Source organism: Talpa occidentalis, unplaced genomic scaffold (genome assembly GCF_014898055.3).
Source record: "Talpa occidentalis isolate TD23 unplaced genomic scaffold, MPIMG_talOcc4v2.1, whole genome shotgun sequence".
Classification (NCBI taxonomy): Eukaryota; Metazoa; Chordata; class Mammalia; order Eulipotyphla; family Talpidae; genus Talpa; species Talpa occidentalis.
The window spans coordinates 138906306-139048243 of NW_026555331.1; the positions used below are offsets into that span (position 1 = coordinate 138906306).

General features: G+C 42.0%; 1 protein-coding gene across 13 annotated transcripts; it reads right to left on the reverse strand.

Annotated features, from left to right (window-relative positions):
- Nucleotides 1-11324: 11324 nt before the first annotated feature.
- On the reverse strand, nt 11325-110281 carry UBE2H (ubiquitin conjugating enzyme E2 H). Of its 13 annotated transcripts, none has more exons than XM_054692665.1 (9): nt 110213-110281; nt 54066-54142; nt 52997-53071; nt 37458-37497; nt 35516-35568; nt 25283-25418; nt 25078-25148; nt 19697-19825; nt 11325-15593 (listed from the first exon to the last, which is right to left on the reverse strand). In XM_054692665.1, the coding sequence occupies exons 4-9, from the start codon at nt 37490-37492 to the stop codon at nt 15469-15471; spliced, it is 549 nt and encodes a 182-aa protein (XP_054548640.1). In that variant the 5' UTR covers nt 37493-37497; nt 52997-53071; nt 54066-54142; nt 110213-110281; the 3' UTR covers nt 11325-15468. The 13 variants fall into 13 exon arrangements, with proteins under 13 accessions (XP_054548640.1, XP_054548634.1, XP_054548639.1 ...); XM_054692659.1 differs by lacking the exon at nt 110213-110281 and adding an exon at nt 109838-109985; XM_054692664.1 differs by lacking the exon at nt 110213-110281 and adding an exon at nt 68080-68149.
- Between the last annotated feature and the right edge of the window lie 31657 nt (nt 110282-141938).

Genomic DNA, 141938 nt, shown 5'->3' on the forward strand with positions numbered 1-141938 from the left:
TGGGGCCTCCCCTGGTGGCGCAGCAGTTGAGCGCTGGGTTGCGAAGCTGCCCGCGGCCTCTGCGGCGCCGGTTCAATCCCCGGCTGCTCCCCGGCCACCGGAGGAGGGTCCCACATGGCGCGCAGACCTCTCCTGCCGCCCGCTGCTCCCCTCAGCAGTGTACTTCGGTCCTTCTGCCTGCTCTGCTCCCCGCTCTGGCTCTGGTGAATTCTCTCACCCTCCCGCGCTTCTGACTGTGCCCAGTGCATGTATAAATAAATAAATAAATAAATAAATCTTAAAAAAAAAAAAATCTCTGGGGTGGTTTTGGGTTGGGACTTGCCCCAGAGTGGTGCTTGTAGCCCCTGGTTTGCGCTCCCTGCTAAGTCCTCTGGCTGCGCGGAGGAGAGGGAGGCTCCGGGGACCCACTTCCAAAGCCGTCCTCTCCCGCCAGGCACAGCCTTCCCTCCCCTGCGAGACCCTGGGGGCGGGGGACAGGGACGGGGACCCGCGACCTGGGCCTGTCTGGTTGCGAATGGGGCTGCTTTGTTGCTTCCTCCCTGCTGGTTTGGGAACAGGATGGTCATGTCAGGGGTTTTGTGTTTGGCTTTTACTCTGTCCTGCGCGTTGCTGCGGGGCCCCCTGCGCACCCGTTCCGAGAATGGGCTCTCCCTGCTTGCTCTTGGCTGCTCTTCCTTTCTTCAGGTCTGCACGGCGCCCTCTGTCCCCTTTGGAACCTCACTGTCATTTCAATGGGTATTGCCAGGGGTGAGCGTCACCGTGGCCGGGTGGTCATCCCCAGCAGGAGGCATCATCTTCTTTCAAAGGCTTTGGCTTAAACTTAAGCTTTCAGCGGCCTTCTGGGAGTCTGGCTCCTGCGGCTTCCATAGCCTCGGGCGGCAGCAGCGTTTGGTGTCCTCTCCCTCCTAGGGGAGCCCGGCGTTAGCCAGCGTTCTCGACTGCACACCACAGAGAGCCGTAGAACATGGCTTCGGCAAAAGAGGGGCTTGTGTCCTCCTCACCTGGAGGAAACATCCGGGGAGATCCTCAGACAGGCCCTCCCAGCCTTGCCACCTCCTCACCTCCTGCCGCCTTAACCCGCCCTGGCAGGAGGGGTCTTCTCTCAAGTGGCACCAGCAGAAGTGCCGACCATGTGCTCCTCTGTGAACTCTGTGAGGCCCTGATTGGGGGGTTGAAAAGGCCACTGCTGGGGGCCTCCCTGGAGGCACAAGGGGTTAAGACGCAACCTATGAAGCTATCTGCAGCCTCTGCAGCACAAGTTCGATCCCTGGCCAGGGAGCTACCCACATGGCGCAGCAGACCTCTCCTGTCTCGCCCGCTGCTCCCTCAGCAGTGTATTTCAGTCAGTCTGCCTGTTCTGTTTCCTGCTCTGTCTCTGGTGAATCCTCTCACCCCCCAAAACACACCTCTGGCCTGTACCCCAGCTCCTGTATGCATAAATAAATCTTTAAAAAAAAAAGGCCACTGTTGGAGGAGAAAGAGGGAATTGGTTCCCCCAAAACCACGTGGACAAGAGGGTGTGAGAGGGGTTGTTCCCCCAAGTTCCATAGTGGAACTGATACCAGAAGGACTGGACGCAGGGCAGGCAGGTCACAGGTGCCCACTGAGGGGCAGTGGCCCCGCCGGGTGCAGAGTAAATCCTCAGCCCGCTCCAGGCCAGGGCACTAGGGCATTAGCTGTTGTTGCTGTTGCTCTGACTTCATTATTAGCAGGGAAAGTTCCCGGCTGGCTGTTTTATCCTGAAGAATGAATTCCTGTGGCAGGGCCAGGACAGGGAGCGCTGGTCTCCTGGGCCCCTTGAGCAAGGCAGCTGCGGCAGCCTCAGTAAAGCCTCCTCTGGTCTGCGGGGCCCTCTCTGCTCACCAGACCCGTCCCACCTCTGTCCCCCACCAGCCTCTCACACCGGGGCCTTACCCCGCAGAACAACTGGCACAACTGGCCGCCTGTGTCAGCTCCTGCTCAGGGATGGGGACGGCGTGTGGACATCTCCGTGGATTGGCTGCTCGGATACACTGGACCAGGGCCCGGGTCTCTTGTTCCTCCAGTTGTCCTCTCCCCCAACCCCATCCTCCCGGCCTGTGCCGGGCACACAGCAGGATCCGTGAGTCCAGGCCATGGAGGTGTCTAGCTGGCGGCCTAGAGGCAGGACGTCAGCTGGGGGGATGGGCGGGCCATCTCTGCCCATTAGGAACATAGAGCAGCAGCTTTTCACTGTGGCAGAGATTGCTCTGTGTCCCCTATTCCTTAGTAATAGAACTCCAGTGTTGAGAACCCCAGTTTTTAAAATTGAATCTCAGTATTTTTACTTCCTAGCAGAATCTAAAGAAACTGATGATGCACAGTGTATAACCTGCTCAGTAGTAGAAAGAACGGTGTGATGACCTTCTCTGGGCGCACCACTCAGCTCCAGCTATTGGCTTTTTTCCCGCTTCCTTTAAAAAAATTTAACAAATAAAACAAAATACCCTTCACCCCTACCCCGGGCACCCCCCCACCCTCTGCCTGCAGTAGCCTCCTCACCTTGGCTCGAGCACCTAGTTTGCTTTGCCCATTCTACTGGCTTAGCGTCCACAGGCCGCACATGCAGGTGAAATTATCCAGTATTTGTCTTTATCTTTCTAATTTCACCTCATATAATCCTTACGTGTGTGGTTTTTTTTTTTAAGATTTTTGTTTATTCTAATTCAACTCATCAATCAATTCAGTAAAGTGGCAGGATACAAAATCAACACGCAAAAGTCAGTAGCCTTCCTATACACAAACAATAAATCTGAAGAAGAAGAAATCAAAAAAAACACCCCTTTTATTATTGAAACAAAAAAAATCAAATATTTGGGAATAAATCTAACAAAAGAGGTAAAGGACCTATACAAAGAAAACTATAAAACACTGTTAAAAGAAATAGAAGAAGACACAAAGAAATGGAAAGACATCCCCTGCTCATGGATTGGAAGAATAAACATTATTAAAATGGCCATCCTACCAAAAGCAATATACAGATTCAATGCTATTCCAATCAAAATCTCAATGGCATTCTTCAAAGAAATAGAACAATTATTGATGAAATTCATATGGAATCACCAAAAACCCCGAATAGCCAAAGCTCTACTGAAAAAAAAAGAAGGAAATGGAGGCATCACACTCCCAGACTTCAAACTATACTACAAAGCCATAATCATCAAAACTGCATGGTATTGGAACAAGAACAGACATACAGACCAATGGAATCGAATAGAAAATCCAGAAATAAACCCACAGATTTATGGTCAACTAATCTTTGACAAAGGAGCAAAGACTATGCATTGGAGCAAAGAAAGTTTGTTCAATAAATGGTGCTGGGAAAACTGGGTCGCTACATGCAAAAGAATGAAGCTAGACCACTACCTCACACCATACACAAAAATCAACTCAAAATGGATTAAAGAACTAGACATAAGACCTGAAACCATAAAATACATAGAAGGAAATATAGGCGAAACACTACGTGATTTGCACATCAAAGACATCTTTACAGACACATCACCCAAAGCAGTGATAGTGAAGAGAAAGATAAACAGCTGGGACTACATCAAATTAAAGAGCTTCTGCACAGCAAAAGAGACAATAACAAAAACAAAGAGAAACCCCACCAACTGGGAGAACATTTTTGCACCCAACACTAATGATAAAGGACTGATCACAAAAATCTGCAAAGAGCTGATGAGGCTCAGCAACAACAAAGAAAATAATCCAGTCAAAAAATGGGCAGAAGAGCTAAAAAGAAACTTCTCTGAAGAGGAAATGCAAATGGCCAACAGACATATGAAAAAATGTTCAACATCACTTGTAATCAGGGAAATGCAAATCAAAACTACCATGAGATACCATCTCACACCAGTGAGAATGGCACATATTAAAAAAACTAGCAACAACAAATGTTGGCGAGGATGTGGAGAAAAAGGAAGTCTTGTGCACTGTTGGTGGGAGTGCAAACTGGTCCAACCACTATGGAGAGCTGTGTGGAGATTTCTGGACCTACTAAACATAGAGCTTCCATATGATCCAGCAATTCCACTCCTAGGTATTTACCCAAAGGACACAGAAACATCAATTCCAAAGAGCACCTGCACTCCTATGTTTATAGCAGCACTGTTTACAATAGCTAAGCTTTGGAAACAACCCAAATGCCCAAAAATAGATGACTGGATCAAGAAGATGTGGTACATATATACCATGGAATATTACTCAGCATTCAAAAAAGATAAACACATGCAATTTGCAGCAACATGGATGGCACTGGAAGGGATCATGCTCAGCGAAATAAGCCAAAAAGAAAAAGAAAAATACCGGATGGTCTCACTCATAGCAGGAATCTAGAAAACTTAAATAAGGGACCAGGAAAATGAATAACTATAAGAAAGTGAAAATCAAAATCAACAAAAAACTATGAACCAGAGACACTTTTTGGGGGGTGGGGGGCGGAAGGGGAAGGATTGGGGTCAGAATGGGGCGTTTGCAATTGTATGGGGGAATATAAAAATAAAATTTAATATTTAAAAAAAAAAAAAAAAAAGATTTTTGTTTATTTATTTACACAAGAACTGGGGTACAGACCAGATGCACAGGAGGGTGAGAGAATTCACCAGAGCCAGAGCGGGGAACAGAACAGTCAGACTAACCAAGTACACTGCTGAGGGGAGCAGCAGGTGCGGCAGGAGAGGTCTGCGTGCCATGTGGGACCCTCGCCAGCGGCCAGGATCCAACTGGCACTGCAGAGGCTGCGGGCAGCTTCACAGCGTGGTGCTCAACCACCTGCGCCACCAGGGGAGGCCCATGTGTGTTTTCTGTTTTGTTGCAAATGGCAAAATTTCCTGTCTCCTTATTGCTGAGAATTCTGTTGTCTGTACAGACCACATCGTCTCCATCCACCCATCTGTGGGCGCGCGGGGCGTTTCCATGTCTGCTATTGTAAGTGATGGTGCGCAAGGTGGTGCCCTTAGCGCTTCACAGTGGGTTGATATTCTCTGCATAGATCCCTACCACCTTCTGATGCCTTGTACTTTATACTCCCGCCAACAACACAAGGGTTCCACTTTGTTCCCATTCTTGTTCATATGATGTAAGCCATTCTCACAGGCAGGCAATACCTCATTGCGCTTTTTTTTTTTTTTTTGTGGGACCCTTGCTGGTGGCCGGGGATCGAACTGGTGCTGCAGAGGCTGCGGGCAGCCTCGCAACCCAGCGCTCAACCGCTGTGCCACCAGGGAAGGCCCTCATTGCGCTTTTTGATTTGCATTTCCCTAATACACGATGGTTTTTCCCTCTTATGTCTGTTGGACATCTCCGTATGCTTTTTGGAAAAACGTATCTAGATCTTCCGCTTATTTTTTAATTGGGTTGTTAGGGTTTTTTGTTGTTAATTTGCATGAGTTCTTTATATGCCTTGCATTTTCAAAAAAAAATTTCATTTATTTTTGCGTGGAAGAACTGGTGTGTGGGCCAGAGGCGCCAGGGGTGGGTGTGAGAGACAGAGTGGGGAACAGAACAGGCAGGTTGACTGAAATACACTGCTGAGGGGAGCAGCGGCGAGTCAGGAGAGGTCTGCTGCGCCATATGTGGGTGGTCAGCACCCTGACTGGGGATCAAACTCAGGCCGTAGGGAGGCCCTACCTTGCATATTAGCTCCTTCTTAGATGTGTGATGTGCAAATATCTTCTCCCATTTAGTGGGCTCTTTTTAACTGCTGATACTGTCTTTTGCTGTGCAAAAGCTTTTTAATATGATGTAATCCCAATTGGTTTTGTTTTTATTTCCCTTGCTGATGGGATCGTTAAAGACATCTCTATCGCTAATGCCATAGAATGTATCACCTGAGCTTTCTCCTACATATTTTATGCTTTCAGGTCTTACATCCAAGTCTGTGATCTATATGGCACTTGCTTTGTGTGTGGAGCTGGAGAGTGATCCCGTTTCATTCTCACGCATCACCGTCAGATTTCCCGAACCAGTGGGAGAGATTTTCCTTTCTCTGTTGTAAGGTTGTAGCTCCTGTGCCATATACTAAGAATTGATCCAGGTGTGGATTTGCTTCTGAGCTCTCAGATCTGTTATTTCTAGTCTTTATTATCGAATCATTAGGATGAGGTTCAGCTGTAATAAAAACAAAAGTCTTTGAAACAATGGCTTAAACATGATAGAAATGATTTTTTCTCTCACACGTAAGTCTAGAGAGAAAGCAGTCCAGGTCTAAATACAGTGATTTCATAAAGAGTGTTAGATCTCTAAGGCCAAAGAGTATCATCAAGAGACAGAGCGTATTCGGCATCCACAGCTGTGCAGCCGACGACTCCTGAAAGTTAGCTGTTCGGAACAAGGGATGACCACGACTGGCGGGCTGAGGCGGCAGGACCCCTGGAAACGGAGTCCAGAGAGTTCTGAAGGCCCAAACCCACCTGTTTCAGTTTCTGGGGGGCGGGAATCGGAGACTTCTGAGGCTTGGGCTGCACTCTGGTGGGGGCCCTGGGTGAGGACCTCATGTCCCAGCCATGTGGGTCTTTCCAGAGCAGCTCAGGAAAATAAGCAAGAGGACACTGGAGGTGGGCGCTGCATCTTCCACGCGATCTCAGATGTGACCCCCCAGGCCTCCATCACGCTTCCCCTTTCTCCCGGCCTTCCGCCCCTGCTGCTGTGGTCCTCCTTGCCCAGCCTCCTTGCCCAGCCCTCTTGCTTTGGGGAACACTTGGGGTCCCAACCCGCATCTCCGTCTCTTTCCTGGTATCTGCGCTTTGTGCCACTGATGCCCGCTGGCCACAAGCCAGCATCCAGCCTCCTTCCCCCCAAGACCTTCGGAACCCCGAGGCCCGGCCCCCACCGCCCTGCAGGCCCCTGACCCTTCCCCTTGGGGTTCCCTGCCCCTTCTTTCTTTACGGGGGGCCTTCCCGCCGCCAGGAGGCCCTCTCCCGGGGGTCTGTGGCGCTTCCTTGGGCTTCAGGCCTCCCTGCCCAGGTGGGCTGGGGAGGAGGAGGCGGGAGAGCCTTGGGGCCGCAGGAGCTCAACGCCGGGGCTTCCTCCCAGTGCGGTCAGGTTGAAGAGGCCACATCCCTGCTCTCTGGATCCGCACCCCAGGGCCAGGGGGCCTGGCTCCTGCTTGAGCTTGGCGGCCTTTGGCACACGATGCAGAGGACGGTTTGCTTCGATTCTCGCAGGCCGACGAGGCCACCTGCTGCCCGGCCCTGCTCTGGCCCGGCTGCTCCTCAAGCTGGGTCTCCAGGGCCCCTCAGCGCCTCTCACTCCCCAAGCGTGGTCTTCCCGGCGCTTTCAGGCCCCCCACTTGACCTTCCAACACCCCCCGCCTGCTTAAGCAGCCACATCTGGCCCACGTCCAGGTCGGGGCAGGTGAGGAAAGGCCCCGGCAGACCCCGGGTGAGGCAGCTTCCTGGGCGTGTGTTGTTCTCAGCTACTTCCTTTCTGGGGACCCCTTAGTTCTGTCTCAGGTTCCGGCGCCCGAGGGGACAGGAGCTGCACGGTCTGTCCGTGAAATCCGGGGCTGACGTGTGAGGCTCGAGCGCCCCCAGGTGTCCGAGGCCGGGATGGGCCGGGATGGCCGCCCCCTCGGGAGCCTCTGGCCAGAGCACCCGGGGCAGGTGCTGGTGCCCTGGGGCGCCGCGGGCCTGCGGGCTCCTGTCCTGGACGTCACGCTCTCAAGGCGCGGGGCGGCCACAGCCCCCGGGCCCCCCCACACACCTCAGCGGCCCCACGGCCCCAGCTGCGGGCGGGCGCGGCGGGGCAGACCCCGTGTGCTGGGCATTCAAACCCGCTCTGAACTTGCGGGGCGCTGGACCCCGAACATTCCCCGTACACAGTGAGGTGCTGCGTTCTGCTCTGCTCCAGATCCCTAGGAAAAGCCGCTCTTGGGATTTATTTGCTTCTCTTAAAAAATACTTGTTCTACCCGGAGGCTGCCAGGCGGCTCAGTGGACGCAAGCCCCAGGGGGCCGCTCAGCGCTTCCAGGGTGGTGACAGGCGGCCACTTCTTCACTCTGGTTTTAGTGACAAACAGTGCGTGCTTTTCATTTTGAGGATTCCGTGTCACTTTGCACGTTGAGAAGGTTGCATCTGAATTGTGATGCGTTGTGTGAAATACACCCTGGACACGAGGGTACTAAAGCAAGGGCACAGCATGCCATTCATTTAAAAGAATTTGTGCTGAAGCTCATCCCTTTTTTTTTTGAAATAGTAACTACACTGGAGTAATTTGTATATATTGAGTTAGAGAAAACATTAATTTTTTAAAAAAGATTTTATTTTTGCACAGAACTGGGGTGTAGGCCAGAAGTACGGGGGTGTGTGTGAGAAGATTCACCAGAGACAGAGTGGGGAGCAGAACAGGTGGGATGGACTGAAATACACTGCTGAGGGGAGCAGCAGGCGAGACAGGAGAGGTCTGCTGTGCCACGTGGGTAGCTCCCTGTCCAGGGATCGCCTTCGCCATGGGCCATCTTGGTGGTAGAGCTGAACCTTAACCCCTAGGCCACAGGGAGGCCCTAAATAAAACATTAATTTCACCAGTATTTTTTCCAGGTGGCTATAAAAAAGGTCTGAATGACTTCAGAGGGCATTCTTTGTGTTTCTGCTCTAGGGGGTGGGTTGAGCTAAATCTGAGTTTTAATGTGTGCACTGCTGTCCACAGAACCGGGCATATGTGTGGGGATGGTCTTGGTGGCCGAGATGAGTGTTCTTCCCAAGCTGCATGCCCAGCTCCCACACTAGCCTGTGAGCCTCTTCCTGCCCTCGGACCCTTTCCTGATCCTACCAGGTGCCTCCTGTTGACCTGCAGGTGACGCTGACCACCCAGCGGTCACACGTTAGACACCAAGACCCGGCTCTAGCATTTGCTGCCACTGGCTGTGTGCCTCTCTTGCTTCCCAGTTGATGTGAAACGGGGTTGAGTCCTGCTCTGCTTCCCAAGGGGCTCCCAAGGCCAGAGTAAGGCTCACAAGGGGAAGCCCTTTCAGCCACTGCTGGGGGTTCTCTGGAGGGGGACATCATGGAAGGCATCACCTTTCTGGAATGCCAGTGTGCTCCCTGTGCTGAAGTCTTTTGATACGTGTGAAAGGCCACCTTTTTTTTTGTGGGACCCTCGCCGGCGGCTGGAGAACGAACCGGCGCTGAAGAGGCTACAGGCAGCCTCGCAGCCCAGCGCTCAACCGCTGCGCCACCAGGGGAGGCCCAAAAGGCCACCTTTTAAAAGCTTTTACATGCATGTCAGTGGCCTGCAGCAAGCAGCTGATTCAGTTCATAGACCTGAAGAAAACAGGAGTGAGGCCCAAGTTTCTCAAAGGGAGTGTGCGCGCTTGGTCGGCTGGCTCAGGCAGCAGAGCCACAGGAAGCAAGCTGAGAGGGACCTGAAGGGCAGACCCCACCAGCCGCTAGCACCCCTGTTAACCTCAGCGATAGGACAGCCAGAAAGTGCAAGTATTTCCTTAGGGAGCCCAAGTCCCTGCCACCCCCACCAGCTAAGGAGTCAAGTTTGAGCCTTAAGGATCTGGAACGCAGAAGCACCCAGCCTTTTCTCAAAAAAGTTCATTATAGCCGTACACACACACTCACACACACTCACACACACTCCCCACCCAGGAAAGAACACGCAGGAACGAAATGCTCCTGTGGTTTTTTAACTTTGAAATGAAATCCCTAGTCAGGGTAGCACCTGGTTCTAGAAGTTCTGGGTCACAGACCCTGCACTGTGAGGCATTAGAGAGCAGGATTGGCCTAAGGTGGGCTCTCCTGGGCTCATCTGGGATCAGAGGCCCTGAGAAGCCTGTGGGCTCTGGACAAAGGAGGCTTCTCTGTCAAGTGGCTCCAGGGCAAGGATTGTGGAGGCTACTGGTAACTTTTGCCCCTGTTCCAGTTGGGGAGCAGCACACGTCATGCCCAGCATCCCAGAAACTAGTTCCCTAGGGGAGAGCACAGCTTTCCAAAAAAGTAAGGGCTGAAAGTAAAGTTCTGGGGCTCTGACCACATAACTTTCTTTTTCAGGACAACACAGCCCAGAAAATCTGGATCTTCCTACCCAGGAAAGGGGCCAGGCCTCAGGCAGGCAGTGGAGAGTCACCAATGATTCTGGAAGGAACTGAACTGAAGCCGAGAGGTAAGAGTGATCTGGTTGTGATTACTGGCGGGTGTGGGCCCAAGTCCCCTGAAGGCGCTGAGACCTTCATGGGGCAGTTTTCACAGCAGCTGCCTTGTGTGAGATCTCAGAACCACTGTTCATATAACCCATAGATCTTTCTCCTTTCAAAAGCTGGAAAATGGGTGCTCTGAATTCCCAAAACTCTTTGGGTCCAAAAATTCTCTCATCTTGAAACCTGTTTCCCAAGTTGCCAGAGTCTCTCCGGGATGCTGGGGCCTGGGCTACGGGGCTGGAGAGCCTGGGTGGAACTGCGAGCCGTGAAGTGTCAGAGCCAGAACCTGTTAGGTGGGGGGCCGCCTTTTACACAAGAATTCAGGCCTGCGAGCTGGAGGCCCCACAGCTAGGCAGTGGGAGAGAGGAGAGCTCAGTGCCGGACGCAGCCCTTTGGCCCACGGCACACCCCTGACTGAGGACGACCGTAAGGAGCTGGGTGACCGTCTGCCTCGAGCAGGAGGGCTCACTTGCCACAGGGCAACACTGCTCCGGGGAGCACCGACCCTCCTCCCCCCTGGCAGCCACAGAGCTGGGCTGCCTGAAGCGTCTATACAGATGCAGTGAGGGGGAAATGAATACACACCAAAAAAAAATTAAGAAAAAGATCCCTCTGTCTTAAGGCCCTTCTATCAATGGATCAAGCCCAGCAGCTTCTCCGATGGACTGAACGGGCGGCTTCGCCACCTGGCGGCCATCGAGGGCATGCGCTTCAGGGCTAATCCGTTCTCAGCCTGCAGACACCCACCCCTCTCTCTGGCTCATCCTCCCCGCTAAGGTAGGCATTTGGCACAGGGGACACCTATTTGGGTAGATGGGCCCTGGCAGGAGGCTTCCCCGTCTGTAAACGCCAGGCCAAGAGGGTATCCTTTGGCATTGACAGGTCCAGGCAGATCTCCAGGGGAGAAGGTGATGGTTTCTCGAGGTGCTCTGGTACAAAGCTGGGCCAGCAGTCACCGGACACTGCAGGGGTGGGGGCAGCGCTCCACAGGTGAGGCCTCTTAGTTACTTCTGCCAACTGATGATGCTCTCGTGACAAATGACTCCAGTCTCTGCCTTCTGAAAGCTTCGATGTCAAAGGGGGAAAAAAGGCGCCTGTTGCTCTGCAGTCAGGTGAACAGGGAGGCTATTTCTGAAAATGGGCTGAGGAATCACGGGAGCTGTTATCTTATTGATCAAGGTCCAGCCACTTGCCAAGGTATATACACATTTTATTTAAAAAAGTTTACAGTTTTCATTATACACAACTATTAAGAGGTTATAGTCAGAAGAGGCATTTGTCCTGTTGACAGAAGTGCCCACTAGATCATCACAATGCAAGGAAGGAGGTGGGAGGGAGAGAGGGCAAGGAAAAAAATAAGCGATAAAAAGCTTAGATTTCAATTAAGGGCTGGTAAGTCCCTTTTATCTCTTCAAGTATCACACAATATGTACCAAATACAATCAGTAAATAATGGCCATTTCTTCCCAAGCCCACAGCCAGGACAGCTATTTGCTGAATTCAAAGTCCTGGCGCTTCCTCAGGTGAGTGGAGAACCAGCTCGCCTGGGGACTGTTAACCGCCCTTCCCCAGGGGCCGCCACTCCCTCCAATCCCTAATGGAATTGCCAAGATGTCCAGTGGCCAGAAAAATGTGAACATGGATTCAGAAGTCCAAAGAAATTCGTTCGTTGCGCCCAATCAGAAATGATTTGATTTCAGTCAACAAGGCTGTGAACCCGGTTAGGAAGTTAGTGAAAACTCTCGCTACCTTTTGTTAACGGCGTTCACGTATTCTAATTGAGCCCCTGAAACACTGAGGGCCATATGCCACTTAAAATCAAATACTAGTTCCCAGAAACGTGGCATTTAGAAACTTCACCACAGAGTCTAGCAGAGCATCTACCGTTCATGATTCTCAGCCGTCCCAACAGGAGGCCAGTAAAAAGCGAGCGTCTGGCTGAGGCCAACTAGGGCTTCAGGAAACCTTCGGAGGGGAAAAAAATTCCTTCGAGGGGAGACACTCCTCAGGAGCTTAGATCAGCCAGTTGGCAATTTAGAACAGCTTTTGAAATGGAAGAAAACGTTAGGTATTGGAGAGAGATATGGCAACTTCTGTTCATTTATCTCACTAGTATAAAATGCTGGTTGAAACTGCACAGTAACCTCAAGGAGGGTGATGAGACTGAAGACAAAAGAGCAGAAATGCCAGCATCTAGGTTGGCTACCACGGAAGGCGGCCCACAAGGCCCCAGAGCTTGGGCTGCAGTGTTGAGGGCTCTTGCTTGTTGGTTTTGAGCTCAGGCTTTTGAATGGGGGCAAAGAATAATGGCTTGCACTGGTCAATCACAAGGGAGGATTTCAAAAACCAGGGGTACGATGAAAGGGAGCCGCTAGGAGCAGCTCTGACCTACCACTACCTTGACAAACAAAAATGTTCAGCCTTGCTGGGAGGCTCTGGATGTTCTGGACAACTTGGAAAAGCTTTTGGTGGTGTAACACCCCCTTGCTTCAGACTTACTCTACTGTCAGTGGGGTCCAGAGCCCTCAGATTCACAGCCAGACCTTGTTCCAGGGTTTCCTCTGTATCTACTGGTACGGTCTACCTCACCCAGGTACAAGGAAGGAAACAAAGTTAGTTTTGGAAAAAAGGGGATTCTGTTCAACTTACCAAAAGTCCATGTCCCAGTGGAGAGAAAAAGCTCCACTCGGAGCCAAAAAAGCAGCCTGGGGCCAAGGTTAGTGCTCAGAAAGGATACAGTCGCAGAGAGGGTGCCTGGGGATTTGGGGAGCAACTCCAGGAGCTTCCAGTGCTCACTGAGAAGCCTAATGAACCCTCATCACCACAGACTTGGATGGTTACATATGCGCATGCACACTGCAGCCACACTCAGACCTGCCTCGTCATCCCTGCAACCTCCCCGCACAAATCTTCATTTGGGGATTCTGCACCACCGAAGAGTTCTAGCGCTGCAGCCCACTTGACCCGAGGCAAGCATATGTCTTTGCGTTAGAGAAACGTGGATTGAGTAGGGGAGCAGAGCTGCGGCGCTGCTCACAGACCTTCCCTAAACTTGGTTCTACTTTTTGGGACAAGATTAAAAGCCATTATTATCTGGACATTATTTTTTTTTTTTAAAAGGTAATTAGAACACTATTGTTTATACAATATTGAAAAAATACAATTTTTTATTGTTGAACTCAAATCACCACCCAGCACTTTAAGCCTACCCTAAATCGCACCTACAGTAACGGTTATAGCACAAGCAAACTGCTAGTTCAGCAGGTAAGCAAGTTAGACAGTGCCAGCAGAGACCCGCCCTCCCCCAAAGCGACGAGAAGACAACGTGCTAGAGAAGAGTTACAGTACACCAGTACATGTTAAAGAGTTAATACTACCCTTCCGACAAGCCACAAATGCTAGATAGATAACTCGGTACGGTTAACTAACCACAGCCCTACATAACTGCACTTTTAAGTTTTTTTTTTAAAAAGAAAACCTTTTGCTTCATGCCCGTAATTAACATAAAATAAGTAAATTCTTTGTCTTTTAATTTAGGAAAATAATCATGCTAAAAGCAAGTTGTACTTTATATAGATTTTCAAAGAAAATATTGATTGTGCTTTTTGAATAAAAAAAAAAGATAGGGTACCTTCCAACCTCATTGACTCAAATCTCGTGGAATCTAGCACTTCTAAACTAAAATCACGTCAGAAAGAAAAACTAACTATCCCAGTGGGACATTCAAAAATTGTCTTAGGCGGTTTTAGGATTGGCTAATTCTGCTATGGTCCTACTGGGTGCTGCCAAAAAAAAAAAAAAAAAAAAAAAACCAAAAAAACAAAACAAAACTCCAAACCCAAAATACAGACTCGCTGTCTTAAGTTCTCCAGATTCAGCAGGCAACACTCAGATTTGAAAGAAACTCTGCCAGCCACCTGGACATATGGTTAGCAGGCATTTTAAATGGTCTGATTTCCTCACCATATACAGGAGAGAAAACGTTCTTCCTTCAAAACCTGTTCTGCTACTTCTTATTTTTGAACCCTTTTCTTCTAATTCTAAACCTGCATCTAATTCAGTCACACTCCGAAAAAAACCTGCATCTATTTTTCCCATGTTAGAGTCACTTTGGGTACCAGAACCTTTATTTATTCCAATTATTACTCATTTTCAATTTAGAGTGTGTGTTGGGTCTAAAATACTCATTTCCCACTCCCACAAGCAGATGATGACCAGGCGGCTGCCAAGAGCAGCAGCAGAAGGGGAAACAAAACCAAACATGAATGCGAGTCCCCAGGAGCCACAGCCACAGACGGGTCTTCCTCCAGAGTCTGCCGCCCCGCCGAGCGGCTGTCGTGGGAGGCGGCCATCTCTCGGTAGGTGAAGACTAAAACTGCAACCTGTCTAAGCACAAATCACACACACGCCAAAAAAGTCAAAACCCTAAAACCAAAAAACTCACCACCTCTCAAATGTAAAGCGCTCAGTCCGGGGGAGCGGTCTCAAAGCGGCCCACGCAGGACGAGGACGTGGCTCTGCACGCGCTGGAGGAGAGGAGACGGCTTCCCGGTCTTTCTCCTGTCCTCTCAAAAAAGGTCTGATTTACAAACTCTACCCCAAGAAAAAGAATCAGGTTCAGAAAACACTCCAAAAGGTTCTCCAAAGCAAAAACACTTGTGGCTGCAGGGCCCGGTAGCAAGAAGGGCAAGAATCTACATATAAAAATGTACTTAAAATCTGAGTCAAAAAAATTGTTGTATGTTCAATACTCTAATTAGCTCCCTGTTTGATACTGTTACTCCACAGAAACGGGGCCACCTAGGGTTCACAGGAAGGAGCAGCTCTGATTCTTACGGGCTGGCTCTACATGCTCCACAGCAGGTCTTTTCCTCCCATTTTGAAAAAGCACTATTCTATCTTCACATCCAAGAGCTGGTTGGTTTGGTTTGTTTCTTTGGAACCATCAATAAACGAAGCAACTTTTTCCTGTTATTTTTACTCACATCTATCTATCAGAGCGGCTCTTTCTTTGACAGTTCAGTAGCACACAGGCTGACTTGGCCAAATGGACTTATGAATGCATGCATTCGGACCGCATATTGCTACCAAAATGGAATGTGGGAATATGCTATGCACCTCAGGTTGAGAAATGACCAAGAAATCAAGATCTAAAGGGTGATATATAATATATATATATCAATGCTATTATTCATAAAAACCTTGTTTAGTAATAAAAAAAATTGCTTTGTTTAAATATGAATATTATAGTCTGCTTCTCATGGTTAGGAAATAATAGTCTTTCTGAAAAGCAGGTGCTTTTTCTACTACAACTCCATATCCTGGGCCTCATCTTCCGAAAAGTCAGACATTGAACTCTCCGACGAGCTGTCACCGGTGCCCTCTTCCTGTTCCTTCAGTGCCTCTTCCGTTGCATATTTCTGGATGTACTCTGCACAGGGAGTGGGGACAAAGAAGACAAGGACAGTGAACAGGCAGGTATGTGTTACAAACCCCAAAGTTGACCGAGTCTCAGGGAGGTGGGGCTTACATGGTGGTGGTGGGGGGGACAAAGATGACAGTTGTTATAGTCACTGAAGCTAAAGGCGAAAACCCCACAGGGAGACATCTTGGGAGTTGTGTTTCTTACCAAGGGGCGCATATATAAAGTCAAAGAAAAACATTTGACCTGCAGGGGAACAAAGACACTGCCCACACCTACAGGCACACCAGCCACTTAGGACCCGGGCACAGGGGAGACAGCAGAGGTGTAGGAGGATGCCTGGGGTTCAGTGGCCACCAATTCTCCAGTCAGGGTGCCCTTGGCGCTTTCCTTGTTGGCTTACCCATACAGCTTCACTGCTGCAAACTTGATGAATCAGGGAAATGTGACCCCCACACTTTATTTTTAATAAAACTATTTGCCTCCCAGCTAAACACAACTAGTTATAATTCTATAGTAATGTATAAGGAAATGCCATCTTTTTTTATAGATTTGACGTTATATAATTATAGTCGGTCCGAATCTATTATTTTAGGAATAGATTTTAAACAGATCCTGCCTGTCGGGTTTTTTATGCAACTGGTAAAAACAATCTCAATCTGGGTAGGATGAGCTGCTCTCTTGAGACACAGCTAGCCTGAGTGATTAACCATGTGTCATCTGCCTGAAGACCGACGCTGTAACATGGCCTATGCTGAAATGGCTGGCTGAAAAAAAATTTTAAGAACTGAACTTGTTCCTAACAAGTAAATGCATACTGTTTTCAAGTAAACAGCCTATATGCAATATAGAGAGACAAGACCACCTTATTCAGCAGGCAAACAGGAAAAAAAGGTGTCCTTATGCTTTATTTCCCCCCGTGGAGGTGCAGGCACCAGCTGCATAGGAAGGTAAGGTAAATGGCTGAGTGGGCCTGCCAACCTGCATAGCTGAGCACAGAGGCCTAGATAAGAATGTGATTTTAAAAAATATTTTTAGGGGGCTGTTAAAAAAAAAAAACAACTTATGTGACATAGACCATATGAGGCTAAATCTGGCCCTTTACAAAAGTTTGCAGACTTCTTAGAGAGCCCAACAAGTACATTATTCATAATACAAAATTTATTCGCTAAAAGCTTATGCCAAGATAATGGATCAAAAAACCTCTGCTAGGCAGGAACTTAAGTTTTAGAGTAAGAGAAATATTTATTAAAGCCTTAGAAATTTTATTTTATTCTGATGGCTTGGCTACTTCCTCTGTAGAAAGAAGCTGCTGTACTTTGTTCTTTGACACTGTAATTTGATACTATCTGCCTTTAGTATATTCAGGGACACAAATACATATTAAGTGCTTACTAGGACAAGGCTTTTCAGGAGATAGGAAATGAATAGCAAGATCACTTCTGAGAGGAGAAACAGACGAAGGCATTAGCTACCTAAGGACCCTCAGAGGGAGGGACTCTGGCTTCACAGCCCAGATGACCGTCACTTGTGCACTGACCCTTGAAGGGGTGCAGTCAGCTGCACGGCAGTGGGAAAAGCAGAAGCACTGGGGAGAAGGGGCTGGGATATGGAAACACATAAGAGAGAACTGCACTTGCTTTAAAAAGATCTTAAGTAAGGTTAAGTATACATACAGGTTTTGCTGCAGACAGATGGTGGGTTCATGGTTAAGTTACCGCTTTTTCTGTGGGGTTGAAACATTCCATCACTTAACTAAGGAAGAACTACATTGTGACATACTGAGGCACTGGAGGAGCAACGTGACACACAGTAACAGCCCCAAACAGCAGGCTTAGATGCCACGCACTGAAGGTTTCTGAGCAGGAAAAGAAAGAAATCTTTCCACAGCTCCAATGGTGTCCAGTCTTGCAGGCTGGTATTTACAAGACAAAACAGCATTGACTAAATATGGCGCTACCTCACGTGCATGGTGAGAAAGGGTACACATACCAGATTGAGGCCAGGCATGGAAGTGTCCAGCGGCAGCTCAGGAGAGAGTCAGGCCTGGGCACACATATTTGGAAGTCATCTACTAGAGCGGGTTATCTATTGCTGAGGGGTGACTAAGCCCCTAGGCCAAGGAGTCAGTATGTGGGAGGGGGCGTCCTAAGGACCAAATCTTCAGAGAATGACCATGTTTAGGAAATGGAATAAGAAGAGTTTCCAGAAAGCTAAGGGTTTTAAAGCAGCAAAGCTGCGAGAGGCCAGGAAAATGGGTCCTGAGAAAGGCCCAGAAGATTAGAGAGCGATGAGGTCACAGACTGAGTAGAGGAGGGGAGACAAGACAGACCTCAGGAATCTGAGATTTTGATTCCTTAAAGACGTCCTTGGGAGCAGAAAGGGCTTCTGAAATGGGGTTATCGGTGGCCTGGGGGTAAAAGAACTGGGAGTGGGGGAAGACAGTGCTAGGAGGAAGGGTGAATGAGAACAAGATCGCAGGCTGGTGGGGGAGTGGACCTGAGAAATGAGACAGGACCGCTCATTTCTACTAGGCGGGGACAACGAGGGCCCGAGCCTTTCTAAACATAAAGCTACAGCAGGAAGCTGAGGTGAGCTCAGGTCCCACAGGCAGGATTCTCTCAGATTACTGAGGAAGGCGAAATGATAGCCAGCATTAATATTTCAGAAAGCCAGAACTTCCTAAGCTAGAGCTGACTCTTCAAAGGTAAAAATGTAGGTTGGTTCCTTGTGTGACAGCACGTATGTCCTGCAACGGGGCTGGTGCTAAAGTGCTGCAGGACAAGGAGCATAAGGACTAGAGGAACACATTCTGCACTCAGGTACCCACAGGTCACAGGCACTTTTAAGTGATTCCTGCGTCAAAATTTTAATAGTCTCATAAAAGACTTAGCTGGTTGAAACTGATGGCTTTTTCCTTGAAATACATGTTCACTTAGCTATGAGGATATTCAGCTACATAAATTAGATAATTTGCAAAGCACTTGAGGCCTAAGTAAATTAATTAGGGAAGATTTATTTCTGCTCTATTTCAACAAAGTACCAAATAGTAACCTTATCGAGACCAGAAGACAGAGGAAAACCATTTTTTAAAACAAATAGCCCCAAATGCTCTTGTTTGTCTCATACCTACACAGTTAAGGGGAAGACCTATATATTTAAGCTCTCACAAATTGTTTCTGCCACCATTTCTCGCAAATGCTTCAGCAAAGGCACACGTCATGCTAGGAACTGGGTAGAGACCAAGGGCTGCCATTTGTTAAGAATAGCAGGCCTTTTGCACGAACTTTGAACTTCTTTCCTTTTTGGTGGAACTCTGTTTCTCATGGGAGTAAAAGGAAAACACGATGAATACCATCAGTGGTGTGGGCCTTAGATGCTCCACCACTATGTTACCATTTTAACAAAATTCATGTCCCATTAGCACATGCACTTTTAAGGATGGGAGAAGAGGATTCTAAATTCAGAAGGCTGAGCAAACAAGTACTACTGCCACTAGCATATGTCCACTGTCAAAGTTTTAATAGAAAAATCCCACTGTGCTAGGGCACTGGGATCAGGTATCTACCACAGAAAAGAAATGTGGCTAGATGTAAATTTCCCAAAGTAAAAGCAAATCAGTATGGGAAACAAGAAAGACGTAGGTAAAATGATATAATAATGATGAATTCAGCAATTATTTCCCAATGCCCAAAGTTAATTGCTTTCCTAGAAGGACAGGATGATACAGTCTAAACAAATATGAGATCATGACTTCCAATTAATACTGACTTTCAAGTCTAATTTTCCAATTTAACAAGACAAAAGGAAGCAATGAAAGCTAAGTTCTTCTGGAGAGGTATCCACAGGGATTTCTGGCAGGTAACATCTGTCACTACCCAAACAACTAAGTCCCACCTTCTCATCTTTCCTTGAGCTCTTTCTCCCTCCTTCCCCGCTCCCCTTCCAAAGGTAGCTATGACCTGTGGAACAAGTGGCCGGTGAGCTCTGCTCCAGCACAAGTCCCTCTTTTCAGGCCTGAGAAAAATTATTAGTAACTAAGGAGGGCTCTCACTGACCAAAGCCTAACAGATTTCAGTTCCATCGCCAGGTTAAACTCCCTGTCTTCTTACCTTTAATTTTCTGCTTGTATTCTTCTGGCCGGTGGAGGTACATGGCTGCAGCGTCACCATTGAGAGGATCTATGGGATTAGGATAGGCCAACAACTGGGGCAGGAAGGACTCAAATATATTGGTAAGATCTGAAAAAACAAACAGAAATACATCATAAACAGAAAAAACAAGTTCACCTAAATTTCACATGAATTCAATCATCAAAACTCCTTACCGTGCTAAATATTTAGCCACATGCATATTTTTTTGTGAAAGTGTGCTCCATTACATGTGACTTACAGTACATATTCCTTTCAACACAATTTTTAAAAATACAATTATGCTTCAATTGTATTGAAGAACCACGTAAAGATATACCTGATATTCATTTTGAAAGGTAATTGTACCAATTCTAATTCATTCCATTTTCTAAACTGAGAATTTGGAATGACTACATGGTTTATTAAAATCTGTGTCCCAACACCCTACAGCACTCTGCATGTCCACAAAATGAGCAGTTGATTTCTCAACTTAGTCATTTTTTTTTTTAAATAAATAGTTTTTTTCTTTTATTTATTATTTTTTTTTTAAATAGAGGCATGTTTTATTTATTTATTTATTTGTTTGTTTGTTTTGTTTATACATGCACTGGGTACAGTGAGAAGCGCAGGAGGGTGAGAGAATTCACCAGAGCCAGAGCAGGGAGCAGAGCAGGCAGAAGGACCGAAGTACACTGCTGAGGGGAGCAGCGGGCGGCAGGAGAGGTCTGCGCGCCATGTGGGACCCTCCTCTGGTGGCCAGGGAGCAGCCGGGGATCGAACCGGCGCCGCAGAGGCCGCGGGCAGCTTCGCAACCCAGCGCTCAACCGCTGCGCCACCGGGGAGGCCCTCAACTTAGTCATTTTCTTAAGTTTGAAAACCCTACTCTGAAAAGTACAAGTCCCAGATCTTAAAAGAACTAAACAATTTTACAGACCCTGACATTTAATTCGCCTAACTCCTAATAGAAGTAAATAAAACCATTTTTTCAATTATTCTGATAGTAAGGGCAGGAACCTATATGGATAACTTAAAATTTGAAAGGGAAGTCACCAATTTACTACATTCATTGATCATCATTTTAATAGATATTTATTAATACCCTTCTTGCCACATTCAGCTCAAGGTGCTGACACACAGTACAAAACCACCACCACCCTGTGGTCCTGGTGTTTGACAAAGGCAGCAGCCCTGAACGCCCAGGTGTAAAATAAACCACGTGTCCCCGCAGCCTCAGAGCTGCTGTCCTGCCCCTTCTGTCTGGTCGTCCAGTCAGCAGACACTGGGCTTTGGCGCCTTAGCACTTCCATATCTCTGCCCCACCACAGTCATGCTATCATGTTTCTGGAGGGAGTGCTACCTAAAAACTGTTTCATTTACCCTGCTTTTAATGGAATTTGTTTTAGAGTGAACAATCTTATGTAGTATTATAAATGCTTTGTAAAGTCAATCACTTTAGGTTAGTGGTTCTCAATCACAGGTGATTTTGCTTCCCAGGGGAGAGCTGGCAGTATCTGGAGAAATATCTGGTTGTCACAGCTGGGTAGCAAAGGGGTCAGGCCGCACATCGAGCCCTAGGGAAGAGGGGCCAGGGATGCTGCCTCCTACGATGTACAGGAAAACCCTTCACAACAAGTAATTGCCTGGTCCAGAATGTCTACAATTCTGAGGTTGAGAAACCTGGTTTAGAGAGAAGGGCCAGGGTAGATACAGCCATGTGCTGCTTAATGACGGGTTTGAGTGCTGCAAAATGCAGCATCAGGCAGTTTTGTCCTCACATGAACCTATGCTGTATAGCCTACGACACACCTTGGCTAGAGATAGGGACCACATCAGATATGTGGTCTTTCACTGGCCCAAGCATCCTGATACAGCACATGGGCCATCCTTTGGGCTCTGTGAGCCATGTTCAGTCTCTCTTATCACTGCTGCTGCAACACAAAAGCAGCTACAGATCATAGGTGAACAAATGGGTGTGGCTGAGTTCTAATAACACTGCGTACAAATACAAGTAGCCAAAGCTTGCCAAACGCTAGAAAACACTACAAAAATAAGAGGTGGTTCTTCCTTGTCACTGTAGCATTAAGAAACTGAGCAGTGAAAAAATAATCTAGGGCTAAACTACTCAGCAGAAATTTCTGCAAGAATAAAAATGTTGTGTATCCGCACTGCCCAGGACAGCGGCCACACATGGCTACTGAGTATGTGAAAGCTGGCTGGTATGACTGAGGAACTGAATTTTTCATCTTATTTAATTCTGATTACATTAAGTTTATATTTGCATTAAGCTTAAGGAACAGCATGTGGCTAGCAGATCCCATACTGGAGAGCCCAGGACTAGAGAGCATAAAAGGGAGGGCATATGACAGCTGCATAGCCCTGGCCTCATGTGTCCCATATACTGACACACGGTGGCTTCACCGTTAACCCCAAGTAATGGACTTAGTATTATTATATGGACTGGCGTTTCACCTTCTTTAAGGCTAACTTCCTAGGGCCTCCCTGGTGGCGCAGCGGTTGAGCTTGCGAAGCTTCCCGGCCACCGGAGGAGGGTCCCGCATACCTCTCCTGCCGCCCGCTGCTCCCCTCAGCAGTGTACTTCGGTCCTTCTGCCTGCTCTGCTCCCCGCTCTGGCTCTGGTGACCCTCCCGTGCTTCTGACTGTACCCAGTGCATGTATCAAAACCATGCCTCTTTAAAGGCTAACTTCCTAAAGAGCCACAGTACAGAATACAAATGCTGAGTTTTCTAATCAAAAAGGCAAAAATAAAGATCATCTAGGGTCTCCCTGGTGGCACAAGGGGTTAAGACACAACCTATGAGGTTCTCTGCAGCATGAGTTTGATCCCCAGCCAGGGAGCTACCCACATGGCGTAGGAGACCTCTCCTGGCTCACCCACTGCCCTCAGCAGTGTATCTCAGTCAATCTGCTGGTCCTGCTCCCTACTCTGTCTCTGGTGAGTCCTCTCACCCCCCCATACCTCTCTGTCCTGTGCCCCAGTCTTATATGCATAAATAAATCTTTTTTTAAAAAAGATAATCTAAGATAACCCTAACCACCTATAGTAAGATTTTCACTATTTTTCTTTTTTAAGAGAGGCAGTATATTCAACAAACCAGTAATTATTCATGACGCAAAAGCATGGAAAACTAAGGGTTGCAGAACAATATTATGGTTGTAATGCTGGGTGGAGAAGGTCATAAAATGGTATGTTCTCTAGAATTACAACGGTATAGCAGGCAGGCATAAGAATATTTAAGAAGTCAAGACAACAAGCTGTAACTTCTATTATTCACATTTCAAATGACTACTTTCTTACCTTTAAAAATTGTATTTTCCTGTAACTGTCCTGTCAACTTTTGCATATGCTTGAACTACTTAATAAAACAAGAAAAGTCTGAAGAAATTTTTCCTTCTCTTTTTCCTTAGGTGGATGGATTATTAAGGTGGTAGGAGGAAGTGCCAAAAAGTAAGCAAACAAAGAAAAAACAAGAGGTATAGAAGTTCTTGCAAACTGAACAGTAAGAATTACAGTAACATGAACAATAGCAACAGTAATGGCAGCCGCAACAACTAGCACTCACTCGAGCTAGGCGCTTTACATTTCACATGCACACGCAGTGTCACCAGCCAGTGAGGCAGGTACCACTGTGACTGACTCCGTTTCACACATGGGGATACTGAGGCATAGAAAGCAACTTGGGCTCACCCACTGCACTGCCTGTGCTCATGGATGGAATGACTGTCTCAGCTTTCAGCATGGCGCAATCTCCCTGCATTTCTCATCAAAACTATGGACCCTCAGAGATAGACTCTGCCCTCAATATTTTCCTTTCTTACAAGTTCAAGGCCAGAAAAAGGCGTCTCAGAATGCCGGGGTGTTACCGTGGCTGAACTGCTCGGCAGTTCAGAGAGGCAGTGTCCTTGTTTTCAAGTAGCTCAACCTCAGGAAGTAGTCTACAGCCCTTCAGACACCTGTACACAGAGAACTGGAGGCTTCTCCTGCCACATCGTCGTTACAGGTGCCGCTCAGAAAGACGAGCAGCTGAATGTTCCTATCAAACAGTGAAAACCTTAAAAATATATGGGCTTTATTCTCTTAATGTTCAGAAGTGCTTCAGGACTCAAGAAATACTGCAGACATTTCATAACTAGTTGTTTCATGAGTTCCAGGAAGAGACGCAATACCTTTTCCTACTACATTTGAGTTTCTTAAGCTACCAGTAATTGGCTCTGCCTAAGTATTTGTTCCAAATAAAAAGAACCCTCAATGGACCTTCCTTTCCGTGTCTGCTGTCTTCCTGCATTAACATACTTCTGATCCATTTTACAGATGCACTGAGTCACACCTGCATACCGGAAGTGTGGAAAGGGACAAGCATGCAGACAAGCATGCAGCCTAGTTTTGGATGAGATGACAACTCTGGAAGGCCAGGATGCTGTGGCACTGGCCATTTCAAAGTAGTCCAGCATTCCCAAAAGTGGCCAATAGTGCGACCGCTGCCAAAAGGGTCCACCCCAAAGGAACGTCTCTCCAGTGTGTACACATGCACAAAACCATCTTTCAAGATAAATATGCTGGCAGTAGAAACCTAAACTGTAAATCAAGAATGAAATAGAGATTTGTCTTTGGAAAAACCCATCCGAATGAACAATTTCCCTAGAGTTGTTAATAGAAACATCTGTTTAAAGATCTTTGTAAAGAAACCACCTTCGAAACTTTTTGAAAGGGAGAGCTAGACACAGGGTTACCAAATCTAGAGATTAGAGTCAGCTGGCTCCATTAGCGGCCTCAATTTTTAAAAGTTCCAAGGTCCCCAAGAGGTATTCTATATGAGTAAAGAGCTTACCTTTACCATGGACTAAATCAGCATTCATCAAAACTCAGTCCCTAGGAGGACTGATTCTTCAGCCTCATCCTATGGCATTGATGTTAATAATATCACCACATACCTTGTTTTAGGTACATAAACTAATGATATATATTCATATTTAATTTTTAAAGAAACTCAAATTACAAACTGACCTCTCATCAAAAGCAGCAACATTGACTACTGGCCTATAGCTCGGGTTACTGCCTTTTGTCCATGAGAATTACTCATAGATTTTTTTTTTTTCCTCCTTTCCCAAATCTGCATGCTGAGGTCTCATACCTATGCTAGGGATTATGATGTAGGAAATAGGTGATGTATGTATGTGCAGAAATGCACGGCCGGAAAACATCACCTACCCTATACATCCTCTAGGATACCCCAAGGCCCCGTGGGAAGAGGGCGATTTGCTTGTGGTTTCTTTGGCTCAAGAAAAGTCAGGTCTCAGCAGCAAAACTGCTGAAAAGGCTCTAGTTTAGTTGCGTTGCCTACCCTGAGCTTTTCGGTATTCTCTTCCGCACACTGATGTCACTATCACTTCCTCCAGGTGCAGGTATTCCAAGCTACAGATAGGAAAAAGTAATCCATTTTAGGAGGGCTTTAGGGGCTGCTTTAGAGTAGAACGGGTAGTGATGGATATCACCTAAAACAATGGACACCGGGTAAAACAAATTCCATTAGGCTGAACTCTCTCTACCAAGAGGGAAGCTGGCTCCTTAGTGATGAACAACAGATGAAAAACTTAGAAGACCAAAGTCTAATCTCAGGCCTTCCACTGACTTGCTTTTTAACCTTGGGCAGGTCTCTTCCTCTCTGCATCTCAATTTCTTCATCTGCAAAAAGAGAAGTATAATACTGCAGTTCCTTACAAGGAAGAATTGACATATTACTAAAAATGACTATAAAATAGACTTCAAACAGCAAAGGACTAGACTAAAATATTAATATAAATATGACAACTTCTTAGAGTAGGAATTTCAGCTACATGTATCCCTCCAGGAATAAGGGTTGAGTAATATGAATCACAATGAAAAAAAAAATGCACCAATTCTTAAAGTAAAGCCACCCTACTCCAGGTGACTCAGACGGTACAAGGCTTAAAGGAGAAAACATAGGAGGGGATGAATCACGGGTCTCATGTTTTATTCTTGGCTGTTTATGAACTAGTGACCCTAAGTTATTTCTTCTTCCTCTATTTCCTTTGAACATTAAAATGGAATTTTTTGTAAAGCATGTTGCTATCTTGATTAAAACCCTGCAGACGCCCCAAGCTTGACATGGTCAGTCCCACCAAGAACCACAATTACCAAGCAGGTAGTCATCTCCGAGACTTTAACCTGCGTGATCTTCACTTGTTTTTTAGATTTAACACCAAATGCTGTAACTCAGAAACCACCACCATGACCAAGCATCAAGAACCACTTAAGAAATTCCTCTCTTCTCAAACGCCACCTAGCCCTCCCCCCTTCTATATGACCTACTCCTTGTCCCCACTACCTAGTTGCCAGGGTCCTTATTTTTAGAGTCAAACAAACAAGGAAGACACCAGAAAATTTGTCTGAAGACACAAGTCACTTGCACAGCAGTGTGAATTCTGTGGTATGTTTTTTAAGAATTAGCTTCATACACTTAGAAAGCCTGTCGTCATAATTTTAAAGAAAAATAACAAATCTTTAATATTGGTCCTTTAAATTACTAGTCTTATCAGACTTGACATGCCTAAAATTAATTCCCTGAAAACCTATTCCCTCCCCCTAACACCTAGTTTAACTGTAACACCCTTCTTCCTAAGCTCTGAAACTCTAGAGGGCCTTAAGTGTTCTTCCTTTTTCCCTGTATTCAGTCTGTCTCCCAGATTTGCCAGCTACTTGCCCTAATGAAATAACTCGAGTTCCTCTTCTATTTCCTCTGGCATATAATTACGCCAAGCCCAATATATCATGTAAACCTTGGATTGGGGCAACCATCTCCTGGATGGCTCTTTCAGGCTCCAAATTCTTGCCTTTGTAATCAGAAAAAGTTTGAAACAATTATTCGGGTCATTTCTCATCAACAGCAAATTCCTCTTATTTTCCTTCAAAACTCTTCATTATCCAGAAATACTCTGTTCTGTAACTCAATAGAAAGCAGGATTGATGGGCCTCCCTGGTGGCATAAGAGATTAAGACGCAACCTATGAAGCTGCTCGCAGCCACTGCAGCACGAGTTTGATCCCCGGCCAGGGAGCGACCCAAGTGGCATATTAGACCTCTCCTGACTACTCGCCCACTGCTCCCCTCAGCAGTATATTTCAGTCTATCTGCCTGTTGTGTTCCCCACTCTGTCTCTGGTGAATCCTCTCACCCCCACACCTCTGGCCTGTACCCCAGTTCTTATATGCATAAATAAATAAATCTTGGACTTCCCCGGTGGCACAGGGGGTTGAGCGCAGTGCTATGAAGCTGTCCACAGCCTCTGCAGCACAGGTTCGCTTCCCGGCTGGCCAGGGAGATTCCCACATGGTGCAGCAGACCTCTCCTGCCTCGCCCACTGCTCTCCTCAGGAGTGTCTTCGGTCCGTCTGCCTGTTCTGCTCCTCACTCTGTCTCTGGTGAAGCCTCTCACCCTCCCACGCCTCTGGCCTGTACCCCTGTACTTGTATAAATAAATAAATCTTTTATTTTTTTAAAGGATATAAATAAATCTTTTATTTTAAAAAAAAGATTTATTTATTTATACAAGCACTGTGTACAGTCAGAAGTGCAGGAGGGTGAGAGAACTCACCAGAGCCAGAGCGGGGAACAGAACAGGCAGACTGACAAGGAAATACACTGCTGACGGGAGCAGCGGGTGTGGCAGGAGAGGGCTGCGCGCCATGTGGGACCCTCGCCAGCGGCCGGGGATCGAACTGGCACTACAGAGGCTACAGGCAGCTTCGCAGCCCAGCACTCAACTGCTGCACCACCAGGGGAGGCCCCCATTTATTGGTTTTTGCTCAATTTATAAGGAGTTGTAATTAATCATGAATTATTAAGCGAGTCATGAATTTGTGTTCAAAATAAAATCCCATTTATTCAAGGGTTTTTTTGGGGGGAGGAGTGAGAATCTACTATATGTAAATACATACAGTCCCATTTTAAAAATCAGAAAGAGGGCAAATAAAATTTCCAGGTTTTCTTCCATTATTTAATAATTTGGCCTAATTAATAAATCATTACTTTCCTATTCGTTAGGCAGCTCCTAAGAAACTATAATATTAACAATGGATTTAAGTTTTTAAATTTAACTTTCTCCTGCTTACAGTCTGAACACCAAAAAACAGAGAAATTTTATCCTCAAAAAGGAGTCAGAAACCTATAGACCTCAACTAGTGGATCAGCACTGCATATGCTCAAGCAACTAGTTATTCATGAGAAGGGCTGGTAAGCAGAGGGCCCTGAGCAGAGACATGCCCTTGAGGAGAACATAAATAAAGCTAATCAGGAGGCATGCCCTCAGAAAAGCAGGCAGACTTGGAAAAAAAAAATTTTTTTTTTAAATAACCATCTCTTAAGTAATCTGAGGAAAAAACCTATGTGGCTAGCTGAAGCAGACCACCAAGAACTTCCTGTGGTACCCTGGCACAGGACCAGCCAGCCACAAGGCTTGTTTTGCTATATTTAGTTTACCAAATGGTGACATGCTGCTAGTGGAATGAGATATCCAGTCACCAGTATGCTGGAGGATAGATTCTAGATATAATTACTAATTGAAAGAGTCTTCTGTGTGGACAAAACGTGCAAAAGGTCTGAACTCATCAGATTTATACTTTCTCTGTTAGTCCATGGGTTCTTTTAAAGACAGAATAAGGTCTTACGAAGAGGATCATGAAGGCAAAAAATAAAACATCTCTCCTCAAATCTCTCTCTCTCTCTCTCTCTCTCAAAAAAAAAAAAAAGATATTTAGTAGGAACTACTAACAATAGTTATTCAAGGAATTTTTTTTTAAAGATTTATTTATTTATTTAGTTAGTTATACAAGCACTGGGTACAGTCAGAAGCGTGGGAGGGTGAGGGAATTCACCAGAGCCAGAGCGGGGAGCAGAGCAGGCAGAAGGACCGAAATACACTGCTGAGGGGAGCAGCGGGCAGCAGGAGAGGTCTGCGCGCCATGTGGGACCCTCCTCCGGTGGCTGGGGAGCAGCCGGGGATCGAACCGGCGCTGCAGAGGCTGCGGGCAGCTTCGCAACCCAGCACTCAACCGCTGCACCACCGGGGAGGCCCCCTATTCAAGGAATTTTTGCAATATCATGATATTCTCACTATCATTAGAGTTTTTAAATGTCAAGCTAAATACAAGTATTTTTGTTATATGTGGGAAAGGAAATGTGAGAGATGTAGGCAGGGCACTGGAGAATTAGTACTGAGGATTATCAGGTACATTCTGCTAAGTGCCAGGTCACCAACCAGAGTAGTGCAGTTATGTAACATGGAATGATTTAAAGCATTCTGAACAGAAAAGAAAATCAACTCCCATCCATGGCCTAATGACAGCTCCTTCCCCCAATGTATTTAAACTGTAGAAAGCTATAGAAGAAAGCTACTTCATACCCAGAATGAAGACAACTCTTGTTCACCCAAAACACTGCCCTATTGTCATGTCAATCTCAAGACACCTCTCACCTCACTTAGGTGTTCTTTAGAGGTTATTCATCCTCTTTCCAACCTGGCATGACCCTGCTTACCTTAAAAGATCACAAGCTAAAACATGGTAATACGATTTGTTATTAACCTTACAGAAATGAGGGCAGTTAATATATAATGAGCTAGTTGTTGGGTTTTCTTACAGTCATACTAAAACTCATTATTAAAGTTTTTGGTTACTAGACTAATTTAGTGTCAGACTAATTTAATGTCAGAAAATAACAAGATAACTTTATGCAATTACAAGATAAGCGACCATGCCTGGGGAGAGACTACCTATGCCAGTGACCACAAGCAAACGAAGGGAAAACAGATGAGGGTTGCTTGTCCATAGCCTCACAACTGAGCCCTGAAAGTAGAGCTCCAAGGAAGTGGCACACAGCGGTGGCTCCTCTCCCACAACTCACAAAGTCTGGACCACTCACTCCGTGGTTCTAATGTCGACCACCAGTCAATGTGAATGTGATGTTCTTTCATGAATTTCTGCTATGCTCTTCAACCTAAAAGGACCTCCTATTTCTGGACATAGCTAAATAAATTCTTGGACCATATAGCATATAGCTAAATAAATTCTTGGACCATATAGCAACACCCCATCTGAGTATTTCCAAGAGACAAAGGAGGCGGATCATGGAGTTAGCGCTGTTGAAGCTATCAAGTCTGAAACTCAGCATATTTCTTCTTTACTACAGCTGACTCGTCTCCTGCTATACTGTAAAGAAACTGTCTATGAGATTCCTAATGACATCCTGCTGTTTCGCAGGCAAGATGATGTCTGATTCCAGCGTGGATGGATCAATACTAAGTTTTCATGCCTGTTCAGACAGCAGTTGTTGACTACAGTGTTGTGTTTGTGTGTATATGTGTATGCATAGTTGATATATATACACACACATGTATATCCTATGTGTAACTAGGATAGTTAAAATGTCAATGTGAAGATGTCTAGAAATATCTAGAAACATAATTAGCATACACTAAGGCAACAGAAAGCATTATTTTAAGACACAATTAATTAAGCCAAAATGTGGATTGTTTGGAGAGGTTCCCAAATTACCTGACTGAAAAGAGGGATGGAATAACTATTTCTAATACAAGAAAGTTTAAATTCATCTAACAGCTTAAATTCATTAGGCATCATACTATCAAATATAATTTATGCTCTAAAATGTTTCTGAGCGCTTGGTTAAAGAAACTTTCTCTCTCTGTTATGGACTCCCAGACAACACCAGTAATTTCCCAAATGTTGATCTTTTTACTCTATCATCAACAAAATAAGACAAAATAAGGCTAGCAACCCTAAGGGTGAAATTAAAACTGTAAACTCCCATTTTATAAGAAAGTTTTCTTCTTTCTTCTACCTTGTCCACAGCTTAATCCACAAAATAATTAAGTCAGTGGAGAAATGACTACAATGAAAGTTGGAGAGAGAACCACAATTTGCAGGGGTCAAGTATGCAAGGGCAAGGGCGTGGGGAATTAAAGCCGTGTTGCAGGGCAGGTACCCAACCTTCCAAGAGTGTGGAGTGAAAGGCTACTATAGATAAAATATATTTTGGAATAAAAAGAAAACTGGGGGGCCTCCCCAGTAGCACAGCGGTTGAGCACTGGGTTGCAAAGCTGCCCGCATCCTCTGCAGTGCCGGTTCGATCCCCGGCTGCTCCCCGGCCACCAGAGAAGGGTCCCACATGGCGCGCAGACCTCTCCTGCCGCCCGCTGCTCCCCTCAGCAGTGTACTTCCTCACTCTGCCTGCTCTGCTCCCAGCTCTGGTTCTGGTGAATTCTCTCGCCCTCCCACGCTTCTGACTGTACCCATTGCTTATATGAATAAATAAATAAATCTTTAAAAAAAAAAAAAAAGAAAACTGGGGCCTCCCCGGTGGCGCAGCAGTTGAACGCTGGGTTGTGAAGCTGCCCGCAGCCTCTGCAGCGCCGGTTTGATCCCCAGCTGCTCCCCGGCCACTGGAGGAGGGTCCCACATGGCGCGCAGACCTCTCCTGCTGCCCGCAGCTCCCCTCAGCAGTGTACTTTGGTCCTTCTGCCTGCTCTGCTCCCCGCTCTGGCTCTGGTGAATTCTCTCACCCTCCCGCGCTTCTGACTGTACCCAGTGCTTGCATAAATAAATAAATAAATAAATAAATAAATAAATAAATAAATAAATAAATCTTAAAAAAAAAAAAAAAAGCAATGTTAAAAAAAAAGAAAACTGGAAAACAGAAGAGGAGCTTAACAAGCTATGTATAGATTAATGAACTTTCTTTTCCACTGCTTTTTAAAAGTACAGTTGCTTTTGAAACTGAAATCTAGATCCCGTTGGCTGAATTTTAAGTTTCCCAGAGCTTTTATCTTTGCTGTCTGGAAGAGCAGGAAGGGATATTAAAAAAAAAAAAAGATGCTATCATACAGGAAGCCAAAATGAATCAATTTTGTGATGGCATCTGCTACTTTCCTTTTAATGTCATGAGAATAACAGTAACTTCATACTGGATGTATAACTTCATACTGATGACAAGCATCTTTACAAAATTAACCATATTACACACAATAATTAGCTCTCCTGCAAGGTTAAATAATATAAAATTAAAAATTACTGGGTGATTAAGTTACAATTATACCAATTTTGAGCTTTCTGAAGGAACAAACTGCATGTATTTTTGGCAAAGGCTAACAGGATGCGAATAGAAACAATACATCAAATGAACTACCCAAATCAATTCTGCATGGGGAAGGGAAATAAGGGGAGTACTAATACACTAAATTTACTACAAATCTGGTTACCAGTATAAATCTGAACGTTCAACTGGGAATTGCTGTTAAACTACAAATATGGATACTCATTGTACAGAGCATGCCCTGGGGCAGTTAACTGCAGGAAATTTCACATGGAATTCTCTGCTTCTTACCATATTATACAGCTGAGAGGCTGAAACAAATTTTAGTGGTCAGGCTAATAAGCCTTTTGCTTTTCAGTTATTATTTGTTTTAATAAGCCAACTTTCTCCTACTTGTTCCATATTATAGTAGATATTTTTGTCCTTTGAATGAAGATTCTCTTAAAAATCACTATAGGAAATTGAGTGATTCAGAATTCACCAATTATCAACCTTCAATGCCAAGGGCTTGAGCAGTTTGTAATAAAAATTCAGTTCATCTCTGCAGATCAGATAAGACAAAAAGAAACTTCTAAGATATTTGAACCAACCATTTCTATCAGTAGTTTTATATAAATTGTATTTACTTGCTCCTAAAACTCTCCATGAAAGAAATGTTGAATTTTCTTGAGAAATAGTCGGGGTTTGAACAAAATGTCAAAATAATTCTCCTCTGCAGGCTTTATTTTTTATTATACTTAACAATATTATTTCTGCACTTACCTGTAATGTTAGTGTGCCCATGTTCTTATATGATGGAATACTTCATTATACTCATACACATGTGATACAGAAGTAAGAGTTCACTTTGACCAATGTGGTTTAACTCTTGTTACTCACTAAATGCTTTGGAAGGTAATATAAGAACATACTGTAACATTTTATAGATGGGATGAAACCTTAGTCATGTTGGCCTTCTGCTCTGAAGTCTGTTCTGAAACTTATATTCCTGTTGTAAAATGGTACAACTACTTTGGAAAACAGTTCCACAAATGTTTAAACAAAGAGTTACCTTATAACCCAGCAATTCCATCCCCAGGTCTGTACCCAGAGAAATGAAAATCTATGCCCACATGAAAATGTGTGCATGGATACTTACAGAGGTATTATTCATGATAGCCAAAAGGTGGAAACAACCAAATGTCTATCAACTGGCAAATGGGTGTTATCTAATCCATACAATGGAATATTACTTGGCCATAAAAGGAACAAATCACTGATACATGTTTCCACATGCATTTTGAAAACATGAAGTAAAAAAAGTCAGTCACCAAAAAATTCCATTTATGCAAAATGTCTGGAATAGGCAAATCTATAGAGATAAAAAGTAATTAGTGGCTGCCTAGGTCTGGGGGAGGGGGAACAGAAGAACAAGAAGGGTGTTGGCTAAAGAATCTTTTTGAGGTAATGAAAATGTTCTAAAACTGTGGTAATGGTTGTATATATCAGAATATATTAAATTAAAAAACTATCAAGTTACATATACACCTTAAATGTGTGATTTTTATGTATGTGAACTGTAATTCTATAGTTATTAAAAATCTGAGAAATGAGGTTCCTGAGACTCAGCAAACCTCTTCCACAAAGCTTTTCTGGTCAACAGTAAAAGTATTAGTTAAACTAAAGTCCAATTTACTTTATTGTAATTGGAACCATCTTGTAGTATTTTGTTATGTACAATTCTAAAATGTGAATGTAGTTTAAGAAAATACATCATTACATCAGATATTCCAGGCAGCCTGCCATGAGACATTTTTACCAAAAAAAAAAAAAAAAAAATCCAAAAGAAATCCATTTAATCAACCTCTTGAGTTTATGTTCTTGTCACTTCATCTCCTGTAAGCTGTCATTTCCCTAAAAAACTCTCCTGTGAAATAGTACTGGGCGTGATTAATCCACTCATTTCAACAAATTATTTGAACCCTTATTATATACCAGGTTACTGTTTTAGGAAGTTGTATATGCTCACACACACATGCAACCAAGTCCCTGCTCTGGTGGAGCTTACAACCTAACAGGATAAGATAAATAATAAACCAATACTGGTTTGAAAATAGGGCACTATGCTATGGAGGAGTGTTATTTAGATGGAGTGGCTAGGAAAGGAGGCGTCACTGAGGAAATGATGCTTAATGGGAGAAAAGAAGGTGCCAGCCAAAGATCAAGGAAGGGAACTCCAGGTAGAGGAAACATTCTTGAATGGCAGAAATCAAAAGTGAGGGGATTACCTGTGTTGTTGGTGACCAACCTTCATGCACTAACTAGTGCAAGAATGCCTGGCAAGTAACTTGCCAATTATGGCTGAAATAAAATGTCTTAAGTACCTAAAACTGCTAAAGGGTCTCACAGCTCTCCAATAAGAGTAGTTTGCCTCAGTCTAAAGGGACCTTCTCTTCTCTTCTTGTACCTCTGAGCAACTCTTCCGTTGTTGTTGTTGTTTTTTTTTTATTTATTTATGCATGCAAGAGCTGGGGTACAGGCCAGAGATACGGGGGGTGAGAGGATTCACCAGAGACAGAGTGGGGAACAGAATAGGCAGACTGACCAAAGTACACTGCTGAGGGGAGCAGCGGGCAAGACAGGAGAGGTCTGCTACGCCATGTGGGTTGCTCTCTGGCTGGCTGGGGATTGAACTCGTGCTGTAGAGGCTGAGGATTGCTTCATAGTGCGGTGCTTAACGCCTTGCGCCACCAGGGAGGCCCCAACTCTTTTGTTTTCTGTACCATTCATTCTTACACTGATGTGAGACACTGTGCTTAGAGTGCTAGGAATTAAAGATGTGTGCCCACATTCTTTCAGGCAGGAAATAGTCTAGCAGCACAAAAATGTAGGCATAAACAACAAATACAAGGTAGGAAGTAAAAGTGGGCCACAAAGGAGAGATTACTTCCAGCTGGAACATCAGAGGAAGCTTCATGGGGTAGAGGCTTGAGAACAGGGAGAGTCTATAAAGGCTGAAGGTTTGGACATGTAGTGGAACAAATAGACTGTTGTCTTCCTCATTAACTTGAAAGATATCTTAAAATACTTTTAGCTCTGCAAATAAGTTACAAGCTCAGGGAAAGACTGCCTGATACTCCATATGTCTCTCTGTGATATTTAGCATAGTATTTTGCAGACTTGGGTATTTCATGAATGGATTCACTGTAAGAGATGTCATTTTCAACACTGAAGGCTAAATTATTCTTTGTTTCAAAATGAGGTTTTGGCCTTTGAAACAGGTGATCCCCTAAACCTCTTAATACATCATCTTAATATTCAGGGGCATCCCTGAGAGTTTTTTCCAAAATGAAAAGGTACTATATAGATAAACACATATACAATGTTCTGAATACAGCATAATATAAAATGTTTGCTTATATATTTGTATGTCTGCATATGTATATCACTATACCTTAATTTCAGAATCTCACAAGATTATTTTAAACTTCTACTGCCAAAACAAAGCTGCTACATGAGAAAAAAAATTTTTTTTCACTTATTCAACTTTCCCATCCAGGCTCTCAAAATCCCATTCCAATCCCAACAAAACATCTTAAATCAGCAAAGAAAGCCAAACAACATTTTTTTTAGGCAGTCTCAACATCTCTAAAAAAAAAATTCCATGGCCAAACTCACCATAGAGAGCTGTCCAAGTTTGATTAATTACATCTAGACACACAGTTCCTGACCTGAAACAGATGGAAAGAATGGCATTTTTTAAAAAATTAGAAAGTTAGTTGCATGTATCTAGCAACTAATTTTATTCATCAAGAAAAATATGTCTAGTATTTGTATAGTATCAATTAGTAAGTTTTACCCTGGATCAAATGGGCTTTTAACAACAATAAGCATAAAGCAAAGATACATGTAAGAAATCCACCTAATCCTATGTTCAATAAAATTAGATTTTTATTCAGTGGAATAACTTAGTTTGTCCAGCAGCATGTCAGAAAAGTCAGGCTCTCAATGGGAATTGTTTATTTTAGAGGGAATTAGCCCTACATCAGAAATAATAGCAAAATGCCTATGATCTCCATTACTACATTATATTGGAGTGAATGGGTTCCTGGATCCAGTCCCAAACTAGGGAGGGAAGTGGTAGGGGTGTCCTTACCCCATTGAAAGAGCAATTCTCAGACACTATGAGAATTCAATTTTGATACTACCTGGAGATAGCATCAAATTGCACAGGTTTAGGGTTCAATTCTGTAAGACTGTAAGATGAGAGCACAATGTGAATATACAACTCTTTCAAGCATGGTCTGTTACAAGCATGGCCTTTTACTTCCTTCAACTGGAAATGGTAGATGAAGGAGGCAACAGTGAGAAACAAGCTAATCAATAAACTGTATTTTAATATAAAAAGAAAAAAGAAAAATACGTTTAGTAGATTAAAAAAAGAATCCCAATTGGGGAAAGTATGATGAAAGCAGAATATATACAAAGTCTTAAGTGTCTCCTTACAAATCCAAAGGGAAAAACAGTGACTATACCGTGGAGAAGCCAGACAATATCTTAAACAGGTCATGAGAGTTAACACTGGCAACCAGGGGCCCCCCCAGTAACCCTGAGGAGGACCAGATCTCACTTTGTGGTTTTCTGGCTTTAAGTTTATACCCTGATTCTAATTATAAGGAAACATAAGACAAGCCCAAATTGAGGTGCAGAGTATAAAATAATTGGTCTATATTCTTTAAAAATGTCAATTTTATAAAAAGCTGAGGACCCATTTCAGATTAAAATAGTTTAAGGAAATATGACAACTAAATGCAATACATGATCCTGGACTGGATCCTTTACCTCAATGGGGAAAAAAAAAAAAAAAAAGCTAAAAAGTACATTCCCAGAATATGGCAGTAAAACAAGAAAGTACTGCATTAATATTAAATTCCTGAATCTGATGACTATTTTGTAGTTACATAAGAGCACATCCTTGTTAGGATGACTGATTAATGGAAGTATTAAAGGACAGCAGAGTGTGATATATATACACAACTTCTTCACACAGAATTCAGCGTATCTCATAGCATGTAATAGCAAAATTTAGTGCGTGACAAGGAAAAACTGTAGAACAAGTAGTGGTTTATATTCAACAGCACTGGCGTTCAGGAGGCACTGCTATCACATTAAAATATCACCAGTAAAACATTAGAATGAAAGAAAGGGATAATTAAGATTCATGAAATGAAAGTACACCCATTCACGTTTGCTTTAATCTCAAGAACTGAGAAATACGTAAAGGGCTGAAAATAGCAAATCTGTATACTGAAAGCAGATCTCCAAACTGTGTCTAAACAAAGAGAAGAGAGATGTGGAATGTCACCAATCCCAGCTGACACCAAGGGAATCGAAGGACCCATTCATGACAATGGAAATAACTAAGCAGTCCAATAGCAGAATTCAAACTAAGTGGTTTAGAATGTCATATCCCTGGGATTCTACAGTTAAAGTGACCATTCATACTATTCTATCTGCTGATAAAGTCCAAAAAGATAATTGGGTTTTATAATAGAGAGAGATGAACTCTAATCGAGAGCAGTTGCTGCTAAGATTTAAACATTCTTAAATAGTTACTTACGCTTCATCAATGTTGGGATGGAAAATTTTATTCATGAATCCTGTAAAAAGAGATGTTAATTAGCAGCAAACAGTATTCAGAGGAAAAAATAGTTTTAAAGTATTTCAGTATTGGAAACAATTTCAGTATTGGAAAAAGGCGATGATACCAATAACTCAACACTTTCCATCTTAGATCTTTGGTTACTGACAACACAATATTCTCTTGACAGCGTAAATTAATTAAAATATTTCTGTTCTATTAACCAAATAAGCAAATTTCAGGAGCAGTTCAGCTTCTTATACAAAAGTTATTAAAGGTTCTTGCCAAGAGAGTTCATAGTACTAAATGGTTTATAACTAGTGCCAGGAAAAAAGAAAGTTACTCTGACTCGCCTCCCAAAAGTTTTATGGTTCAATCTCTAAATTTGGAGGTTCTGCTTTTGAACTTCTCCTTCTGAAGCTCACATACTGAAAATAGCAAATCTGTATACTGAAAGCAGATCTCCAAACTGTGTCTAAACAAAGAGAAGAGAGATGTGGAATGTCACCAATCCCAGCTGACACCAAGGGAAGCTCACATACTGGTACCACTGGACTACACTGCGCGGAATACGAATGGAGCTGCTGAAATGCTAAGGGCTACCGCTTCCAAACCACAAAGAATTTCATAAGAATGGTGACCAAAACATTTCCTTTAACTTCAGTCTACTCATTTCAGGAAACCCAGTTTTGATTAATATTGGGGCAACCAAGAAATTGGCCAAGGGGTTAAAAAGCAAATTTTGTAAGATGGCGATGTCTGTTAGGGAGTTGTACTTTTTGACTTATTCCAAGAAAATAGAGTGTAGACTTTAACAAAAAATTGATACTTGAATTCTAAGGAGAAATTAATCTCTAAGGTAAAAATGAATGATTTAATCAGTTTGTGCAAATGCAAATGGCAGTATTCTAGAGTACAGATTCATTGTCAAAGCTGTCATTTGTCATACTTATCACCTCATTCCTTTCAGGACTTCCTTACTCTGCTCCACACTGAAGTTCTCCCTAAAGTTACCATCCTTGTGTCACAACTCTGCTCCTCCCCCCCACCCCACCTTCATCTTCTCTCTTTCACATGCATTCAAAACATATGTGGTCAACACCGACAAGTCATGCAATGTGCCTGTTTATGGTAGAAAATAACTAAGACAGTACACTATTCGTGTAGAGGTCACGGTAGCAGTAGAACAGACACGAGAGAAAGAACTGCCATATGCACAGAGTTGACACAGTCGGGAGAGAACGTGTGAGAGAGGATGACGACAGGAAAGAGGCAGGGACCTGGCACTCGAGGAGGATCCTCAAGGATGAGTGGTGACACAGGTCATGTCTAAAAACTCTAACTTCTCTAGACTTCGAAACGGGATAAGAATACAAAGTCTTGGCTATTTTGGTCCTCCAAGTACTAATTATGATTCTTATTTTTGGTTTTTAATCCTTGTGTAGAAATGACTTAATATTTTCTCTATTGCTTACAAGCAAATCCACGCAATAAATTACTCTGGCGCAAGAAGTCTTGTGTCCAATTACTAGTTCATATTAACGTTCATTAAGGAAATTAGAGATGTTTCAAAGTAGATTTTAAAAGTGTATGTTTATAAAGAGACTATACTAATAAGCCAATGGGAATGTTCATGTCTTAATGTTTAAGGAGAAAAAGCAGGATAAAAATTCCTATACAATCCAAGAAAAGCACAAACACAAGCATTCAAGAACATCTGTGAGGATATTCATGGCAGCACAGTTTATAAAAGTCAAGAACCGAATTCAACCCCATTAGCAAAGACTGGAGAAACTCTAGTACATTCATATATTGGGAGTCCTGTACAGCCAATGTCATGAACTTGATCAGTGTACACCAACTTGAATTGCTCTAAAGCTGAAGTGGGGGAAGTTGCAGAGCAGTCTCTCCAAAGCATGGCATCATTTAAACCAACACAAAGCAACAGTACTATTCTCTGGAGTAGCCAGTACAGCAATCTGTACTGGACCAACACATACTAAACTTACAAAAAGTATTTCAGTGAGAGCACAGAGCTAAGGTCCTGGTGGGAATAGGGAACAAAACAGGGAATGATGATTAAAGATGAATTTATCTCTATCACTATGATTCCTTTTTAAGAAAAGATAATGTGCTTTTTAATTTGCTCCTTTTTTAAAAAAGTGTGCACATAGATAAGAAACTGGAAGCAAATACATACGTTAACAGTATTTAATTCTTCATGGTGGGAGTATTTTCTCCATTACTTTTCAAATCACATCACTGCCATCCCCACCCTTGCATCAGAATGAGGATTAAGCAATGTGAAAATGAGTGTCAACAGCAGTGAGATCTGAGACTCCATTATTTCTACTACACTTTTGACTTGCCAAAAGTTCTACAATGTATATAGTAATTGGAAAAAACTACTTTCAAATAATAAATTTATAAACAGCAACAAACATTCTAAAGTAGACCTGATTGTACATAGATTATCTAGTGTTAAACACTCTATAGGAAAAGACACACTAAACTCAAGTATTTTATTTGACATCTCATATCTTAAACACTCTTGTTTAAATAATATAAATTCATTAAAAAGAAATTGGGAGGGCCTCCCCGGTGGCGCAGCGGTAGAGCGCTGGGTTGCGAAGCTGCCCGCGGCCTCTGCGGCGCCGGTTCAATCCCCGGCTGCTCCCCGGCCACCAGAGGAGGGTCCCACATGGCGCGCAGACCTCTCCTGCCGCCCGCTGCTCCCCTCAGCAGTGTACTTCGGTCCTTCTGCCTGCTCTCCTCCCTGCTCTGGCTCTGGTGAATTCTCTCACCCTCCCGCGCTTCTGACTGTACCCAGTGCATGTATAAACAAAACAAACAAACAAGCAAACAAATAAATAAAGAAAAAACATGCCTCTATTAAAAAAAAAAAAAAAAAAAAAAAAAAAGAAATTGGGAGATTCTCAGGCTAGAAGGTATGTAGTTCTCAAAATTTCACTATACAAAGAAGAATACTGCTGTCACAATTGTCAAAAAACTTTCTGAAGAGTGGGAAACTACTATAAAGTATATCATCCAAGAGACTTGTGAAAAGTATTTTGCTTGAAGTTACAAGTAATTTAAAATCCCTCCTCTGAAAATAAAAATAAAAATAAATTCCCTCCTCTGCTAGAATTCTCATAAGTAGTGAAGCAACATCTATGGTTAAAATTCCCAATGCTGGCCCAAGAGTCACTGGAGAACTCTAACAAACAGGAGTGCAATGCTAGAAAGTAGCAAGTATTATGGAGAAAAACACAGCAAAGGGGACTCAGAATGGAATGCTAGGGCGGGGGTTACAATTTTAAATAGGGTGGCCAGGGAGAGCCTCAGAGAGGGCTTCATGGAGGAGGTGGTGAAGTAGGAGTCAGTCTATATCTATGGGAAAGTGTCTACAGCATGAACAACCAAGTGCAAAGCACATCAGGAGTTTGATGTTTTAAGGTCAGCAAAGGGACTAGTGAATGAAGTGTACTGGGAATGGAACACTAGTAGTAAGATCAGAAACATGATGAACACTTGTGGGTCCTTTCAAGGACACTGGCTTTCATTCTGAGTGAGGTGGGAGGCTACTGAGTGCTAGAACAGTGTTATATACAAATGCTTCTTTAAGTTTTATTTTTCATAGGCTTTCTTTAAAAAGAACCTAGTTGGGGAACAAGCTTAATCAGATCACTGCACCTCGGTGCTGGGGAAAGAACAATGGGGAGTTGGCACATCTCAAAACACACAGCTGTCGCTCTTCCAGCAAGAACGAAGCATCAACAATTCTGAAGTCATAGGGAACCTCAAAGATGTGTCAAGAAAACAGTATTGAAAAGAGCTTTTAAATGTATATCAAAATTGTCTCTGAAGGATTAAGGTGCTTCCCTTTTTGTACAAGGCATGGAGATAACATTTTGATCAATATAGTTTCCACACAGGTTTTAATTAAATCTAGATTTTTGGCTTGGTTGAGTCCAAGAGTACATATTTAGAGAGAGCCAAAAAAGGACTTGGTAAACATAAACTTTAGTAATAAGTGGGTTGGAGCTCAGGCTTCAGTCCTCTTAGGAATAAAACACTGAGCTGGAGGACAGCATCAGACTGGAAAGAGCAAAGTACTCACAGGAACATGGATATCCAGTCCTGATTCTACTGACCACAGGTCTTTGGCAAGTCACTTCACTTTTGTGGCCTGGATTATATGAACTTCAAAATCTCCACCTTTATGCTGTTCTAAAGGGACTATCAGCTCTAAAGATCTAGGACTTAATTAACAATGGCCAGTCTACTCAGAAGAGGACTTAAGGGGAACGTCCAATAGTTCGGTTCGTAAAGGCAATTGATTCTGTTAAGGCATACTTTTTAGGTACCTAAGTATTCTAGAGAACACAAAGCTACCAATAGGCTAAGAATACCAGAGAGACACAGATCTGCGTGCTGACTCTTCTAAAGTAGGCAGAAACAGTTTATAAACTTTGCGTTTGAGGAACTCTCTCCATCCTTCCCTTACCAGGCTTTCATGTGAAAAAATACCCAAAGCAAACAAATGGAAAGGAGCACACATAGAAAGGAGCAGACAGTTCCTTTATGTGTGTGCTTGGACAAGATGCGGGCAGTAACTCTGGATAATGACGGCAACAATGGAACTTCTGGATGAGAAGGGGAGGAGACTGAGGAAAAACAGGCTAGGAATTCAGAGAAGGAACATTCTTGGGACTGAGTGTGTTTGCCCTGGCATGTTCTTCTTCCTTTTGGCAAGGCGATCTCCACACTAATGAAACCTCCGCAACAAGAGAATTTTCCCAACGCTTGTTTCTATTCGACCAGGAACTATTTTGAAGATATTTTAAGAGACCGTATTTTGAAAACTGCTTTCATGGAAGCGTAAGTGGAAGTAGCAAGCCATTTTTAATCTACATGATTTAAGATTTTACTCACTACTAAACATTTCCTAATGATATATTTTAGTGATTTGGCCAGATCAAGTTCAGAGCTCGTTTGTTCAATCTTTCGGACGACTAGTCTCTGGCACTCCTCAAGCACTTGTTTAAAAAAAAAAAAAAAGTACAATAGGAACAAATGTTTAGCTAAAAAGCTCACCACCTCTGTCCTGTATCTTTTAGCAGAACATCAAGTGATTTAATAATTCTGGAGGAGGAATCCAAGTCATGCTTAGCTGATGTGAAACTAGAGGTCTTAAAAAAGAAAAGCACAGATTATTAAAATAGGAAAACATGCCATGCTTTTTCTCGTTCCACTCCAACAGGCAACTGCTCCAGAATAACACATCTGCTGACCCACAGACTAACAGGCAGAGAAAGTAAACAACATGGTGTCGAGTCATGCTGAAAACTGGTTATTTCAGCCTGCTTCTGTGTCCACTCCCAGTAAAGGAGGTATAGTTGTACATACTTTCAAGTAATTTCTGATATTGGGGTCAGTATGTAAATAAAAGGGGGAAATTTCACCTTATTTTTCCCCCTCTTCTTGTGAGGGTATTTATCAGATTTGTGGGCAGAATGAAATACCTTGGGTCAGCCACCTATCCAGAAATTTCACTCAGAATAATCTCGAAGAAATGAGAGATCAAACAAGTGACTTGTGAAGCAAGATAAATAGGTGTAAAGTGCCAAAGGGAAAATGGTAGCTCTATCCCAGGGACAAACGGGGCCTGTCTACAGATGGTTGAGGCAGCTGTGGCTGATGCAATTTAATTATAAGCTTATGAATTCCTGTGAGAAAACAGTAAGTGAACACATTAAATTGTTTCCATATTCTATCTTCAGGACAAATGCCCACATAAAGTAGACTATTCAGAACCAAACTGATCTATTTTTTTTTAAGTAGGCATAGTTTTTTAATATAGTTATTAAAGATTGACTCTTAGCTCCCCTTGCAATATCTCAGGCTATAAATTTTTTAAGGGTAATAATGTGAATCTCCTTTCCTAGCAGGCTGGAGGTGACCAGAGTTGGGGTGTATCAGCTAATAAAGGGGTGGAGATGTTGCCAGCTTCTCTAGCGACAGCAGTACTGCTGGCTTTGTGCATCAGTGCACATTTGGAGAGATTTTTGTCTTACCTCAGACAGCCAGGCCCAGCCCGTGGCAGCCTGCACCAGGGTAGAAGTCTCTTCAGAGAGCTGAGCCTTTCCTACTCAGGAGAGGTGGACCTGGGCCGGTCTCTTCTTGGGTGAGGAACCAAGCAAGGAGCTCACTCTCAATGCCCTGTGTCATGGGAACTTCTGAACTGATCCTGTGTGTTCAGGAGATCTAAACTCAACAAGGGTTCCTCTTTTCTGTTTCTTCCTCTCTGATAATATGGAGTCTGAGGAATGGGCTGGATGGATAAGAAAAGTTCATTTATAACTAAGAATAGGTGAAGTGTTATCCCTTCAACAGCATAATCCTTTACCAAAACCTGCAGCCATAAACCTGCTCTCCTTTAGTTTCATTTTTGAAAGACTAATCTCTTTCCTGTCTCCATAATTTATCTTTCAATCCCTCGGTAATTCACACTGTCTGACAGGATTTATGTTCATGATCAGAGGTAGCAAAAGTACAGAATACACTGGACTTGAAATTGTGAGACTTGATTTCAGTTTTCTGCCACTCTTAATAAAGCTGTGGCTAAAAGATCAGACTCCAGTTAGACTGCCCAGGTTCTACTCTGTGAGCCTCCGGTAAGTGACAGAATCTCTTTGCCTCTCTATTTCCTTATTCATGAACTAGGTTGAAAAATGGTATCTGCACATCATAGAACTGTCATGAAAATTAAATGAACTAATGCACACATAGCATTCGAACAATAACTGGCACACAGTAAGCATTCATAACGTTATGTCAGCTTCAAGAGCTCAGGCAAGTATTTTCACCTTACTATCCTCATCCTGAAAAATCAAATTATCTGCTCCTATAAATTCACCTCCTAATCCCTTACAAATTGTCAAGAGCTTCAGAGGATATTCTGACTATGGAATACTAGATTTATAACCCCATCACAGTGGAAATGGGAACTACATTTACTCTGATATTTATTATTAAAGACTGTTTAGATTTGCATTTGGCATGGTGGAAAAAATACTAGACTGGAAGCCACGAGGCAGAATCTGCAACTAGTTAGTAGTGATATACCTCAGTCTTTCTGGGTCTCTTTTTATCATCCTTAAAACAAGGCAACTGGATAATAATCTTTGAAGTTCCTTCTAGCAAAAAAAAATATTTTTTCACCAATACCAGGAATATTAACAAATCTTAAATTGTGTGAATAGGCTTTTCAAAGGGAACTAAAAGATGCTACTCCTATTTGTTTTTATTTTGTTTTTATTGTTTTTAAAAAGATTTATTTATTTATGCATACATAAAAGAGCTGGGGTACAGGCCAGAGATGTGGGGGGTGAGAGGATTCACCAGAGACAGAGTGGGGAACAGAACAGGCAGACTGACTGAAATACACTGCTGAGGGGAGCAGCGGGCAAGACAGGAGAGGTCTGCTGTGCCATGTGGGATTCTCCCTGGCGAGCCGGGGATCAAACTCGTGCTGCAGATCACTTCATAGTGCGGTGCTTAACCCGTTGCACCACGAGGGAGGCCTCCTATTTGTTTTTAAAAGAATCTACATTTAAAGAAAAAGGAAGCCAAGAATATGTGTTTTCATTATGATACCAAATCCTAAAAGGGGAAGAAATGGATTTAATGCCAAAAAGATGTCAAAATTAATAACCAGCTCAAAAGCTGGAGGTCACTCACTATAGTTAAAGTAGGAAGTAATCTAAATAGCAAGTTCAATGGAATTCTTATACAGCAAATACAAAGATTATATAATAAGTTTCCAAAAGCAGAATTAAAACTGGCATAAGCCAGCTTCAAGAAGGAAATGGAGGAATCTGATCAAAGGAAGCATATTTGCTAAGCTATCCTTAGAAGTGGCCTGGGGGCAAGGGAGGGAAAGCTAGCTACTTATTCCTCTGGCTAATAGCAAGATGTACATGAATGAATTTAAATCCATTCATTATGGATTCAAGAGGGCAATTTGACCAGTGACATCTTCCACCACTGAGAACTTCAGTGCTGGCCCTGGTCTTGCTCCCCAGCTCCTATCCTTTTCAGTGACATTATCAGCCCCTCTGACACCCTGAATTCTTAGTTCCTTTAGCTTCTCCTCAGTGATGTTTCCTCTATCCCATTGCATTCGGACCCCCAGGACATACCGTGAATATTGTCAACTCTACAAACAGCTTTACCTTCCTCATTTCCCCCAACAAAATCCTCTCTCCATACACATTCATTTCTTCCACTCAACAGTTTGCCTAAATGTTCATGGTCTTCTCAAACGCCAGTTCTCGCGCACGACTGACCTGATGCCTTCATATGTTCTCAAAGGTATTGCCCCCTCAATCTTTCTCCAGACCCCCATCCGTCACCAAACTTTTCCTCTTCTACACAACTCCCTACAACAAGCAGAAAAACATCCTGCACAATCTCCTGTTTTAACAAAAAACCTTCCTTCCATCTTCCTTTAGGTTTGTATCGTTTCCATAATACATGTAAATTTCTTCAAAGTAACTCAAGCCAGAGTCTCATCCTTGGCACCCTGATCCAAACCACCAGCATCTCCACTCTTTCCCTTCATTAAAACCTACTTAACACATTTCAATGATTTTTCCATTAAAAATATAACCACCCTTTAACCTAGCCTACAAAGTCTTACAGGACCTCATCCAGACCGCCACCTGGTCCGCATCACCCGTCTCACTCTTCCCAGGCTCTTCCGGGAGTGTGTAAACACCCCATCTGGCTCAGGTTCTTTGGCTTCTGCCTGGAATGCTCTTATCCCTCATCTTAAGAGGATCGTATTGACTTTTTATTTTCTCCTCATTTAGGCCTCAGTTTAAATTTACTATATCAGAGACCCTTCCTGAATACCTAACCTAAGATACCTACTTTGTTAATTCTATCCCATCAATTTTCTGCATAAAGCTATCAGACATTTTAAATTTTGCTTTATCTCCTCCCCACCCCCGCCCCGCCCCAAGGCCCTGCCCAAAGAATATGTGTCAAGAGAGCAATGTGCTCACTTCCGTATCCCTAGTACCAAGAATGACCTGCACACAGCTGGTATCCAGTAAATTTGTGGAGCTGATTGAAAGAAATGTAGGGCCTCCCTGGTGGCGCAGGCAGTTGAGCGCTGCACTGTGAAGCTGTCCGCAGCCTCTGCAACAGGGGTTCAATCCCGGCTCGCCAGGGAGAAACCCACATGGCGCAGCAGACCTCGCCTGACTTGCCCGCTGCTCCCCTCAGCAGTGTACTTCGGTCAATCTGCCTGTTCTGCTTCCCACTCTGTCTCTGGTGAATTTTCTCACCCTCCAGTGCTCTGGACTGTACCCCCATTCTTGTATAAATAAAATAAATCTTAAAAAAAAGGAAAGAAGTGTAAAATATATCCATCTTCTGAGAAAATAGATTCTGTCCCAGCTGCCATACATAATCTTTAAAAAAAATCCATCCTGAAAAATTTCATTTCCATACCACCAGTAAAAAGCACTTTAACAAAGGCTTATATTCTCATAATATTATCTTTTTTTTACAATTTTTCCCCCCACTAGAACCTTGTTTCTATCTACCAGATTCAAAAGATAGCAATTACTTGTGATAGAGATTACATAACTCTTTGAGGCAGGTACTAAATTCAAATCCAAGATCATAAAAAAGAAAGAAGTCTATAGGTAATCTTAAAGGAATTTTGCTTCCTCAGTCTAAGAATTCATCCTATTTTTGGAAGTAAAGTCCAAGTAGGCCTTTGTCAAATGACTAACCCCAAACCGCTCATGAATGACACACTCCTCTCTATGCTAAATCCTGGCCCATCTCCGACTTCAAGCTGCTCTCTCAGGTTTACTCACACTAGCTGCTGAAGGGATAACTGTATAACTTTCCATTTAGGAAAACATAAAGTGAATTAATAATCTAAGTTCTACAGTTAGTCATACCATATTATAAAACCCCAACCCCAAAATAGAATGCCAGAAAAGTCTGATATTCTGACAATGAAAATGAAGGTCACTTCTCTTAATCACTGTCATAAGTAAAAGAACGATGGCACACTGATTATCAGAATGCCTCTTGATTAAGACCCTGTGGCAGACTGAGAGATTTAGAGGAGACGCAGGCCCATCGCCTTCTCTAGTCATTTTTGGAACAGGATGACCAAAATTATCCTACTTAGATGACAGTCTGATTTAATTATAAAACCAATGGTATATCTCAGTATAGAATTCTCACTATTATTAATGCACATAATTTTTTTCTTTTGTCTCCAGTTACTAAAGGGTAGCTCTTGCTAAAATGCCAGCAACATTAAATTCCACTGCAGAATGAGCTTGGCCTTTCCTGGTCATTCTATCAACATTCAGGAAACCACTAAGTGGTCCCTCCAGGATCCTGTTCTCAACCAAACATGGAAGAAGTCTTCCTCATTGTTAATACTGAGATTGTTTCCAGACTAGCTAACTAGACCTTGCAACACAGTTTTCTATTTTAAAAAGTATAATGACAGCACTCTCAGGCTGGTCTTATGGTTGATTACAAAAGATTAAAAACTACTCTATGGTTCTACGTAGAATGCAGCTCTGAAATTCTGAAACTAGTAATCTGAAACTCATAATCTGAAATCAGAATGCCAGTAATCATTTAAAATTAAGACGAAATGACACCTTAACTTCCTCTCCAATGCAGGTATATAAGCAAAGTAAATATGATGTGATAGAGATTTCCGTAGATCATTAAGGGACTTCAGGTAGTTTCAAGGTCTTTAGTGGCTGAAAGGCCTTACTTAAATCTAGTATTTTATTAGGAGACGTAATTTCCCCCCTGGTTTCATTTATCAGAAGAATTACTATTATTATTGTTATTAGCTATGAACAGGGCCCTTTTTGGTTCTTATGAAGAGAAAAATGAAGCAAGGGGGGAACAAAAGCAGAAGAGTCAGTCTAAAAAGAGAAGAACTGCTTGAGGTAACAGCCCAAGAGAAGGGAAAAAAGGAAAAAAAAAACAGCGAGGAAAAGCTATGTGTAAAGGTATAAAGATTGTATCCAAGACATAATAAACTAAACTGTAAGGAGGAAGATATAGGAAAGGGGAAGGCATGACATTTACATGCACGAGGTAATTAAAATTCAAAGGATAAAAAGAAGGGAGGTTGGTGGGAAACATGGGGACCTGGTAGAAATTCTTTCCCAGGATAGCTTGTTAGCTTTCTAGAGCAAAAGAATGGAAATGTAGACTCAGACAGAGATGTAGACAGGACACTCAAAAGACATGCTTCTAATCATGTGTTTAAAAATATTTGTAACAAAAAGGAACTTCTTGCAGAGTATTTGGAAATTACAAAATGGTTTTAATCCCTTCAAACAGCCCACAGATAACTGTAGTCTATATTTCAGCATTCATGCTTGGAATGTGCATGGAAAATAATTAGAGTTACACTATATAAAGTTATACATCTCCCTGAGAACTCCTTCAAAGATGCTGTTAAAATATCAGTGATGTCTGTAAAACATTTTTGTGCATTAAAACAACGGTCAACTGGGTAATTTAGGTTGTTCCCAACTTTTAAGTTTTAAAAATAATGCTGCAATTTACATATTCTTACATATTAATGTTAGTGCACAGCTCTGAATGTTTCCTTAGGATTATTTAATTTTAAAGTAAAATCACTAAAAGGCAATAAAATCGTCAATATATACCGCTAGGTTGGCTAATACCTTTGCCAACAATGTTTAACCTGCAGTTTTGTAAAAATCTGCATTCTTTGGATTAGATAAAATCATTGTGTATCCTATGCTTATTTTTAGTTATTTTTACTTTTATAAAAAATTGCTCCATGTTACTTCTTTATATGCAATCACTTATCTTTATTTCACCTCACAGCAAATGCAAGTCTTTTCTTTGGTAAAAGTTTTCTCTTTATAGATGAGCACATGTGTAATGGTTGGAAACCATGAATCTGGAGAACATGGCAGGCTCTGTAGCAACTTCTTTGTATGGAGTGAGGGGTTTTGAAAGAGTACTTCTACAGTCCTTATGTACACCTTCATATCAGGGAAGCTTTGTGAAAACTATATTCTCGGCACACACAGGATTTCTTATAAAAGCCTGTCGCCTAGATGCACTGACATTTCCTAAACTGAAGGTGCTTATTCATAGCTTTTCTATAAAAAAAAGAAACACTGTCACTACAGTATATGCAGTATTTTATTTATGTTGATCTTTTCTCCTAGCCAGTGAAGGCCTTCTAAAGCCTTCCTAATGCCCAGTAGGATGCCACATACTCTAAGTATTTAACACATCGGTCAATATCAGAGTTCATGAAATTCCAGTATTTCAATTTTCTAGAAGAGGAAACAATGGCTAAGGTGAGTTCTCTCTCTCAGGCCAGAAACAGGCTTTCCTGATAAAGAGTCCAATGACCAACCAGACTCTCCCCACTCTACATAGTTAGTGACACCCATAGGCACTGCTAAGCGTTCTAGGAATATTTCTCAATGAAAAAGGTGTAAGTCTGAACTCTCAAAGAAGACAGAACTTAAAAGATTCAAATATGACTTATTCCAAATCAGTATTTTCTGACAACTTCGCAAATATTTCAATGATGTTACAACTGGTTACAGAATTTTTATAATTTCTCTTTGAAAGGGTCCATTGGGCCAAACTTATCAAGAAAATCATAATCCTAAAATGCCAGTCAATTCCAGAATAATCTATCTTACACCCCAACTGATGTTACACAATCTTTCCACTCATTAATTCTCTGGGATTAAATGACCTTTATTTAGCCATTTTAAAAAAATTATATACAGTTTCAAAGCATTAAGATTTGCTGTCACTTAACACATTCAAAGAGAATGTAAAATTCCAAAAGGTGAACCCAAGAAGTCTAAACAACGAAGGCAATGTCAGCGTTCATTACCTTCAAGATGTCTAGTTAAACTCTTTAAGTTGCTTTATTACTATTATGAAAGAAAACCACACACTTATTTAAAGATGCAGTGTTTTATAAAGGACAATTTTAGTTACAGCTCATTGCAATTCTTTTAAAACTTTTGGAGGGCACCTGAAAGATGAGCATGTCAGATTATATTGAACATACACCTAAATATGCATTGAAAAATGTTTTAAAGTACATACACCAGAATGCAAATAATGATACCTCATTGATGGGTAAATTAGGAGACATCTTAATTTTGCTAAGTAAAAGGTGCACACTTTAATATTAAGAGTTTAAAATTTGACTCAAGAAGAAGGGTATGACTGTTAGAGGCAGTGTTTAAAAAGAACACTGAAGTTGGGTTTATCCTATTTCTGTGCCCCTCTGTATAAATTTACAAGTATCTGTACAACCCAAAAAGGAAACCTTGCCTATTCTAAGTGAGCCACTACCTCTCCAAATGTTTAAAGCACATTCCAACAGTAATTACATTGTTGATGACCTGAAAATGGGTCACCCCACACAAATGATTAAAACTCTCTTATGCAATGTTCCTTTGGAGGAAACAAGGACAGCTTGTACAAATATTTCAGCTAGATCTACTTCCCTTAAAGAAGATGGTACACATTTGCAGGTATTAACCAAGCATAGAGAAAGGCAAAAGAAAATTAGGAAGAACTTAAATTAGCCTAGTTATCTGTACCAGCCAATTTCATATTTACATTGTTAATTAAAGTCATCGGCTTCTCATGCCATTAGTTCAAAAACTGTCTAAAGTTTAGATATATTCACTTTAAAAGTTATGAAGTAATCATATTGCTCAGAAAAATATGTTAAGACAAGCTTTGAGAAACAACTACATCTCCATAGGGTATGTAATTGCATTTTTATAGGTTAACTGTTAGTTTCAACAAGTTATAGTTTCCTTTCTGATTAGGAATTTGGGCAACAAAACTAGATTTAGCATACCAATTTCTAGCCTTTAAATAAACAGGCATTTGCGAAATATATTCAAATGAATTTATATGGTTAGGACATTCTGCTTGTAAAGGCTTAAAGTTCATTCCATTCAACTGCATAAAGTTTTAAATGCAGGTATAGAAAGAATACTTCAAATTAAGATAGAAACGGGACAGGGAAACCATAACATGATAGAAAAGCCCATCTAACCTTTGTAAAACCTACATTCCACCAGCCGGAATGGAATTGGAAAAGGGTTGCTGTCAACATCTCACAGAGCCCTTTCTAGTTCAGCATCTGAAACTCAAAGATCCTTGCAGCAATGGGAAATTTCCAATTCAATTATCCATAAAGTACCTTCTCAATCACTGAGCTTAGAAAACTCACCTAAGGGAACTTAAGTGGAAAATACCAGTTAATTCTTTAAGTCACCATTAAGGCTTCCCAGCCTAATAAGGAATTATAAACTCTCCATAGTATTTTTTTTTTATAGCATAAAACATGTAAGGAAGCTAGAGGTTGAGGGAGAGGGTCCTGCAATTTATTGGAAATTAGTTCCTGACTATCATAACCTTTCTGTATTATTTATCTAAGAAATGTGGGGGCCTGGAATCATAACATAAAGCTCAGAATGTCTGTGGTCCACCTCCTTAAAAAACCCTTTTGGTTCAGGGGTGAGAGGAATGGTGTCTCAACAAGAGATTTGGCATTAGTTTCAAAGACAAGCCCACAGCAGTAGCAAGATGTTTCAACTCTAACAATTCTGAACATGAGGCTCAGTCAGTGTAGCCATCAGTGTTCAACATGTTCTAATTTTATTTTGTTCTTCCTTAAAATTGGTCAATGTTTCATAATATTTTTAAATCATCTAAGAATGAAATGTTTAAAAGCTGGATTAAATTAGCAAAATTACTACCATTCTATAATCTTATAGATTATAGAAAATAATATAATTATAGAAAATAATATAATTACTATAAAATTAGTTAAAAGTGTTAACCTTCAATTCCTAAATTGTCAGTAGGTGCCTTAATGGGGGTGACAGGTTAATAATATACCCAATTAAGACAGAGGGAAAACAGTATGGAAAAAATACCTCTGTATACAACCCCACCAAGGTTTCTATTCAACTTTCTCCCACTGTTTAAAGGACTAAAAAGACGGGGAGTAGGGGAATTGGAAAAGGGTCATTTCACTGCTAGGTAGGATACAGAGAGGATTTTCAGATGACAGAATTATAATGGATACTCTATTTTAGTAGAACAGAATTCCAACAATCTGGCATTTAACAGAAGAGGTTCATTTTACCGCTAATAGCCTTAAATGAATGGGGTCTTAAAATTAATTGTTTAGTCTGACCCTGAACAAGAAAAACATAGAATTATAGCTATCACAATCATCACACAAAGGGTGTATCTGAACTATGGAAGTCCCCCCCAAAGTCACAAATGAACCAAAGCCAAAAAAGGAGGAAAGGTCAGTTAAATAGTGACTCTAGAATTATTTCCCACAAAATGTAAAATTTCTCCCCCCTTGATTTCAAAACTCTCTTAAGGAAAGAAACTGGGTAGTTACATACCTATAGATGGAGATTTGAAAGGGTATTTATCAGGAAGATCCACTCTAACTTTCCATACTCCCCCTTCATATGGTGCTAAAAGAAAAGTAAAAATGTTCAACATTAGAACTGTCTCCATATTAGAAAGTAAATCTGACTATAAATACACATTAGATCCTAATTTCTTTCAAAATTAATTTCAAGACTTGTTACCTGGAAGCACTAATGATGACTGACATTCCCAAGGTAAGCCTTTTAAAGTGTTATCAAAATTTAAAATGAAACTGATGTAAATACAAATTTCAAGTCATGGACCTGTTATAGCTAGTAGGTATTCCATGTTCAGATTAAAACATTTTTCTTTAAAAGACCAAGAGGGCCTCCCTGGTGGCGCAGGCGGTTGAGCGCAGCACTATGAAGCTGTCTGCAGCCCCTGCAGTGGGAGTTCAATCCCGGCTGGCCACAGAGATACCCACATGGCATGGCAGACCTCTCTTGTCTCGCCCACTGCTCCCCTCAGCAGTGTATTACAGTCAGTCTGCCTGCTCTGCTCCCCGCTCTGTCTCTGGTGAATCCTCTCACCCTCCCGCACATCTGGCCTGTACCCCAGTTCTTGTATACATGAATAAATAAATCTCTCTCTAAAAAAAAAAATTATATATATTTAAAAAAAAAGACCAAGAGATATAAAGTAAGTAAACCATAACTCTCTCCCCCAATTTACCTTATTATTTAAAGTATTAAACACAATTCAATTATGTGGTAAGTGATAGCTTTCTATCTCAATTACTCCCGCTATGCCCTCCCAACAAAACCCAGAAAAATAAAAGTCCCCCCTCCCCAAAGCATCCATGTGGTTATCCATCACAAAACCCAGAATTCCCAACTCATGTTTAATACTATCACACAGAAATAAAAAGGAAAACCAATAAATAATTACAATAAGAGCACAAGGTACTTCCTGCTTGTAGTGTTCAACTCTATCTTCAAAAACTACACATATCACCCTCTGTATGATATTCCCACTGTGTATTAAAACAGAGTAAAAAACTGTAATAGAATTAGAACACATACCAACACATGTACTTACTTCCTTGTGGTCCATAAAACTTCACTACAAATTCATTGAGTCCTCCCAGGATTGTAACTTCATGCTTACTCTCAATGCTAAGGTGGAAGGTAAAGGAAATTACACAGACTTTATGTTACCTGGAAGCACTAATGATGACTGACATTCCCAAGGTATGCCATTTAAAATGTTATCAAAATTTAATGTGAAACTGATAAAAATATAAAAAATCTGTTAAGTTAGAAGACAGTATATACTCTCAACAGAATATGCAAGAACTTTAGATTCAAGAAATTGGTAATCAAATCCCAGAATTTTCACTTACTGGGTTTGCAGGCCCAAACAATTTAAACTCTCTCCTTGTGTCTGTTATCTCTTTGTAAAATGAGAAAACACCACTTCATAAATTTCTGTAAGGATTAAATGGGCAAAATATGTAAAATGATTAAGACTGCATTTTGAGGGCCTCCTTGGTGGTGCAAGGGGTTAAGCACTGCATTATGAAGCAATCTGCAGCCTCTGCAGCATGAGTTCAATCCCTGGCCAGCCAGGGAGCAACCCACATGGTTCAGCAGACCTCTCCTGACTTGCCCGCTGTTCCCCAATCTGCCTGTTCTGTTCCCCACTCTGTCTCTGGTAAATCCTCTCACCCCCTGCATCTCTGGCCTGTATCCCAGCTCTTGTATGCATAAATAAATAAATCTTTAAAAAAAAAAAAAAGACTGTATTTTGCATATGTGTAAATTAAAAACAGGCACTTATGTTCTTTCTCACTTTTATATTCTCTCCCCCAACCTATCCCCAACAAGCCTTTAATATAGAACTAGTATTCCCTGTAGTCAAATTCAAATACACAAAAACACTAATTCTAAACTGGAAATGCTAGGCTCCTAAAATTATGAATTTACAAAGGGAAGTTTCCACAATTTTCTACTTGGCTTGAGGAACAATCAAACTAATTTAACGATACAACACTGCTACAAGTAGTACTGCCAAATACAAAAGATCAGCAAAAAAAAAAAAAAAAAAATTGATTTTTAATCTTTTCTGAAGCATTTATTTTTACTCCTCTTTTTCTCCCTCCCAAAAATCCATCTCCCTTTAGGCTGGCTTCTAGATTCTGATGTACTCTGGGGCTCTAATTGCAGAGTAGTAAATGCCTATGCTCTCTTCCTCAAAGACTTAACTGCTTCTGAGACTTTCACCCATTTAAAGTGCTAAGATTCAATTATAGAAATGGAATCTATCAATCTCAGTAGAATAGAAAGTATGACTGGTGTAATATCTGCGTTAGGTCTCTGCTTTGTGTCTAATCCAATAATGACTCTATTGATAGAAATTTTAGGTATGGGGGCTGCAGGGAATTTTCAAATCCCACAGTAAAAACAACAAAAAATGATATATGAAAAATTGGTCTCATCTACCTCAATGAGCAGGGCAAACTACTTTTTAATTATATGCACTATTATACAAAAGAGAAAGAAGCCAATGAGAAATTTAAATGCTCTCTTAAATAGAGAAGACTGGTATTTTTAAAGGTTTAAAATAATTGACTCTCCAATCCTCTCTCCTATAGGCCACAGATATGAGAGACCAGGTGGACTTTTGGCAAAGTCCTTGCTCAAAAGTCTTGAAAAGTATCCACTAGAGGAATTAAATAAGATATAATATCCTATAGTAATTTCATCTCATTCTTTTTCTAAATGAAAACTAACAACTTTAGTAGCATGTACACTGGAATGATATGAATAGGAAGAAGGATTCAAATAGTATCAGTTTGATCTCTCACTTGGTCAAAGGATGCTTGGAACCAAGGAAGCTCTGGTATAACAAATTCTTCCTGACCAGTCACCCTGACACCTAATATTCCAAAGCTACTGTGAATGCTAATGTGGAAATAAAAGTTCAAATTGTTTTTTTTTTTAAAGATTTATTTATTTATGGATACAAGAACTGGGGTACAGGTCAGAGGTGTGTGGGGTGAGAGGATTCACCAGAGAAAGAGTGGGGAAGAGAAAAGGCGGATCAACTGAAAAACACTGCTGAGGAGAGCAGGGAGCCATTCAGGAGAGGTCTGCTGTGTCGTGTGGGTCACCTCCCTGGCTGGGGATCAAACTGTGGTTAGCTTCATAGCGCTGCGTCTTAATCCCTTGTGCCACTAGGGAGCCCCCAAATCATTTTAAAATATAAAAAAAAGCCTCCTTTGTGTCAGGGAAAAAGACATCAAATCTAGTTACAATAAACAAAATTAAATACAAACGATAAAGCCGTCGAATAAACTGAAAAAAAAAAAAAAATAATCTTGGCAATGGAGAGTTTCCTAAGAATGACACCAAAGCCAGAAACCAGGGAGGAAAAAATTAGCAGATGCAAGCATGCGCACATATTTAAAAGACAAAGTTAAAACAAAAACAAACTAGGAAGAAAATGATAGCATATAACACACAAAAAAGTTTAATGAGTTATTATGAAGTAAAAAGATTAGGAATACTCCCAAAGAAAATATCATAGCAGTCAAATGAAAAAAACTGAAATGAGGCAATTAAAACATAAAAAGTTAATCAAAGCAGTTTTAAAATGAGACATTTTTCACTATTAATTGAATAAAGATTAAAAAGCTGGATAAAGGGCATCCTAATGGCCTAGGGGTTAAGTCTCAGTGCTACCACGATAGCTAGGCCCTCAGGCCCTCCATGGTGGCCTGACCCACATGGCACAGCAGACCTCTCCTGAATGGCCCTCTTTTCCCCTCAGCAGTGTATTTCAGTCACTCTGCCTGTTCTGCTCCCCACTCTGTCCTCTCACCCCCACACCTCTGACCTGTACCCCAGTTCTTGTATGCATAAATAAAGCTTTTTAAAAAATGTTCATATCACTGTTGGTGATAGCCAAAACTACATTACAACCCAACGGTTCATAACAATAAAAAGATAAATTGTGGTAGTCATCTAATAGATTATATAGAAAAAAATGAACCACTATACATAAATATATGAATTTCAGACATTAGAGGGAAAGGAACCAGATACAAATGAACACAAGATGATTCCATTTACACACATTTCAAATAGACTAAGTGAAGGGAGTTCTAAATTAGGGTAATGGTGGTACTGTGATAACTGGAAAGAGCGCTTGGGGGAGGGGGCGGGCTAGTAGGGTGGTGATTATACCTCGACTTATTGTTACATATATCACTGGGTTACAAAAATGATTCGTGCACTTTTTGCACATGTTATTAAGTAACATTACAGTATGTTAAATAATACAAAGTTTACTAAAAATAAAGTATCTGATACATGTACAAATAACCTTACTGTTATATTTGGAATTTAAAGATGGAAATTAACTTAAATATCAGTAAGAAACTGACTAGATGAATTAGAAGCCATTTAGACAATAGGCTGCTACTAGTGTCCACACTGGCTTACTAGTGCCCTCTCCCACCTAGAGAGCCACCGATGTTTCTGCTCAACTTGGGGTATCCAGAAGTAGTCACCTGAATACAGTTATACAGAGAAAGATATTCCAGTTATTAAACAAAACTAAACTCGCAAGGATAACCAAAGAATGTAATATGGTAGAGAATAAAATGAGTTTAACAAAAGCCACAAATTTTGTAATATAAAAATCTGTAAAAGCAGCAATCACCTAACAGAACAAGTTTGCTATAGTAACAGCAATTAATATAAACTAGTAATTTTTAAATTATGAAATATTCAGATGGATATCTTTTCTTAAAAATTAAAGGTATCTTTTCTATCCCTTGCAATAAATCTAGTTACTTCCATTTTCCAGTTACAAAAAAAAACACTTTGGAATTAAAGTCCATGCCAATTCTCTATTTTCCAAATATTCTCCTCCCCAGTTATGTTAAAATGAGATTAGAAAACAAAGCTCCAAACCCTTCTTTCCTGTGACCACTGGTATAACCCACATGCCAGATATATAGGGTCTATCCTTATTAGTACATTACACTGTACACTAAAGAGTTCTTATATCCCATTTCATATGAAAAGCTAAAAGTGAACAGAATTAAATCTTTAAAACTCCTACCACAACTGGAGAAATGAAAAGCTATGCTTAAATACATGCTGCCTTGAAATAGTACAGGCACTAAATCAGATGGGAAAAAAAGAATTTAAGTTTAGATGGAAGAAAACACTGCATTAAAAATAAGCCATTTCCATTGCCACGAACAAATGACTCACCCACAAAAAATATAAAAATTACTTGACTGCTACTACCATGTATATTTATGGTAGCGGCCACAAGTTTCCTTCTGCTCTCTGTTGCAAAGTCAAGGGCAAGGAAAGCAAAGAGAAGGCAGGTTACAATGACAAAAATAATTATCTATTTCTGAGATGTGCCTGCCGCTCAGGCTAGTTAGTAGGTTGACAGGAACTCACTAGAAGGTTCCTGCATTATTTACTCAGTTTCTAAGCTTAAAAAATATAAAATGTCCCTTAAATATTGTTCTGGTAAGAAATTGCTAAATAAAATCACATTTTACTCACCTCTCATCTAAGTTATTCCCAAAATACAGCATTTTACTTACTTAGCATTTTACTATTAAGGAGTATCAGCATTTTCAGCTGAATAATGATTAACATTCCCAGGAACCCAAGTTCATTTCACTTTTAAAATGCCAGCCACCCACTACCTTATTTTCCCTGAATGGCAGTATGATTACACAATCTAATATTTAAAGGCTAATGCCAAACTGTCAAGAGATAACTGACATTCTTGGCAAAACGTGTCTATCGGGATTTTAGAAATGAATTTTATATAGTCCTGGAATTTTCCAGAAAAGGAGCCAAGAGCTAAGTCTGTACTACAAGATTGACGTTAGCAGGTCAGGGACCTAGGCTTCAGACAGCACTTTTCCTAAGTTTACTGATAATGAGTTTATAACATAAAAGAGATGGCCTCCCTGCATGTGTCCACAAAGTAAGCAACTGGGCTGTCAAAAGCGCCTCTGAGCAGCAGGTAGAAGCAATTTGTGTGGCTTTCGCTCTAGATATTCAGACCAGTCTGTTACCAACTCTCCTTGAGATTAATCACTATAAAAGTTGAAAAAAATTAGCAACCTACACTACCTAATTTTCTTGGCAAAAACACAATGTCTGCTAATCCATTAATGTGCAAAATATCACAAAAGTAGTATTTTGGGGGTTATGTTTATAAAGAACTTTTCTCCTTACAGATGTAAATTGAAATATTTACTAAATAAAATATATGATGTCTAGGATTTGCTTCAAAATAACCCAGTGTGGGTAGTTAGGAAAAAGAAAAGAACAAACAGTACTGGTGCAAAGTTGATTAATGCTGGATCTGAGTGATGGGTACATGTGGGTTCATTAATTACATTGTTCTATTTTTTTAATGCTTGTAATTTTCTGTTACAAAAGTTCTAGCAAATTAATAATGGACTCAGTTATCAGAACGTTAACACTTAATATATAAGTTTACAACTTAGCTATACCGTTCTCTTAAGAACTTATGAAATAATCCACCAACATGTTCCCAAGGAAGAAACAGGAAATAATCCAGCATTGAAGAAACAAAAGTCACATATTGAAAGAGAAGAATACTCTGCCAAATACAGTATATCAACAGCTGACATTCTGAAGAATGAAACAAGTGGCTTCATAAGGATGTCTAAGAAAAATCCAATGAGACAAGCAAAGCATTTCCTATCCACGGCAAGTAGTCAGGGCAAAATAATAATTAAAAATGTTCCTTTGCCCCAAAACAGATGACTAGATCAAGAAGATATGGTATATATATACACATACCGAATACTATTCAGCAATCAAAAAAAGATAAACTCATGCCATTCACAGCAATTTGGATGGAGCTAGAAGAGATTATGCTCAATGAAATAAGCCAGAAGGAAAATGAAAAGTATCAGATGGTTTCACTTATAGGAAGAATTTAGGGGAAACAAATAAGGTATCAGGAAAAAATAATAAAAACCCAAAATAACAGGCAGTTAAATAACAGTTAACAGGCAACTATAAATCAGAGACATTCTGCAGGGGAGAGGGAGGGAGAAGAATCAAAACGGGAGGGAAGAGCACAAGGGAATAGTGATGGTGCATGGGTGAATTGGCAGGAATTTTACGGGGACTACACGGAAGAGCAAGCAAATATTGTACAAAAATGAACAATGATGTGATATATATAAATACTTTTAATAAAATTTTTAAAAAATGATGTGTCTGTTTAAATTATAGAGAAAAATGGTAATGTACAGTACCAAAGACTCCTGGTTGAAATGAAGTTTAAAAACTTTTTCAAAGGTTTTTAAATTTGTGTTCTTCATATTAGGGGAAAGGGGTGACTTTTACTCCAAGGAAAAATAACAGAAGTAGCAGAAATAAAAGCCATTGAGAAACTAAGTATGGAAAAAAGGATGAAAGGCAGTAAGAGGGAAGGGGAAAAAGGCTTCTACCAGTGATGAAATGCATGTTTATAAAAAACGAGGGCATGTTTTTATCCATTTATCTCAATCTGGAAGGCAATTAAACAATGTCAAGAGCAGTCAATGAAATAACGTACATGTGTTCTTTCTCTTAAACTCAAGCAGTTTGATTTTGCTGTCCTGCTGGCCCTGATAATTTTAAGCTTTCCACATGAATTAATAGGAACCTATTAAGCTGAGTTATGAAGCATACAGTATTAACATCCAAATTCATAAAAGAGCACAGGCTTTATTTCCGTTAAAATTTGGTCTGCAAAATATTTTACACAGTTCCCACATAACGCCATACAACAAATAAAAACTCTTAGAGCCTGCTTTCAAGAAGTTTAAAGTTTAGGAACGGGACCCAAGATGTGTACATTATGGAGTAAATGTAAAAAAGAGTTTCCATAATGTGTCATCGGAGTTTAGAAGTGGATTGTGATTTCTTCCAGCTTGGGGGTAGAGACAGAGATGGTTTGCTACACAAGACAAGGATTTACACAGGCCTTGAGAACAGTTTGTGATGTGGACATGGAGAGGTGGAGAGAAGGCATTTAAAGCAAAGACATAAAAGCACAGGATGGGGCCACAGTGCAGGGTCCACAGCATTTTTATTTGGATGAGTAGATCACAAGAGCAGCAAAAAGTAGACCAAGACTAGATTACAATGGGCCCCAAAGCTTGGATTTTATCTGGTCAGCAGGGAGATGGTTGCATTTCTATGCACATAACTGTGCTTTACAAAAATAGTAACTGACATGTGGTGTAAAGAACTGACTAAGGTGCGATAAACTGAGTAGAAATGTGCGAGGCTTCAACTAAGGTAGTAACAGCCATGAGAATGATGGGCAAGATTCAATTTTGACCTCAGATGCTTTGCAACTAACTAGACATGGTCAGCAAATGCTCTAGCATTGCTAGAATCTCTAATTTTCACAAAAAGAAAAAAAAACCCTAGAATTCCATGCCAATCTCATTTCCAAATGCAAACATAGTAAACATGTTCCAAAGTCTCTCAGTAAAACCTGGGACTACCCTAGTCACAATGCATACTGTTACATTCCCATCAACAGATACATTTTAGTTTTATTTAGTTTATTATCTGACACTACTACATGGCAAACTCCACCCCTGGGATTGTCTGTTTTATCCATTGCTGGCATTGAAAAAGCCTAGCACACAGCAGATACTTAATGGATATTTATAAATGAACACATAAATGAAGTTGCAAGACAGCCACAGCTGAAGCTGCCAGTGAGATATAAGCATAGTCTTAGCCTTGTCAAACAGGTAAAGTGATACTATTAATGGCAAAGTGAAATATAGGACAGAAAGAACATGTTTTTAATGGAAGAAGCTATGTTCTATTTTGAACACACAAAAGCTGAAATATAAATGGATAAACCAAGCAGCCATATATTACAAGTTGGAAAACTCATGATTTAAACGAAGTCACCTTGTAAATCACTTAACTCTGTACCTGTTTCCTAATCTTTTTAAAAAGGGAAGGAGGAATTTTAGGGACTGCTACTTCATTCACAGTATTGCTGAAGATCAAAGGTGTCTGATCCAGCATCTGACACAGTAAGAATTCATTTTCAAGTGTAAAATATACACTTTGACTAAATTATTTCCCATGACTAAAATTTACTTAAGCAAAATTCAAATTATTTTATAGTCTCTAAAAACAAGTTTTTTCCTACTCTTTGATGCTGAATCATCACTACGAATAATAGCTGCTACATGGTACTATAAAATAACATGGTGCCCTCAGGAACTAGTAAGGTATATGCTTATGTTCTGCTATAGAAAGCAACCCACACTGTAATGTAAAGGCACTGGCATGTTCTTTTCCTAGTTTCTCTTTCTTCTCTACAGAGGTTTGAGAGCTGTCACAAGGCTTCCATGCCTTTAGCTATCTAAGGTGGTTTATAAAAATCAGATAGCCAAAGTTCGAGAAATAGGGGTTGAACAGGAGTTAAATGAATCTCGATTCATTTCTTCTTTTCTTAATCAGAAGATTATATACATGACTATACTCTACTTTTATGGAAGGTGACACTATCAAAGAACTATCAGATTGTCAAACATCCAGCTGAAAATCTGCAAACCTAGAATACTTTGAACTGCAGAGAAAAAATAATACTCTCAAGATTCTCAAGATACAAGGCACCCTAGAGACATCAGGTCCACAATGAAAACCCAAACAAATCATCCCACCCTAATTTTTTTTTTTATAAAAAGTTTAGAAGGCAGGCCACATTAAAAAATACGGGTACTTAATTAAGACTTCCAGTTTTCCTGTCCTCGGTGTGGAGAGGTAGATGAAACCAATTAGAAAGCATCCTGCCATTTCAAAGGCAGACTACCTAATCACAGTAGGCTGGAGAACAACAAACAAATCATAACCTTAAGTATAACAGTAACACCTCAACTTGAAAACTTCAAAGTTATAGACAACATATAATTTCCCCACAAATGATATAGAAACATTCAAATAGGTGGGTGGCCCTCTGCAAAATCCTAATGGAAACACCTATTTAAAATATCTCCTACCGGGCCTCCCCTGGTGGCGCAAGCAGTTGAGTGCTGCGCTGTGAAGCTGTCCACAGCCTCTGCAGCGCCGGTTCGATTCAGGCTGGCTGGAGAGGGTCCCATATGGCGCAGCAGACCTCTCCAGCCTCGCCCTCTGCTCCCCTCAGCAGTGTATTTCATCAGTCTGCCTGTTCTGTTCCCCGCTGTCTCTGGTGAATCCTATCACCCTCCCATGCATCTGGCCTGTACCCGGGTTGTTTAAATAAAATAAATCTTTAAAAAAAAAAAAAATCTCCTACCTCCCCTTCTAGGCTGTATGCTTCTTCATTGTACCATACAGGGTGCTAAGGACAAAGTTCATCCAGAAGCAGCTTCTCAAGTACTATTTAATATAGCTTGATGGAGTATCCATGTAGTATATGTGGTATTCATGTTTCCGACATTCTCTGAAAATTCTTAAAAACTTTGTCTCCTTGACTTACTTTAAATACAGACTAGTTTTTACCCTAACACTTGACAAGTAGACTGCAATGCCACTCAATGAAAACAGAATTAGGTTAAGGAACTGTTTAATAGTCCCTACCCACAGATGTTCTCATCAAGCCACATGTGAAGCATTCGCAGTAAGCAGTGATATTTTTAAAGGAAGTATTTTCTTTGGCACTCTTCAAGTGACATATAGTACATTACAACTGCAAAGTGATGTTTAAAAATTAATAACCAAGTGGTGGTACCCATTCAGATGAACACAGAAAAATAATAAACAATGGATCACAGAAAATGAGCAGGAAGAGACCTTAGGCACATAGTTGTTCTTATATAAAACAGTCGGCACATTTCTAAGTCACAGTTACTTACAGAAACACCCAGGTCCACAACCAAAGCTAGGGTTTCCTCCTTTTTCTTTCCTTCTCTCACTGGTATCTCTAGAGAGACCAATGATAGCCCCCTCATTTTATCTTTTCAATAATCTCAAAGACAGTTTCTTAAAGCAAGTTCTTTAAAATTCAAATACAAATGCCCCAAACCCAGAGGGGAAGACAGTACCCACGCACACACAACTAGTGACTCTGAGGCTCCAGTCACAGTGGCTTCTCAAGCCCAACTTCTTTCTCAGGATGTGAATGACCAGCACTTGATGTTCCCATAACCACTCCACGTTCATTATGCGTAGCAGTTGTCAAATATTAAGTGGCGTTAGTAACAACTCAACCTTGAATTCAAAAAAAGGGAAAAGAGAGCAGCACAGACTTGGGTCTTTTTAAAGGGATACCACACGACAAAGAACTAAGTAACAGATTCAAGATCACTGTCAAGTTTTTATACTGAAAAAAGCAAAACTACAAATACACTGGATAAAATGCTAAATAAAAGTGTGGCCCACCATGTAGAATGTAGAGAAATCTAGATTCCAAAACAAATGAGTATGACTTTATTCAAATGAATCCAATTTCCACTGCCTATCTGGAAAACTTATGAGAGGCAGTAGCAATGTCTAATAAAGGCCTGAATAGACAGTGGGGGCAAAAAAAGGATTAAAATGTAATCTAAAGTGGCATGGAAAATAGTGTTTCCTTCATTGAAATGCTTCATTTTTTTTTTAAAGATTCATTTAATTATGCATATAAGATCTGGGGTACAGGCCGGAAGTATGCAGTGGTAAGAGGATTCACCAGAGACAAAGTGGGGAACAGAACAGGCAGACTGACTGAAATACACTGCTGAGCGGAGCAGCAGGTGAGTCAGGAGAGATCTGCAGAGCTATGTGGGTTGCTCCCTGGCTGGGGATCGAACTCGTGCTGCAGAGGCTGTGGACAGCTTCATAGGTTGCGTCTTAACCCCTTGGGCCACCAGGGAGGCCCCAATTGAAATGCTTCTTTAAAACCATACAAAAGGGTAGTTAGTAAGCAAATATGTTCTAGTAGCTTTTACGTTGCCTTTATTATTATTACGAATAATCAGGATGAAAGAACTGGGATGAAAACTTTCAGCATAAACTTGAATGGGCTTTAAAAAAAAAAAATTCCACAATAAGCAAATAAGTGAAAATAAGCAAAACAAATGAAAATTTAAAATGGAAAAAAACATGCTTTTAAAGAAACACCACACCGTAATAACCCCAATATGCATAAATAAGCAGAAAACCCTGGAAAGTCAGATGTGAGGTGAAAGTGGATTTGTAAGCTGGGTGTGTAATGTGATACAAGAGTGGCTGAAGCTACTTTAAGCATCATACAAGTAAGAGGGGATAGAGCTCAGAGAGGAAGCTCTTTTGCCATGCTGCAAGACTACTAACTCAACAGCAACAGAGAGGATTAACAGTCAAGAAATGGGTGGTCCTATTTGTGAGATATGGAAGTGACAAATAACTAATATGGAGCCCAGATTAATAATAAAAAGTAAACAGAATCCGAAGATTTAAATATGTACAAACAGTAAGAGAATAAAGTCAAAGGCATGGGAAGGAAACTGAAATCAAGTTTCTGACAAGGAGTGCTTCCTGAATAATTAAACAACATAAAAAAAAATCAAAGCTATTTAGCAAAACAAAAGAAAACAAACCTAGACACAAACAACAGTGGGTGCAAATATAGTAAGAAAATTTGGCACTGGATAGGTAATAAAACAATTAGGTTTCCCTCTCTTATGTTTTGTATCATAAGGACAAGGAGGGCTGATAGGCTCAGCTGAGACAAACAGTTTGCTAGAGCCACATCAGCGTGCACAGTGCAGTCCTGAGAATGACTTTCAATCAAATAACCTCATTTGGTACATATGGGAGTTTTAGGCTTTTTAAAAAATTGTCTTTTAAAATATGAATGGTGTCTGAAGCAGCCTTCACATTCCCCTAAACATCTAGTCCCACTGCCCAGAAATGACCATTGTTTATGCACTTTACGGAGAAATGCTTACACATACACACTTTCACAGCATCACAGACACACTTTTTAAACTGTTCTGTAAACAGGTTATGTATGGAGGACATCTTTATAAGTTGAAAGAGAACAAAGCGCCCTTCTCTTAAGATGCCTACCCAATACTGATGAATCATAATTTAAGCAACCCTGAGTACATGAGTAGTTGCTGTCAGGTTTTTTGCTGTTACAGTAAGCAACTCAATCTACGTCTCTTGCTGTATTTCCAGTTTTTAGAAGTGGAACTTCTGAGTCAAAGGGCTATTTACCTAATTTTGCTACGTAGGGCCTAAGTGTCCTTCAAAAAGGTTGCATCCAGGGCCTCCCCTGGTGGCACAGGTGGTCGAGTGCCACACTGTGTCCGTAGCCTCTGCAGCGCCCGGTTGCATCCTGGCCGGCCGCGAGGGTCTCACATGGCGCAGCAGACCTCTCCTGTCTCGCCCGCTGCTCCCCTCAAGCAGTGCATTTCATCAGTCTACCTGTTCTGTTCCCCGCTCTGTCTCTGGTGTCCCCGCTCTGTCTCTGGTGAATCCTCTCACCCTCCCACGCACCTGGCCTGTACCCCGGTTCCTGTATAAATAAATAAATAAATCTTAAAAAAAAAAAGGTTGCATCCAGTCATTTTCCAATCAACATACAAGCCAATCTGTTTCCCTCACTCTCACCATTATTGGTATTAAAGCTTCTAAAGAGAAACAAATTCATCCTCAAAACACCTCAGAATGCCCATGTGTTCGGCAATTCAGCTCTGGCCCTGGTTGGGCCACGCAGGGAAGAAGATCTTCTCTACCTACCTTCCTTCGTGCTTCCCTCAGACACACATGTAGAAGTGGTCCTTCAGGATCCATGAGCAAAAACACACTAAGATATGAAACATCTTTCATTAACTATCTCAAAGGCAAGACCAGTCAATTAAACCTCTAAAACCTGACAAGGCATCATTTAGTTGATCACAGAAGAAGTATCTTACCTACTCTCTAAACACTTAACTGTACTTTTTAATTTATGCCCCAAATAGGATGGCAGGCTAATTCTTATTTCTTAAGTGGATCTGATATTTTAAACAGCAGTTTTTACACCATACTACTTTTGCTATAACAGCAAATAAAGTAATGAATCCTCACAAGAGAATTACGGATCTGAATGCTTCATCAGATCGTCAACATTTTAAGAAATAAGTAATGCTGGACTCTAATTTACTAAAGTCAGAGTTTACCTCGATTAGTTAAAACAAATGCGAGATCTTGTAGAAAATCAGTCAAATGCATGCAATGGCATTTACCTTCCATTTAGTTAAGTAACATTTAATGTAGTATTTGATTATCAACTTTCAAAATTATCAAATGGAATAGCAGGATTTCTACCTGACTCCACAACCCCTCTGCGTACCCCTGAATACAGTTACAGCACCACTGTTGGTTATATTGCAACTCAGAGACTATATTAATGACCATGTAAATATTGCTGCTGAGCCATACAATACTGTACGGTTACATTTTTCCTTTTCAGTATTTTTTCCTAAGGAAATAATCACTGCCTTAAAAACAAACAAAAAACAAGAAACCACTGGGTCTATCATTAATTAACTGACAGAACTGTCTCAATATGTTTAAATATCAAGATGAAGATGAGTACGTAAATGTTGTCTCTGGCACATTTACCTTTCTCACTATTTGGCTTAATCAGGTAGTGTGCAGTGCCTGAGCATATGCTGGGTGTAAAGCCAAGCGAGGTGACTCATGAATGTGCTAGATGACAGAAGGAACCAGACAGGAGTCAATACCTGACTGCATTCTGCTCGGGATAATGTCTCTGTTAAAAAGGAACCACTATCATCACTTTAAAAGAAACAGAAAATATTCAACATCTGCATTATCTAGATGGTAAAACACAGGACAGAAGAGTCACATGTTGGAGACTGAGAGAGTCCTAACACCCAACTCCTTTCTTTTCTGCCACTGAGCTTTACAAAAATCACCCATTTTCAGAGCACCCTTATCCCAGATGAAAATACTCTTTTCTGAGAAAAGATCTTTCGCAATAAAATAAATCCAGAATTCTGGTGATTAGAGAGTGTGCTAATTAATTAACTTCAATCTCAGCTTGATCATTTACTTGCCATGTGGTCTGGGGCGGGTCACTTAACCTCTTGTGCCTTGGCTTCCTCAGTGTAAAAAAGCAGTAATAGTAAATGTATTAGGATTACTTAGGATTAAGGATATATAAAGGAATAAGGAAAAGCTTATTAGCATTTACTATTATTAACACTCCCAAAACAACATCCCAATTTAATAGGGTCCATCTATTAGTCTAATCTAGCTGAGTTACCAGCCTCCAAAGCTGAGATGACCTCTCTTTAGTCTTAAGACTGAACTTAACTTTTCACCTTTAATGTGCTTAAGTCCTTATTATATTGTGTTAGCAGCTGCTAATGAAGGATTTATTAACCTATAACTTGTTCCTAAGGTAGCACTCAGCCCAACCTTTACACTGGTGGAGCCCCTTCCCAATTTTTAAAATAGCTACTTCTCTTTTTTAGTCACTAAGATAAAGAGCAAATAGGTTTTTCATCACTTACAATGTTTACTAACATATAACCCACATGACATTCCAAGGAGACAAGTTACGATTACAGAGACAGACTCACACAGTAAGATGCAGAGCTAGGACTAGAAGCCAAGCAGTATATAGTTCAAGTCCACTCTTAGTCATCCTATGTCACCTCTCTAAACAGACCACAACACTTTTGGAAAAGGGTGTAGCATACTCAGACTTGTCCTGATTTAGAAGATTAACTCCAGCAAGACTGCAGAGCACAGCAGAATGCCAGGTATAGGAGAAAGGCCAGTTGGGAGCAGAGGCACAAGGACAGGTAGGAGCTGAGAGGCAGCAGAAGGCTGGAGAGGAAGCCACATTTCAGAGATTTGTAAAACTGAAAGAACTCATTAACTGTGAGAGAGAGAGAGAGAGGAATCAAGTATAGCTGAAGTTTCCAACATGGTAGATGACACTGTTCTCACTAACAAAAATCAAAGTGAAGGCAGGAAGAGGAGCAGATTGGGGTGGAGCAAATAAGAGCAACGTGGGGCATTTAAGCATAAGGTAATAAGACACCAAACAACTGTCCAACGAACCACTGTAGATAACATTCCCCCATTTCTTATCTAACCTTACACGTCTTTAAAAGATTCTTGAGAAAGGGACACAGCACATAAAATGTTCTAAGTAAATGCTGACCACATGACTGAAAGACTTCAGATTCTGACTGCTGTAGGAACTAATAACTAACTTGTAGTTCCCTCAATAAAACTTGTCCCACTGGTGAGAGTTTGGGCAGTTCTATGGGATGCTGGAAGGTTTTGGGGTAGAGCAAACCTGGGGTTGAGGCCCAGTCACATCACCTCCTAAGTAAGTAACCAAGGGTCTTAGCTGCTACTCAAGGTGGGGGAGCTTGTTAGAAATGCTGAAACCACACTCCAAACCAACTCCATTAGAATCTGCACTTTAACATGGTTCCCCAGTGTTCAGCATGACAGTGAGGTTTGAGAAGCACCAGCCTAGAGCAAGTGAAATGTGTCAGTCTTACTTTTCCCAGCCTTTACCCCACCCCCCATTCACAAAGTGGAGATAATAATATTTACCCCCACAGGGAGGCTGAAGATTAACAGGTATCAAATATTTACCAAGCCTCTACCAAGAGATGCAGTGTCTTACATGTGTTACTTCATTTAACCCTCTCAACTACTCTGCTGTGCTGATGGTTTGCATTTTTTCCACTAAAGAGAAGAAATGGCAAGACTGTGACATTTCCCAAGACAAGACAGTTGGTGAGGAGTAAAGCTACTACTCATTTTCCTCTCTCCACAACATTCTGCTTTTCATTCAGCCCAATAATGCATATGCAACATAGAGCAGCACAGGACACGAAAAGGGCTTGTGAGGAGGGAGAGAAGCCTTATACTCAGAGATTTGAAATCACAGTTTAAGATAAGTTAAAAACACCGATCAACATTAATTCAAAACTACTCAAACAAGTCTAAATGACTAGGCTTATCCTGAATTAGTTTTCAGATTAGGATGTCACATCTCAACAGTTATGCTGAAATAGTAGATCCCTCAGTAGAAAATAAGGATGTCCGATAAAAGTGAAAGTTCTCAAAATGATACAGGAGGTTTATCTGGATACATTGTAGGTTCCCTAGGGAGGGCGATTCAGCAAGGGAAGTGACTTCCTCAGAGCTGCTAAGTGATGGATATGTTTCATGTTAAGACTAAAATTCTAGGTTTTCTTGCAATCAGAATTTATAAGAGTTAAATTTCCAGACAAGAATATTCAAACATATCTAGAACTACAAGTTTGAACAAATAAACCGAGTACCAGGTTCCAAACAAATCGCGTCACCGTATCATTAGTGGTCTCATTCACTCATGGGTGCCCACGACCTGACTGACACACATGTTCTCACCGAGGTCTTCCTCTCTGCCTGTCCAGATACGCTAGTCTGTCTTCACTCCCTGAAACACAAGCTCTCTCCCTCCTCAGGGTCTCTGCAATGACAACTTCAAAGGAGCCCAGACTACTACTTCCATAGATAGCATGCTTCTTCTGGGGCTTTCTAGTGTGTGTGTTTGTTTTTTTTTTTTTTAAAGATTTATTTATTTATGCATACAAGAACTGGGGTACAGGCCAGAGATGTGGGAGGTGAGAGGATTTACCAGAGACAGAGTGGGGAACAGAACAGGCGGACTGACTGAAATACACTGCTGAGGGGAGAAGCGGGGAAGGCAGGAGAGGTCTGCTGCACCATGTGGGTAGCTCCCTGGCCAGGGATCAAACTTGTGCTGCAGATAGCTTCAAAGGTTGCATCTTAACCCCTTGCGCCACCAGAGAGGTCCTACAGTGTGTCTTAAATGCCAGTTTCTCAAAGGCCTTTCTGATCACCCAAAGGACACCCCCAAGTTGTCTGCTTCAGCCTCTTGTTCATTTCCTTGTAGGTCTTTCCTTAGGTAAGTACTATTTTGTTTATTTACATGCTTCCTCGCCTCCAATAAAATCCAAGTTTATAGAGAACAGGAACCATATCTGACTTGTTGCCTGTCAGTGTAGGTGCTCATACTGGCTAAATGAATGGAAATGGGTGATAGACACGATGCCAGACAGTGGGTATGGAAATAACGGTATCTGCTTTCAGACAGCTCAAGCTCTAGAGGGAAAACAGACAAGCAAATAACCACCAAAATATGAAATACAGGAATGTTTTGATAAGGGTTACTACACAGAGGGTGCTAAGGAGGCATGTTGAGGGTAGGGAAGGGAAAGCCTGATGAACCCAAGGGGAGATTAGTCTTTTGTTCTTACAGTGCAGCCACAATGACATTTTCTCCAAACATGTAAAGTAAGATGGCCCTTAAATTCCATCTCGAGATCAAAGTGGGATGACTGGGAAGAAGAGGTACAGCCATTCAAAGCTTGGTTTCCCATGTAGCAAAATTCAAGCAGAGTCACCTGAATGTATGCACACCTGTAAAGAAACAAGGTAAGGGCCCAACAGCAAGGGTCAGCCCTACAGGCCCATGAAGAATTAAAAGAGAAAGGCTGCAGGGGCCACTTTCGTCTCTGCTTGTAGACATGAGTTTTCTGGACACAAGGGGTCCCTGTTACAAGATGGTGGTCATTAGATTATGACAGGCCATTAAGCACTTTATCTTACTGCTTTTGTTCTGATTCCTTCTCAAATAACCTTCTAATTATGGTATGGGCTCCTAGAGAAGTCTACTTATAGGGAAAGAACCCTCTGGTACACACCAGAAACTACACACCGGCTTTCCAATTCTACCTTTCCAATTCATGAGCTTGGTTAATCTGAGGCTAGGAAAGTGAACCTGCTCTTACTACTTCATTGATTAAATATGGCGGGGTGGGGGAAGAGTCTCTGCCCAAAAAAAGCTGATGAGGTTAGCCTAATTTCAAACAGAGAGAAGAAGAGCTTAAGCAAAAATGTTTGGTGGATCTGACATATACAGAAATTACAAAAGGAGGACAAACAAGTCAAAGATGATTCCAAGGTTTTATGCTTGAGTTATCTGGGGATGTTAAGTAATGACACTCAGCAAGAGAGCAAGAGCAGTAAGAGGGAGAGTGAGTCTTACAGAGCAATGTCCCACTGATATAACACGCTCAATCTGTGGTCTCTGAAGTCCAGTTAAGTGGAGAGGTCTTAAACATTTGGTCAGCCAACACTGTCAAAAGATAATGGAATTTTAATTTTGGAGACACTTGTATTTGGGCAGTAACAGATGAAAAATGTGCCAATAATAGAAAAACAATGTCAAGTAACATACTAATAATTGAGGACGAACTGTGGAGCTTGAGTAAACCCATTTCTTAAAGGACTGATGACAGACCTGCATGGCAGGCTAGGAAATGGGCTAGAATGTTCTAACATTTGTTACCGTATTTCAATAAATAATGTGCAGGTGTTTTTTTTTTTTTTACAAAGTATGTTTTTAAATAAAAATAAAAACTTGCTTATAGTAAAGTTACTAAAAAAGATACAAATGTTCTTTCATAATACTAGATTATGGCTTCCTGGGACAGGAAGGAAATCAATGAGATACACCCTACTGACTTCTTACCAGTACTTCAAAAAGCGAAATAAAGCTGGCTGAAAGGAACAAAGAATTTTCTTTTGGGGCCTAGTTTAAATGTTTAAATCTTGCCAAAAGTCTGAAGTCCATGATGCTAACCACCTTTGGATGAATTTTCAAGGCAGAGATAAAAGCTCCAATGTGAATTTTAATGACTAACATTGGTTTTGAGAGACATTACTGTACCTTTATACTCTGTGGCAAAACAAACCTTCATCCCCTAAGAGGTCTATGATATAGCACAGTACTATTCTCCCCAGCAGTGTCACTGAGTTTGTGACTCAGTTGGAAGAATCACTGAAAAATCTTTCATCAAGAACCATTATAAAGTCTTTTTTTTTTTCTTTTTTGTGTGAGGTGAAGTGCTAAAAATTGAGCTGTACATTTCCTACCCTACAATAGTATACAACTTTGTTGGGGAAGTTCAAACGACTCCATAAAAGACCTGGTATTTTTAACAGAAGGTGTAAAGTTAAGTGACAAATAAGTGGTAGGATATGTCAGATGATGGAGTAATCACTAAAGATTGACTTGTTTGTATAAGAAGAAAATGGGGTTTGAGCCAAACTTTTAAGGAAAGGCAACACAGTCAAGAAGGAAGATGAGGGGGCCTCCCCGGTGGCGCAGCGGTTGAGCGCTGGGTTGCGAAGCTACCCGCGGCCTCTGCGGCACCGGTTCGATCCCCGGCTGCTCCCCGGCCACCAGAGGAGGGTCCCACATGGCGCGCAGACCTCTCCTGCCGCCCGCTGCTCCCCTCAGCAGTGTACTTCTGTCCTTCTGCCTGCTCTGCTCCCTGCTCTGGCTCTGGTGAATTCTCTCACCCTCCTGCGCTTCTGACTGTACCCAGTGCTTGTACAAACAAATAAATTAATAAATAAATAAATAAAGCATGCCTCTATTAAAAAAAAAAAAAAAAGAAGAAGGAAGATGAGGTACTGGAGTATTACAAGCAGTAGCAAAGGCACGGAGGCAGGAACTGTGCTAGGAACTAGCTAATCAGTTTGGAATATGACAGTCACGTTGGCAGGCAGCAGATGATTAAAACCCAAGAACCAGACAAAGACAAAATGGTAGTGGGTCACGCTAGAGTTTTGTACTGTGGGTAATATATAGCTAGTAATGATTTTATGCACAGGTGGGTGGTAGAAACAAAGCAAGGTTTTAGAAAAATTAATACAGCAATTGTGTATAGAAGGGTATCATCAAATTGTATACTTAAAACTGCTGAATTTTACTGCACGTAAATTATACATCAGTAAAGCCAGTTTTTAAAAGACAACAGATAAAATGCAAATCAAAAACACAATGAGATACCATCTCACTCTAGTAAGAATAGTCCACATTAAAAAAACTGTAACAACAAATGCTGGATGATGTGGACATAAAGCAACCCCCTCACACTGCTGGTAGAAGGTAATTTGGTCCAGCCATTAGGGAAAGCTTTGTGGAGGGTCCTCAACACTAAAAATAGAGCTACCATAGGATCCAGTGATTCTACTCTTAGGAATCTACCCAGAGGACACAAAAACACTAATTCAAAAAGGAAACCCGCACTCCTATGTTTACTGCCGCACTGTTCACAACAGCTAAGATATAGAAACAACCCAAATGCCCCAAAATAGACAAATGGATCAAAAAGTTGTGGTACATTTATACAATGGAATATTACTCAGCAATCAAGAGACAAATGCATGCCGTTTGTGGCAACATGGATGGAGTTGGAAGGGATTATGCGGGCCAAAATTAGTCAGAAGGCAAAAGATAAACACCAAATGGTCTCACTTATACATGAAATATAGAGAAACCAAACAAAAGATCAAGAAAAAGTCAAAACTAGCAAGCTGACCATAAAAACTGAGGCATACAGCAAAAGAGGGAGAGGGAGGGGAGTTAAAGTAGGGGAGGGGAGAACACAAGGGAATACGGTAACGGTTCACAGGTGATTTGGGGGCGGAAGAACTATGGGGACTACAGCAATGTAAGAAAGAAGAAATTTAATTAATAAAATATTTTTTAATAAAGAAATGGGGGAATCTAGTTACATTCCAGACTGCCTTCTAACAAAAGAGCGAGAGACAGCGAGAGTAAGCGATCGAGAGAGAAAAGACAACAGACAAAAACATGATTAAGTATGAAAAAATATATAGGCTATAAAATTCTGAGCATGGGCCTCCCCGGTGGTACAGCGGTTAAGCGCTGGGTTGCGAAGCTGCCCGCAGCCTCTGCAGGGCCGGTTAGATCCCCAGCCCCCGGGCAAGGATCCCGCATGGCGCGCAGACCTCTTCTGCCACCTGCTGCTCCCCTCAGCAGTGTATCATCAGTCTGCCTGTTCTGACCCCCGTTCTGGCTCTGGTGAATTCTCTCACCCTTCCGTGCTTTTGACTATACCCAGTGCTTGTATAAATAAATAAGTAAATCTTCAAAAAAATAAAATTCTGAGCAATTGACAGCTGAGGTTAATTCAACTGATTATATGCACCTCTTCCCAATTTCAAGTCCAGTGACATCTCATTGGTAGTCTAAAGCCAGCCATGATGGAGTATTTACCCCTCAGAAATCAGTAAACCCTACAATTAGCACTTCGTACCCCACAAAGGCAATTGTCCAACATTCACCAGGACACCACTATGTCACTTCTATGCAAGGTCTAGTAAGAATATGGCACTAAATGAAGAGTCCATTCACATTTTCTTTTAATTAAAAATGACACATTTCTCAAGTACCACTTCTTAATCTTACCATAAGCAAATGATTATCAGAAAATTATAACGTTTTATTAGTTGCAAGAACTAAAGCATGCCTATGAACAAGACAGAAACTTTTGTTTGAATCCTTCAATCAAAGTTTTCTAGCTATTATGTGTTTCCCCTGGGACTAACACCAATTGATGATGATAATGCACAAAAAATTCCAGCATTCACTCCATTATAGTAAAGGCTAATTGCATGGGCCTATTATTGGAATATGCTTTCCTAGCTCAAACTAGCTGCATTTCAATAAAGACAGTTTTCTAGAGAAGCCCTACTGTGAAAAGATGAACTTCGTCTTAACAACTTTAGTTTCAAAAACTATTCATTTATACATGCCTATTTCACATCTCCAAAGCAAAATGGCTCATTTGTTATGCAGATTACCAATCAGAATAAAGAGGTTTCTTCTTTAGAGGCTCCAGCTAACTATGTACATAGGCTCGATCTCAAAACCAGCAAAGCAGACGTCTAAATATGACAGCAAATAAATGCTTGAACTCTTCTGATTTAGATGTAGAGAAATGCAAATGTGCATCTCCTTCCCATTAGCCAACCCACCTTCCAGGAGCCAAGCGGGGTTTCCTCCCAAGAAAGGCTACCTTTATAGAGCTCCTGGGTTTCTATCTGTAAAAGAAATCAGGGTGGGTGGTAGAAACAAATCAGGGTGGATGAGAGGGGTAGGACAAGAGGTACAGGATGACATTCACCGCCAAAGGTGTAATTCCATGAATCCTTAACAGACTTAGGTTTTATTTTATAAGTTCATAAGTTCCTTATTTAGAACCCAGACTATAACTTCTCATGCATAAAAGCCAGTTTAACGCGTTTGAATCTGAAGTACACTATTTTACTTTGGTTTATTAATCCTCATCTACACCAGATCAGTGTTTCTACTAGAAAATGTAAATGCATTTCTAGAGTTCTAAACTGAGATGTTAGCATCGTCACTGTTTGAAACTTAGTGCACTTAGAGTCCTTCTCAGGGGAAGGAAAATAAAAGACATAAGCAGCTGTTAGGTGGGAGAAATAACTGGAAATGGGAAGAATAAATATGTATTTAAGAATCACAGGGTACTGACATCCCTTGTCCCACTGACAACTGGGTGGGGAGAGGGAGGTGGTAGATAATTCATCAGACATGTCTACTTTGAAGCGCCTCATGAATATATGCTTCATAAGTCTGTAACTTACACCCCAAACTAATAACCACTGCTCTAGGGAGAGAGCTGCCAGGCCCCAGAGATCATTTAAGGGTTAGTTCTAAACCCCATGACCAGTCCACTGATGATTTTTGGTATTACAAACCCTGGAGCCAAGGGTCTCTTCTTTTCACCACTTTCCTTAAGCTTTTAATCCCCCTGGAAGCAAAGTTAAGAACCCTAGACCCCCCAAAAATGGGAAAGAAAGATGTATACCTCTTTATTATTAAATATTTACCAGTCTTCAAAATGACCATGCATTGTTCTGGGAACTAGGAACAAAGGTATAAAAGAGACAGGACCCATCCTTCAAGGAGCAGCATGGAAAAGGTGGAGTGGAAAGCATGAGCACACGGTTGGTTATGAAGTGATAACTGCTTATCTGAGGGGAAAACAGAGGGTGCTATAAAGCACGCAGAAGACAGGAAAAGCATCTCAGGCAAATATGGAAATGGGGATGGGGGAGTTCAAAGAAAACCTCCAGAAAGATGCAGTTTAAGAGGAATATAAAAGAATGAAAGAAGCTAGGCCAGAAGGGGAGAAAGGGAGGACCTTAGGAAGCATCCTCTGAAAGACTGGCACACTACAGGGGTAGAGATGGCCCCCCACATCTCGGACCCTCACAGTAGGAAGGCACTACCTCTCTATCAAATTAACTCTTTTAGCACAGCCACTGAAGAACAATTAAGGGGTTTTAAACAGGAAGTGGCTTGATTAGATAGATGTATGAAAAACAGGATCAGCCTAGCAGCAAAAAGAAAGGCAGACTAGCAGGAGACAAAGACTAAATGCAGGAAGCTCTGAAGCTGCGAGATGGCTTTCAACAGTCCAGGTGGTATCACGAGGACCCGAATAAAGCAGTGGTGGTAGGGACTGAGAGAAGTGGGGAGAGTAAAGACTTCAGGAGAAAAGAATAAACAGGATGAGGGGGGAGTTAAGGGGACATACAGGTTTCTCACTTGTGCAACAGATAGATAAGTGAAAATACACACACACACACACACACACCCCATCCCCAGTCTGATTTTGGAAGCTATAGTACTGAAATCAGTATCAGACATGTTAAAAGTTTTAAGGGTCCACTGGGACATTCCTGGAGACAGATTGTGAAGACAGGCAGTTATACTAGAGTTTGACAAATAATTCAACTGACGATGCATATATATGCATTATTTTATAGCAAAGAATGTGTTCTATGAGAAGATTAAGGATGAAATACATGGGAAACCAGCCTTTAATAAATGTATCATTAACCTACAGAGAGATACACAGGATCAAGGTTTTATGATGAGATAGAGTTGAGAATGTTCCTTTGGTCTAGGTGTCTACAATGACTCACTGTCCATTTTTGTAAATATAGCTTTACTGTAACATGCTAAGACCATCCATTTATGTACTGTTGATGGTGGCTCCAGTGCTACAGTGGCAGATTGAGTATATACTTGGGGGGGGGGGGGAAAGGCCTACACAGCATGAAATGTTACTATTTGGCTCTTCATAGAATAGTCACTGTATCGCCCAGCCTGTTTTAGTCAGCAGCCCTTTGGGCAAAGACCAGCCTTACTTCCTACTCCACTTTCTCCATCCAAGAAAGAAAAAGTGCATTATATTTAAATGCAACATGAACTTAAAAGGCTCATGAAAGTTATCAATTTAATATCAAAGTCATTCATCAAGATTTATGTTCAGGGCCTCCCCGTTGGCGCAGCGGTTGAGCGCTGGGTTGCGAAGCTGCCCGCAGCCTCTGCAGTGCTGGTTCAATCCCCAACCGCCGGGCAAGGGTCCCACATGGTGTGCAGACCTCTCCTGCCGCCCGCTGCTCCCCTCAGCAGTGTACTTCGTCACTCTGCCTGTTCTGTTCCCCGCTCTGACTCTGGTGAATTCTCTCACCCTCCTGCGCTTCTGACTATACCCAGTGCTTGTATAAATAAATAAATAAATCTTAAAAAAATAAAATAAAACATAAAAAAAATTTATGTTCAACCCTTAAAAAAATTGTTCAATACAACCAAATGTATTTCCATTTAAAGTCAAGGTTTTAAAAATATATAAAATTATAACATATAATTTAAGGATATAGTATTTAAATTACAAGGCAACTTACTGATTTAGATGAGGCTACAAAATAAAGGGAATCCCAAACCTTGCTTTTTATCTAATTCAGAATGTTATGCTACAGTCTACTCCAGAAGGATGCACCTTTACAAAAACCTTTGGTAATGAAAGACATGAGCCACAAGCAGAGTGAGTCGCTATGATTTCCACCACCACTGCCATGTCTAGATACCCCACTGAGCATCTAACATTTGGTTTGCCTCAGTAAAGACCTATAATCATGAGGGTACCCACCCATTTTACAGATGAGGAAACTGAGCCCTAGAAAGATTAAGAGCCTCATCTCAGGTCACCAGAGGGGTGGGGAAGGGGGGAGAACCAGTAATTAGTGCAGACCTAGGTCTGACCTCAGAGGCTCTGTACTTACCCTCAACCCCATACTTTATAGTTTGTTACTTACAGGGAAGACAACATCTGTGAAGGTGCAATGGAATCTGGAAACAACTAGGAACATATATCTGCTGCTTTTCCTCCCTTAAAACTCAGAGCAGGGCTTGAAACTCAGGCCGGTATCAGGGGCCTAAGGTGAAGTGTACTGATGGTCCCAAAGGGCTGTGGCCTCAGAACCACAATCGTGTGCACCACCACTGCCAGCCAACAAGGTATATTCTCAATTCCTAACTACCACCTCACAAATGAACTTTTTAAACCTCCTCTTTAAACTGAGGTCAATCAACACAAGGAATAAAAAGGTCTTTGTAAATCAGATATTATAGCAATGTACTCTAAGAGGTAATAGGATACACTCAGTGGAAAGAACACAAGCTTTCTCTTCAAATTGACCCAGGTTTGAATTCAGGTTTCCACACTAGCCTCATGACAATTTCTTATCATCTGAGCCTACTTCCTGGGAAAGGAGAGACCACCCCCTTCACCCTGCCTGTGGCCCAGGGAAATAACAGTACTATAATATAGTTTAGTGGTTCAAAGACAACCTGACTTTATCATCCAGCTCTGCAACTTACTGGGCATGAGAAAGCAGCCTAACTAAGGCTCAGGTTTCTTATCTATGAAGTAGGAAAATGACAGTAAAATCTACTCATTCTGAGGATTAAGGTGCTAAAAGCATAGTGTTGAAGACACAGTAAACACTCCAAGAGGCTTTTTATCAACTTAAACTTATAGGCCTAAAAAACCTCGTTCTCTGAGGCTACGAAATTAACTTTCCTAACTTTAAGGGAGTGGTAGAAAAACCTCCCCCCTGCCCACCACAAAAAAGAAACCCAGTGGCTTTACTCCACTTTGGAGTAAATGGCAGGTAGTTTTCTTCACCGACTGCCCCAACTTTTAAATATTAAATAATACTGCTGGTGCTTTAAGGCAGGCAACGCCCTTAACGTCTAAACAGAACAAGACTATTTCCCCCCACATGGTTTTCAGAGCACCAGGAAGAAACACGGGAAAGGCATCTGTTTAGAAGCAGAACTTTAACTCTTTGTAAAAGGGCCTGCCCACACCTGTGGCCAAAGCAGAAGAAACAAGCTTGGTTAAGTGGCGCAAGACCCAAATTTGCCTGCCTTTTAAAAAAACAACTCCCCTCTCCCAAGCAACATATAGTCACCTGAAGCCCCACACCTACCTCAAAAGTCATTCTTACAATCATTAGTTCAGGAAATAGAAACAGACCAAAAGTAATGCAAAGATTACCTATAATGAAAAAAAAATTCCTTGTCCTTTACTAGACTCATTAAGTCCATCTAGCTAAAATTAAAATGTGCCTTTCACACTTAGACCAAGAAAATTCATAAAAGCCTGAGACTCAGAAGGTTTTCTCAGATACAACTCTAAGTTTTCAAATGACATATATTGCACCTATTAATTTTTCTTCAAATGACTTCAGCTTTTTTTTAATAGGTAGATAATCACATGTATTTAGTCAGAACTCTAAAACCCTAAACACAAAGTTTTAATAGGCACTATAACTGGCTCAACATAGAATCCTCTGCTATTAAACATGTCCACTTCAAGGGACTCTAAGAAAAGCAAGAAGTCTCCAGATACAGCATCAGCTTTATCCACCACACAAATCAATGTGCTCAGTTTATTCAGACTTAAAACTGATTTAAGTTTCTCAGTCTTTGCTATAGAATACAAATTAATGTTCTTGAGTTTTCTTCTCACTTTTTTAACCAGTCATTTATGCTTATATTCTAACAGAATTGTTTTAAAAAATCCTCACCAAAAATCAAATCCAGGACCAGAGCACCATTCCTTCCAAATCTGAGTCTAGCTCAGATTTGTCTAGCTCAGATTTGCTGTCTTACTTTTGTTTTGAAAGCTAAGGGGAAGGAAGGTAGTTTTTCTGTTTTAGATTTCATTCCTGGGGAAATGGAAATAGATGCAAGCCTTCAAGGTTATACAGTACCCACAGAGAACATCCTGTCCACTTGCCTAATACACTGCTTCATGCTCACAGCTAATGGCCAAACCACCTGCAAAAGTCTCATTTGTTCAGTCTCACATGCTGCCCACAAATTCAAGATTATGCTGTTTCTTTTTGTTTATTTTAGAACAGTCACCTTGTATCCAACTGACCCAGCCCACTTCTGCTGCCAAGGGCTATTATTACATTTGCTAAAGGCCAGAAGTAAAAAGACAGTCCCGGCCCCACACCCCAGAACAGACCTTCACATCCCTGGCCCTTACCTGGGGTGGGATGGGGGTGGGGTGGGTTGGAGGGAGGAAAGGTTGAGAGAATCAATACAGGGGTGTTTCTGAGCGAAAAGGGCACAGGCAGGGAAACTGGGGAACACAAACTCCATCTAGTTCTTTTAATCATAGGCATGGCTCTCTCAATTAAGAGCTTTCCTTCAAATAACTCAAACTAGGGCCTCCCCGGTGGCGCAGCGGTTGAGCGCTGGGTTGCGAAGCTGCCCGCGGCCTCTGCGGCGCCGGTTCGATCCCCGGCTGCTCCCCGGCCACCGGAGGAGGATCCCACATGGTGCGCAGACCTCTCCTGCCGCCCGCTGCTCCCCTCAGCAGTGTACTTCAGTCCTTCTGCCTGCTCTGCTCCCCGCTCTGGCTCTGGTGAATTCTCTCACCCTCCCGTGCTTCTGACTGTACCCAATGCATGTATAAACAAAACAAACAAACAAATAAAATAAATAAATAAATAAAAACATGCTTCTATAAAAAAAAAACTATAAAATAAAAAAAAAACAAAACAAAAAAAACCCAAATAACTCAAACTAATACAAAGCTTACCTTAGATACAGAGGGAAATGTTCATTTTAAAAGTTATCAAGAAGCTAGAAAAGGTAACTGAAACTGAACTGGAAGGCTTAGAAAGTTATTTTTAAAATCTACTTGCATATGGTTTTTCTAAATTAAAAATATCTGGGCAGTATTCATTGCTACCTAGCATCCCAATGAATACACTTTTAAGGAGTACTTTCTCCTTAAAAAGTAACACAAATGTGAGATTTATTATCAAGAGCACATACTACTGCTCGCTATTTATTACAAGATTGGCATATCAACAAGTGTTTACTATTCTGTGCTATATGTGTATTTACCATTTGTTATTTTAAAGCACTGAGAATTTCAAAACACTAAAACTCTCTGCAACTTGGTCTCTAAAAACTGCTTTCATTTAAATTAGCTACTGGCAGGCCTCAACTTTTCATGCCTTGAAGCAAAACAAGTGCCCCTATTTAAAAAGGACTGGCAGCAACTCAAAATCAAAGAGGATCCTACAGAGATCTCTCATATCTTACACACAATTTATACACAAATTACGCAGGTGTGTGTGCACGTGCGCACACACACACAGCTGATTAACAATAGGCTCTCAACCTTTTTAAAAGGAAGTTATTTCAACTACATTCACACTTGCCATGATGTAGAGAATGGAGAGACAGACTGAAAAACATCCTCATGAAAAATTTGGTCCAGAAATACAAATTCTTAAAATTACCAATCCTGTACAAACCTCCACCTATTCATATTGATGACAGAAAGAAAATACTGTGGAGACCATCTGTTGCCCTACTTAAAACCAAAGAGCATGAAGGATGGCAAATACGTCACAGGCTAGGTTACAATTATTTCTATTTTGGAAAGCAAATGACCAACTGGAGTTCAAAGGAAAAATACAAATTCCTGTTATCTACCTGTTTCAAAAGGGCAGTTAAGAGCCAAGCTAGTGAATTTGAAACTGAAATTAAAACGTAAGTTTGACCATAATTTTTAAATACCAAAGTCCATTTCTAGGCTTAAAAGTTGCCTGTTACTACCCTGCTTAAAACCTTCACCAATGAGTCTCAATACCTCAAAACAAAAAACTCCTCCAGTCTGCCCACGTGTCTGCAAACTTTCCCCCTGCTTCTGGTCTCCTCAATCCCAGAACTCTGTGCACAGTAATTAACACAGTTGAGTTGAGTGATGTGGTTTTAGAGCTGTATGTCTCTGCCTAGTGCCCTCCTCTCCACCAGGAATATCCTCAACTTCAGTTTGAAAATGCCCACTCTTGGTCTTTAAAGACCAAGGTCAGGTCTGATCTCTTCCATCAAGCTCTCCTACATTATCCACCCTCTGGGTCCTGTTACAACTCACAAGTTGACAAAGCTCACCTCTCTCTGCTTCTCTTGGTAGCATCTGTACTGCTTTGCAGAGGATCTGACAGAAGGCACTCAAAAATATTTGATTAGAAAATAGAGAAAACACTGGGATACCATTTCACAACCTCAGATTGGCAAAATTTAGAAAGCTAGGCAAGTGCTGGGTGAGGATATGGAAAAAACAGGAAGTCTCAATTGTGCTACTGAAGAAAATGCAGTTTGGTATAGTATTTGTACTATTTGGTAATATTTTTATCTCTAGCAATGCTGAAGATACACAGCATTAAGACAAGCAATTCTGCTTAAGGTTATATTAGGCCATTGTTTGTCAAACTTGAGGGAATGCAGGTAGATATCTTAAGGGTACATCTCTTACATTGTATGAGTAAATATTTTTATAAAACCAGAGACTGCATTATGAAGCAAATAAGGCAAAATGTTAAAAACTGACAAAACTGGAAAATGGGTCACTGTCCTATTATCCTAATCATATTCCCCATATTTGTTGTGGTGCTTAAAAAGTTCATCCTTTTGGGCCTCCCTGGTGGCACGAGGGGTTAGCCTATGAAGCTGTCTGCAGCCACTGCAGCACAAGTTCAATCCCCAGCCAGGGAGCTACCCACATGGCGCAGCAGACCTCTCCTATCTCGCCTGCTGCTCCCCTCAGCAGTGTATTTCGGTCCTTCTGCCTGTTCTGCTCCCCACTCTGTCTCTGGTGAATCCTCTCACCACCACCACCCACCGTCTCTGGCCTGTACCCCAGTTCTTGTATGCATAAACAAATGAATTTTTTTTTAAAAAAGTTCATCCTTTCAAAAACAGTTTTAAGTGAACAAATGACTAGAAAACAGTTAAGGAAAAATAAAAGCACAACCTTGAAAATGTCCTGAAATCTATAACTCCAAATCAGCACACACTGAAATCTATAACTCCAAATCAGCACACACGTTCAATACATTTTTTTTTTAAAGCTAACATAAGAGGGCCTCCCCGGTGGCGCAGCGGTTGAGCGCTGGGTTGCGAAGCTGCCTTCAGCGTCTGCGGCGCCGGTTCGATCCCCCGGCTGCTCCCCGGCCACCAGAGGAGGGTCCCACATGGCGCGCAGACCTCCCCTGCCGCCCGCTGCTCCCCTCAGCAGTGTACTTCGGTCCTTCTGCCTACTCTGCTCCCCGCCCTGGCTCTGGTGAATTCTCTCACCTCCCGCACTTCTGACTGTACCCAGTGCATGTATAAACAAAAAAACAAACAAACAAACAAATAAATAAATAAGCATGCCTCTATTAAAAAATAAATAAATAAATAAAGCTAACATAAGAATGCTGTGCGTCAGGCACTAGTACTGAGCCCTTAGGTACACAATATCATTTACTTGGTGCAAGAACCAAGTAAAATGGCAGGGGCTATTTTATTTGTTAGGTCAACTGCATCACTGTCTCTGGTCTTTAATCATAAGGGCCCAATTGTATTCACTGTCCCACATTTTCTGAGAGCAGAAAAATGGACTAATTTCCTTTTTTTTTTTTTTTTTGTGGGACCCTCGCCGGCGGCCGGGGAACAAACCAGCGCTGGAGGCTACAGGCAGCCTCGCAGCCCAGCGCTCAACCGCTGAGCCACCAGGGGAGGCCCAAAAATGGACTAATTTCTTTTTAAAGAACTTTAATATGTATTCAAATCTAAATGGTTTCCTCCATTCAACTTTCAGTTAATCCAAAAAGCCTATTCCAAGAATCACACACAACAAAGTTTTCTCAAATGCTGCCTTATCTCTATAATTTGTGTAAAATAAACACAAACAATATGACAATGAGGCTCCATTTGGTTAGTTTGCTTTAAAAATTCAATTCAATGATATGGGTCCACTTCAAATACATCCTATAATATTAATTGCAAATTTATTTTAAATGTGCAGCTGAAGCAGCTAATTTAAACTCTAACGGCTATGTTTATAAATTAGTGTGTGAAAAATATTGTCCCTGCTAGAATAGCGTGGGTCTTAAAGCAATTTTTGCTAATTTTGTGCAAGACGTGTCAAATTGTTTGAAAAGTTAAGAATATACACTTAGACTTTTCTGTAAATGGATAAACAACCTGATCATTTCAATATCTTCTCTCTGGAAATTACTTAAGCAGATTTATTAATATTTGGTGTGGTAATGGTACTGTGGTTGGTTACACAAGGAAAGTTGTGACTCTTGAAGATGTATGTCAAGGGCCTCCCTTTTGGCGCAAAGGGTTAATTAAGTCTCAGACTATGAAGCTATCTGTAGCCCCTGCAGCATGAGTTCAATCCGCGCCCAGGGAGGTGAACCACATGGCAGAGCAGACCTCTTCTGCCTTGCTGGCTGCTCCCGCACCTCTGGCCTTGACCCCAAGTTCCCGTATGCATAAACAAATAAATCTTAAAAAAAAAAAAAAAAAGTATGTTAAAGTGTTTGGGCTGAAGTGTCATGATGTTTGCAACTTACTTGCAAATGGTGCAACTAAAAATATACATGATAAAGCTTATATGGCAAAATATATATTATTGAGTGTACATAGTGGGAAGCAATACAGGTATTCATTAATATTATTATTTCCACCTTCTACTTTTATTCAATATTATTAATAGTCTTTCTACTTCAGAGTAAATTATAAAGAGAATTTTCCAGACAACGTTAAGCAAAAAACTTAATACTTATTGTCATCATTATGTGATTCTATAGAATTATCCTTATCAAATAACTTCCAGAATAAAATTAAGTTGTATTTGCTACTGTAGTTTTACTCACAAAAATGTGGCAACAGAAAGAAAAAGATCTACAATATGGCCAAGTTAAGGGCCCCCCCAACATATTTTAACCTGTATTAAAGCCATAGTAGACTATGTTCTGCAATATTATTAATTATATTTTAAAGTAGCCCTTTCTTGCTGCTAAGTTTATATACTTTTTATGTGATCAGAAGTTATGCAATAATAACAATAAAGCTGTTAATTTCCTCAATCACATTTCCAACCAATAAGCAAATTTTCAGTAAAAGGATCAATTTAATCTTGTTCTTATCTAATAATGAGCTAAAATATCCCAATTACAAACATCTAAGTTGACTCCTACTCAAGAGGTCTGGTTTTAAAACAAGGAAGCATCCTGAAATATATTGTTCATAGTATCAGAGGTCAGGGGACAAAGGAGAAATTCACTGGCTTCAAATTGCATTAACTGTTTGAAAGAATTCTAACAAGGTCTTTATCCCATCTACTAAAGGATACTGCCTCTCAAGATGTACTCCACATGAAAATCAAAAGTGAAACAAGACATGAGGGATCCACAAGTTTTCCTCTAGTGAACAGGTGCCCAGATGTTAGAAGGCATTCATAACAACTGTTTCTCATTACCAATGACCACAAGTCTTGCCTTAATTTCACCAACTAATAATGGCAACATCTGATTCATTTATAAGTCATTCACAGTTTGGTTAAACACAGTAACCAAAATATTTGAATTCTCAGGTAAGCAGGTGATGAGTTAACAGTGGATAGCATTAATAATCATACTTGCACAATACTTCAATTCCAGGAATTCCATTTCTAAAAATGAAAGAGCAATTACTATTATTGGCATAAGGCAAACTTTTTCTACTCAAATTTAACAACCAGGTTGCTAAATATGAATCAATGAATCAATATTTTAATGAATCAATATTTTAAAGTACCATATTTCAAAGTCAGAAATGAAGCTGCAAGGCTTTCTACTTCATACTTGAAAAAGTCCTAGTAAAAATGACATACCAAGAAGGTAATAAGACTGCAGAATTGATTTTTACTATCTACCTCTATCTGCAAATTGTTGAGTCAAAATAAGAGTTTAAATTTATGCTATAAAGCTATTTTCAATTCTCGATTTCCTAGAAGGCAGTTATGCAAATAGCGGTGAAGGTCTTTTACATTATATGTATACATACATACAATAACTATATGTAACATCTCTACAGATAAAATAAAAATATTCAAGTTGCAGAGACTTGAAATCATCTTAGCCAACTCCTTATATTAAGGAAACACATACCCAAGAAAGAAGTAAAAGGCACAAGGTCTCACCAAGTAGCAGAACAAAGGGCAAGAACCCTGATGGGTATTTCCAGGCAATCTTCGATCTCTGCCAACCTCCAACAGTAACAAAATTCCTACAGTGAGTTCTCTAAGTTTGAAGGAACTAGCTAAATTGTAGGTGAAAAGAAACAAGTTAACTTTTTTTTTTTCCTTCTCCTTTCTTTACTCCCTGAGAGTAAAGAATGTTATCATGTAAGCTTAGTTCCTGCTAAAGCAGAATTTAGAAGACACAGGATAATGACTAAGAAATAAGTTTTATGAACCAAAATCCAAGCAATGGGACATTTCATGACAAGTCTAAATGACAATGCTCCCAAATATGTAAGAAAAACATAAAACATATTAACAATTACTGTGGCAAACACTGTATTACCCAACACTGTATTACCCAAACACTGTCAATTCTCTTTCTTACTAGTAAACTCTGATTTTATTAAGGGCAGTCAAAAAGCAATGTTTTCCGGGCCTCCCTGGTGGCGCAGCGGTTGAGCGCTGGGTTGTGAAGCTGCCCGCGGCCTCTGCAGCGCCGGTTCGATCCCCGGCTGCTCCCCGGCCACCAGAGGAGGGTCCCACATGGCGCGCAGACCTCTCCTGCCGCCCGCTGCTCCCCTCAGCAGTGTACTTCGGTCCTTCTGCCTGCTCTGCTCCCCGCTCTGGCTCTGGTGAATTCTCTCACCCTCCCGTGCTTCTGACTGTACACAGTGCTTGTATAAATAAATAAATAAAAACAAATCTTTAAAAAAAAAAAAGCAATGTTTTCCAGTATCTCTTGCAGCTAGGGCTGGTGAGCTGACATTTCTTAGGCAGGATGTAAGTGAAAAGCTCCGTCCAAGTTGGGGGGGGGGCAATCTTAGCTAGTTTCTTTCCCCCTATGCCTTACCCCTTTTCTTCCTCCTCCTACATGAGACTTTAATATGATGATAGGGAATGAGCCCTTACGGAAATAAGCCAGACAGGGATCAGGGAAGAAAGACAAAGAAGAAATTTATTTGTTGGAAAGAATTCTAACAAGGGCTTTATCCCATCTACTAAATGATACTGCCTCTCAAGATGTCAGATGGCTGGGTGAAAAGACCCAAGGAATAGAGATCCCTGATAACGTCAATCTCGTCCTCATCTGCCCGTCTGCCAATTCCATGTTACACCTACATTATTTCAGATCTGTTAGTAGCAACTAACTACAATTCCTGAGTTATTCACACTAAGCAATTACACACTAAATGCATTCATCTTTATTATTTCAAGCAATCTTTGAAGCACTGTTATAATGTTACAGTTTCTTCTTTTTTGAATGAGGAAACCAAATGCAGATGCAAATCAAAAAACCTATGGTCATTCTACTGCATTTTACTTTTCAAATGCAGTATGTATCGGAAAGAGTGCATGCATTTCAAAATATCATCTTAGTCATTTTTGTATAATATGCCACAAACCCCTTTACTCCCTTCTACAAACACCACTAAAACCCTGCCAAGCCACAATCAGATCTGAACCACCTCTGATAGTTGACAGAGATCATACCTCGAGTGTCCATTAGATCACAGAAAGCAAAATGTGCAAACTATTCGCCTTAAAGCAACCCAAATAATCTTGGTTACACACTGCACCTTAGTACATACATACCTACAGTGACTGATTTACAACCTCTGATCCTTTAATCAAGCCAAACCAACAACCTCCCCACACTACCCCTCCCCCCATTCACCTCCTGTTTCTGTGACTCAGCTTCCTCCAGGAAGTCTTCTTTGATAAACTCAACTCCATACTTCCCCAAGATCTACCCTCCCTATAAACTTATTTTTAAGGGTACTCATGTTATTTACTTGTATAGTATCTTTATATTTTATAACTCCAAATTAAGACTGTAGTCTTCTTTAACACAGGAAACAGAGACACATGGTTAACGAATTGCAATGACTTATTTAAAAACAGACCTACTCAAGATGAAAGAAACAAGCATCTGTACTGCCCAGGTAGAATAAATATTAACAGTGCTTAGATTCAAAGTAACAGAAACCCTAAGTAAATTTGTGATCTAATTCCTCAAGTTTCAGTGAACTACTAATTTTTTTATTAAGAGAAAATTTTTAAAAATCTTAATTCTACTACTCTTTATTCCTTATCCAAGAGGTACATGTAAACTCTTCCAAGATCTTTTCAGCAGAAATGGAAATAAATCAAAATTCACTATTATTCATCCATCAACATGATTAACAGAAAAACAAAAAGGTTTGCATATAAAAAGCTTTTGCATATAAAATTAACATATTATGTTATACCCTTAAAAGCCTAAATTCTGTCACTAGACTTAATAGCTTGGAATAAAGATAACAGCTTTTATGAATGGACTATTCTAACAATGGGCCTATTGTTAACTGCCCAGAGTCAATTCAGTACCTGATAAATTATTTTATTTATTTATACAACAACTGGGGTACAGGTGCAGGAGGGTGAAAGAATTCACTAAAGACAGAGCAGGGAGCAGAACAGGCAGATGGACCAAAGACGCTGCTGAGGGGAGCAGCGGGCAAGGCAGAAGAGGTCTGCACGCCATGGGGGTTTCTCCCTGACTGGCCAGGAATCGAACCTGTGTTGCAGAGGCTGCGGACAGCTTCACAGCTCAGCGCTCAACGCGCTGTGCCACAGGGGAGGCCCAATGCAATTTTTTTTTTTTTAAGATTTATTTATTTATTTATACAAGAATTGGTGTATAGGTCAGAGGTGCAGGAGAGTGAGAGAATTCACCAGAGACAGAGCAGGGAGCAGAACAGGCAGATGGACCAAAGACGCTGCTGAGGGGAGCAGCGGGCGAGACAGGAGAGGTCTGCCACGCCATGTGGGAATCTCCCTGGCCGGCCGGAATCGAACCTGTGTTGCAGAGGCTGTGGACAGCTTCACAGCGCGGCGCTCAACCCGCAGCGCCACTGGGGAGGCCCTAAATGCAATATTTAATGTTGAGGACCCTGCAGCCCAAGAAGAAAACTGCTATCCAACGTCTTTCCTTGTCTCCACACAGAAAAAGGCATTGCCTCACTTCATCACATCATTATTTTATGACACACCATTATTTTATGACACACCAAGAAAAAAAAAGCTGCCAATTAAACTGTGACTCACCACCCACTGTAAGACATTTCAATTTCAAAGATATTAAGATGCGGGAAAAAAATAGGTCTTAGACCCTATAAAATATGGCATAAGCCTGACATTCTTTACCAATATAAATTGCCATCTTCACACAATACCAATTTTTCTTAGCTAAATGTGTATTTACATGGCTGGTTTTATAATTCAATTTGATCAGATTCAAGTATTTTATTAAAGAACCTACTATTATGCCAACACACTGCTAGATACAGATAAAGCATGTCCTAGACTTTTGATAATATGACACCTTCTCTTCCAATACACACTTGACAAAGTAGTGGTTCTAATTGTTTTAGATAGTTATTTTCAATTCTCTATTCCCTAGAAGGCAGGTATGCAAATGGCAGTGAAGGTCTTTTACATTTTATGTATACATACTACCATAACTCTATGTACCATGTTTACAGATAAAATAAGAATATCCAGATTGCAGAGACTTGGAATCATCGTAGCCAACTCCTTATATTCAATTGATAAGGAAGCACATACACAAGAAGGAAGTGAAAAGCATAAGGTCTCACTAAGTAGCAACTTTTTTGGTTTCTCTCAGCAAGCTTTACACTTAAAAGCAAATGATTCCAATGAGTTTTTTTTTTTTTTTAAAGATTTATTTATTTATTTATTTATTTATGCAAGCACTGGGTACAGTCAGAAGCGTGGGAGGGTGAGAGAACTCACCAGAGCCAGAGCGGGGAGCAGAGCAGGCAGAAAGACCGAAGTACACTGCTGAGGGGAGCAGCGGGCGGCAGGAGAGGTCTGCGCGCCATGCGGGACCCTCCTCCGGTGGCCAGGGAGCAGCCGGGGATCGAACCGGCGCTGCAGAGGCCGCGGGCAGCTTCGCAACCCAGCGCTCAACCGCTGCGCCACCGGGGAGGCCCTCCAATGAGTTTTTTTAATGTGGTAATATATTGATACCTATTGATATTTACTATTTCAGAAATTTAAAATGTTAATGTAGGGCCTCCCCTGGTGGCACAACGATTAAGCTCTGGGCTGCGAAGCTGCCCGCAGCCTCTGCGGTGCCGGTTTGATCCCCGGCCACCAGGGAGGGTCCCACATGGCGTGACAGACCTCTCCTGCCGTGCCTGCTGCTCCCCTCAGCAGTGTGTTTCATCACTCTGCCTGTTCTGTTCCCTGCTCTGGCTCTGAAGAATTCTCTCACCCTCCTGCATTTCTGACTGTACCCAGTGCTTGTATAAATAAATAAATAAATCTTTAAAAAAAAAAACAAACTAAGGTTCACTTTAAAAAAAAAAAAATAAAAAAATAAAATGTTAATGTAAAAATAAATTTGATGCATGTCAACGTATGTTATTTTTACGAAACAATTTCCCCCTATCCTACCCTCCCCTCCCACACACAAAAAATCCAACTTAATGACTTTAATGATTTTGAAAATCTAATGTCTGGCTTAACAGAACTGAACTGAATTCTCTTAGGTGTTTCTGCATTCAATCTGGTATATGTTTTGACTGTAGTTTGAAAAAAGAAGTGTAGCTTTCGCAGATAATCTTGGACATTCTTTATTATTATTATACCAAAACTTGACAAGCATTAGTTTCCTAAAGGCTAAAAGGCTATGTGGGATCTGGAAAATTACCAATGAAGTTTTTATACTATTACATTAAAAGCCTCTGGTCCACCCTGCATTTTAATGGTACCTTTACCCAAGAATATTTCTATCGTGCACCAGTCATTTAGAAAACACTGGTTCACTGACATACAGATCTTCCAAATGTGGATACATCTCACCACATATCAAAAAATCATGTTAATTGGGCCTCCCCGGTGGCACAGCAGTTGTGTGCTGGGCATTTGGCAAAGCTGCCCGAAGCCTCTGCAGCGCCGGTTTGCTCCCTGGCCACCGGCGAGGGTCCCACGTGGTGCACAGACCTTTCCTGTGGAGCCCACTGCTCCCCTCAGCAGTGTACTTCATCAGTCTGCCTGTTCTGCTCCCCACTCTGGCTCTGGTGGATTCTCTCACCCTCCTGCGCTTCTAACTGTGTCCCATGCTTGCATAAATAAATAAATCTTTTTTTAAAAAATCATGTTAATATCACCACTGATCTCAGAAAAATAACTACTACAAAACCACCAAGTATGTGGTGGCAGATTACAAGTTTTCTAAAATTCTAATTTTACTTTAAAGCTTGTTTTCTATCATTGGCAACATATATCAACTAAATGTCTGCCAAACTTCCAGTCTGAATAACTAGTTTGTCACTCATACTTTCAAGTACATACGGCATTCCATGAAAAAAGCAGCTAGTTCAGGTGGCAACTTGAAATTATTTAAGTGCTTTTTTCTAGAAACCACCATCACACTGTCAGTATACAGGCAATGTGCTTCCCATTTAATCAGAAAGGCTATTAAAGAGTAATATACTCAAAGGTCAAGGACATACTCAAGTGAACTGACTTTTTTTCAAACTACAGGTATATGGTGGTAAAGTATATGGTGGAAACTGATACAGTTTTGGTGGCTAAGGCATCGACAGTTTATCCACCATTGGTTTTGTACCATCAGAACAAAAATCAATACAAAAAAAAACGAGGCAAATAACTGAGTTTAAATAACTTTAAGACAACTTTTGACTTTACAGTCCCCTTGAAAGTCTCAGTGATGCCAAGGGGTCTGTACACAAACTTTGGAACATTCGTGTTAGAGGGTCAGGGTAAATAAAGAACTTATTTGTCCTCCCTTGTGCATATGCACGCACAAAACAAAAAGTTGTACTTATGTATATACAGTTTAAAATATGTACAGCTTAAATAGATCACCAAAACTCAAGTTTTGCACCTGGAAAATGATTTTTTTTTTTCCTATTTGGCCAGTATATTTTACCCATTATTCTGAGTAACTAAATATGGGCCATAAAATTTTTATGGAAGGCATAAGTGGTTAAAAGATTTCTTAAATAAAATCTCATGGACTGTGGGTGAAAGGTTAAAAATAAACACAAAAGAAAGAAAAAGAAAGATCCACAATGAAGTCCTGAGCACATCAAAAAGCTGAGAGTATCAAATCTTCAGCTAGTAAAAGTCGCCTTTTTTAAGAAACACTAATGTGAAAGGGGGAACTTGAGGCATTACACAAAGTATAGAAACAGAGTACTAATAAGTTATAGGATCTCGATGGGTGAAATGCTGTTTCAGCTATCTCTTTTCCTGATGCACAATCTTAATAGTTTCCTGTGATCTGAAATAAAAACAGCAAACAATCTTAATGCAGAAATCACCTGAAAAAGGCATTTAATAAAGGACAATATCAGAACACATATACACCTGTGCATTTGGAAAAATAAACAGTATACATGAAATGGCAAATGGCATCTGTGTATAAAAGAATGTAAGTCCCTTATGTGAGGGGGACTTGCCTCTTTCCCAGCATCAACCATGTTGTTCCTACTACATGTACCAACATTCAGTCTAAAACTGATATAAGGACTTGGTGAAATACCTGTGGTGTATTATTTATGGCAATTTGTTTAAAAAGTGTTTCCTGAGCACCAACTTCAACATGCAGATCAAGTCTGTGATGAGAGAGAAAAGCATGAGAAAACCCAGTCAGCTCCAGACCCATCACTAGAAGGAGTTACTCTAAGAGCTCAGCACTTTTGACCAATCTGTGTAGCCCAGGTTCTCCTCATCCATAAAAAGTGGGCCACAACATCTCAAAGTAAGGATGCTACAAGAGTAAGTGTTAAATATTTTTGAATGACAAGTAGCATATTACAGAACAAGTATCAGGAAATAGGTAGATAGAATGATAAAGCGGGCCAGCAATATAGAATTTAGCTACCTGTTACTACAATGGGGGGGGCAGGGGGAGTACAAAGATCAAGCAGGAAAAAAAATCAGAGACAGTTAAGGGTATTGGTTCTATTCAGCAAAAACAGCCCACTGAGCTAAGTGGATAAACAAACTGTGGGACACCCAGAAAACAGACTACTATTCAATGCTAAAAATAAATGAGTTATGAAGCCATGTTAGGCATGAAGGAAGCTTAAAAAAGGATTACTAAGTGGAAGAAGCCAATCTAGAAAGGCTACATACTGTATGATTTCCAATTGTACAACATTCTGGAAAAAGTCAAACTATGGAGACAGTTAAAAGATCAGTGATTGCTAGGGTGTGCGTGTGGGATGAATAGCAGAGCACATAGCATTTTTATGACATAAAAATCCTCTGTGTGCCATTAACGATGGATTCATGTCATTGTACATATGTCCAGGCCCACAGAATATTACCACCAAGAGTGAAGCCTAAAGAAAACTATGGAATGTTGATAATGTCAATGTAGGTTCATCAGTGAAAACAAATGCCAACACTCCAGGGGGGTGGGGGGTGTTGGTGTGTGTGATAATAATGGAGGAGGCTGTTCATGAGTGAGAAAAGATATGGGGAATCTCTGTAAACCTCTCCCCCTTCCTCCCCCCACCTGCCATTTTGCTATGAACCTAAGACTGCTTGAAAAAAAATAAGATCTTAATTAAAATGGAAAGAAAGGCCCACTGGGCTACAAGAAAATAGGTATAAAAGAACCAGTTGAACCCACCTGCCCACAGTCATCAAGCCAGTAAGATGACCCAAGCATTACACTAGTGACCTCAGTACCTATGTGACATCCAGGTGCTGCCATTATTTAAAGTCAAAGGTCTAAGAAAAATCACCACCAGAGTCACTAAACCAATAAGCATCTGGAAACAAATACTTCTGAGTTGTAGATCACGCACAAAAAAACCCCAAGTGTCCCCAGGAATGAACAAATTCTGAATGATCCTCTATTATCTCAAACTGAAGAATTTACTACCATTATATGTGTAAATAGCAAGATGGTTGCCATTAATATTTCATTTTTAACCTTTCTCCTCATTGACTTGACCTTTTTAGCCTAGGAACCAAATGGGTCTGGTCAAATTTTAGTATGTATTACTTTTCCAGAGATCTTTTACCCAATAACCAAAACATATAATCTCTCAAGAAAATAATGTGTTGCATAAACCTTAAGACTTTCATCATACAAAAATCAGTGTTACTCCTAAGGAGAAAGGAAAAAAATGGCCAAAAAAGCAGCCCAAAACTGTCAAAGTAAACCAGTTTCCTCACAGGACAACTGTTCAATTGCTTAGAAAACTGAAGTCGAGAAAAAGTGCGGTTAATTCAGTTAACCTTCCAGGAATAATTGTATTTCTGGTTAAAACTGCCAACAACAATTATATCAAGATTTTCAAGAAATTACTAGAAGAGTTGCTAATAGGGAAAAAATATCAAAATGATAGAAAATACACTCATTTAAGATAGAATAAAATGTTTCTATGGGCCAAAATATTGAGCCTTTGCTAGAATTAGCAGCTAAGAATATATTCTTCTCTTACATGTTAATTATATAACTAGTTACTAAGAAGAATATATACAGAATGTAAATGCCTTTTATCACTAACCCACTCCCAAGTGCTCTTTTCTAATCTGAAACTCTTTTAAGATTATCAAGATTCTTGGGTTACAAAAGCTTTTAACTAGTACCTTTGCAACTCACCCTAAGTCTGTCTTCATTTTCACATGTTATTATAGACCTAAAAACAGCCAAATGTACAAAGCTAAATTTGCCATGCAAATTCCAAAATAAACAAATCCACCAAATCTGTGTGCTCCTAGACCACATCCTCATGTATTTACATCTCATTTTCATTTCCAAAAAGGCAAGTAGCTATTTATACTTCATTCAAAATCAAATTGAACTCTGTACAAAAGCTAAAAACAGTTAAGTTTAATACACGGGTACATTATGATCAAAAGTCAAAAAATGATTACTCCCTCTAGGAGGTGAAAGCTAATTCCTCCAGCCCCCTTGAGTGTCAGCTATAGTGACTAGCTTTCCCAAAAAGAGTCAGAAAGGAAAAATAACTTTACAGTGGAGAAGCCTGGTAAGCACCAGTTTAGTCAAATGGGCCAAGGTTAACATCATGAGCACACAGAAAGCCACCACCACCAGCATATGATGTGATGAGAAGGGGCACTTCGCCTCTACGGTTTCGCTCCTAAAACCCACAATAGGTTTGGCCAAATTATAAGACCTCACTATCATGAGGTTTAATCATGAGGAACATTCTGAAAAAAATGGTAACTTAACCAGTATACTCTGAAACTATCAAGGTTCCATTGATCTGAGGCATCCGGAGAGGGAGGAGGAGAGCACAATGGACCGTGGTGGAAGAGGACTACAGTGCCGTGGTGGTGGGAGTGCTACACTACCACACCTGAAGGGAGAAATCCTACACTGTCAAAATATTAACAAGGATGTAAAACAATGATATTTCTTTAAAAAAAATTTTTTTTAAACAAAAACTGTCAAAATCACGTAAAACAAGGAAAGAGTGAGAAACTGTCATTGACAGGAATAAATACTAAGGTGACATAATTACTAAATGTAATACAGTGTACCCTGGATTGAATCCTGGAACAGGATTTCCTGGGGAAAAGTGCTAAAATCTGAATAAAGTCTGTAGTTATAGGAATGTACCAATATTGGTTTCTTAGTTTTGACAAATCTGTCAGGGTAATATAAAATAACATTGGGAGTAATTAGAAATGAGTGAAGCAGAAGAACTCTGTTCTATCTTTACATCTTTTCTGTAAATCTGAAATTAAGTTTATCAAAAAAAGTAAAAATATTTTTTTACTTTTAAAAACATTAAGGCAAATACGACAGAAAATGAGAAGGGCTGTTTGCATTCTAACCCTTCTTTTATGAAAGTAATTCCCACTTCTGACAAATAAAGCATCTAAAGTTTTTATACATACTTAGCTATCTGGAGACTAATTAAAATTACTGCCACACAAAGTGCACCTGACCTACTACAGACACTAAAAAATATTTAAGTTATCCGGAGAATATTAAAAGACAAAGTTGAAATATTTAAATGCTTAAGTACTAAACTGTCACACACTCTGATGGGATCCTATCTTGGCTTTGAGTATATTTTCTTACTCAAATATATTCCCATCCTCCAATATACTTCTTCATATGTATATAATCTAAATATAATCTAGATTATATTCACATTATAAAAATATAATAAAATAAAAACACAATCTAAATATATAAGGACTTAAAAGGTATAGCATGCTGCCACACTATCCTGATAAAAACCTCCATAAATCAGGCAATCTGATGGGGTTTATTTTTTAAATTATTGACAGGACATATACAATTCAAATATCTCAAGAATACAAAATTCAATGCTATTTTATGTATTATGTACACAAATATCAGAACATTTATATTAAAACCTATTAATTCATTTTAATTTTTTCTTTATGACTCACATTCCTAAATAGGATTAACTGAGCCATTTGGCTATAATGTTTTAATTTTATTTTTCACATAACCAATGTGACTACTAAGTAGTAAAACTGATTTTAAAAATCACAGATGAGGGCCTCCCTGGTGGCGCATGGGGTTAAGCACAGCACTGTGTAGCTATCCACAGCCTCTGCAGCACAAGTTTGATCCCCAGCTGGCCAGGGAGCTATCCATATGGCACATCAGACCTCTCCTGTCTTGCCTACTGCTCCCCTCAGCAGTATATTTCAGCAGTGTATTTCAGTCAGTCTGCCTATTCTGTTCCCCACTCTGTCTCTGGTGAATTCTCTCACTCCCCTGCAACTCTGGCCTGTACCCCAGTTCTTGTATGCATAAATAAATAAATCTTTAAAAAAAAATCACAGATGAAAAGCAGATTCATTTCTGAACTTTGGCTTCTATTTTTTCTATGAATAATAAAAACAAAGTTACCAGAGTTTACTCTCTTAATTTGAAGCCGCACAGTCAAAGCATTAGTATTTCTTAAACTGTTACAATGATATTGCCTCAAATGCAATTATTAATTTCATCAGTCCTTACCTTTAGAAAGTTTTAGAATACTATTTGCATTCTAGGTTTTCACCAAATAGAAAAACATGCTAAAATCAATGTAGTACCTACTGAAATTTAAATAATAAAATATTATCAGAGTTGACAACACTTAAAGAATGACATTTAAGAAATAAACAGCCAGAACTGACAGACAACAACCATTACATTTTATCCCATTCACTTATTAAACAATAAGCCCCGATCTGAAAGTACAAAAGTCATACACTGACTATAAAAAAACAAAATTCCTATTTCCCATTAAGCAAACAGAAAGATAAGACACATATTTTGAGTATATAGTCCAGCTCACCCCCAAAATGGACAATAAGCACAAGTACAATAGATGGTATCTGGGGCAGTAGTCATTCTTTGAATTACAAAATGCAAAGGGAAAAACTTAATCCTGAGAATAAGCCCCCACAGTGGCAGGGGAAGACTTCCATTTGCACTGCCTGAGGAAATCAGAAGAAATGGGTAGAGACCTCTAGACTGTCCAGCTTAAGGACTTAAAGAAAAGTCTCATGCAGCAGCTTCTGCATCTCAGAGACACTAACCAGGCTGTATAAAACCAGCTTAGCAAAATCAAATTCTTCAGAGGCAAGGAGAGTCCAGGACCTCTAAAGTATAATACAAAATCCAAATGCCAAGTTCCATTTTGTCAGGCTTTATTGAACAAAGGCAAACATAAGGTATAGCCTATTTTTACATTCAGAGGTTACACAGCAAAGCTGTAAACTACTATACATTTTCAGTGTAAGTACATACATCTGCCTTTGATAACTGCCAGCTGCACAAAGTGAAATAGGCCAGTAAACTCTGATTTTCAAGCTCCTGAAAGAAAGGACTTAGCTTCACTATTACTTTTTATTAAGTTTCAATATAAGATACTGTAAAGATCTGGAAATACCATCTCTCCAAAGATTTGTGTACTTTTCTATCAGTGAATTTAACTGGTGTTGCTCAATTTCGAGCAAGGAAGTAGTCAAAGCTAAGAACACTAATAGGAAAGAAACACACAGACTGAAAAAAGTAATAGATGAAAATGAAATGAAAGTCTTAATGAGACACCAAGTTTTCCTGATGTATCATAGAACATTTGCATGTTAGAAAACTCATAACTAAATCTCAAAGGAAAAGTCACACCATTATTTAAAGACAGACAGAATCTGGTACCTAACAATTCTAACCTGAGAGCTTGCAGAAAGAAAAAAAACAAAGAGTTCGCAAAATCATGAATGACTCAAACAAGATACATTCAAATATATGTCATTTGATAATCAAAGACAGCATTCAAGGCTGCCTTTCTTTACTGCTAAGAGAAATGGGCAGCAATCCAGAGAACAAGGGTAAAAACACATTCAAAGGCCTACTTCCTCTCTTTCTTCCACCCATAAAACAAATTTGACTTAAAAGTATTTTGCTTTTTTTTTTTTTAAGTCTCTAAGGATACAAATGAATAGAGGCAAAATACAGGTTTTTTTTTTTTTTTTTTAATTCATTATGAAGATGGGGGCTGTGGTGAGTTCAATGAATTACTGGTCAAGTTAACAAATGCTAATAATGACAAATAATGTCGCCAAGATTGGTGCTTTTTCCCTCAAGCCACCTGATAATTGTTATCAAACACATTTTACGGTCTACCTTTTAGTACACCTATTTAAGTATACTTTAAAGTAACATTATAATCAGTCATAAAGTTAAGATAAATAGCTAAAACTGCAGAAAATACAAGGATTTAAAATGCATTTCCTTCCTGCTTTCATCCACGAGTGGAAAGCTAATTTGTAATAAAAATCTACAAAGCCCTGGTGGCACAAGGGATTAAGTCACAGCACTATGAAGCTATCCACAGCCACTGCAGCACAGAGTTCAACCCTGGCCAAGGACCTAAGCCACATGGCGCAGCAAACCTCTCCTATATCGCCCATGGCTCCCCTCAGCAGTGTATTTCAATGTACCTGTTTTGTTCCCCACTCTGTCTCTGGTGAATCCTCTCACCCCCACAGCTCTGGCCTATACCCCAGTTCTTGTTTGCATAAATAAATCTTTAAAAAAAACAAAAAAACAAAAAAACCCTAAGCTGTCCAAGAGCTACATTATGGGATACTATCATTATGGGGCCTTAGTTTGGATTAGTGATCTGACCAAGTACAAATTCACAGTTGTGGTACCAAAAGTTCATATGAAGGTGACCAATTCTTAATGAAAAAAGTAAATTCAATTCCCTTCTTTGGAGTAAATTAAAAAAGGGTTATACAGGTTCAGATTTTGTTGCCACAGAGGCTATTTGCAGATTTTAGATAAACAGATTAGCAAGAGTACAACATTTAGGATTCTATAAGACCATAAAACAATATATCTAACTATATTACACCTGATGATCTCTACAAGAACAATTCTGACCAAATCAACCTTCTACAGATAAACACTATAAAGGAAGTCTGCCTGAATTTTTTCATTCATCAACTTTTCAAAAACTGTCTTTGCAATATAAAGTCAACTGATTGAAAAGCAAGAGCCAGATAACCAAAGTTATATTGGCACCACCTGGACAAAACAAGAAGTTATTTTCACTAAGCTGACTAGTAACCCAATTGCTTTGTAGGCAACATGAACCAGCACACTGTCTAATTTTCTATTTATAGTATCTCAACAATTTTATAATGCAAGAAACCTTGAAAATGTGTATTGATATAGATTAAAAAACTGCCTTTTATTAAAAAGAAAATCCTTAATACACATTAATAAAAATTTCAGAAGTAGGGAATAGCTCTTACATAATGACTTCTCTTAAAGTGATTTAAAAATTAGAAACCAGGCAACATATACACCATGGAATATTACTCAGCATTCAAAAAAGATAAACACATGCAATTTGCAGCAACATGGATGGCGCTGGAAGGGATCATGCTCAGCGAAATAAGCCAGAAAGAAAAAGAAAAATACCGGATGGTCTCACTCATAGCAGGAATCTAGAAAACTTAAATAAGGGACCAGAAAAAAGAACAACTATAATAAAGAAAATATCAAAATCGACAAAAAACTATGAACCAGAGACACTCTCTGGCGGGTTGGGGGTGGGGAAAGGAGGGCTTGGGGTCAAAATAAGGGGGTTGTAATTGTATGGGGAATATAAAAAATAAAATTTAAATAAAAAAAATTAGAAACCAGGCAGTTGAAGGGCCTCCTTGGTGGCGCAACGGGTTAAGTCTCAGCACTATGAAGCAATCCACAGCTACTGCAGCAGAGAGCTCCATCCCCAGCCAGGCAGATGACCCTGGCATAGCTGACCTCTCCTGTCTCGCCCGCTGCTCCCCTCAGCAGTGTATTTCAGTCAATCTGCCTGTTCTGCTCCCCACTCTGTCTCTGGTGAATCTTCTCCCCCACCCCCACGCACCTCTGGCCTACACCCCAGCTCTTGTATGGAGAAATAAATCTTTAAAAAAAAGAAAAAGAAAGAAACCAGGCAGTTGAACAAAGGACATAAAGATCCCACTCTCAATTAAACAAACAATATTCGAAATCCAAAACTATGGTTCCTCCAAGTGCTACAGTCCAGATACCTTTTGGGAGCCCAAGGACAGACCCACCAGACATGCCAATCTTCCTTAGGATGCAAAGTCCAGCTAAGCCTTTCCCCTTCACAAGGGTTTCCGACTCCTGCCTGACGTCTCTGCCAGGCCAGGTCAAAAGATCAGCAGCACCTATTCAAACCACCTACCTAATGCCCTAGATACCAAAAAAGCAGGTGAACTCAAAAAGAATCCTTCAGGAGCACATAGCTGCCCCATGGGGCTTCTCACCTGGCTCTTGAGGATTTGGGTTCCGTCGGGCAGGTACCACCACAAGCACCAGACTGCAACCTTTCCCAAGAATGTAGTGAGGTACAGAGAAGAAACTACAGTAATCATAGTACCTGCCCTTAAAAATATAACCATTCGCAAATGCTATGCCCAAGCTGAGAATCACTAATGAAAAAACAGCTTCTCAAAGTACACACTGACTTTTCTACATTACACTTGAATTACACTTTAGCAATCTGAAAATGCAGTTTCATGTACATGCTCAGAATACCTACCATCCCTGTGTCTGATTTCTGAGCCAAAGTGTACCCACCGAATACTGTCATTGATTCCAAACTGGACTAGACATAAGCCAACTTGTCTCTTCTCTTGTAAGACAAGTTAACAGTTCCAGTTATTAGTAATAAGAAGTTAATTTTTACACAACATCCATATAAATACCTATATATTAATTCAAATGTTTTTATAAAATTCTTTATCGAAAGAATATGATACTACCTGCTATTACAAAGCAACATCTAAATTTTTATTATGGCACTATCTATTAACTAACCTATCAAACAACTCATATAGGATGCCAAAAAGTGAAAACAAAAGCCCCATCATTTTAATAATTTTAAAAGATTCCTAAACACATATTAAAGGATACCCTGCTCTCAGAACCTGTTTCCAGTTCTACCACTCAATTCCCTTTACCAAAAGTTAGTCCATATAAAAACTGAAGATATTATTCAGACCTCAACAGTCATATGTAAATATTTGTAAACTGTAAAACATAACTGGAGGTGCTAAGTAAAACTGTATATTAAAAAAAATTCTTTTCAATAATTTACAAAAAGGTGACCATCAACAAAAACAGGCTTACCACCTTTTCAAAAAGGTAGCCTTACTAAAAAATGCAAAAACTGAAGTCATTTATAATGGTAATTTCTGAAGTACCATTTCAAAGGATCACAAAACAACAAATACTGCACGATGAAAATTTAATTCACTAATTCTGAATGGGGGAGAGGTAAGACCAGCTATAAAACCAGATTTCACAGGTTAGAAATCAGTGCTTTAGGATCATGCTATTTAAAGGGATTCCTTAAAATATATAATTGAAACAGCAGTTTAATGTCACTATCTAATTGTGTATAAAACACAGACCATCATAAGTAAAAGTTAAACTCAAGACAGTTGTTAAAGAGTTAAGCAATACCTACCACATGATCCAGCTATAGAAAAGAAAGCATTAATCCATATTCATAGCAACTGTATTTGTAATAGCTTGAAATTGAAAATAACCCATATGCCCATAAAGAAGTGAATGCATAAACAAAGTGTGGTACATCTATACATTGAAATACCACTCAGCAATAAAAAGGGAAGAACTACAAGGTAACAACATGCGTGAACTGCAAAATATGATGGAAGAATCTACACAAAGAGAAAACATGATTCCATTTTACATAAAATTCTAGAAAATGCAAAATAATCTATAGTGACAGATCAGATAAATGGTTATTAGGGAGAGAAAATTACCTAGGGGCACCCAAAACTTGGGAAAAATGAATATATTCATTGTCTTGATTGTGGTAATATGCTTCATGGTTGACTATTAATCAAAACTTACCAAAATTTATCACTAGATATGCAGAGTTATGTCAATTATGCCCCAATAAAAGAAAAAAGAAAAAAATTCAAGATAACCAAACTATCCTTGAGCTCTGCCCAGTCAGATCTACCTGCTCATGTATATAATATATTGAAATCTACCAACTCAAGGTAGGCACTGGGAGAAATAACAGTGTCCCTATTTTGAGGATCACCATTATCACATACACACAAAAAGAAAGTTTAAGCAAAGAAATCAGAACTCATTTTTAATGCTATGCCAGGCTAACTGCTTCAAATGCTAAAATCACACCAACTAAAACATAAGAGAACAAAAAGAAAGCACACTGAATGTGGGGCTCCAAGATGTTTAAATGTTTTGATTCAAATGTTTACCTTCTTTGATCTAGAATTGAATTTCTAGAAAATCAAAAAATATAGGGAGGCAAAGCCTCATGCACAAAGATGTTAATTTCAATCTTGTAGAAAAATTGTAAAGAATTAAATCAATGGCACATTACGTAGTAATGTAATGGTAAGACTACATAAACTATTCATTATGCCTGGTATTTCTAACTGGAAAAATAGTTGCAAAAACATTAAGCAAAAACAGGGCACATCAGTATGATCAACAGTTGAAAATAACATATTCTGAAGGGAATGAAACACTGACAGAAAAACACTATATTGTCAACATTTGAAGATAGTGGTTTTTAAATGCTGATATCTGAACCAACAACAAAGCATCATGGGGACCTTGTTAGAAATGCAAGTTCTCAAGTGCTCACTGCAGAACTACTGAACTGGACAATTCCAGGTGTGGGACCCAACAATCTGTCTTAACAAACCCTCCAGTTAATTAAGATCACACTAAAGTTTGAGAACCACCATTTAAAAGATAGGACTATGAGTGATTTCCCCCCTCCTTTTTATGTTATATTTTACTTGATTACCGCATTACTTTTATGATTTTTTTATTAAATTATTTTAGTAAAATGTACACACTGTGGATCTACACTGAAAAGCCATTACGCTATAAGCACTTCTGCAGGTCTGTCATGCGTGCCTAAAAGTCCAATGATTCTTGAAGCCAACAAATCAAATAAGATTGAACAAGATACTAAAATTTAAAATTATATACATGTACACACAAATAAACTCAGTTCAAGTTGCTGGGGAAATTGCACAACACTAGAAAACCAACAAATCCAGGTTTTTCTAATACAATCACACAAACAGGGTAAGAGATTTTTATAGGTCACATCTGCAAAAGATTTTTTCCCCTAAACACTGAATTTTTAGGCTTGTGTGTAATTTACTAGAACTACACTGCAGGAATCAGAAGTCCTGAAGCTGTGAATGCTGACTCATGAAGGTTCCAGCTTGACCAAAATAAGTACCAGCAGGTTATATTTGTCACCAAAATCCAGGCAGAGAAAACAAACTCAACACTGGGAATTGCCAAAGCTTTAACTTTTAGCTTGAAGCCCATAAAACTGTCCCACCTGCCATCTCACAGCTGCCTAAAGCAGAGGCCACAGGAAGTAAAAGGCAAACTACAGGTTCCCAATTGACACTGGAGCTAGTTAAAAGATTACAGAATTGTCTACACTTTGAGCACAAATTAGAGTAACAAAGACTACTAAAGGATAGAATAACTGCTGATTAACAGAAAAATACTGAAGTTAAAAACAAATGGCTACACATTTTAATGTTTGTTTAACTTTTTTTAACATCTTTTAAGTAATAAAAATATAGATCCCATCACACAAAATTCACTGTTTATTCCTTGAAAAGTCAATTCTAAAAATACAAATTATTCAAAAAGCAAGGTGACACATATAGTGATGACCTGCTATAAACACAGCTGTCCATTGGGGTTTTTTAATTACTGTTTAACTAATTACATAATTCAGTGCCCACCCACACTTTTTCACTAATCCCCCCAGCAACGAGCACCAACCCTGTCAAAAATGGGGTGCGCAAATGTTTGAGGGAATGAACTTGTTACAGAAATTTCTGAAACCATAAAGTAGGGCCTCGGGATTCAATGAAATCCACTAATGTTAATGAATTTCGAAGATGATACTGACCCTTACTGTATCACTCGAAGCTTCTATAGGGTGAGCAAACATTTCCACCACACTTTCCAATACCTGCGTGAGCTAAAGTGGCATATCTTGTTTTAAGTTACCACATCTCTCTGAAAAGGGGATCTATGAAAACTCTTGGTTTTATAAACAATTAGAGCACATACCAAGCCCCATTAGGTCAGATCCACTTTTCTGATTGAACCTTCGTTATTTCTGAACATTTACTGTACTCTACCAGGGCAGGTTTTCCTGCCCTCCTTTCACCCCTTGAAAAATACACTTGATCCTGTAACACCACTCACAAGGCCTCCCCAGCCCCTGCTTCTTTTGTATATAAACACACTCGGGTCACACACTCCATCAGCTGTTTGGGAGCCCCGCCCCTCCTCCTTTTCCGGGTAGTAACAGAGCAGCCAATGAGCTGTGAGGAGCTGTGCCTGCGGCCTTTTGCCTGCAAACGCTTTTCCAAAACAAGCAGCTCCAGCCTTCGGCAGGGGCCACTGGTTCACAGATAAAAGGATCACCAGGCTGTGCAACAGGGTGAGACGAGTAACCCCCACCAACAAGGAAACCCGTGTAATCTGAGCTGTTTGTTCCTCCACCGGGGAGAACTTAAACCGATATTCCTTTAGGGCAAATCACGCTTTAAGGTCACCAGAGTCCCAGTTCTCAGACAATCTAAATAATCAGGCAGGTTTGAGATGGAAACCTCAAAGACTGCCAAGCTGGGAACGGCACAGTATCACCAATCTACCTGACTCTGCAAACAAACGGCCATACAATTTCACGACTAGTCCACAGGATCTGGACTAACTGCAAGTTTTTTATTGGGACACATTCCTACAGGGCCCAAAAGTCACGTAAATCAGCATCTAGGCTCCTGGAGAGGTTTGCACAACCCTCAGCAAAGGCTCAGAAGAGAAACAATGAATGAGTCAGAGTTTCAGAACATAATCGCCCAGCAGATTATTAAGTGCAATGGTGCAAAACACTCACTCCCTGCATAACTTGGGAGTCAGCTCTCCTCCTACCAACCCGTCACAAAAGAAATCTTACCCACTCCAAACAACAACCACAGACGTGTCTCTGGAAGAACCTGGAGAGGTGGTGGAAGGCAGTGGCCAATTAGTTTACCCAGCCTCTTCTTCCCTACCCCCACACCGCTACTCTTGTACACACAGGTTCCCTGCCAGGCTATAAATCGTGGTGGCATAATGACACTCAGGAGATATCCAAAAATGGGCTGAAACAGGAGATTGCAATGAAATCAGCTATCGGCCTCCACACCAAAGATATCATCAAGGGGCACTGTGAGGCAAAAAGCAAGTACATTCCTTCAGACCTTTTCTACTTCCTCTCCACCATCTTTCATTTTCAACCTCCGGCACTTTCACACAATTGTACTCATTTTAGTAGTAGGTTGGGGAATTTTTCCTTATTTTTTTCCCTAAATATTCCTTGCTCTAAAACTGTTGGCTCCATTTGGGCCTACTGATTTGAATTCAACAGAGAAAGGAGGCCACAAAATCTCTCACTCCCCCCACCCCCGCACACACACACACACACACACACACACACACACAAAAGGAAATACGAAAATTTTAACTTCCAAACTATGTTAGACCAGAAAATAAACACGAAACAAAGGTAACCTATGGCTTTTAAATGCTGAGACTGGTGTCCTCCTATCTCAGAGAATAGGGTTTTAAATCGCCTTTGCTTTCTTTTGTCAGAAAGGAGGAAGGTGGGGAAAGAACAGAAGGCCAATGCATCTTTGCCTTTCTTCATCTTCTACTAAAAATAAGCTATGAAATAAGCCACTTAGGGGAAGGGGAAAAAAAAAAGACACCCTGCTGTTCTTTGTCTGTTTTCCTCTCCCTCTCCACCCCCCACACCCCGACTCCTAAATGCGGTAATCATTCTAGATGCCACAACTACTAAATGAACAAAAGGCACTGTATGGAAAAGGCATCAGGTCAAGTTAGGCCTCACCCTTTATTCTAAATCTTCTGAAAATATGTATGTATATAATTTGAGAGTCTGCCATTGATTAAAAACAGCTGGAATACTCTCTCCCACCCCCATCCCAATTAAACATTAGGTAGAAATTTGCATTAGGTGTGACAGTAACTCTCAATTCAAGATAAAAATAACTCAGGTTCTGCCACCATGTCATTTCCTAGTTTCTAAACAAAAATAAAACCCGAAACTGCTTTGTGTAAAATGTACACACAACCATAGTTACAAGTTTTCTTGCAACCTTATGAAAAGCCAACATTAATGCTATCATTCACACATTACAATCACAGCCACAAACAGCTCATAAAGAGTCAATTTCACTTGCGCCTAGACATATATCTGGTACAGAATATATGTACTTCATTACTTGCTCCTCTCTCTAATGCTTACTCCCACCTCCCAAAAATTCTAAACTTCAAATCCTGAAAGTTAGTTTATCTACTGGTCCAAATTTCTAAACACGTTTTACCGATTACGGAGAAAAAAACACCTACTTATTCCTGAAAAGATTATGGGAGGGAAAAAAATCCCTTGCCCAGGCAACTTCCCTCCCATCCCCCACTTCCAAGCCCAAATGCAAAAACTACTTTTTAAAAACTTCAGCGAATTCCATAACTGAATATTTGACAATAATCATCGATCTCTACAAAGAAGTAAAACAGCCAATCAAAACCAGTAATAAATAAAAGGAAGAAAGAAGGAATTCACCTGAAGAATCTAGCCAAACAACTTGAGTTATATAAACAAAACCCTGCAACAGGGGGAAATAGTGGGGGGATGGGGGTAAGAGAGAAAAAGCAGCAGAAGACAAGACTTTTTAACTGCGTTTCTCACACTACCACTACCACTCCCCACCCCAGCCCCCTTTCTCCACTCTCCCCAGGGATTTGTTCAGAACACAGGGCTCATTTCCACTTTGCCAGCCACCCCCCGCCCCCAAATTACCCCTCAAAAAATTTCACCACTAATGCAGGAATCTTCTGAATTTCTCTAGCTGGTCACGAAATAATCTCTCTGGACTCCAACCAAAAGCACAGCCTGAAGGACTCTTCTTACCAGTTACAGCTTTCCAAATGCTACCTCCAGAGTATATAAAGTTGGGGGAAGGGGGGTGGAAAATAAAGGGTGTCACCTGGCAAGAGGAGGGCAATTACTGTCCAAGAACTTACCCTCATAGAGGGAGTTTGCTTAAGTAGCTAGTACAGGAGCTATTTTGTTAAGGAGATCCTCTTTCTCTCCCTCCCCCCAGCTGTCATAGCCATAATATGGAGGAGGGTTGCTTGCTGGAGGGCCTGGGGGTCCTCACCACGCGCAACTATGGGTGGGATAGGCTTTGTCAGTGAAAAGAAAAACTGTGGGGTTGTCCTAGGGTACAGGAAGCTTAACAGGGGTCTCTGATTTAAACATTCAGAGTTCTTTATCACAAGCGGGGGCACTGAGCAGACTCCTCTCTTCCTAATATAGAAAGGAATTAGGGATAAAGGAGGTCACTTGAGTTACCCCAGTTCAAGCAGCATTGTGAGTGGAAGGCAAGGAGACAGACATCTCAAGAAAAGCATAAAGGCTTCACTGGGGAATTTCTGTCTCGACTCCCTAAATCTGGAGCCAGCAGGAAAGAGAGACCCCGAAGAGAGGTGGCTAGTCCTGCAAAAAAAAAGGTCGTTCTGGGAGTCCGAACATGGTGGGGAAAAGTCAGGGCATTGGGGGTGCAGAAAAAGAGAAGAACAACGCATATTTCGGGGTGCTACAGATAAAGGGGGCGCTGAGCAGGCTCTCGGCCCCTGGGAGGTGCCAAGGAGCCGCCGTAGGCACCGGGGGGGAAGGAGGGGTGCCTCGGACAGGGGAGCGGCGCGCCCCAGGGCCCCAGCTCGGGCTTCAGGGGGTGCCCCCGGCTTCCCCACCCCGACCCCCCACCCAGCCCGCACCCCCTCCACGAAGGATACAGCTTGACCACGTCCGTGTCCATCCGCCTCTTGCCCGGGCTGGGGGATGACATGGTGTCGCCGCTGCTTCCCCGTCGCCTGTGCCGCCGCCTCTCTCCCTCCTCGGCCCGTCTGTCACGGCCCCGGGCCCCGGCCCTGACGAGCCCGCGGCCGCGCCGGCTCCTCGGCGGAGGTGACAACACCCCCGCGGCCCGGCGGGCCCCGTCAGCCGCCGCCGCCCCCCGCACGGGGGAACACCGGGCACTGTCCGGCCGGGTGGGGGTGGGGACCCCGCAGCGCCCGGCTCGGGCTGCCCCTCTCCGGCCCCGGCGCTGCTCCGCGCCGCGCGCCGCCGCCTCCTGCCTGCGCTAGCTCGCCGCCTGCTCGCCCGCTCACCCGCTCGCCGGCTCCCTAGTAGCCTCCACGGCAAGCGGACGACTCCAGCCCCGTCGGCCTCTCTCCCCCAGCCTCGCTCTGGGCGCCGTGACGTCACCTCTGTGACGTCATCCGAGGGGCGGGCCCAGCCGGCGAAAGGGGCGGGGCGCCGCCGCCGCCGCGGCGTGGGCTTGCTCGGGGGGTTCTGGGAATTGTAGTTCGGCTTTCTCTGGCCCTCGCCGCCCTCTGCCCCCTCCCCCCAACTTCCCCACTCATTTCATCGCTCAACTGCCAGCGTCGTTATCATTATCATGAACGATAATAGGAAATAATGGCAATGTTATGACAGGCACGTATTTTAGGGGGATGAAATTCCTTCTCACATACACTGTTGAAAAAGCTGTTTATGGGATTTGGAGGAGACCAGGTGGCAATTACTCAGGCAGGCATCAAAACCTGGAAATTCCCACTCCAGCAGGTTCCCTGCACTCTGCTCCTTGGATAGAGAGGATTTGTTTGCAGGATATCAGATTATAGCTAGGCTGCCTTAGAGCTTGCAAACCAAGGTTCATTATCCTCCACTTGTATTGGTTAACTATTTCAAGGATTAGAGTTGAGGCCACAAGGTGGCAAGGCAGGAAGTAAGTTAGTGCTAACATTTTTCCTGTGTGGACTATGAGGTGATTTCAGAAAGTAAATGACTGATAGCAGCAGAAACACCCAGCTAGGTTGCCGTTCAGGTCAAAGATTATTCCACCCTACAAACTCCTACCCCAACCTTATATTCGCCATCATTCATACAATACATATTTATGGAGCGCCTACTGCATGTTAACCACTCTGGCATGAGGATAAGAACAACTTTGAATTTACACATCCTCCCCACGATAGTCTGTAGATCTGTGGTATCAGCCTCACCTGGGAACTTGTTAGAAATGCAGGCTAGAGCTTCACCTCAGACCTACCGAATTAGAATTTGCAGTTTAACAAGGTCCCCAGGTGATTCCACGCCCAGTGAAATTTGAGAGACACTGCTCTGCAAGGCACTCCAAAGGAAGAGCTACGAGGCACGGTGTCAACCAGGCAGAGGGGGCAGGAAAGAGTGTTCTAGGCAGCTCCTAAATCTCCATCACATTTTTGTTGCCAGCTATTTTCAAATTTTTTATCTATTCCTCTGCTCCCATGAATATACTTGTACTTTGTCATCTACGTGTTCTGAGTTAATCCCCTTATATAACGCCCCCCCATATACATACACATAGAGCAGCAATAATTAGCTAAAGTTGAAAGTTCTTTGGTCCTATAATTCTGTCCCTCAAAAAAGATCTACTATTTGTGTGTATGGTAAATATGATTGACAAAACTTACCATTTTCAAGTGCACAATTCAGTATCATTAAATACATTAACAGTGTTGTACAACCATATCGGGTAAATGAAGTTGATCAGGCTTTTTACGCCTTCGGCCTCTGTGGTTATCACCTGTGGCCTTGATCTTGTTGATGTAGAAGGCCTATGGGTGTGAGGTGCGCATGCCTGATTATGGACACCTGTGCATGACTATGCGTGCATGTGCAAGTATGCACACCTGTGCCTGGGAGGGAGGGGCTAAAAGGCGGTGTCATCCTGGGGGCAAGAGCTCAAGTTGCTGTTTCCCTGCTGGCTTGTTTTCCCTGCTTACCATTAAAACCTGTGAAAATGATCAAGGGCTCCAAAATTCTCTTTCAAATCACTAGAATTGACAGTGAACCCATCCAGCCTGGGATGGTTGCAGAACAAACCATCACTCCTATCCATTTCTAGAACTTTCTCATCATCCCAAACAGAAACTCTAAACCCATTAAACGGTAATGCCTAATTCATCCCCCTTCCCCTCAGTTCCGGCGGTAATCGTCTACTTTCTGAAAAAGGAGAGGTATTATAACTGCTTCTAAAAAGAAGCATTGCTCTTTCTTGTGGCAAATCTGTCAGAAGAACATAGCTGCATGAAGAGGTTTCTAACCCTGTTATTTGACTACTTTGTCAAAGGGAGACAAGAAAGGAGCCAAGAATTGTTGCGAGTCTGCTGGCGTTGCTGCGCCTGCTCTCCCAGCTTGACACCCACTCTCTATCACCTGAGTGACTCCCACCCCCCAGCTAAGATTGTCATTCTCCAGCTTTAGTACATTTCAGAATTACCTGGGGAGCTTGTTAAGCTCACTAATGTCCAGGCCCCACCCCTGGGGGGTTCTGATTCAGAAAGTCTGGGGTGGGGCTTGGATGTCCACATCTTTAACAATCTCCTCAGATGATTTCGATGTGGGCCAAAGTTTGAGAACCACTGCTTGAAGATTCCAATAGGCAGCAGCACATTCAAAACACCTGGCTGACCCCTCTGGGTGGGGTGCATCCGTAATGTAAATAAGGACGTTTCCTTCCAACTTGAGAGTTGAGCACCCAAAGGTGTTATTTCCAAAACAGACAGAACTGGTCAAGGATGGGGCACTTGAGAAAGAAGGGCATGGGATAGACCTAGAAATGTGCCTTGCTACTTTAATCTTCACAGATGCCATATCGCCATGATCTAAGTACTAAGCAGAAATAATCAGAAGCGTGTTTAATTTGAGAAACGTATTCCAGACAACACAGAAGAAGGCGAGGCTGCTCTGCCTAGAAATACAATGGCCTCTGAGCCATCACAGAAAAGCCATCACCCTTCCAAGGAAAGAGTCATGGAGTCTAGTATTTTAGCTATGGGTTACTTAGGACAAACCCGCCCCTCCTTATTCTTAATTATGCCTCAGTTAGTTGCATATATTCTCGTGAGCCTCAGTTTTCTCATCTGTAAAACATGGCTCATAATGCCCTACCCACTTAAATGGGTTAATAAGTGAATGGAAAAGGTGAATGGAAAAGCCCCTTACAAACTATAAATTGCTTTTCATAAAGGTAACATGAAGTGTTGATTATAAGTGTAATACGTGATTGATGGGGAGGTATGATGATATTATTGCTATCAATCCCCTGCCCCCACTTCTTAGACACTGTTGAGGACAGGTGCATTTGCTTGCTTGCTTGCTTGCTTGCTTGCTTGCTTGCTTGTTTTTTTTAAGATTTATTTATTTATGTATACAAGAGCTGGGGTGTAGGCCAGAGATGGGGGTGTGTGTGAGAGGATTCACCAGAGACAGAGTGGGGAGAACAGGCAGATCTACTGAAATACACTGCTGAGGGGAGCAGCGGGCAAGACAGGAGAGGTCTACTGTGCCATGTGGTTCACCTCCCTGGCTGGGCATGGGATTGGATAGAACTTGTGCTGCGGTGGCTACGGATAGCTTCATAGTGCTGAGACTTAACTCCTTGCATCACCAGGGAGGCCCTCATTTGCTTGTTTTAAAGATGCCGTGGAGTCAAGTTTACTCTTGGTGGTAAAGGTATGTTTACCTTTCTATGATGCATCTTTTGTCTATGAACATTTTGCCTTCTACTCCTTCAAAAATCTTCCCACCCCCATTCTAACTTCCTCCCCCTTGCTCCACTGCAAAATTCCCTTCCCCTTTCCGAAGCTTCAGTGGACTTGTGCCCCTGCCCTTGACCAGGTAGGCTCAAAGTGGGGCCAAACTAGGGCCAACCCTAGTTTGACTGATTTGGACTTACAAACTCTGGAACTCCCTCGAACAGAGGTAAGTTTGAACTCACCTTTCCCAGTGTTTCAGCTATTCAGAATGTCAATAATTTACTCTAAGACAACTCTGGGGCCTGGGAGTGTCTGTTTATGTGCACATGCATGCCAGTGCGCTGGAATGAGCCGTGTTCTGCCTTATCAGGTACAAGCAGGGGTGCTGGAGGGAACAGCTGTCTGACCCTGCCTGACTTGCCAGTGTTGCAATCTGAAAATGTATTTGGGGCCTGTTTATCTCTCTCCAGACAGGGCCAAGCTTGACCAAGGGAGCCTCCGATCTCAGGAGCAAATTCTCAAATGCAAGAAAATTAGTTTGGAGAGAATATAATGCCTTGGGCAATACACTAAATGGGAGTAAGATGAAACCCATCATTTAGTGGCAGTTAAGAGCCCAGCCCAGAAGGTACTCTACCTCTGAAGGTCCCCGTTAACCCGATAGCTCTAAAAACAAAGTGAAGTCATTGCTGTCCCCATCAAATATGAAAGTCCCCCAGATATGGCCTCCTGATGCCACTGGATCTTTTCATCAAGATATAGGTTTATTTTGAGCTGGCAACCTTGGCATCTGAAATCACAGGTCCAGACCCCTCTGGAGAGCAATCAGATCAGCAGTTTCTTCGCTGCTATGGAAATAAAAGCTTAAAACTCATTTCAAGTCATTTCCATGTAAACCTGTTACAATTTGTCCGCACTGAAGCAGTCAAGTCTGTGGGAGCTGAGGAAAATGCAGCCCTCACAGCAGCAAGGACAAGAAGATTTCATCTCCTACACTTGCTATCATTCCTGCAGATTCCTTTGCTTGCTATCTCTGGCAACAAACTCTCCAAGCAAATACCAGCACCCCCCTCCCAAAGCAGCATGAATCAGTGAGAACATGGAACTTAGAGCCAGATGATCCCTTCCAGCCCCAGGCCTGCAAACTATTACTGGTATAATTTGGACAAATAACCTAATCTCTGTGCCTCAGTTTATTCATCTGTAAAGTGGGATAATAGTGACGTCACTACCCTTGCTTAGATCAAATAGGAGATGTAAGTCTGAAGTGCTCATCACTGTAAGGTATCATCAGATCCTCTTGCATGTGTACACACACACACACACACACACAAAACACATGCACACACACATCTATACACACTTGCCCTCAAGGAAGGAGCAAATTTTAAAATAACTCACACCTACAGCTGGGTCAGTGCCCCGTTTGGAGCTCTTGTTTTGCCAGTCACAGCCTCCTGTGTTTCCTTTGGGGCTTCATCATCTCCTGATCTGGGAATGCTGGAAGTACCAGATCTCATGCAGGCTCTGTGCTTTAACGCCACCTATACTCAGGCTCCCTAAAGTACATTTCTGATTGGGGCCTTGCCCCTCAACTCCAGAAGCATAGAGAAATTCCCTCATGTCCAAAAAAACTCCCCTAACTCATCCTCACATAGTTTTCCCCATCTCGGTAAAGGGCAACTATTAAGTTAAAATATATGAAATTGCCACCTTTTAAGGTTAAAAACAGTCATTTATTGGCAGTTCCATTTGGTTTGACCTAAGCATCCTTCCAGTTGCTCAGGCCAGTCTTGAACTATGATCCTTGATCCCTCTCTTTTGCTAACACCCTACATCCAATCCATTGAGAAAGCCAGTTGACTCTACTATCTGATATCTAGAATCTTTTTCCCATTATCTCTAATGGGAGATTATCACCCTATGTCAAAGCCAAAGCTACCACAGAACGCCCAGGCCCCAAAGGTGCTGCTCCTACCCTTTTTCCTTACTCATGCCTTTCTAACTTTCTTGTTGTTCCTCAAATGCACCAAGTGTGCTCCTGCCTCAGGGCCTTTGCACTTGCCACTCTTTCTGCCTGAAACATTTTTCACTTAGATAGATACATGGTTTACTCCCTTATCTCCTCTGCAGAAATGCCACCTTCTCAGGAAAGCCTTCCTTACCATTTTTAAATAAGAAAGCATCTTATTTAAAAACTGCTATCCCTAGCAGCTGTTACCCTTCCCTGTTTTGCTTTTCACCCTAGAATTTACCACCATCTCACATATTATGCATTTATTGCATGTAACCATCTGTTTGTCTTCTCTCTCCACCAGAACATAACCTCCGTGAAGACAGGGATTTTGTTTAGTTCATTGCTATGCATCCAGTTCCTAGAACAGCATGCAGTGGATGGTAAGTGCTCAAATACTGAGTAAAAGGAAGAAAGAAGATGATAAGTGAAAAGGCAACAGAAGATTAACAGTGTAAAGCAGTCCTTTGGAAGTTCACAGTTTCTCCTAATGGTCTCCATAGAGAAGCAGGAATCCTTACACACTGAGTACCGACTCTGGTCTGATGCTGGGTGAGGTACATTCCTGACAACCTAACAACCTGGCAGGGCAAATGTTTTTTTATCTATTTTACAGACAAAGAGCCTCAGGTTTAGAGAAATTAAGTAACTTGCCCAAGATCACACTGCTAGTAAATGGTAGCATCAGGGTTCAAATCCAGGTTCCCTACTTTGAAGTGTGTGTCACTTGCTGACCATGTCTTCCTGGTTAGTGCAAATGAAAAATTCAATCTATTGACACCAATGAACCATGACCTTTTTTTTTTTTTTTTTTTTTGAGAACAGAAAAGGCAGATTTATTGAAATACACTGCCAAGTGAAGCAGCAGGCAAGACAGGAGAGGTCTATTGCCTGAACCATTATATTAAAGGCCCAACCCGTATGCCACCTCCTTCTTAACCATGAAGACCTCCAGGCCATACTAAACCCAAAGAGTGTTCCCCTGGAAAGGAAAAGTCTGTGTCTCCCCTACGGGATTCCCCATCTCAGCAAATGCACCTCCCTTAGGCCAGTTGCTCAGACTGTCTTGGAGTCATTATTGACTGTTTATTTCTCACCCCCAAACCCAGTTCATCAGTAGACTCCATGAGACCTTCTTCGACGTGTCTGCCAAACCTGGGCCTTTCTCCTCATGTCCATCACCTAATAATCTGAGACACCACCCTCGTCGCATTAAATTCTATTTATTGGCCTCTCTGCTTCTATGCAAGAGCCAGATGTTTTAAAAAGTAATTCAACCCAAGTCACTCCCCACTCATATAATACTGTGACTTGTCCTTAAAGTCAGCCTAAAATCTCAACTCTGTGGCCTGTGTGAGACTATGTGGTCTAGTTTTAAGTTACATTTTCAACCTCATTTCCTGCCTCCCTCACATCCCCTGAGCCACTCAAGGCTCTTGCGTCTCTGGACACACCAAGCTTGTTTCTACTTCAGGGCCTCTGAGCTGGCTATGCCTTCTTCCTGGAAGGCCTGTCCCCCCAGGTCCTCATGGCGCCCTCCTTTCTGTACTAAGGGCTCTAGTCAACTATCCTGTCTTCACTGAGGCCTATCCTGACCTCTCTGTTTTAAAAGGTACACCCTTTACTTTGCTCTAGTTTAGGTAATTATTTCAGATTTTTACTTTGGAAATGTTCAAATATGCTGAAAGTTGAGAACAATGTACTATGCCCACCCTCCAGAGTTAACAATTGTGTGTACTATGCCCACCCTCCAAATGCCCACCCTCCAGAGTTAACAATTGTTGTTTCCATATTTGTTTTTCCGGCTGGCATGTATGTGTGTTAGTATGCATACTTTGCTGTTCTGTTTTATTTTGGTTTTTGCTAAAGTGTCTGAAAATAAGTTTCAAATACTACAGCAATTCAGCCCTACCTACTTCAGCATTCCTTCCCTAAAAATAAGGACATCTTCCTTTATAGCTATATCATTATCACAAAAAGAAAATGATAGTAGTACCTAATATCACCCAAATCCCAGTCCACGTTAGTGTTAGTGTTCTTATTTGTTAGTTTTAACTTTTTTCAGCCAGAATGCATTAAAGAGTCACATAATGTATTTTTTTAAAGATTTATTTATTTATACATAGAAGAACTGGGGTACAGGCCAGAAGTGTGGGTGGTGAGAGGATTCACCAGAGACAGAGTAGGGAACAGACTAGGCAGATCAACTGAAGTGCACTGCTGAGGGAAGCAGCGGGCAAAACAGGAGAGGTCTGCTGCACCATGTGGGTTTCTCCCTGGTGTACCAGGGATCACTGGTGCTGCAGAAACTGCAGATAGCCTCACAGTGCGGTGCTTAACCCCTTTTGCCACCAGGGAGGTCCTGCATTAGCTCTTATTATATTCACCTCTTGATATTGTTTCACCTGATTCATTTGTACAAATATATGGTTGCAGAGATTTGGCTCACTGTTGAATCCTCAACATTCAGAACAGTGTCTGGCAGAGAGTTGGTGCTCAACAAATATATGTTGAATGAATGGCCAGAACTTTGCCCTCCACTACCCGTTTTGTCATCTGATCACTTTCAGAAGGCCGGACAGTACGGAGGTTATAATCAGGTGCTGATTGGCCATTTTATTGATAATTATTGAAGATGCATGATGGATAGCCTGAGTTTATTTTATTATTCTAATTTTGCATGTGTTTAAAATGTTCATTTTAGGCTTAAAAAAAAAAGAAATGAGACTATGGGGAAAGACTTTCTGTTTAAATCGTGGCTTAGCCCAAGTGTGTGACCTTGGGCTAGCTGCTTAACCTCTCTGTGTTTCAGTTTCCTTGCAAAATAGGGCTCACTCACTGTGGCCTGCTTGTCAGAATTAAATAAGTACTCAATAAATATTAATGATGATTATCTTTATTTATTTAAAGATTTCATAAATGCTTCATTTGACTTTTCCAAGTAGCCAGAGAACAGTCGGTAATTGCATCTTATATTTATGGTTCTTTTGGGCCTCTGTCCTTCTGTATCCCTCCGTCACCCCCACTCCATCCCTGTGCTGTGTGCACAATAAGCAGCTAATAAATGCTTTTGAGTGACTAACTGAAATGTGCTTATACATGAATGTTATTAAGTAGCATTATTTATAACACCAAGAATGGAGACAGTCCAAATGTCTGGCATGTCAACTAAAGTTCAATAAAAGCATTTAAAACAAAAAATCCTACTCTTTCTCGTTGCTCTGCATCACAGCAAGAGCAAACTTTGACCTAAATGTTCCCCTCTTTTATTGTCTCCCCTCCTCTTCCCTGTCCTTCTCTCCCCTTAAAACAAGGCAATGGGGCCTCCCTGGTGGCACAGGGGTTAAAGACAGCACTATCAAGCTATCACCAGCCATTGCAGCATGAGTTCCAAGTTCGATCCCCGCTGGCCAGGGAGCAACCCACATGGTGCAGCAGACCTCTCTGATCTCGCCTGCTGCTCCCCTCAGCAGTGTATTTCAGTGGATCTGCCTGTTCTGCTCCCCACTCTGTCTCTGGTGAATGCTCTCCCCCCCACACCTCTGGCCTGTACCCCAGTTCTTATATGCATAAATAAATCTTTAGAAAAAAGGTAAGGCAAAGCTGTTGAGGAGTGGAGAGAATGAAGCGTCCCCTGCTTTAGTGGAAAGGCCCTTTATCTTCTAGTCAGCTGATACAGAACCACAGCTTTACTTTCCCCAAAATGAACTACTTTGCCCTCTTGGGCAGAGTCCTGTTTTGTGCATGAAATGTGGGGCTAGCCATTTCCTCCAGCTGGTGGGGCTGTTGCAGGTCAAGGTCCCCTGTGAGGAAAAACACGACTGTCCAGCTGAGACCATCCCTGGCAGTCAAGGGCAGCCTCGCCAGTTCCATGTGTACACAGCACTCCTATTTTGTGGGTGGTGCATGGTTGGAGTGGCTGCTTGTGTCTTGTCCCTCACTCAACTGTGAACAGAAATTATCTTACTCGTCTTGTAATTTCTATGCCTAAAATAGTCATTTGCACTTAAAGGGCAGAATCAGCATTCCATTATGGCTCTCTGGGAAGAACAGGGAGGCTCTGGCATTGAGGCAGAAAACTTCAAACACTCCCAACTGTCCCAGGACACCTGAGGAATTCATTTTCTCACCCTCTGATAGGCTTCTGGGGGAGACTGCTAACACCAGGAGTGTTACACCTTCCATAATTTACAATGAATCAGGACCTTCATTGTTTTTTTTTTTTTTAAAGATTTATTTATTTATGCATATAGGAACTGTGGTGTAGGCCAGAGATGCAGGGGGGCCAGAGGATCCACCAGAGACAGAGTAGGAAACAGAACAGGCAGACTGACTGAAATACACTGCTGAGGGGAGCAGCGGGCGAGACAGGAGAGGTCTGCCTCACCATGTGGGTTGCTCCATGGCCAGCAGGGGATCGAACTCGTGCTGCAGAGGCTGTGGACTACTTCATAGTGTGGTGCTTAACCCCTTGCACCACCAGGGAGGCCCAGGACCAGTGTAAAGCCTAATAGACTTAACTATTTTCTTATTCCTATCAATGCTTGCCAGGACCCTTCTGCTAATTTTGCTGCAGGAGAAATGGTCTTGACTTAGGGAAAAGTAAGATGTATGAATTTGCTCAGTTGACCAAAAAAAAAGAAGGCTAACATGAGAACCAAGACTCCTGATTCCTTTTTCTTCCTAAATTTCTCTCTTGACTCTCCCCACAAGGTTGCTATAGGCTCGTGGGTTTTCCCCAGGGCACACTTGGCCTTGGCTTTACTCCTACGATCACATGGCAAGGAGTCCAGAAAAGAAACCCGCAGTAGACTAGGCAGGGGGAGGGGAGAGAATTGTTACCAAACTCGAATGATTGGCTTCATACAATCACATTCTTCTTGGTTAAAAATTATCATTTTGCTATATATGCTTCTATCAAACCATTATGCCATACAACTGAAACTAATGTCATATGACAATTACAGCTCAATTTAAAAGTACACCTATCAAATAATAAAGATATGCATCAACACGTTAATTTTTTTTTGGTTTTATACTTCAAAGGCATATCAAGAAAGTGAAAAGAAGACACAGAATGGAGAAAATATGTGCAAACATATATCTGACAGGTTCAGATAAATTCAGAATATATAAAGAACTTGTACTGATTTAAAAAATGCGTAAAGGATTTGAAAAAGAATTACTCTGTGGCCAACAAGCACATGAAAAGATAGTCAATGTCATTATTCATTAGGGAAATGCAAATCAAAATTATAATTAGGCACCAGGTCTCGCCTACCAAGATGGTTATAATCAAAAAGACAGACAATACATGTTGGCGAGGATATGTAGATATTAGAATTCTCATAGATTGCTGTGGGAAGGTAAAATGGGACAGTCACTTTGGAAAGCAGTCTGGCAGCTCTTGAAATAGTTAAACAGGGCCCCCCAGGGGGCAAAAGGGTTAAGTTAGCATTATGAAGCTATCTATAGCCACTGCAGCTCGAGTTTGATCCCCGGCCAGGAAGCTACCTACATGGCACAGCAGACCTCTCCTGACTTGCCCGCTGCTCCCCTCAGCAGTGTATTTCAGTCAATATTCTTGTTCTGCTCCCCACTTTGTCTCCGGTGAATCCTCTCACTCCCCAACCCCCCTTACCTCTGTCCTACACTCCAGATCTTGTATGCATAAATAAATAAATCCTAAAAAAATAGTTAAACATAGAGTTAATACACGACCCTGCAATTCCACTCTGAGGCATGTTCCCAAGAGGAACAAATCCACAAGCCTTTGACACACAGGTTCATAGCAGCATTATTCACAATAGCCAAAGAGTAGAAACAAAGTAAAATACCCATTCATTGATAAGCATAAAAATAAATGCGATGTATCCATACCATGGAATAGTAATCAGCCATAAGAAGGGATGAAGTTCAGACCTGATACATCATGGATGAACTCTGACAGCTGGCTAAGCAAAAGAACACAGTCACAGCAGGACAGAATGTGTAATTCCATTTACAGGAAATGTCCACAACAGGTAATTCATGAATGTTATCCAAATATAAAATTCATGGAGACAGAAAGTAGGTGAGTGGATTTCCAGGAAGAATAGGAAATAGGAAGGCACTAGTGGGTATGAGGTTTTTTCTAGGGGTCATGACGCTGTTCTAAAATTAATCATGCCCATGGTTGTACAAACTTGTGAATAGACAGTGAATTTTATCTATCAATTTTATAGACACCTTGAAAAATAAATTAAAATCATGCTGTTCCAATGCCAGAACTTGGCTACCTGGCCTGGGGTCGATGTCTGCCTTCTGCACAGTGCAAACTTGCAAACTTGCAAGGAAAACCCCTGGGCCCTTGCAGACAGTTACATAATTTTCTCATAAGGAGAGAACACAAGAAATCTCTCAATTCACGGCACCCGCCCCCCCTTATTTTTTAAACTAGAGCTCACTGAAATTGCATCAGGGGCCTGAGCAAATTCAGAGTCAAGACAATTTCTTTCTAAATGAGTGTTCTGGACCCAGTTTCACACCTTCCTGCTGGGCTAAGCCCACATTTTCCCAGGACTGGGTCTCGCCTTGTCTTGCCCTGCCTCCGAGTTAGGGAGGCCACAGCATGGGCTTCTTTTTGTGGCCCTTGCGTCCCAGAATTGTCATTGCTCCATCTTGCTCAGCCACTGTCCCGACTTCCCCTAGGGAGTGAGGACACAGCAATTCCAGGGCCCAGTTGGACTCAAAGAGCCTCCAGCTTCCCAGCAGCTGCTCAGCGAGGCCCACACAACCAAGACATGGGGAGTTAACACCCACAGGGTAAACTTTGACCCAGATGAGAGGAGGGGGACTGGCCAATGCTTACCCTACTTTTCTTTCCCCAGCTGACTCTTCCAGTTGTTGGAGACAGCACAACCAAGTGAGACAGCACAACCTTGTCCCTGCTTTCCTTCCTTCCCTGCCTCACCTCCCTTGCCCTTACTGTCCAGAGCTTGCAGGCTTTCCCGTGAAACATTAACCCCTAGACTTTGCCTTAAGTTCTCTTTTCTAGGAAGCACAATGGACACAAACTATGCATTTACTTATGAGCAAAGTATTTACAAAGCCTCAAAGACTTTTGTTTTTGTCATCACTTTGCATTCCTTCCTTGCCCCATTAAAGAACAACTTCTGCTTGCCTCTCTGGGAGGGAATGGTGGTGGAAAAATCGTTTTAATCCCTCTCCCAACCTCCCTAATTCCATCGGGCGTCCTGGGCAGGAATGCGTTTGCCCTGCAGGCAACCAGCAGCTTTGTTGAATATAGATGGTGTGGATAAGTTTAATTTAGGGAGGAAAAGCTAGGGTGCTGGCTGGATGTAGACTAGTCACACTTTTCTCAATCCAACTTTATTAGTTACGAAATTCCATTTTCATCTCAATGTATCTGATTTCTAAAGCTTCTTCTCTTCTGGTCCAGACATTATGGTGGCTGGGAGGGTATTGAAAATGAATCCTCATACCCCCCAGGCTATAATGGCCATCTAGAGATTGACAAGTGTTCCCTTAGCCCAAATCAGACTGTCAATGGCTCCCCCAATGTAGGCTGGGGTAATGGTCGTTGGGATGGCAGTTCCCATTAATATGCTTGTATTTTGCTTTAGCATACGCTTAAAATGTGTCCACAGTCTTTAAGACATAGTTTGGGTGACCACTATGGCACCAACAGACATGCCTTCCTCTTACTAACACTAAACTTTTTTGCGCAAAAGGTGCGCTGTAGGTAGGCAACAAGCATCAGGTCAGGGATTCCCAGGGGTAGGTTAAGATGTGGGTTACAGACACAAGAGGGTCCACCCCCACCCCCAGCTCTGGAGCAGCCTGCACCTGGTGACAGCCTGCAATCTTACCCAGTTGGTTTACCCCTAGTTTCGTACAAATATATCCATGTACCTGGCATGTGCCCCAGTGTGAAAAGTCTAGGAAGCACTGTGATAGATCACTACTATGTGCTGACTTATTATTTCAAAGCTGTGTTTTAGGGCGAAGGTGTTTGTGGTTTGGACTTGTTTTGAATAACTTGTCTAGATGAAATTGTTTTGACGTCAGATCATAGGACTTTCTTATGGATATGAACCTATGTAGGATGATGTCAGCAAAATTCTGGGGCTACTGAGCTTATGCATATGAACAAAAGGAGGAACAACTGTGACATAAGAGGCATTTAAACTTTCGGTACCAACAGTTTGTTTATCACGAATGTTCGTTGTGGCTTTCGTTGTGGCCCAGGAATCTCAGCCCAGGTATTAGCTCCTGCCGAGGTGAGGGTTCTCTTTGCTGAGGTGGTGAAAACATACAGCGGCCCCTTGAAGGAGATTATGTTGCCTGCCAATGGGCTGTTATGCTGACTTCTCCTTCCAGCAACAAGGGACTTTCACTTTTCACTGGCAGCCAGACCTCAGCCCCCGGCTGGCTCACTCTCCCAGGAAGCGACCCATGGAAAGGTACACCTGGACTAGATTCCTTTCATCTCCCCCTTTGCCTGCAACAATAGTGTAATTAATCTGTCGTTGGGATTGGAGAATGCTATTTTTTTATTGGCTTGTTAAGAGACATGACTCCTTATGCTATTGGCTTGTGTTGTTATTAATATAAATTATAATTCTCACCGTGAGCCTGTGTCACATAAATTATTGGCAAAGATGTCTCAGTCTCTGAGCATAATTTGCTGACAAAACAATCATGCTTTTAATAGGGAATTATTGGCCTCCTTTGAAGTGGCCTGCTCATTGAAAAATGGTTTGGAATTAGTGATGCAGGTCAGAGGAGTATTTGTTGAATGAATCAGGGAATTAATGAAAGCAAATGAAGACAACCTATGACTTTCTTTTCTTTTCTTAAAGATTTATTTTTTTATGCATACAAGAACTGGGGTACAAGCCAGAGATGCAGGGGGTGTGTGTGTGAGAGGATTCACCAGAGACAGAGTGGGTAACAGAACAGGCAGACTGACTGAAATACACTGCTGAGGGGAGCAGTGGGCGAGACAGGGGACGTCTGCTGCGCCATGTGGGTCACCTCTCTGGCTGGGGATCGAACTTATGCTGCAGGGGCTTTGGACAGCTTCCTAGTGCTGCATCTTAACCCATTGTGCCACTAGGGAGGCCCAAACATCTGACTTTCTATACAAACTTATGGGGAAATGAGCCTGGTTTATCTGAGTAAAGAGATGATTTTTTGGAACTGGGTGACAAGGGAAAAGGAGAAGGTACCCAGGAGGAAGGACAACAGAAAGTCCAGAAGTTTCCCTCAGGCCTTTCCAGCCCCCGAAAGGTCATTCCTGCTTTCCTTCATTATTTATGTCTCTCCTGAGGCAGAGAGTACAGAGAGTCCAGGGCAGTGCCTCCCAGCTAGTGGGAAACTTCTGGTCCCCTGAGGTCATTTCCCTTCTCCTCCCACCTCTAAGTAGATTATCCTCAGTTCCCCAGGGACCCCTCAGTTCCCCCACCCGCTTCCTCCCCACCCTCAGTGTTGGCTGGTGTGATGTACACAGGTGCCTGCCTGCCTGGACCTTGGTTTGCTGCCCCCTTCTCCCCCTGGCTGCTTGAATTTTGAACTGGAAAGGAAAGTCTGGTCTTCATTGGCACTGAATCAAAACAGGACAGACATACTTTTGCAGCACAGATGTTTCCACTATGTGTTAGAATGTCGAAATTAGCTCCTTGCTCCTGATTTTTGCACCAGGAGACAAACCTCCAACACTCTTTCCTTGGGATTGGCTGAAACAGGTAGAGGCTCAGCACCCCTGACCTGATGTCTTTCTACCAACAAGGCTGGCATTGGTCACCAGTGATTACCTGTTATAAGTCTCCCAGTCAGGACCCAGCTAGGACTGAGTCTGTCATCCCTGAGAGCTCCCTTGTTGTACTGCTAACTAGGTGACCCCCAAATCTCAAATATTTCTCTCCTCCATTGAAAGGAAGGAAAGGGGGTATAGAAGCTTTTGGGAGTGCCTGCCTTGGGCACAGGGAAGGTGCCAAAGTCCCCAGAGGCTCCAGCCTCAGCAGACTCTTCATTCAGCCTCAGCTGTCCTCCCCCTTCCACCCTCCCCACTACTCTCAGAGAGATTTGCTTCCACCTGAGGCCCCCATACAATGCCTCCTGCCAGGCCCCTGGAGGTGTGTGAAGTTTACCTGCATGTCTGCCACGCTCTCAGAGGGCCACCAAGGGGGAGGAGTTATTTCTAAGAGGTGCCAAGAGGCCCCTCAAAGCTTACTAAACCAAATGCTTGTCCCTACCTTGTGGCCCTTAATCAACAAATGGAAATAAAAAGAAGAGCTTGGAGACCTGCAGGAAGTTTTAGAATTCAAAACTCAACTACAGCTGCTCATAGACCCAAGATTATTATTTTTCATTTGCAGTAACACTTTTCTGATTTAAAAAGTAGTATCTTCCCAGTGGGGAAAATTTAGAACTTGCAAGGAAAATAACAGTCATCCATAATCCCACCTTGTAGAGAAAAATTCCATTTGGTATATTTTCATTTTTATGTTCACATGTTTTTATACAGTTGGAGTATATTGTATATGTATTTATATCCCTTTTTTCCCCATTTATTTTATCATGAGCTCCTATCATTGCTTTAGTTGCTGCTAAACAATTTTATCATTAGAACAGACTGATGCGTTTAACTGTTGAGATTCATGGAAGCTTGGGGCATCCCTTTTTGTTTTTATAATTCACACTGTGTGCTTGTGCATAATACTAATTTTTAAAATTTCATCAATTAGATTCCAAATAATGTGGAATTCCTGGGCAGAGATATGCACACTGTAAATTTCTTGATTTTCAGAAAGCTTGTTCAGCCATCAGCAGTCATATAAATCATTTACACCCTCTCCCACCTTCACCCACCATCCAATGAGGTTAAGTTTGTTCATTAACAAGTTTGCTTTTCTAGGTTGTTAAGGGAAGAAAAGAGACATCTCCTGAGATCTAACTGCAGAATGTTGTGTTGCAACTGAATCTCTTTTTGGCTATAGCTGGAGAGCAGAGACAGTGGCTGGACAGGGCCCTGGTCAGCACCAGGAGACCAGAATAGTCACAGAATGTCAAAGTTAATGATTATCTTTGTGGAATTGATTAATGTCCACTAGAAGCTCCATGAAGGTGAGAACCAGATCTCTCTTACAATACATGTTTGACCCTTGCATAACACTGGGATTAAGGACACCAATTGGGGGCCTCTCTGGTGGCGCAAGGAGTTGAGACATATCACTATGAAGCTAGCCACAGCCACTGCAGCAAGAGTTCAATCCCCAGCCAGGGAGGTGACACACATGGTGCAGCAGACCTCTTATGTCTCGCCTGCTGCTCCCCTCAGCAGTGTATTTCAGTAGATCTGCCTGTTCTGCTCCCCACTCTTCTCTGGTGAGTCCTCTCATCCCCTGCATCTCTGGCCTATACCCCAGCTCTCGTATGCATAAAAAAATAAATCTTAAAAAAAAAAATTTGAGAGCCTCCCCAGTGGCGCAGCAGTTGAGCGCTAGGTTGTGAGGCTGCCACAGCCTCTGCAGCACCGGTTCGATCCCCGGCCACCGGGCAAGGGTCCCACATGGTGCGCAGACCTTTCATGCCGCCTGCTGCTCCCCTCAGCAGTGTACTTTGTCTATCTGCCTGTTCTGCTCTCTGCTCTGTCTCTGGTGAATTATTCTCACCCTCCCGCGCTTCTGACTGTACCCAGTGCTTGTATAAATAAATAAATCTTTAAAAAAAATTTTTTTGGAAAAAAAATGCTTCCCAGCAGGGGTCATTGTGTGGTTCTGAGTGGGGACACTGTGTTGTCACACATTCTCCCCATGTCTGTGTGGGTTTGCTCCAGGGACTCTGGTTTCCTCCCACATCCCAAAGATGTGCACGTGATATCACTGTCCTGTCTCATTGCCCTGATCAGAGTGAGTGTGTGTGGGAGGGGTGTGTGTGAGTACACTTGTGATGAATGGGTGTCCTGTCCAGGTTGGGGTTCCTATCTTGCACTCTGAGCTGCTGGGAGAGACTCCTGATACCCCTGACCCTGAACTGGAATAAGTGGGTTGGAAATGAACGAATGAGTGGAAATGATTGTTTACTATTAGAAATCTTTTGGGTTTTTATTTAAGAAGTTTGGTGAATTTTTTGGTGACCAGAAATGTGCTGTAGGAACCTAACTCTTGTTTCTATCAATCAGCCTATGGTCAAATTGGTTTTCTTATACATCTCTCTTAAAGTTGCAAATTCTAAGAATCTATCAATGGCCTGAAGTAAGAACATACTGTACATTTTTTTTATTGCTTTATGCTCACTTTTTAGTAATGAGAATATAAAGAAGTAGGTTTAAGTGAACAAAGAGCAAGAAATGAATCAGGTGGACTGGCAGCCCCAGAGTGTGTCCCTCTAGACTGACATCCAGAGAGATCCCACTTCACCCTCCGCCCCTATCCCCCATGATGGACACACCTGAATTCTGCTGAGAGACGAGGATTCCCTCCCCACCACTCTCCCATCCCCGCTTCCAGGCAGAAGCCATGTGAATGAGATGGAGAGAGAAGAGCTTTGAAATGTGCCTGGCTTAGACCAGATGCCCAAGAAACACCTAAATGAACTCTACCATGAATGAACTCTGTCCAGCCACATCTCCTGACCCTGGTTCTCTTGCAAACAATCCTCATCTTTTATGTTTTAAAAGTAGAATTTGATACACAAGAAATGTCAATCTTAGGCAAATAGGAAGTCTTCATTGTGGAGATCTGGTGTCTAATTTCCATAGAAGTTTTACTTTCTAGAGAGGCAGAAATGATGTGTGGCTGCAAGCTGAGCCTCAGGGGTTTCTAGTTTCAATCAAACAGGGACGTGGCATCAAAGAGAGCATGACTGATGAGGGCATTGATGCTGAGCTTGGCATGAATCAGAATCACCTGCAACCTTGTTTAAATAATGCAGACGCCTGGCTCCACAGCACAGACTCTGATTTAATGGGTTTAAAGTGAGGCCCAGGCATCTGTATTTTTAATAAGCTGTCTAAGTGTTTTTAACAAGCCACCTGTGTTTTGAGACTAGCATGATGAGGGCCTGTTGGAGGAGGCCTCTGAACTGAGGGAAGCTGGGGAGGGGAGGTGTTTGGCTACTTGAAGGCCTGGGGCCATGAAGAGCTGGGCCTGAAGGGCAAAAGTCTTGGGAGACTGTGACACCCTCTCTGTTTAGTACAGATGGGCCACATTATGACTTGGACCAGATCAAGCCTGAGGAGCAGGTAGTCACCTCAGACCAAGGCCTGCCATCGCCAAGAAGTAGCTGGACATTTGACCTTCTAGCCTTTGCTATGTCCCTTACCTTTTCTACGTTCTGGTCAGGTCTGGGGAGGTGACAGGCATGGCTTGCATTGCTGAAATTCTGCTGGTGGTTTGTGAGTGTGTTCAGAATTGGAGGTAATCCAACCTACCTCAGGTGTCTCAAAATAGAACCAAGCCCACCAGAGCCAGTTGGTTAGGGACCTTCCCAGGGATGGAAAGGCCTCCACACATCACTGCCCTCTGGGAACCACTGCTTCCTCTTTAGCACTGCCGAGGGCAGCTCCCACCTCTGTAGGTAGCTCCCTGTCCTCTGAGCTGTCAGGCAGGCAGGCAGTAGGGTTTGGCCCCTCTGCCATGTTCAGACAGCTGGGGCCCAGTGGGCTTTTCAAGATTGCCCTGCCCACCAGGAGGTTTCTGCTTTAAATCTTGATAGGATGATCCCCAGGGAACACCTCAAGCCAGTGCTTAAAATAGAGGACCCTCTGTTTCCTGGTGCCACTCACTCCCAGCTCACTCTGCCTCCCAGACCCCCTGCTGACCACCTGCCAGAGAGCAGAGAGCTGCCTCTGCATCTTCCTACTGCAAGGCCCCTACCACAGGTGGAAGGGAGGATGTTATCACAATGAAAGTACATTAAGTCCTCACTTAACCACAGGTTCTTAGAAACTGCAACTTTAAATAAAATGATTTATAATGAAAGCAGTTTCTCCAATAACATCATTTTGTTCCACCTCAGCCAGGATTTTTGCTTCTTATCAATGTTAGAATGAAATGACATTGAACAAAATGACATTGAATGAAACAACATTGAATGTAACGTTAATTGTACATTGAGGATCTGCTGTACCAAGAGGAAGGGAGCAGCCGGGGCCTGCATTCCTTTAAGCAGAGGCTTCTGGGACATAGAGCCTTGGAGGGTATTTGTGTGTGTGTGTGTGTATGTGTGTGTGTTATTCTGGAATAAGTTTTTATTGAGCAGGTACTGTGTTGAGAGCTCCCTGCTAAGAAATGTGACATGCAAAAAACGCATCTGTGGGCCTGCTCCTGAAGAACTATCAATGCCTTTGGAAAATTACTCCTTCATTGCTCCTGATGGTGTGCCACGCACCATCCTCACTTAACCACATGCATGCAGTACGTAGACCATTTTCAAATAGTTCTCAGTGTACTCAGACAACCTCCAAATTCATATCTCCAACCCCACTCCTTTCTGGAGTTCCAGGCTGATCTACTGCACTCCCTCTTTCTTATGCAATTTTTATTTTTTATTATGGAAAATTTCAAATCTATAGAGAAGTAAAGAGAAAAGGATAGTGAATGCCATGGTGCTAAGGGTTTTCATGGTCTTGTCACATGAGCTTTCTCTCTACAAGCTCAGAACCCTGATTGACATCTCTTGTGATGGGTAAGCAAGACTCAGACCATGTGGTCCTCTGATACTCATCTGAAAAGTCCCAGCCCTGAAACCAGTGGGGTACACACCCTGAAGAGATGTGACACTGTGGAGCCCTTTCTTTTCAATGCAGGGAGTAAATACACAAGTCTTCCCTGAGGAGTAATTTCATGAAAAGCTGAATTGGGCATCCCTGGTGGCATAGGAGTAATAAAGTCTCAGCACTATCATGCTATCAGCAGCCACTATGGCGTTTGATCCCCAGCCAGGGAGCTGGCCCATATGGCACAGCAGACCTCTCCTGTCTTGCCCGCTGCTCCCCTCGGTAGCGTATTTCAGTCAGCCTGCCTGTTCTGTTCCCCACTCTGTCTCTGATGAATCCTCTCACCCCCCACCCCCACCTCTGGCCTACACTCCAGCTCTTGTATGCATAAATAAATAAAAATAAATCTTAAAAGAAAAGCTGAATCCTTTTAGGGAGGAAGAAGGGCTAGGTGGAAGAAGGATAGTCTACTATCCAAGTAAACTAAGTGAAATATGCCCATCACAACTAATAAAGATAAGGAAATGGCAAAATATTAGTTTATAGAGCACCAAACCAAACACATACACACACATTGGCTGAATGCTTTGAGGTGAATCTTTCCTCATCTGCAAAACAGTAACATTCACCAGTATTTTCTCACTTAAACCTCATAATGCTGTGATAAAGGTAAAGCAAATTAATATCTAAATTTTATAGATATGGAAACTAAAATTCAGAGAAGCAAAATAATTTGCTCACTGTGGCAAACTTAATAAAGGCAGGACTGGAATTCAATCTCATTTTATGACTTCAAATCTGTTACTATCACCCCCTAGATCCCAAAGAGTCACCATGTACAGCTGGGCAGGTTGTTGATGTACAAGCAGCCCCTGTTCTGCTCAAGAAATTTCATGAGGACCAGCAGTAGCCCTGACCACAGGCTGCATCACAATTAAAAATATATTTTATGCCTACATAAAGCTTTATGTTTTACAAGGTACTTTGAAAACTTCCTTTTAAATACCCTGTTGTGGGGTTGTAGTAATAGTGCAATCAATAAAAAGTAAAATATAGTAGGGCCCTGAGTTGGATAAACCAGGTAAATCGCTACTCCATTTACTGTCTCTGCAATTCTCACCTTTTCACCTGTAACATGAAGAAGAGACTGACATGAATTTACTTAAGGGTTTGGAGTTGTGGGGTCAGAGGAGCTTGTGAATAATAAGGCTCCTTCCAGGTTAGTTACCCTGATCTCAATGATAACAACAATACCCAAGCATTTGCAAACTAGTTCTCTTGTTTACCTGTTCTACGCTGAGGATATCAAATGAGATGGTTATGTCAGATTTTCCTCATGTTGCCAAAGACAGAACATGTATTTGGGGGACACATAGTCTTCCTCTTCATTTCTAGACCTAATATCACACTGACTTCCCTCTTTCCAGCCTTTGGGTCATTTCCACTTCTGCTTCCTGCACTGGTCTCATCAAGAGGTGGGTAAATCCTATCTTGCAAACCCCTTTCAAAATAAGTTCTTTGAGGGTCCAGAATGGGACTCTCAGTCCTGTGCTGGTGCTGCAAAGCAAAGGTAACTCTGCCCCCAAACTCCTATGCTGACAGCAAACATCTATTTGTTCATTTAGGTAACAAATATTTCCAGGGAGCTCTCTGTGTGCCAGACTGTGCCAACAACTGGGACTACAGTAACGAGGCAGAGCCAAGGAGCAGAGGGGAGATTGTGCAGTTGAGAAGTTCTGACTTACCTTACACGTGATTTCACAAGAATGTGCAAACCCTGTCTTATTTCTCTCTCACACCGTCGTGAAATATTGAACCTGCTGAAACTCAGTCCTAAGATTTGCAGGGAGCCCTCAGGGACAGTCAAAATCCAAATTCTGCATGAAAGTGGTTCCTGTATAAAATTTTAGTATACCTTGAGGGCACTCAATTCCTGTTTCAGAAAAAAGGCACTAAAATCAGTCTAGTCAATATGGAAACAGCTTCTTCTAAAATGGAGATGTTGGGTGTGGCCTGGCTCTAAGCAGCTAGAACTGGCAGAGGACCCAAGGGAAGGGCAGAGGACTCTGTGGAGAGAGGGCTACCGCTGACCTCCTGGCAGTCGCGGGCTCCCCACCTGGAGTCTCGGCTTGGTTCAGGCCCCCTAGCCAGAGGGCAAGGCCCAGACGCAAACCAGGCCATCACAGGAGCCTTGGGAGTTGGGCCACACCAAGGACACTGGGCTTGACACAGTGGTGGGGACTGCTGGCCCCACGTAGACAGAACCCAACCTCTCCCAGGCACCAGAAGAATGGCAGCTCTATCTCCCTCAGGTGTTTTAGGGCCGTGGGAGCTGAAGCCAGAGACAAAGAACCTGAAACCAGGTTGGTTGTAGACAGCCTTATGGGAATCCCTAAAAGATCTGGGAGGCACTAATTTTCCACTTAGGTGGTTGAGGGGATAGAAATCAGATAGAATTATTGTCTTACTTGCTTTGGTGGGCCTAAACCCTTGACGTGGTGACCTGTTCTGCAGTCAGTGCCAGTCTGGCCCTTGGGATGGTCTGTAAGCCTCCTTGCTGCCTCTGGCTCTGAATGCAGCTACTCAGAGGCAGGGCACAACGTGGAGCCCAAGCATTCTGTTCCTCCGCTGGCAGGCTGGACATTGACTGCAGGCCGGCTGACATCCAGGAAGGGGAAATGTTGGCTCCTGGAGAGAAGAAAGCCCACTGCCTGGGTCTCCAGCTGATACCCCTTCTTCTAATCCACTGGCCAGAGTGTTTCGGCCTGATTTCTCAAACTTTTCTTTCTGGGTCCTTGACTTTCCACTGCCATGCCTCACTGTTGATCTTCCTCTGTTCTCAGCTCGGATGCCAGCTGCCTTTCTCCCCCGTGGGAGCACTTCACTGGCGCAAATCAAGTCCCATGTAAACTGTCACACCTCAGGGGTGGGAGTGTGTATGACCGACGATTCCAACTTTTCCCAAAGTTACTTGTATCATCAATGCATTGCTCAGCAAGCAATTTATTACTACCCCACTGGACAGAGGGATACTGACATGCCCAGGGCCCCCTGTTGCATCTTGGGTGTCCCCTGCACCTCATTGCCTCCTGCATGAGAAACACTAGGCACACTGAGCTGGATGTCCTGAGTTTTCTAAGAGAGTTCCATTCTTGGGCCTCCCTGGTGGCGCAAGGGCTTAAGCACCACATTATGGAGCAATCTGCAGCCACTGCAGCACGAGTTCTATCCCCTGCCAGGGAGCTACCCACATGGCGTAGCAGACCTCTCCTGTCACGCCCGCTGTTCCCCTCAGCAGTGTACTTCAGTAAACCTGCCTGTTCTGTTCCCCACTCTGTCTCTGGTGGATCCTCTTCCCCCCCGAATCTCTGGCCTGTGCCCAGCTTTTGTATGCATGAATAAATAAATCTTTAAAAAAAAGTAAGAGAGTTCCATTTTTTTCCAAAGATTTATTTTTATTTATACGAGAGCTGGGGTACAGGCCAGAGTTGTGGGAGGGTGAGAGGATTCACCAGAGACAGAGCGGGGAGCAGAATAGGCAGACGGACCAAAAGGACTGCTGAGGGGAGCAGCGGGAGCGATAGGAGAGGTCTGCCTTGCCATGTGGGATTCTCCCTGGCCGGCCAGGAATCGAACCGGCGCAGCGGAGGCTGCAGACAGCTTCATAGCGCTGCACTCAACCCGCTGCGCTACTAGGGAGGCCTGAGAGTTCCAGTCTTATTTATTAAAAAAAGTTTTTATGTATTGAAGAGACATTGCATTGTAACTTATGACAGTCCCGATTTTATTTTATTATTATTTTTTAAAGATTTATTTATTTATGCATATAAGAGCTGGGGTACAGGCCAGAGATGCAGGGGGTGAGAGGACTCACCAGAGAGAGTGGGGAACAGAACAGACAGACTGACTGAAATAGACTACTGAGGGGAGCAGCGGGCGAGACAAGAGAGGTCTGCTGCGCCATGTATGTTGCTCCCTGGCCGGCCGGGGATCGAACTTGCATTGCAGAGGCTGTGGATTTCCATAGTGCAGTGCTTAACCCCTTGCGCCACCAGGGAGGCCCAATAGTCCCAATTTTAAATGGTCATATCTTTTTCATGACCTCAGTCCTACTTGTTAAGATCCCATGTCCCAATTTTCCTCTCAGAATATGTGGTAATAAAAAAATATGAAGTCACGGGATCCAAGTCCTGTCCTTGGGGAGTCAAGCCATGAGGCCTCCCTCGGTACATGAAGAGCCCTGGGGTGACCCCCGGCTACAAGAAGCCCAAGATGGCTCCCTGCCCGCCAGGAGCCTCAATATCCTTTCTGAGGCCGTTGTAAAGGTCAGGGCTGGGAGTCACCGTAGGTTGGCAGGTTAATCAGAAAGCCAGTCATTAAGACACTGAGGTCATGTTCTAGTCAGCAAGGCCAAAACTGGGACTTCCTCCACCCTCCTGCCTCTCCCTTCCCTCAGGGGATAGTCTGTCAGCCTCACTTCCTGCCAAACTAGAGAGCACCAAGGGGCTGATGGGTGGCAACTGGAATGCTGAGGCTTTAATGGGGCACAGATTGCACGGCAGGGAGTGCCGCCGCCAAGCCTCCAATTACGTGGGGAGCTGCAGGGGGAGCTCAAGACAGGCCATAGCCGCAGCTGTGGGGAGGCAGGGCCTGATGCAATCCTCCTCAGGTCCCCCAGGCCGGAGGGAAGCTGGCCTCTTGACCAGCACTTCATTTTATGGGGCATTGAGCTCTTTCTTGAAGGAGAAAGCCGTATTCTGAGGCCTGTGGGATTACTGCCTTAAAACACTGCTTCCTGTGTCTCCTGTCCCACCCACAGGTGTACCATCCTGAGGAACTTCTCAGGTTCCTCTTTGCCAGCTGTGCCACAGATGGTCCCTACCATGAAAATCACCTCAAGCTGTAAACTTCTTCCCCCTAGGCCCGTAGAAGGGGCCACATTTTCTGTCACATCCTTCTTATTTCCCTCACCCAGTGAGTCAGAGAGGGAGCAGGGCCTTTCATTCTCATTTTTTATAACTTTTTGAAAAGTATTTTCTAATTTGATTGTCATTTTAAAACTTTTTTGGGTGAAATACAGTCCTAGTTTTCTCCTTCGTTTTGCTTTGGAAAAATCCCAGATTAAGCCCTGATCACTGCTGACCAGCAGGGTTGCCTGGAAGTGCTGGGGCTGGGCAGGAATGCCCCAAGCCCCCTGAGAGCCAGCAGGGTGCAGAAATGACCCAGTGGTGAGAGGGTAGTGTAAAGGAAAGCGGAAGCGGCTGCCCTGTCCCTATTTGTTGCCTTGTTTTCATCTCTGATCCATATAAGTGATTTTTCCAAGGCTCGGAGGCCTCAGTTCTGGTTCTGCTCACCCCAGAAGAGGCCCTGGGGCCTTTGGCCTGTTGCCAAACCCTTGCCATGTTCTCCACTTGGTTTGAAGCTATGGCTGTGTAGCCAAACTGCCCCAACTTGCTTTCTGAGGGGAACAAGCAAGAAGGAATTGCTGGTGCTACCCAGGTGCAGCCTGCAGAAGGTGTTCCAGACAGCCTGCTGGTCCAGCTCCAGGCCCAGGTGGCTACAGGCTACAGGATAGATGACTCAGGTAAGCTGTGCTGGACAAACAAGCCAGGACTCTCAACCCAGCAGGGTGACGGCTGTAATTAGTTTTCCTGTCGTCATTGTACCACCACATTCTGAGGGTGGGCTCCCCAGGCCTGGAGCCAGGCCCCAAGGAGACTAGCAGGAATGTTGTTATCTTGGTCTGTGTCTTGTTGCCCAAGATGCTTCTTGATGCTTCAAGAGCTGGACTTGGAGCTGAGCCACAGCACCTGCATTGTCTGATGATGTCATGGACACAGCACTGCTGAAAGAGCTCTACTCAAAACAAGGACAACTTGGTGAGGAAACCATGGTTTGTCTTTCTCCTGGCCCCAAAAACCCCATCCCGGTGCTTTTGACCTTAGGAGACCCCAAAGATCAGGCAATATGGAAAACGTTGGCCAGAGAGAGGACTGGGCCAAGAGAGCAGCTGAGTGGCCAGGTGGGTAGCTCAGGACTGTCACACACGCCTTATTTAAATAATACTGGAAAAGTAGCTAGTATTTACTGAGCACGTACTATGTGTCAGACGCTGTTCTGAGAACTTCAACACATGTCATTTAATCCTCAAACATCCCTCCCAGCATTATCCTCTTTTTCCAGATGAAGAAACCGAGGCATGGAGCAGCTCTCAGCAGCACACAGCTGGTAACCAGTAATGCAGGATCTGAACCCAGGATACCTGGTGTGGAGCGGGCAGTTTTACCTCTCTCTCTCGGGATTGCTCCTCCCCTGCTGTCAGTGGGGATACAGTACAAGAAGACTGAGCAAGGCATCTGGAATTCCAAGCCTGGCCCAGCCTCAGCCCCTGCTGTGTGATCTTGCCTGTCCTCTTCCACTCTGGCTTTCAGATTCCTGGTTGGACAGGGAGGGAAGGGGAATGTTGATCAAGTAGCCTGTGCAACTTGTTATTTTTCTGCTCTGTCCTTGCTTCCACTCTGGGTGGCCCCACTGGAAATGTTTACTCCTGATTATCAAGGCAGCTTCATGGGCATCTGGGGCGGGTGGTGTGGTGACGAACGCGTGGCCTGGTGCCTCTGACTAATGGAGCAAAGCTGCTTCCCCACTCCACACCTCAGTTTCCCCACTCAATTCAGCGAAACAAAGACCTCTTTGTGCTCAGGGCCAGTGAGTCAGGGTTAATTAGGGTTGGAATCCTCACAAGAGGGTCATCTGCTGGGCCTGGGGAAGTGCTGTGGCTGTGATTACACACCACTCTGGCCCACACTTGGAAGAATATATCCTCAAAACTCCACCAGTAGTTTGCCTGACTTCATGTGTCAGCCCAGCTCAGTGTGCCCTGCTGAGACGGGGTACAAGGATGACACTTCTTGAGGGCTGCCATGTGGTGCTAATGCAGTCGCTAGAAGCTTTAGTGTCCTCTGGGTTCTACTTGCAGCTGAAACCCAGTCAACATGCTTGTCCTGGCTAGTCAGGCCTCTCTCATCCGGGACACAGGATCCTAACTTCAACCTTAAAAGTTTTTCCTCCCTGGTTCCTCAGTAACATGTATTCTCTTTTCTCTCTCCCTACTGTCTTGGTGCTTTCAGCCTCTCTCTCTTCATCTCTCTTAGGAGCCCACAGTAGATCACTTCAGCCTTCAAAGACCATCACATTTGGGTAGAAGACCCACAGCAAAGTAAGGACAAAATAAGAATGATGCTGCAAAAGAGAAGGCGCCATTTGAGAAAAGCAAGTGCTTATTGTCGGCCACTGGTGACGCCTCAGCACCAGTATAAAATGGGGAAAGAAGGTTCGCCTTGGTGCTGCAAGGCCCCAGCAGGGAAGCAGGTAGGATGTGGAGCATGGGTGCCACCAAGTGGCTCTGGACGGTACGGCCACATTTCTGTTGGGCACCAGGGTCACTGTGGATCTTCACACTCTCAGATCTTCAGGATGAGACTTGCTGGTTAAGGTCTAGTCACATGGTAACTGACAAGTTGCCCATCACTTGACATCTAATTTCTTTGGACCTACAGAAGAAAGATCTGATTTCTGGTTTCATATCCATTTTCTTCCCTATAAGAGGAGCAACAGAGACCGTGGCACAGCTGGAGGTTCTCAGAGCAAAGATGCACCCGGATGTGTCTACAGGATCAAGGATGATGCTGCACAAACCTATGTGGGGAGGATTGGGGGGGGCAGAACTCATGAGGTGGTCTCACATAGCAAAGATTGTTGCGGGTAAAGTTGGCCATTTCTTTTTTTGCGTGGTTAAAAAAGCCCATATACTGTAAAACTTAACCATTTTTAAGAGTGAATCAGTGCTAACTACATGCACGTTGTTGTGCTTAGATTTTGAGAATTTTTTTCATCTTGCAAAACTGAAACTCTACACCCATTAAAGAACAACTCCTTGTCTCCCCGCTTCTCTCCGCACCTGGCAAACACATTCTACTTTCTGTTTCTGTGAGAACGACTCTTCGAGAAACCACCTGTAGATGCAAGTCAGTTGTGTCTTCTCTAAGTGGCTTTCTTCACAATGCGTGATGTCCTCAAGGTTCGCCCCTGTGGCAGGGCGTGGCAGGATTGCCTTTTTGTTAAGATGAAATGGCATTTGATGGAGTGTCTGGACTGTATTGTCTTCATCTGTCCATCCCTGATGGACATTCATGTTGCTTCCGTATCTTCACTGCTGTGAATATGTTGCATGGAACGTGGGGAGGGTGTAACCCTTTCTAAATTTCACGGTTTTGAACAGACTCAGCTCAGAGCAGAGGTAATTACCTCTCACAGAGAGGGCAAAGCTCTCTGTTCTTTCTGTATGATTTTATAACAAGTAACTTTCCTATCTGGTAATCTGTGAAAACATGATCCCCAGAAGGAGCTAGAAAGCAACAAAGAATGTTTTTGGTTACTTGTTTCCATGTAAAACATTCTAGGAGGCAGACAGCCTGAGCTTGAACGTGGCTCTCACACTGACTGGGTAGGTGACTTGACCTTCAGCAAAGCCATCTACTTCTGCTTTAGTTTCCTGTCTGTAAATAGAGATAGCAGCTGTACCTACCTCATAGGCTTGCTATGAGGCTTTCACCAAGGTAAAATAAGTGCAGTGCTTTGAACAGTGCTTGGCCAACAGTGTGCACTTGAAGGAGCATGAGCTACTTGCAGAAGTAAAATCCATTTTGAGGGATTCTACTCAAAATGGCTTCTCTTCTCTCTCACAATGGACTCAGAGGCAGACGCCAGCTGCAGTCTTTGCTTTCCAATCACTTCAAAATGGCTGATAACCCACCAGGAACCCTCCCGTGCCTCTCCTTCCTCTCCTTTGGTTCTACTCAAGCAGGTCAAGGCTGCCTGGAGATGGACAGAGGCTCAAAATGGTGTTCTGTCTCAGTAACCTAGGCTTCCTCCTGAGGACTGGGAGGGACTTGCAGGTGCATCTTGAGCCCCTTCCAGGTCTGACACTCCATGTTCCTACTTCTACCCTCTTGAAGGCGACTCCAACCTACCATGGAATAGCCCATGTCCCCCATGTTTATTGACCAGGGTATTGATAGGTAGCTGAAAGACATGAGACAGAAAGGTGAAAAACTAGTATTAAGGTGGTTTGAAACTTCAGATAAATCATCTTTGGATAAACCACCTACGATCCTCCCAGAGACCTTCACACACACTCAGTCTCCTTTTCCCTCTCTTCCTACTTGCCTTTCGCTGATTCAGGCAGAGAGGCATTGTGGCAAGAAAAGCAGTAACCACCACCAACTCTTGAGCCAAGGAGCAAAGAGAGAAAAGAGAGCCTGGGATAAAAATAGAATAAATGGTCTCTAATTAAAGGGTTCAGATGCAGTGCCCACTTATGAGGGTATGGGTCAACTGACCCAGATAACAGCTATATAAAGCCAAAGAAACCCAGAATAGGAAGCAAACTAAATATAGCAAGGAAAACTGAGGAGGAGGAAGTGTTTGTACTTGTGTTGTTGGTCGGGCTGCACATGCAGCTGTTTTGTTGCTCAGATGGAAGAGGGTGGAAAGGATTTCAAAAGCTAGCTCCGAGGCAGCTGGAACTGGCCTGAGAAGGATGAGGAAATGAGAAAAGCCCCCACAGACTCCCCTGTTAAGACTAGGAACATTGACTAAAATCTAAACACAGCCAGGCAGAAGACTCCTTTCTGGAGACTGGTATCCTCTGAGTGGTTGTAAGAGAATCCTTTTTGCCATGAGAGGCTGATCTGGACTGTGCTGGGGAAAGGAAAATCACAGAATCAGCACACAGAGAGTTCAGGAGGCTGGGAAGCACAGATTCCAAGGCGGCCGGCCACAACAGGGCTCATTACTAAGTGTGTTTGAATTCCATCTTAACCTTGGGGAAAAAACAAATCTACTTAGATTGGAAATGCACTCCCCCAGTCCCCTCCCATTAAAATCTAGGATCCTAGAAGCCTTAGTGGAGAATAGTAGCAGAACCTGAATATTAGGAGGACTGGCTGAATTAGGGAGTCTGGATAGCCCTGAATAGCAGGGGTTCTTCAAGATACCCTGACCTGCCCTGCCCACTGGGACCAAGACTGCAAGTTTCTGACCTGGAGGGTAGAGAGCAAGGTATTGAAAGTTTTGTTTACCAGCGGGAGACAATTAAAAGCGATTATGCAGCATCCCCTCAGCTTCCTAGTATGGCTAATGCAATCAGGAAAATTCCTTAGAATGATGCTATATAATGCCACCTTTGTGGACTATAAAGTAGCAAAAATGAAATTTTAGGCAATCACTGCTTTTAAAATGATCTACCAAAAGAAAAAAAAAATTTTTCTTTTTCAAATAAGGAATCAAATCAGGAGAAATGAGTTTCTAGAAAGGCCAAAGGTAGCCCAACTTCTATTCTCTTCTCCTTTAGCTTCCTCTCCATGCAAAGGTCATCGCAGAATACCTGCTCTTTCAGGACTATGGACATGCTGTTCATTTGCTTATTATGTTCCTTCAGCCTCAAGCGTTCTTATTATCTACCACTTGCCAGATAGTTTAAGTGCAGAGATTATAAACAAGGGCCCAGTTCCTCCGCTCATCTCCGAGGTCCAGCTCAAATCTATTCCTTCCTCAAAATTTTCTCCATTCTAAACATGAAAATTCATTTCTTCCTTTTGACTCTTCTTCAGAGTATCTAGCACTCGGTCTTGACCAACATTTGTGTATAAACCTATCTTCTAGCCTAGACTGTAAATTCAATGGTAGAAACCAGGCCATCATTCGTTCTACAGTGTGAGGATTTGCTCAGTGCCTCACACACGGACAAGGCTTAATGTTTCTTGAATTACACCAAGTCTATTCCAATTTGCTTCCATTTGTAATTAAAAGAACATAAAAGCAACAACAACAAAACCACTGTAGGACATTGCCACCTTAAAGAAATGTGACCTTTTCTTTGGAGGTGATTACAAATTGTAGTAGAAAGACTTAAAAGACTGGTGGTCTATGTGAATGCCTTAAGTTAATGATTCTACACCACTCCTTAAGAACTATGACCCAGAGGCCATGAGCTTCTAGAAGGCAGCAGTATAATTCAACCTATGGCCAGGGGAAAATGGATACCCTCTGAGCCAGAAGTCACTTTGCAAAAGGCAAAATTCACTTTGCAAAAGAACACTTGGGAAGATAACTAGGAACAGCCCTTACTGGTTTCATCCACTGACAGGCTTAATTTAGGAGAGACAACATTATTTACCCTTTTAAACTCAGAATTGAAGAATGACACCTAAAATGTGTAAAAGAAAAGGACTGTTTTTTTAGACTAGAGAAAACTATGCAATCCATAATCTTGCATCAGATCCAGGTTAGAAAAAATCAGATGTAAAGAACTTTTGGAACAATGAGGAATTTTGACTATGGACTGGGTATTAGATGATATTAAGGAGTATTAATTTCTGTTAAGTGTAATGTTAAAAAAATGTTCTGACTTTTAGAGATATGTAAAGTTTGGCCTGGGTGAACTATTATGATATCTACTGTTTTCTTTAAAACACTTCAGTATAAATAGCTAAGCTTTGGAAACAACCCAA

Coding starts and splice junctions, on each gene's coding strand:
- UBE2H (XM_054692659.1), bottom strand. CDS start 109,890: ATGTCATCCCCCAGCCCGGGCAAGAGGCGGATGGACACGGACGTGGTC. Junction 54,143..109,837: donor GACACGGACGTGGTCAAGCT/GTATCCTTCGTG, acceptor CTTCCACCTTAG/CATTGAGAGTAAGCATGAAG. Junction 37,498..52,996: donor TTTCAAATCTCCATCTATAG/GTATGTAACTAC, acceptor CTCTTTTTACAG/GATTCATGAATAAAATTTTC.